The sequence below is a fragment of the Oncorhynchus kisutch genome, linkage group LG14 (genome assembly GCF_002021735.2).
Source record: "Oncorhynchus kisutch isolate 150728-3 linkage group LG14, Okis_V2, whole genome shotgun sequence".
Taxonomy (NCBI): Eukaryota; Metazoa; Chordata; class Actinopteri; order Salmoniformes; family Salmonidae; genus Oncorhynchus; species Oncorhynchus kisutch.
In genome coordinates this window covers 70937146-71081324 of record NC_034187.2, presented here as the reverse complement: position 1 = coordinate 71081324, position 144179 = coordinate 70937146, and the positions used below count along the sequence as shown (strand labels likewise).

Sequence of the window (144179 nt, the reverse complement as noted above, 5' to 3'; positions counted from 1 at the left end):
CCAGTACCAGTCAAAAGTTTGGACACACCTACTCATTCCAGGCTTTTTCTTTATTTTTACAATTTTCTACATTGTAGAATAATAGTGAAGACATCAAAACCATGAAATAACACATGGAATCATACAGTAACCAAAAAAGGTATATTTTATATTCTTCAAAGTAGCCACCAACTCCAAATAGGCCTTGATGACAGCTTTGCACACTCTTGGCATTGTCTCAACCAGCTTCACCTGGAATGCTTTTCCAATGGTCTTGAAGGAGTTCCCACAAATGCTGAGCACTTGGCTGCTTTTCCTTCACTCTGCGGTCCAATTCATCTCAAACCATCTCAGTTGGGTTGGGGTCGGGTGATTGTAAAGACCAGTTCATCTGATGCAGCACTCCATCTCTCTCCTTCTTGATCAAATAGCCCTTACACAGCCTGGAAGTGTGTTGGGTTATTGTCCTGTTGAAAAACAAATGATAGTCCCACTAAGCGTAAACCAGATGGGATGGCGATTGTTGCAGAAATCTGTGGTAGCAATGCTGGTTAAGTGTGCCTTGAATTCTATATAAATCACCAACAGTGTCACCAGCAAAGCACCATCATACCTCCTCCTCCATGCTTCACGGTGGGAACCACACATGCAGAGATCATCCGTTCACCAACTCTGCGTCTCACAAAGATACGGCGGTTGGAACCAAAAATCTCAAATTTGGACTTCCAATGGTCTAATGTCCATTTTTCGTGTTTCCTGGCCCAATCAAGTCTCTTCTTGTTATTGGTGTCCTTTAGTAGTGGTTTCTTTGCAGCAATTCAACCACGAAGGCCTGATTCATGCAGTCTCCTCTGAACAGTTGATGTTGAGATGTGTCTGTACTTGAACTATGTGAAGCATTTATTTGGGCTTCAATTTCTGAGGCGGGTAATTCTAATGAACTTTTCCTCTGCAGCAGAGGTAACTATGGGTCTTCCTTTTCTGTGGCGGTCCTCATGAGAGACAGTTTCATCATAGCGCTTGATTGTTTTTATGACTACACATGAAGAAACTTTTAAAGTTGGTGAAATTTTCCAGATTAACTGACCTTTATGTCTTAAAGTAATGATGTACTGTTGTTTCTCTTTGCTTATTTGAGCTGTTCTTGCCATAATATGGACTTGGTCTTTCTCAAACCAAGCTGCTTACCTATTGCAGATTCAGTCTTCCCAGCCTGGTGCAGGTCTCAAATTTTGTTTCTTGTGTCCTTTGACAGCTCTTTGGTCTTGGCCATAGTGAAGTTTGGAGTGTGACTGTTTGAGGTTGTGGACAGGTGTCTTTTATACTGATAACAAGTTCAAACAGGTGCCATTAATACAGGTAACGAGTGGAGGACAGAGGAGCCTCTTAAAATAAGAAGTTACAGGTCTGTGAGAGCCAGAAATCTTGCTTGTTTGTAGGTGACCAAATACTTATTTTCCACCATAATTTGCAAATAAATTCATAAAAAATCCTACAATGTGATTTTCTGGATTTTTTTTCTTCTCATTTTGTCTGTCATAGTTGAAGTGTACCTATGATGAAAATTACAGGCCTCTCTCATCTTTTTAATTGGGAGAACTTGCACAATTGGTGGCTGACTAAATATTTTTTTGCCCCAATGTGTATGTATATATATATATTTCATTGTTTGCACATGCAGGACTTCAGCTGAGATTGTTCTTTATAGAGTCAAGTATATTTGTCCAGGCCTCAATTGTTCCTTGACTAGCACCATTAATTCTCTCTGTCGATACATCTAATGGTATAACTTCTAATAGTAACTGTATCTACTGGTTAAATGGGAGAGAGTTAATAGCAGTGCTGTCTGCCAGCAGTAATCTTCTCTGATTGATTGAGAGATTCAAGGGGCTGTTATTGTTATGTAACATAATAGATGAAAAGCATTGAATATTTCAATGAATTTTGTAACTTTGCCCCAGAAGCATTTAACTGCAGTGCAGGAATGTGTATGACTGATTTAGGGGACACAGTGAACCGTTTGGAGTTGGGGCCAATTTAATCGTAAAACGTTTCCTTTGTCTTAAATACAATCTGTGAACAAACTTAAAATGTATAAATTGTTGGTTCGGGATGCCAAGGTCATATTTTTCCATATTCTGTTCCAGTTAAAGCAAGGTTCAGATTCAATTATATCTGTGGACCACACTTTTTTAATGGCTAGCTCAAAATATGAGTTTTCCGAAAGAGGTTTGTATATTATAGTGATCAGTCTTTTGGGAGCCCAGATAGTTTATTTATAAATCCCATCAAATCAAATCAAATCAAATCAAATTTATTTATATAGCCCTTCGTACATCAGCTGATATCTCAAAGTGCTGTACAGAAACCCAGCCTAAAACCCCAAACAGCAAGCAATGCAGGTGGAGAAGCATGGTGGCTAGGAAAAACTCCCTAGAAAGGCCAATACCTAGGAAGAAACCTAGAGAGGAACCAGGCTATGTGGGGTGGCCAGTCCTCTTCTGGCTGTGCCGGGTGGAGATTATAACAGAACATGGTCAAGATGTTCAATGTTCATAAATGACCAGCATGGTCGAATAATAATAAGGCAGAACAGTTGAAACTAGAGCAGCAGCACAGTCAGGTGGAAGTTGAAACTGGAGCAGCAGCATGGCCAGGTAGACTGGGGACAGCAAGGAGTCATCATGTCAGGTAGTCCTGGGGCATGGTCCTAGGGCTCAGGTCAGTTGAAACTGGAACAGCAGCATGGCCAGGTGGACTGGGGACAGCAAGGAGTCATCATGTCAGGTAGTCCTGGGGCATGGTCCTAGGGCTCAGGTCCTCCGAGAGAGAGAAAGAAAGAGAGAAGGAGAGAATTAGAGAACGCACACTTAGATTCACACAGGACACCGAATAGGACAGGAGAAGTACTCCAGATATAACAAACTGACCCCAGCCCCCCGACACATAAACTACTGCAGCATAAATACTGGAGGCTGAAACAGGAGGGGTCAGGAGACACTGTGGCCCCATCCGAGGACACCCCCGGACAGGGCCAAACAGGAAGGATATAACCCCACCCACTTTGCCAAAGCACAGCCCCCACACCACTAGAGGGACATCATTGGATGTTTCAGTAATTGGGTGTCCCAGGGGACTCCATAGACCAGCTTAGCTGTTCTAAATTGTAAATATAGAAAAAAGGAGTTGCCTGGTAATGTGTTTGCATCTTTAGATTTTGGAATGTTCTCAAACCATTGCTGTCCATGATATCGGTAAGGGTACGGATTCCACATCTGGAGCATTGGGGTGATGCAAGAGGCCGCCTTCCAGATCGCAAGGCATTATTGTGAAATATTGGAGTATGGGCGTGCCATTTTTATTCCCAGTTACATTGTTTTTCAATTTTGCGGCAAATAGAAATTGTGTGAGCAATAATAGGACCAAAGCATAGTTTACATTGTTTAAGGGACATATCAGTGAAGACCACCTCTTCCAGGGCAGTAGCAGCCACCACCTTTCTGTATATACTCAGCCAGGGTATGTATAAACCAATTTGATGTGCACCCTTCTCATGTGAAAAGGAAAAGTGAAGAAATAGGGCTACGTCCCAAATGGCACCCTATCTTTTAACCGTGGCCCACACATTAGGGCTTCGGTCAAAGTAGTGCATGTAGGGTACAGGGTGCCATTTGGGTCACAGTATAGGACCTGATGTAATTAAGAAAAGAGGAAACACAGCGCCCCTCTTCATGATTGAGGAAAGCAAACATTTATCCGGATTTTGTCAAGGGACGTCAGGGTTGAGCATCCAGAGCCTGATGTTGTCAGACGTTTGGACAGCTGGCTCTGCTCTGGCTCTGCTCTGGCTCTGGCTCTGCTCTGGCTCTGCTCTGGCTCTGCTCTGGCTCTGCTCTAGCTCTGCTCTGGCTCTGCTCTAGCTCTGCTCTGGCTCTGCTCTAGCTCTGCTCTAGCTCTGGCTCTGCTCTGGCTCTGCTCTAGCTCTGCTCTGGCTCTGCTCTAGCTCTGCTCTGTCTCTGCTCTAGCTCTGCTCTGTCTCTGCTCTGGCTCTGCTCTGGCTCTGCTCTGGCTCTGCTCTGGCTCTGCTCTGGCTCTGGGGCTTCTGAGCTGATGATGTGGCTAGTTTAGAAAGGTCTGGTTATATAACGATAACTATTGCTAGCTCAACACAGCTCTCACTGCCTCTGGACACATTAGGGCTTCGGTCAAAGTAGTGCATGTAGGGTACAGGGTGCCATTTGGGTCACAGTATAGGACCTGATGTAATTAAGAAAAGAGGAAACACAGCGCCCCTCTTCATGATTGAGGAAAGCAAACATTTATCCGGATTTTGTCAAGGGACGTCAGGGTTGAGCATCCAGAGCCTGATGTTATCAGACGTTTGGACAGCTGGCTCTGCTCTGGCTCTGCTCTGGCTCTGGCTCTGCTCTGGCTCTGCTCTGGCTCTGCTCTAGCTCTGCTCTGGCTCTGCTCTAGCTCTGCTCTGGCTCTGCTCTAGCTCTGCTCTAGCTCTGGCTCTGCTCTGGCTCTGCTCTAGCTCTGCTCTGGCTCTAGCTCTGCTCTGTCTCTGCTCTGGCTCTGCTCTGGCTCTGCTCTGGCTCTGCTCTGGCTCTGGGGCTTCTGAGCTGATGATGTGGCTAGATTAGAAAGGTCTGGTTATATAACGATAACTGTTGCTAGCTCAACACAGCTCTCACTGCCTCTGGACGAGAGAGGGTCTAAAGAGATGAGAAAGAGGGGGCGGGGGGGGGGGGGGGGGTAAAGATGGAGACTTATGGTGTGACACTGGCTCCATCAGCACTATTTTGTTTTCCTTCTCATTCAGGGAAAATCAGTCATGTATTGTTCCACCATGTTTTCCTTGGTGCCTTAGATCCAGTGTAACATCAAACAGACCTTAAGGATTGGAACGGTGGAATCAGAACTGTAAGACAGGAGAGAGTGTAGTTTGTTATGTCTCCACGGCCTTTCTAGTCACATCTGAAACAGGGTCGACCTTGAGGTTTTTCCGGGATAGAAGAGAACGTGTTCTCTTGTGAGGGTGTCCAGTTCTTCAGTTTGTTAATGTTGAACTGATTCTCTTCCGCTCTCTTCCCCGTTGTGTGCCTTTGTTTTGGTTGACACATTCTCAAGGCCGTGTGATCATTGGCAGAGTAGCGAAGTATTCCTTTACAAATCTGCATTTGTTAAACACTTCAACACTTCCATGATTTCTGGGAAATGCAGTCATTTCTTGTTCGATGTTTGCTTGTGAAAATGTGAAATCCATGGGAAAGGGCTTGGCCTATTTGCACATTACAAGGACATTTGTTTCTAAATAACTCAAAGTATAAATGTAATAAATATAAGTCTATTTACTCTGGGTGCTACCACACCTATAAACTCATATTGGAAGTTTATATGAAATTAAGCCTGTATTTCAAGGTTCAGAGATCAGCTTGAGTCTGCATCACGAGGCAGGCAATGCTTTAGCAATGACTCTAGCTAATGCATTGTGTTTTATGCCCCGCTCATAATGCAAAGTACAGCCGCCGATGGACACACACACACACACACACACACACACACACACACACACACACGCACACAAAAAATACGCTGAATTTGTTTGCATTGCAGATGTTTAATGGGGATATTAAAAGCAGAGAAAACAAATATTTGATCCTGTTATGAATTCAATAATGAAAATGTGCTTAGTTTGTCTCAAGGAGTCAGAGTTCCTACAGGTGACTAAAACATCTCATGAAATGTAATTAATCATATGGGCCATGTTGCTGACTTTGTAACACCAACGTGCTCCAGAAACAACATTTGCAGCCTGCCAAGCTTTTGGTCTTTTCTGGCTTTCACTGGTGAAAGCCAGAAAAGAAAATGGAAAAACAGACAGTCATAAGGTTGCTGGTAAACTTTTTAACAATGTCTAAAATAACTATTTTGGGTTATACTGGAAAAGTTCACTGTACAAACTTTATTGAGTCATTTTTAGCAATCTGATCAGCATGGATAAGGTTCCTCCTTAGAGAATTACATGACTACACAGTTTGCATTGTCAGACATGGTTATCATTGCTGTCTTCTATATGACCAGAGTTACACACAGAGATAGAGCCATACAGGAAGTACTTAAAGGGATATTGCGAGATTTTGAGATGTCGTTTTTTTTCATATACCATTTTGATGTCTCTGCGTGCAGTTTGGAGATGATTGAAGTCAGCATATTGTAAATCTATTGTAATTGCTGGTTGTCTCCCAGTACAATAGCCAGCTCCCCCTTCAAAAGCAGGGAAATAGATCTTCTAACTACTTGAAAGCTGAGTGGATGGTCATTTATAGTTCTATATCTGTGCCACTGACTTAGTCTGGCATTAATTCCAGTTTGTCTACAAATTAAAAATGTGTATGTTGGATTCACGTTTCCATCTCCACCAAAAAGTTAAAGAATTGGGCAAATTCAAGTCAAACTTTGTTTAAAGTGCATCAACGTCTCCAACTCAACCAAAAAATAAAAGTTAAATAATGGGATTAAGCCAGTGGCTCAAATGTAACTAACCAAGCAGTAGATACATCTCCTTTAAATGTTGATGTTTGGTTGAGTAACACATCCATGGCCACATTTGGAGTTTACTATAACTATACATTTCTTCTTACGTAATCATAAAAAGCGTGCATCTTCACCATAGCATGCAGAGGACATCGCAGGTCTGTGGAGATCTTCACAATTGCGGTAAAAATCTGCGCAGAATCTCAAACGTCATTGATCACTTGCAGCATGCACTTTTAATGTAATCTCTACTGCAATCCAGGACATGGTTCTGCTATTACTGTAGATGAAGTACAGTGATATCACAGTAATCTGTTGTATAAATCAACAAAATATCTGACATTGTATTGCCATTTGAATTTTGCTGTGATTTTAAATGGTTGAATGTGCTTTGATAGACATTTGGGTGAAACTAAACCAAAAATCAGATGTTGTTTTTCCATTGGAATTTGGTTGTGCTTTTAGATGGTTGAAATCAGAGTGATAACACATTGGAAATTCAACTAACCTTTGGTTGTCTTTTTAAGTGGGTGAATATAGGTTGTAATCTCATTGATCAACGTCTCTACCAAATTATTATCCAATTATCCACGTTGAAAATATGTCGTGTACCCAGTGGGCAGCTTTCACAGTCCCAATGAACCTATCAGCCTCGCATATGGCCGCCATGAGGCATTGGCGAGACAACAACAGCACATGACACAATACACTGAGACTCATAAGGTAGACCAGAGTATTTTCACTGTGCTGTTTTCCCCAATGTTTGCTAGGATTCAGGAATGCTATGTTGATTCCTATTCAATTTGGTGCATACTTGAAGCCCTGGGATACATTCAAGAGGACAAATTATTCTCAGCAGTCATCTTCTAACGTGATGTTTTATAAACTTATTATGGCTTCTCTGGACATAACTCCCCATATCCCTTCCAGAATGAACCTTATGTTATGTCTCTCGTGACAGACTAGATGGCCCGACCAGCGCACACAATATTTGGTTCTGGGTGCCGAGATTATATGATAGTTAACTTTTATTTATATGAGCAACTTGTACACTCAACTGAAATCAGTTTGCAAGGGTTAGGCTAAAGGTTCTGAAACTGAAACAATTGACATTGACATGCTGACAGACACACACATCCATAAATTACACATTAACACACAGTAAATATCCATAATATAGCCTTCAAGTCTTACATCGATCAACTGTCATGGCGCTAACATGTTTTGTACTCTGGCAGGACACTCGGTCAGGGCTCTGGATTCCAGACGGACTTCAAATTCATTGTTGATTTACCCCACGGGAAATTCCTTCTCAGATCAATCTCAAAGGCTCAGATAAGGACAAATGTGTGCTTTGGAGGAAAAATAGTATCTCGTAACAGATGTTAATATCCTAAATAGAGTAGCTGGTCTCTTAGTCCTTCTTTTAAACATATTTGTTGTGTGCTTTATGTTATTTAGATAGGACAGTGAAGAGGAGACAGGAAAGATAGCAATAGTTCAGAAGGGCAGTGGTTCAGATTCAAACTCATGCCAGCACTTCTCAAATCTCTCCTCTGGGACCCCCAGATGTTTCACAATTTAGTTGTAGCCCTGAACTAACTCACGTGATTCACCTAGTCAAGGGCATGTTGATAAGTTGAAAAGTTTAATCAGGTGTGCTAGCTCTATGTCGATACGTTGTTTTAGTTAATGTGACGACTGTTGCTCATCGAATGATTACAAGTTTCTAATTGCGTGATTAACTGAATCAAGCAATTATTAACTCATTAACCTGGGGTACCATGGGAAAACAAGTTTTTATTGAGTTTCTATTTCCCAAATTAACTCAAAGAATATCAGAATATCGATTTTACAACAGCCACTAATTAACCAGTTACCTCTTACAATCTCGTTCTGAACGTCGTATAGCCCGTGAATCTGCACGGACCCGGGTCTCACCAATGAGTTCGTACCACACCAATCTTAGTTTAATATTTATTTACTAAAAAGCTAAAATTATGATAAAAGATACACATAGACAAAACACATTATAGGCTATTGATTAGAACTTAGTATAACGGGCCAACACACTATGGCGCGTGTTACCCAAAATGGGGATTTCAAAGAGAGAGAAAAAGAGAAAGTACATGAGAGAAATATACATTTGGGTGAATTTGTCAGCTATGCTTATTCTAACCCTAGCCTTGCCCCAAACTGCCGCTCTTATGGGTCAGAATATAATGATGTAATTACGTGGGGTAGACCTCCGAGGATTCTCTGCGTGGACCATTCAGGGGACCGTTCAGCTGCTCGATGACGCACTTCTCCTGCACACCTCTCTGATCGTCCTCCCAATGTCAGTGTCCTTTTGGCTTAGGAGTCTGTTCCCTCACCCTGGAAGGGGTCTTCTGAGGACAGACAGCTCTGCAGCTCAGAGCTCACAGCATAGGAATGAAACCCTTTAGGTACCATGATTAGCTGGGACTGGATGCTAAGGGGGTCCGGCTTGAATTCACCCGCTTAGACACAGCTACACATCCGTAGCTTGGGTAGAAAAGGATTTCTTTGTCTTCAAACTTGTGTTGCATTCTGGGTTTGTTGACGTTTTAGACCTTGGCTGCAGCTTGGGTCACGTAGTCTCCCGTAAATTCTAAACTCACAGGTTTTATACCTCAGAAGTGGGCGTAACAGACTTTAGGGCAGTTCTCTGGGCGTACCAAGTTAATGAGGGCAGGGTCTAGATTTTACTCAAACCCAATTTTAGACAACTAACTTCACATTTCATCTTCCCCAAAACATTCTCTTTGATTTGGATATTTTCCATACAACGTACAATGTATAAACATCAAACATATACTAGGAAAACTCTTCACGTTACAATGTTTTCGTAATAACGTAATCTATTAACCTTTAATAACAAAACAAAAATGACATACATTTTCATATTCCATCTATCGTCATGACCACCATTGTGCCTGACGGAAACCATTGTTCCAAAGTCCCTTTATTTCATGTTTAATGAGGCTGGTTCTCCATAGTAACAGGACAAAGAAATTTGTCTGTGACCTGAGATTTACCAGGGGTGTGAGGGGTCATAAAACCCCCACATCTTCAGACCCCTAGATCTCTCCTCCTCTGTTGGGGTTGAGAGATAATCTGTAGGGTTGTGGTCTCCTGTAACCTGACCTGATCAGGACAGTCATGACATCTAGAAGAGATCAAATACATGGAAAGTCTGGGGGTCCCTGAGGAGAAGTTTGAGAGTGTAACGTTATGACTATAACTACTATTCCCTGAAGGAGGGAAACAAGGTACAACATACAAGGGGGAGTCTCACTCTCTCGACATTTGTTGACGTATAGACAATTGCACCTGACAAAGCCAATGAAATCCGCACCTCGCTGGAAGACCCGCTTAGTGACTTTCCCCTGTCCCAGCTGTAAGCACCCTGTGGGCTACACTGGGAGAAGTGACATCCAAGTGATAAAACCTTACAAAAGTGTGTGGTGATGCCCAACTCGCCGCAGCACAAATATCTCCTATAGTCAACCCTTTACACAATGGCCAAAATGCTGCCAGCCCCCTGGTGGAGTGGGTGCATACTCCACTAGGTAACCCTTGTCCCTTGCTGTTTTATCGCAGGAGATAGCCTCCACAATCCAGTGGGAGAGACACTGCTCAAAGTGCCCTGAAACTGAGCTGGATTAGCAAAACAGACAAAAATCTGGTCACACAACCGGAAAACCCAGGTTGTTCAATGTATGTGCATAGAGCTTGCACCAGACACAGGGCATGTAACCTCTGTTGCTCTTCAGAAGCAAATGGAGGAGGCAAAAAGGGAAACACCTCAAAAGCTAAGGACTTGTAGGGCATGGCCATTACTTTTAGGGCAAAGGCCACATTTGGACACAAGGTCATCTTAGAGTCGCCCGGGGCGAACTGAGTACAGGAAGGGTGTACACATTTCAGTAACTGCAACACCAGTGGGTGAGCCCCTGGTGAGGCTCAGTCAATTCCCACGTGCTGAGATAGCGGCCATATATAATTTTAAAGTGGAGAATGAACCAGCCCTTTATCTTGGCACCAGAGCTCAAACACTTGCCACTTATACTCATACAGCATCTCATGGATGTGATAATATTTCCCCATAGTATGTTGACTGACTGAAGGAAAATGTAACATTATGACCATAACTACTGTTCCCTGAATGAGGGAAATGAGGTACAACACCTGTTTGGCCCAGCACCGCCTGTTCCTGGGCTCGGTGAAGAGTGGTATTAAATTGAAGGAATGAATCTGAGCCTCACGTTTATCACCTGTGGAAGGTGGGACTTCCAGTGAGGTGTGGATTTCATTGGCCTTGTCAGGCGTGATTGTACATCCTTCAGCCGAAGAAGCGAGCGTGCAACTCCCCTGTAATATGTTGTACCGAAGTTGACTGACTGAAAGGGAACCACTAGCCTAGGCTATATATGTGTACTGGGGTTCGCAGAACTAAGTGTTGCACCATCCAGGCCACTACATATCATAGTCCTCATCCAAGTCCATATGGCTGATGCTGTGGTCTGTCACACAGACAGATTTGCTCTTCTTCTTGCGGTTCTTCTTCTGCTGTCCTGGGTCATGATCCCCGACCAGAGAGAGGTAAGAGGCCATGCTGTTTCTGACACCGTAGCTCACCATGGCATTCCTGTTCTCCTGGCCCTGCGCAGCCCCTGCACTGATCAGATCTTTCCTGTTGATTGGTTCATATATAGAGAGAGAGGGGTGATTAGAGCATGTTTGAGCCAATCATGCAGAGTCACATCTTCCCAGTTTTCCCACAAGCCATGTTTTCCATTGGCCAAAAAGCAGGACTACAATTTGATTGCAGAGATATGAGAGCTGCAACGAATGATACTAAACTATGGGTCTGTACCTGTCTATTTTCCTCCAGTCAAAGTTGTTGTGTCGCATCCTTACAAGGGGTGGCTGAGAGGTGATGTCTATGGGGCTGATAGTCCCAGACAGACACGGGCCAGTGAGAACACAACACAGACCATCTGCAGAGTCTTAGAGACCAGAGATGGACTGGGTTAGAAACAAGACACATGCACATACACTGTATGTAATCAAAAACAAACACATACTGTATGCTCACAAGCGCTCATGACATGAATTTGACCTTACAAGCACAAACACACACATACACACAAACCTCTGCCTTCTAAAACATTCATATGGTGTAGTTAGGAGGTGCATGCGCATACCAATAAGAAGCATTGGGTGTGAGTCGCTCCGTTTTGTACTGACAAAACTGTGGTTATAGGTAAAAGCCAGACGATTAAACCTTTAAAATCCATAGATCAATATATCCCAAAGCAACTGGGAGAGAGTGAGCGGTCAGTTATGTACAACAGCAAACCAATCCATTTTTAATTTTCGCCTAATCCTACCACCCCTCCCCTAATTGGAGTAAACTAATGGACAACAACACTTGGGCTTCTACTTCCAGATTATACATACTATATACATTTTACGGACACAGTATATTGTACATTAGTTATCTTTTGTTTGTTTTTAGTCCCATCCTTCAGCTACCCTCAACCCCTTCATCATTTCCTCCCCTTTATATGTCACTGTCTTATGTTCACTCACCAGTTGGTATTTTTCTTGTTTAATGTGGTGTTGCCTCATAGAATTATCTTGTTCCTGTTTTTGTTGTTTTATTCAACTTTTCACCTGCTTCCCGACTCAGCTCTGTTATTACAGAATACCAACTCAAACTATGGAAGCAGCAGGTAAATCGGATATCTTTTAGATGGTCATCGAGCAAGGGTACCTTCTACGTCAACACCATCACCAGCTGGCTCAACTGGGGATGGCCATGGAAGAGGTTCTCCACAGTTTGCAGCGTCTCGAGAGACAGACCAGCAGCAGAGGATACTCTAGAGCCAGTCTACCCAGCGAGCTAATTCAGCAACCCGCTCAGGACAGCGAAGCTCGTCTTTCCCTCCCAGAGAAATACGACGGTACACCATCCAAATGCCGTGGCTTCCTCTTTCAGTGCTCCCTCTATTTTTCACACCAGTTGGGAGCCCCCACTATATCCGTCTGGGAGAGAGGAGAGGAGAGGAGGAGCTAGATTCTTATGATGGTTTCATGGCTCTGTTTAAATGCATTTTTGATCATCCTGCGGAGGTCAGAGAGGAAGTTGAGTGTCTGCTTCAGCTACAGCAGGGGAATCAGACGGCTGCTGAGTATCCGCTCACCTTCCGGACAGTAGCAGCTTCCAGTGGATGGAATGAGCCGGCGCTTCGCACGCTATTTAGGAGAGGTCTGTGCGAGAAGGTCCAGATGGAACTGGCCTGTCGGGATGATAACCTTATCCTGGACGCACTCATTGCGATGGCCATCCGCCTGGATAACCTTCTATAGGAGCGTTTGCATTCTCATCGCTTCTCTCCTTCCTTCTGCAAGTACTCGGGATCAGAGCCTGAACCCATGGAGGTAGGGGTCACACGCCATTTCACGGCAGAACGACACAGATGGATACAGCTGGGGCTATGTCTCTACTGTGGGCAAGGAGGGCACAAGCTCCGCTCCCTTGCTAAAACTCCCAGATCCCATGCTACCTTTTGTGGTTGAGTTAGACGCATCTGAGATGGGCATGGGGACAGTTTTGTCACAAAGACAGGGTAACCCATTGAAACCCAAGAAACTGTCCTCCGCAGAGGAATTACGACATCGGCAATCAAGAGCTCCTGGCAGTGAAGTTAGCATTAGAGGAGTGGAGACATTAGTTGGAGGGCGCAGAGGAACCATTCGTCATCCTCACCGACCATTGGAACCTAGAGTACATACGGACAGTGAGGAGACCAGTGGTTTGGGGAGGGAGCCTGCACCCCAGAATTGTCCTCCCGAGCGCATCTACATTCCCACAGGGATAAGGGATAGGCTGCTGACCTGGGCACGTATGTGCTCAAATCAAGTCCCCCCGGAATGCTCCAGCAGGGAAGCTCCTCCGACCGTGGCCCCCAATTCACATCACGAGTTTGGAGGGCCTTCTTGGAGAAGCTTGGGGTCACGGTCAGCCTCACTTCTGGGTATCGGCCTCAGTCCAACGGGTAGGTGGAGAGGATGAACCAGGAGCTGGGGAGGTTCCTGAGGAGTCACTGTCAGGACCAGTAGGTTGAGTGGGCACAATTCCTTCCCTGGGCAGAGTACGCCCAGAACTCCCTACTTCACTCCTCCACTGAGTTGATCCCCTTCCAGTGTGTTTTAGGTTTCCAGCTGGCCCGGGACCCCGGGCCAGATCGCAGCTCCTGCGGTAGATGAGTGGTTCCGGTGTGCTGAGGAGGTGTGGAGCGACACACATGTGAGACTCCAGGGCGCCGTCCATCGTCAGAAGGAACAGGCAGACCGCCACTGCAGTGAGACCCCTGTGTTCCATCCTGAGGACCGCGTCTGGCTCTCTACCAGGAACCTCCCACTCCACAAGCCCTGCAAGAATCTGAATCCCCTTGTTTGTGGGGCCATTCAAGGTTCTCCGGAGGGTCAACGAGGTGACGTACAGGTTACAACTACCCAGTTACTATCATATCTCACCCTCTTTTCACGTCTCCCTTCTCAGGCCAGTGGTTCCACGTCCCCTAGCTGATACTGTCCCCCATGACACACCTCCACCCCCCTAGGGTGGGATTCATCATTACGCACACCTGTTAATCATTATAATTCACACCTGGGCTTCATTACCTTCATCATTTCCTCCCCTTTATGTCACTCTCTTATCTTCACTCACCAGTTGGTATTGTTCTTTTTTAACTTGTTATGGCTGCAATCCCGATATCGGGATAAGTGTCATCAACAACCGCTGAATAGCATAGTGCTACATACAATAAATATTACTATAAATATTTATATTCATGAAATCACAAGTGCAATGTAGGAAAACACAGTTTAGCCTTTTGTTAATCCACCTGTCATGTCAGATTTTGAAATTATGCTTTACAGCGAAAGCAATCCAAGCGTTTGTGTAAGTTTATCGATCGCACGATAAAACATTAAGTACACTTAGCATCAGGTAGCTCAGTCACGAAAAACAGAAAAGCAATCAAAGTAATCGTTTACCTTTGATGATCTTCAGATGTTTTCACTCACGAGACTCCCAGTTACACGACAAATGTTCCTTTTGTTCCATAAAGATTATTTTTAGATCCAAAATACCTCTGTTTGTTTATCGTGTTAAGTTCAGAAATCCACAGGAAAGAGCGGTCACGACAACGCAGACAAATTCCAAATAGTTTCCATAATGTCCACAGAAACATGTCAAACGTTTTTTATAATCAATCCTCGATAATATATCAACTGCAAATGTCTTTCACAGTAGGAGAGTGAAAAGCAATACCTATCCAAACTCTGCTGCGCAAGCAAAACTCATGTGACCACCTGACGCGATGTTATCGTTCTGACCCATTTTTCAAAATAAAAGCCTGAAACTATGTCTGAAGACTGTTGACACCTTGAGGAAGCGATAGGAAAAGGAATCTGGTTCATATCCCTTTAAATGGAGCAAAGGGAGGCTATGGAACATGGAGTTTTCAAAATAGAAGCCACTTCCTGCTTTGATTTTCCTCAGGGTTTCGCCTGCAATATCAATTATGTTATACTAACAGACAATATTTTGTCCGATTTGGAAACTTTAGAGTGTTTTCTATCCAATACTAATAATAATATGCATATATTAGCAACTGAGATTGAGGAGCTGGCCATTTACAATGGGCACCTTTTCATCCAAGCTACTCAATACTGCCCCTGCAGCCATAAAAAGTTAACAGCGTGTTGCATCATGAAATTATCTTGTTTTTGTTGTTTTATTGAACTTTTCACTTGCACCTGCTTCCTGACTCACAGCTCCATTATTTCAAAAATATATTTGAGATCCTTCACTCTTTGCCTTGATGACAGATTTGCACATTCTTGGCACCGTCTCCAATATTGAAAACTCAAATACATGTAACTGAAAAGTTTGTCTTTTGGACATCCGAGCAATGTTGAGGGAATCCTATTTGAATCAGAAAAGGAAACTTATATGATAGGTAATATATACAAAACCATGTAGAAAGCCTATCTAACTGACAATCTCTTAGAAAAAAATATAAACTATTGCAATCAAGACTTAAAAGTAACTGATAGACACAAGATGGAGGGAGTGTTGGAACATAACTAACGAAATTACAGGTAACAAATGTATGCTTAATCCAGTATAAACTAATGTCTAGAATTTATTATACAAAATAAAAAATATTCTACAGCACAATGGCAGAGTCATGTCTTAAGTGTATAACTAATGACTCAAATCAATGCTTTCTTGGAATGCTATGAAGTCTGGAAGTTGTGGGCGGAGTTGGAAAGTTGGCTGTCAGAAGTATTCCAATGTAAACTTACTTTTAAATAATCTATCTGCATATTTCAAGACATGACATATGGGGGTGTAGTGAGAGAACCAATGGGGTGGACCATACTTTAATCGTCAATTATTTTGAAAGAAATCTCTTCTCAAAAACTGGAAATCAAATGATCCTTCATCACTACGACAGTGGATGACTCCAACGTATTATTATTTATTATTATTATTTATTATTATTTAAATATTGAATATTGAGTGTGGGCTACAGAAAAAAAAAGAACGATGCAATTTGAGGCCATATGGCATAGAGTGCTACAAGCACTGGAAAGTTCCAGGGGATGAAGGATGAGAGGGAGTGGGATTGTGAGAAATGTGTGTGTGTTTGTTTGTCTTTTGTATGGTTATTGTTTGAGAAAATAAACAAAAGTAAAACAGTGTGACAGTCAATATGAAAGTCATAGTCTCAGCACAAATATTTTTACATGGACAACAACAACACCATTACTTCCTGTTTTGTTCTTAGTGTGTGTACTCTCAGAGCTAGGCCAACACACAGTGGAAAGATGGTTAGCATCTGATAAGAACAAAGCTATTTAAAAATGCTTGTGGTTATTTTCAGTGTGTGTCTGTCTTGGACTCACCAGAGTAGTGGTTTACCATCTCTTCCAAGCACTGGAAAGTCAGACGAGGAGAGATATAGTACCAGCTGTTCTCCAGGCGAAAGATTTTATAGTGCTGGATGGATCTGTGCTTTACAGACATGGAGTAGACACCTGCAAATATAATATAACATAAAAGGCATTAGGTATAGGCCTAGATAGATCTTAATAGATACCCATCTCCTATCATCCTACTGACGTCCAGTTTAATAACCCCCTTGAGTTGATGTCTGCACCCAGAAAATCTGATTAGCATAATACATTTAAAAAAACCTGTCTGTTCAATCCTCCACCAATGGCGGGCTTCTACATCTGAGGTGGAATGTGGCTGAGCTACAGTGATGTTTGTCAGAACATGGGACATCCTGAAAATTGGTCTTCTCACTAAAACGTTTGTAGCGTCCGAATGGTTTGCCTACAAACTAATAATAATTGGCACTCTATGATGGGACCAAAGATGAGATGTGTACTCCGTTTTGACCCTCACAAGACTTACGTGTCTGCAGGTAGCTATGTACCAGTTAAAAAATGAATGTAAGAACAGTGCCTTCATAAATTATTCACACCCCTTGACATTTTGTTGTGTTACAGTGTGAATTTAAAATGTATTACATTTATATTAGTGTCACTGGCCTACACACAATACCCCATAATGTCAAAGTGGAATTATGTTTTTATAATTTTAAAAGGCTAATTGATCATTAGAAAACTCTTTTGCAATTATGTTAACACAGCTGAAAACTGTTGTCCTATTTAAAGAAGCAATAAAACTGACCTTCTCTAGACTCGTTGAGTATCTGGAGCATCAGCATTTGGGGGTTCGATTACAGGCTCAAAATGGCCAGAAATAAAGAAATGTCTTCTGAAACTCGTCAGTCTATTCTTGTTCTGAGAAATGAAGGCTATTCCATGCGAGAAATTGCCAAGAAACCGAAGATCTCGCACAACTCTGTGTACTACTCCCTTCACAGAACAGTGCAAACTGGCCCTAACCAGAATAGAAAGAAGAGTGGGAGGCCCCGGTGCACAACTGAGCAAGAGGACAAGTACATTATAGTGTCTAGTTTGAGAAATAGACGCCTCACAAGTCCTCAACTGGCAGCTTCATTAAATAGTACCCGCAAAACACCCGTCTCAACGTCAACAGTGAAGAGGCGACTCAGGGATGTTGGCCTACTAGGCAGAGTTCCTCTGTCCAGTGTCTGTCTTCTTTTGCCCAACTTAATATTTTGTTTTTATTGTTCAGTCTGAGATATGTTTTTTTCTTTGCAACTCTGCCCAGAAGGAGTGATGGTTGCTGATAATGGGCCTTTGTTCGCCTATGTAGATATTCCATTTCCAGCTACAATAGTCATTTACAACATTAACAATATCTACACTGTATTTGATGTTATTTTAATGGACCAAAATATTTGCTTTTCTTTCAAAAACAAGGAAATTCCTAAGTGACCCCATACTTTTGAACGGTAGCGGATATACAGTGCCTTGCGAAAGTATTCGGCCCCCTTGAACTTTGCGACCTTTTGCCACATTTCAGGCTTCAAACATAAAGATATAAAACTGTATTTTTTTGTGAAGAATCAACAACAAGTGGGACACAATCATGAAGTGGAACGACATATATTGGATATTTCTAACTTTTTTAACAAATCAAAAACTGAAAAATTGGGCGTGCAAAATTATTCAGCCCCTTTACTTTCAGTGCAGCAAACTCTCTCCAGAAGTTCAGTGAGGATCTCTGAATGATCCAATGTTGACCTAAATGACTAATGATGATAAATACAATCCACCTGTGTGTAATCAAGTCTCCGTATAAATGCACCTGCACTGTGATAGTCTCCGAGGTCCGTTAAAAGCGCAGAGGATATTTCAAACTTTTTTAACAAATCAAAAACTGAAAAATTGGGCGTGCAAAATTATTCAGCCCCTTTACTTTCAGTGCAGCAAACTCTCTCCAGAAGTTCAGTGAGGATCTCTGAATGATCCAATGTTGACCTAAATGACTAATGATGATAAATACAATCCACCTGTGTGTAATCAAGTCTCCGTATAAATGCACCTGCACTGTGATAGTCTCCGAGGTCCGTTAAAAGCGCAGAGAGCATCATGAAGAACAAGGAACACACCAGGCAGGTCCGAGATACTGTTGTGAAGAAGTTTAAAGCTGGATTTGGATACAAAAAGATTTCCCAAGCTTTAAACATCCCAAGGAGCACTGTGCAAGCGATAATATTGAAATGGAAGGAGTATCAGACCACTGCAAATCTACCAAGACCTGGCCGTCCCTCTAAACTTTCAGCTCATACAAGGAGAAGACTGATCAGAGATGCAGCCAAGAGGCCCATGATCACTCTGGATGAACTGCAGAGATCTACAGCTGAGGTGGGAGACTCTGTCGATAGGACAACAATCAGTCGTATATTGCACAAATCTGGCCTTTATGGAAGAGTGGCAAGAAGAAAGCCATTTCTTAAAGATATCCATAAAAAGTGTCGTTTAAAGTTTGCCACAAGCCACCTGGGAGACACACCAAACATGTGGAAGAAGGTGCTCTGGTCAGATGAAACCAAAATGGAACTTTTTGGCAACAATGCAAAACGTTATGTTTGGCGTAAAAGCAACACAGCTCATCACCCTGAATACACCATCCCCACTGTCAGACATGGTGGTGGCAGCATCATGGTTTGGGCCTGCTTTTCTTCAGCAGGGACAGGGAAGATGGTTAAAATTTATGGGAAGATGGATGCAGCCAAATACAGGACCATTCTGGAAGAAAACCTGATGGCGTCTGCAAAAGACCTGAGACTGGGACGGAGATTTGTCTTCCAACAAGACAATGATCCAAAACATAAAGCAAAATCTACAATGGAATGGTTCAAAAATAAACATATCCAGGTGTTAGAATGGCCAAGTCAAAGTCCAGACCTGAATCCAATCGAGAATCTGTGGAAAGAACTCAAAACTGCTGTTCACAAATGCTCTCCATCCAACCTCACTGAGCTCGAGCTGTTTTGCAAGGAGGAATGGGAAAAAATGTCAGTCTCTCGATGTGCAAAACTGATAGAGACATACCCCAAGCGACTTACAGCTGTAATCGCAGCAAAAGGTGGCGCTACAAAGTATTAACTTAAGGGGGCTGAATAATTTTGCACGCCCAATTTTTCAGTTTTTGATTTGTTAAAAAAGTTTGAAATATCCAATAAATGTCGTTCCACTTCATGATTGTGTCCCACTTGTTGTTGATTCTTCACAAAAAAATACAGTTTTATATCTTTATGTTTGAAGCCTGAAATGTGGCAAAAGGTCGTAAAGTTCAAGGGGGCCGAATACTTTCGCAAGTCACTGTATAGATATATACAGTTGAAAACTGAAGTTTACATACACTTAGATTGGAGTCATTAAAACTCATTTTTCAACGACTCCACAAATTTCTTGTTAAAAAACTATAGTTTTGGCAAGCCGGTTAGGGCATCTACTTTGTGCATGACAATACATTTTTCCAACGATTGTTTACAGACAGATTTCTTCACATATAATTCACTGTAATTCCAGTGTGTCAGAAGTTTACATATACTACGTTGACTGTGCCTTTAACCAGCTTTGAAAATTCCAGAAAATTATGTCATGGCTTTTGAAGCTTCTGATTATCTAATTGATATCATTTGAGTCAATTGGAGGTGTACCTGTGGATGTGTTTCAAGGCCTACCTTCAATCTCAGTGCCTCTTTACTTGACATCATGGGAAAATCAAAAGAAATCAGCCAAGACCTCAGAAAACAATTGTAGACCTTCCCAAGTCTGGTTCATCCTTGGGAGCAATTTCAAAATGCCTGAAGGTGCCATGTTCATCTGTACAAACAATAGTACGCAAGTTTAAACACCATGGGACCATGCAGCCGTCATACCGCTCAGCCGTCATACCGCTCAGCCGTCATACCGCTCAGCCGTCATACCGCTCCGCCGTCATACCGCTCCGCCGTCATACCGCTCCGCCGGCATACCGCTCAGCCGGCATACCGCTCCGCCGTCATACCGCTCCGCCGTCATACAGCTCAGCCGTCATACCGCTCCGCCGTCATACCGCTCCGCCGTCATACCGCTCCGCCGTCATACCGCTCAGCCGGCATACCGCTCAGCCGTCATACCGCTCAGCCGTCATACCGCTAACCGCACTATTGGTTAGAGCCTGTACGTAAGCATTTCACTGTTGTATTCGGCGCATGTGACAAATAAACTTTGATTTGATTTGAAGGAGACGCATTCCCAAGATGTGAACGTACTTTGGTGCGAAAAGTGCAAATCAATCCCAGAACAACATCAAAGGACCATGTGAAGATGCTGGAGGAAAAAGGTACAAAAGTATATACAAAGAAGAAGCCACTGCTCCAAAACCGCCATAAAAAAGCCAGACTATGGTTTGCAACTGCACATGAGGACAAATATCGTACTTTTGGAGAAACATCCTCTGGTCTGATGAAGCAGAAATAGAACTGTTTGGCCATAACGACCATTGTTGTGTTTGGAGGAGAAAGGGGGAGGCTTGCAAGCCGAAGAACACCATCCCAACCGTGAAGCACGGAGGTGGCAGCATCATGTTCTGGGGGTGCTTAGCTGCAGTAGGGACTGGTGCACTTCACAAAATAGATGGCAAAGTTGTGGCAAAATGGCTTAAGGACAACAAAGTCAAGGTATTGGAGTCGCCGTCACAAAGCCCTGACCTCAATCCTATAGAAAATTTGTGGACAGAACTGAAAAAGTGTGAGCGAGCAAGGAGGCCTACAAACCTGACTCAGTAACACCAGCTCTGTCAGGAGGAATGGGCCACAATTCACACAACAATTTAAAGGCAATGCTACCAAATACTAATTGAGTGTATGTAAACTTCTGACCAACTGGGAATGTGATGAAAGAAATAAAATCTGAAATAAATTATTCTCTTTACTATTATTCTGACATTTCACAGTCTTGAAATAAAGTGATGATTCTAACTGACCTAAGACCTAAGAATTTTTACTAGTATTAAATGTCAGCAATTGTGAAAAACTGAGTTTAAACGTATTTGGCTAAGGTGTATGTAAACTTCCGACTTCAACTGTGTATATATATATATATATATATATATATATATATCAGATATAGGACAGAGATTTTAAAACAATCTTCCTTTTGATAAAATATTTTTCTATCTGCTTTTCCGTGTATGAATCTGGTATTTAACACATTTCTATGGGCTAATAGTAGTAAGGCCAAATTCAATGTTTCATCCAATAATTTGTATATATATATTTGTTTTATACTTAAAGAGGCATCAAAAAAATACCCACCTGGCTTACACTCTTATGGAATAACTTGGTAGGGCATGAAATGTTAATGGACTCACCTCTCTGCTGGGTGCTCTCTCTAATCATGAAGGAACCCACTCTGTTTTCAGGGAGACTAAGTAATTCCTCTGCCTTCTGCCTCACTACTCCCTCAAACAGCCATCTTAAAACAACACACACACACAGTATACATTATATCACTGTACAGAATCAAGTCAACACAGCCTTTATTTATGACAATACAGAACACAATTTTAACATTGCTTACCCATGGTAGACTTTGGCAATATAGTTGTTAGGGATGTAGTTTTCACTTCCTGATTGGACAGACCGAACTCTCCACCAGTTGCCTTCCCTGAAGAACACAGATTAAAGGAGAACTTCAATAGGCTACACTGTAACGGAAACTAAATCTCAAATTGTAGTTCTCCCCTATTTGTATAAGTGTTAAGTGTTATACATCAGATTTCCTCCAATGTGTTCATTCTTTGTTGTGTGCAAAATGTTATTGATTGTGTACTGTTGTTTTGTATTATTGCATGCTTAGTAGTTATACTTGTATGCAGAGTGTTCCATTTAGTTTTTCCATTCTTTTGTTGTCTCGGTATCTATATCTGTAAATCTGCATGTATCAATTTCTGCCCTAGGAAGCTTTTAGTACAGAGTAGGGTTGCAAAACTACCGGTAATTTACCAAAGTTACTGTAATCTATGGTCATTTATACTCAAATAACTTTACAAAAAATATATGCATACTGTATTGCTTTTTTATATATGTGTCCATGAGTTTCTAGTGGATAGATAGGCCATATGGTTCAAATATCATAATTAATGATGAAAGCATCTAATCAACAATTGTAACGCGAGGAGTAAGAAATAGGTGTCCATAGGTGTCCATATTGTATTTAATACGAATACTGAACACTTGAACAAAAACAATAAAACAACAAAAACGAACAGTCCTGAACAGTGAAGCAAAACACAGAACAGAAAATAATTACCCACAACTCAAGGGTGAAAACAGGCTACCTAAGTAAAAAAGGACAGACTGCCCACCCCAACTCACGCCCTGACCATACTAAAACAAAGACATAACAAAGGAACTAAGGTCAGAACGTGACAACAATGGCATTTTTTAAATAAACTCTGCAGCTTTTTTCACAATTGCCCTCAGTTTGGTGCCAAAACTTTTACAAGAAAGACATATTGACATCAAAAAAGAAATAAAGGATATTTCATGCTGAAACCTTCATATTAAAACACCAATGGTATTCACTAAGTTGTATGGTTTATGTTTCGGGTAATGTTTTCCAGGTTTGTCATTCTATTTTGTGTTTCAAAATCATCTTATTTGATCATTTTATACATGTTACATGTGATAAGGGCACACAGAGGGCCAGATATAATTACAGACACCTGGGATCATCTGAATTACCCAAAAAGGCTACTAGAGGTCATGTGATAAAATTCTTCAAAGACCTTGAAAGTTTCAGAAATTCTGGTATAACTTTGAAAGTTATAATATATCTATATATACAATAATATAATATATATAGTAGAGTCTGTCAGAACAATTATAAACCCAGTCTCTGCACTAGGATTGCAAAGGGAGGGTATATTAGAGGGAATAATATCAGTCTCTGCACTAGGATTGCAAAGGGAGGGTATATTAGAGGGAATAATATATATTATTCTGTCTCAAATAACTTTACAGTATGCATATATTTATTTTGTAATAATATATATTATTAATATATATTATTCCCTCTAATATACCCTCCCTTTGCAATCCTAGTGCAGAGACTGGGTTTATAATTGTTCTGACAGACAAAGTACTGACTCTACTTACTGAGACAAGACCCTCAGCTTCTCTCCCATCCTAAAGATCGGCTCACTGATGTCTGGAGAAGGATAGTCATGGAGAACGACAAGCGTCTCGTCTTCTCCTGCTGAGGAACCGCCAATGTTACACAATTAGATAGACATTAACACAGAGACACAATTTGCCAGAAATATAGGAAATAATTGTCTCATTGTAACTTCTAATTCCAATGAATTATATGAAACACTTGGACAAATGTGTAAACAGTATGTCATCTAAAAAGTCCTGAGTCATCTTTCAAAGCTGTGTGAACATCATATATTTTGTAAAGCCTAAACACATTACAGTGTCAAAAACTGCAGCATCACAAAGAAACGTCAAATAACTGCTCAATATCTGAAAAAAGATTGAAGTCTTACCCTTTAATGAACTGTCATGGCAGTTTGAATTAGTTTTGTTCCCAGCTCCCTGTCCCCACATCACATTCCCCATAGCTGCACTCTAATGGGTCTGAGGACAGACGAACATATGGTATAGCTGGTCCTCAAACTAGTCATCAACACAAACTTCCGATAGTAGACAGAGAGTAATCTGGCTGGTCAGTGAAGGCCCCATCCAGCACCTGCGTCCCTGTCATGCATGTGCATGTGTGCATGTTGTAACTTCCCTATTGACAGCCAGAGTGCTATCTCGACCAGGACACGCAGTAGACTGCAAAACCTGAGAGGTGGCTCTGTAAATAATGAAAATACTGTATAACTCATGTTGCAAAACGTGTTAACTAATTGGAAGGTCCATTTGTGTGTACAGCAGTTGGCTATATTGTGTAGCCTATATGTTTTTTACTTCAACCATAACACACAGTGAAAACTCCTGGTTTTCCAAATGTTTTGTCGAATCTTGATTAAGTTCAGCATTTCCAGGTTTCTATCTAGTTTTCACTATATTCACATTATAGAGTAGTAAACTGGAGTAGATGCTATATTAAAACTGTAGTGTCCAATTGTCACTCTGCTGAACTAATAAGAGAACACAGGAAACAGTGACACAGTGGAAACAATCAGAAGATAATATCTTGGTTAATTTGCATGATATGTCGGCAAATATTTATCATGCTGTGTGTCAATGCTATTTATAGTCAGAGTAAAAATGTTGATTTGACCAAATGTGACCAGCAAATCAAATCAAACGTTATATGTCACATGCGCTGAATACATGTGTAGACCTTACTGTGAAATGCTTACTTAACCAACAGCACAGTTCAAGAAAATATTTACTAAATAAACTAAAGTAAAAAAAGAATCAAAAGTAACACAATGAAATAACAATAACGAGGATATATACAGGGGATACCTGTACCAAGTCAATGTGCAGGGTTACAGGTTATTCTAAGTCATTTGTGCATGTAGGTCGGGGTGAAGTGACAATGCATAGATAATATACAGCGTAGCAACAGTGTACAAAAACAAATGGAGGGTGGGGTTCAATGTAAATAGTCAGGTGGCCATTTGATGAATTGTTCAGCATTCTTATGGCTTGGGGGTAGAAGCTGTTAAGGAGACTTTTGGTCCTAGACTTGGCACTCCGGTACCACATTCTGTGCGGTCGCAGAGAAAACAGTCTATGACTTAGGTGACTGGGGTCTTTGACTATTTTTTGGGCTTTCCTCTGACACCACCTGTTAAATATGTCCTGGATTGCAGGAAGCTTGGCCCCAGTGATGTACTGGGCCGTACACACTACCCTCTGCAGCACCTTACGGTCAGATGCCGAGTAGTTGCCATACCAGACGGTGATGCAATCGGTCAAGATGCTCTCTATGGTGCAGCTGTAGAACTTTCTGAGGATCTGTGGACCCATGCCAAATCTTTTCAGTCTTCTGAGGCGGAAAAGGTGTTGTTGTGCCCTCTTCACGACTGTCTTGCTGTGTTCGAACCATGATAGTTCGCTGGTGATGTGGACACCAAGGAACTTGAAATTCTCGACTCGCCCAACTACAGCCCAGTTGATGTTAATAGGGGCCTGTTCGGGCCGCCTTTCCCTATAGTCCACGATCAGCTCCTTTGTCTTGTACACATTGAGGAAGAAGTTGTTGTCCTGGCACCACACTGCCAGGTCTCGGACTTCCTCAGGCTGTCTCATCGTGGTCGGTGATCAGGCCTACCACTGTTGTGTCGTCAGCAAACTTAATGATGGTGTTAGAGTCGTGTTTGGCAACGCAGTTGTGGGTGAACAGGGAGTACAGGAGGGGACTGAGCACACACCCCTGAGGGGCACCTGGGTTGAGGATCAGTGTGGCAGACGTGTTATTGCCTACCCGTACCACCTGGGGGCGGCCCATCAGAAACTCTAGGATCAAATTGCAGAGGGAGGTGTTTATTCCCAGGGTCCTTAGCTTAGTGATGAGCTTTGTGGGTACTATGGTGTTGAACACTGAGCTGTAGTCAATGAACAGTATTCTCACATAGGTGTTCCTTTTGTCCAGGTGGGAAAGGGCAATGTGGAGTGTGATTGAGATTGCGTCATCTGTGGATCTGTTGGGGCGGTATGTGAATTGGAGTGAGTCTAGGGTTTCCGGGTGGATGCTGTTAATGTCATGACCAGCCTTTCAAAGCACTTCATGGGTACTGATGTGAGTGCTAGGGGTGGTAGTTGTTTGGGCAGGTTACCTTTGCTTCCTTGGGACTATGGTAGTCGGCTTGAAACATGTAGCTATTACAGACTCGGTCAGGGAGAGGTTGAAAATGTCAGTGAAGACACTTACCAATTGGTCAGCGCATGCTTTGAGTACACGTCCTGGTAGTTCGTCTGGGCCTGTGGCTTTGTGAATGTTGACTTGTTTAAAGGTCTTGCTCACATCGGCTACCGAGAGCGTTATCACACAGTCATCCAGAACAGCTGGTGCTCTCATGCATGCTTCAGTGTTGCTAGCCTCAAATCGAGCATGAAAGGCTTTTAGCTCGTCTGGTAGGCTTGCATCACTGGGCAGCTCACATCTGAGTTTCCCTTTGTTGTCCGTAATAGTTTTCAAGCCCTTCCACATCCGACGAGTGTCAGAATCGGTGTAGTGGGACTCAATCTTAATCCTGTATTGGCACTTTGCTTGTTTGATGGTTTGTCTGATAGCATAGCGGGATTTCTTATAAGCGTCCGGATTAGTGTCCCGCTCCTTGAAAGTGGGTGCTGAGGAGTATTTATGTCTGTAATAAAGCCCTTTTTAAAACTCATTCTGATTGACTGGGCCTATGCCCTCCCAGGCCCACCCATGTCTGCTCTCCTGCCCAGTCGTGAAATCCATAGATTAGGGCCTAATGAATTTATTTCAATTGACTGATTTCATTCTAAGAACTGTAACTGTAAAATCTTTGAAATTGTTGCATTTTGCATTTATATATAGGCTTATTGCACTTTACCAGACACATACTGCAATAAATGTATGACAGCCTCAAAAACTCACCTAGCTGCTGAGTCGTGTGGAGTCGTCAGGCTTGGAGGGCCAGTAGCAGGGGATTCTAGTTGAGTGTGGTGTTTGGCTCTGTGTGTTGAAGATCAGCCAGAGGAAGCATGTCAGCTACACTATTACTAATGACCGTAAGAGTTCCACAGTTCACACCCTCAACTGATGCATGCATAGTGAGGCGAGAGCACTTCCTCTGGCCAAACATTTTGCACACACACACACACACACACACACACACACACACACACACACACACACACACACACACACACACACACACACACACACTTCCTATGAAGAAATGAGGAAGGAGAAGAGAACCAGAACAAGAGACCAATGAGAATGCTAAAAGTACATACTGGTTTTAGCTTTCAGAAATCACACAAAAGAGCAAGGTTATTTCCATGCAAATATGTATGCTGTACGCATCACATACATATATTAAATTTGAACTACATAGATAGTAATTTCCTTACTAAAATGGATCAGTTACAGTTTTTTTATGTGGTGAATGTTCGAAACAATTGTAACACAGCCAGTCATTTTGTTTGTAGTCATTTTTTACCACACAAACATTGTTCCAAAATATATGTTTACTGTACAATACAATGAATACATTGGTTTAATCACCAAAACACATTACAATTATATCTTCTCAATTTAGTTATTTTAACTACCAGTTAATCGAATAGCAGAAAATGTAAGATACAATACATGTTTCAACATTGCCCTTTGAATGTAATATGGTATAGTACTGTAAATACACTGTTTTCACATTAGGCAACACACTTGCACTACCCATAAAAATTTACTTTTGACTGTGTGGCCTCTCACAACTCCAACAGCAACATTAAATTTGCTGACGTCACGTCGGTGGTAGGGCTGATCACCAACCACGATGAGACAGCTTATAGGGAGGAGGTCAGAGATCTGTCAGTGTGGTGCCAAAACAACAACCTCTTCCTCAATGTCAGTAAGTCAATGGAGCTGATCATGGACTACAGGAAACAGAGGGCCGAGCACGGCCCATTCACATTTACGGGGTTGTGGTGGAGTGGGTTAAGATCTTCACATTCCTCGGTGTAGACATCACTAAGGACCTATCATGATCCATTCACACCAACACAGGTGTGAAGAGGGCACGACAACACCTCTTCCCCCTCAGGAGGCTGAAAATATTTGGCATGGGCACTCAGATCCTCTAAAAGTTCTACAGCTGCACCATCAAGAGCATCTTGACTGGCTGCATAACCGATTGGTATGGCAACTGCTTGGCAGCCGACCACAAGGCGCTACAAAGGGTAGTGAGTATGGCCCAGTACATCACTGTGGCCGAGCTCCCTGCCATCCAGGACCTCTATACCAGGCGGTGTCGGTCCTCTCAATTGTAAATGAGAACTTGTTCTCAACTTGCCTACCTGGTTAAATAAATAAATAAAGGTGTCAGAGGAAGGCCCAAAATATTGTCAAAGACTCCGGCCACCCAAGCCACAGACTGTTCTCTCTGTTACCGCACGGCATGCGGTACCAATGCATCAAGTCTGGAACCAACGGGACCATTACCAGCTTCTACCCCCAAGCCAACAGACTCATACAAGATTGATAAATAGTTAATAAAATGGCTACCCGGTCTTCCTGCATCGGTCCTTTTTTGCACTACCTCTCTTGCACTGACTATGCACACACACTGAACTCTACCCACACACCAGTGGTGGTCGGAGACGTTTAAGATGAGGGAGGACAATTATTTTTGAGCGTGGCCTTATTTCTATTACAGCATATTCGATGACAGTCATTCATATTCCATTCACCCAGCTCAATGTAACATCGCCAGGTTTAGGCTACTATATGATACTAGAATTTTCCCTATACCTACAACCTAGCCTATGAAAGAAAGTTTACAATGCAGGTGCACAGGTTGAGAGAAATATTAGACTAATCAAGAGGTGCATTTGTAAATTCACTCCGGCTATCTAATTCGATTTCAGAGCACTCTCGTCTGTGTGCCTTGAGTGCAGAATAACTGATGAATTTATGAATGCGCAACACCCGTTGAATTTAACTGGTGTCAGTAAACGTTGGCAAAAAATATATAATTACATTGTTGCTAGCTGCACAGTTAGAGTCACTAACACTCTAGATAACATGATAACAGCATAACCAGCTCTGTTAGGGCGAGTAAAAAGGTCAGAGTGAGGTTTGTGTCTGGAAGTAGCTAGCCAACTTTAGCCAGTTAGCTTTGGTGCTTGACTGTAGTTTATGAGGTCCAAATGCTCGGATCAACCCTACTGAACGCTCCCGAAAGCGACACGCTCTGAATTTATGAACAGACAATCTGACAACGCTCAGATTTACGAAACCTTCATATCATGACCACTAAGAGCTACACATCATTGTCACATAACAGTCATTCACCATAGCTCTACTATAACTAACGCGTTAGTAAACCCGCTACAATCATGCAGTACAGTGTACAGTCAGCAGCAAGCAGTTTAGCAGATCATTGGCGCGCCCCGGTGGCAGTACGTTTATAAATCCAAAAGCTTACTTTGACTTGGAAGAGTTCCAGTGTTTGATAGCCATAGTCAGCTAGCTTCTTGGAGCACCCATCCCGTTAGCGGAATCCTTTTCGTCAACATCCGCTGAATTGCAGAGCGCCAAATTCAAATTAAATGACAGAAAATATTAAATTTTCATGAAATCACAAGTGCAATATAGCAAAACACAGCTTAGCTTGTTGTTAATCCACCTGGCATGTCAGATTTAAAAAAAGGTTGACAGCAAAAGCTATCCAAGCGTTTATGTTAGGACATCTCTCTCAGCAGACAAAACAGCTAGCAGCAAAGTAGATTGGTCACGAAAGTCAAAAAAGCAATAAAATGAATCGCTTACCTTTGATGATCTTCAGATGTTTGCACTCACGAGACTCCCAGTTACACAATAAATGTTCCTTTTGTTCGATAAAGATTATTTTTATATTCAAAAACCTCCATTTGGTTGGCGCATTTTGTTCAGAAATCCACAGGCTCGTGCAGGTAATGACGGGCAGACCAAAATTCCAAATAGTATCCGTAAAGTTCGTAGAAACATGTCAAAAGTTTTTTTATTACCAATCGTCAGGTTTGTTTCTACAATAAATAATAAATAATATTTCAACCGGACCATAGCTTTTTCAATAGGAGAGAGAGAAAAAATGTCTGCTCCAAGTTGTTGCGCATGCAAAACTCTGCTCTCGCCATCCACTGACACGAATTTTTCAGAATAAAAGCTTGAAACTATGTCTAAAGACTGTTCACACCATGTGGAAGCCATAGAGAAATGAATCTGGTTGATATCCCTTTAAATGAAGGGAAGGCATGCAATGGAGCAGGGCGATTTGTTTCTCTTAGGCACTTCCTTGTTGGATTTTCCTCAGGTTTTCGCCTGCAATATCAGTTCTGTTATACTCACAGACAATATTTGGACAGTTTTGGAAACTTTAGAGTGTTTCCTATCCTAATCTGACAATTATATGCATATTCTAGATTCTGGGCCTGAGAAATAGGCAGTTTCATTTGGGTACGTCCATCATCAAAATACTGCCCCCTACACTCAACAGGCTAGCTAACATAGCATCCCTCTCTGTTTGAGCCTGGTGTTTGAGTATGCTAAACTAGCTAGCTGCATTTGATGCTAGCTAAGTAAGTGAAAGTAAAAGTGAAAAAATATATACTATGAAATAAAGCTAGCTCTCTCTTTTGCTTCTCCTTAATTTTGGAAGAAATATATTTGTTAAAAACTGTTAAACTATTGTCTTTCTCTCTCTTTGAGTCAACTACTCACAACATTTTATGCACTGCTGTGCTAGCTAGGGGTGGAAGGGGGTGAGAACCATGAGCCTCCTAGGTTTTGTATTTAAGTTAATAAAAGCATAGGACAGAAGCTAGCTCCAGCTACACCATGGTGCTACCCTACAGAGTGCTGCTGAGGCTACTGTGTGTTTTAATTAATTATTTGGTGACGTGAATATATTTAGTATAGTTCTATGTAAAAAAGTATGTTTTAATTTTTAAGAAATTCACTGAGGATGGTCCTCTCCTTCCTGCCACACACTCACATATACAGTACTTGCACTGACACCCCAACACACACACACACTCACAAGATGGAGATTTAACCTCTAGTGACACCCCATCCCGGATCCAGGAGCGTAATCATCGACTGACACTAATTAGCATAACGCAACGGACATAAATATTACTTGAAAATATTCCCATTCATGAAAATCACAAGTGAAATATATTGAGACACAGCTTAGCCTTTTGGTAATCACCCTGACATCTCAGATTTTCAAAATATGCTTTACAGCCAAAGCAAGACAAGCATCTGTGTAAGTTTATCGATAGCCTAGCATAGCATTATGTCCAGCTAGCAGCAGGTAACTTGGTAACTTGGTCATGAAAATCAGAAAAGCAATCAAATTAAATAGTTTACCTTTGATGAGCTTCGGATGTTTTCACTCACGAGACTCCCAGTTAGATTGCCAATGTTCCTTTTTCCAAAAATATTGTTTTTGTAAGCGAAATAGCTCCGTTTGTTCTTCACATTTGGCTGAGAAATCGACCGGAAATTTCTGTCACGACAATGGCAAAAAATATTCCAAATTAGCTCCATAATATCGACAGAAACATGGCAAACGTTGTTAATAATCAATCCTCAAGGTGTTTTTCAAATATCTATTCGATAATATATCCACCGGGACAATTGTTTTTTCAGTAGGACCGATTGGAAAAATGGCTACCTCTGTATTTTACGCGAGAATCACTCTGAGAGCCATCAGGTGACCACTTACACAATGTAGCCGCTTACGGGTATTCTTCAACATAAAGGCGTAAAACTACGTCACAATGCTGTAGACACCTTGGGGAATACGTAGAAAAAATAATCTGGTTGATAGCCCATTCACTGCTCAATATGGACGCATTGGAACGCAGAGCTTTCAAAACATGAGGCACTTCCGGATTGGATTTTTCTCAGGCTTTCACCTGCAATATCAGTTCTGTTATACTCACAGACAATATTTTTACAGTTTTGAAAACTTTAGAGTGTTTTCTATCCTAAGCCGTCAATTATATGCATATTCTAGCATCTTGTCCTGACAAAATATCCCGTTTCCTTTGGGAACGTTATAAAAAAAAAAATGAAAATACTGCCCTCTAGTCACAAGAGGTTTTTAAAGAGAGAGAGAGAGAGAGAGAGAAAGAGCAAGAGAGAAAAGCAACACCTGGATCATTTGTAAACTATGGTTAGTTTTAGTACTAACACCTTGCCCTGAACTGCCACTCATATGGGTAAGAATTGTGATGCCTGTATTTACATGTTGAAGGTCTTCGTTGAGTATCGTTTGTGTGCCAAGTTCTGCTTACTGGCATAGGTTAGGCCGACAAACCTTGTTCTTTCGATGGCCGTCTCCTTCGTTATCGGGTGTAAGTCTATGATTGTCCACAAGATGTCACAATGTGCTTTTTCTAAGTTGTATGTTTCCTTGCACTCATTCTGTGAGAGTGGGCTTCTGAGGAGGCTACTCAGCCATGTCGACGCTCCAAGCGTGGGAAGGAGGGCCGTGTAGACAACCGGTGACATGAAAAAAATAACCGGGTGGTCTTGCTTGAATTCACCTTCTTAGACACAGTACTCAACTGTAACATTGATTGTTAAGAGGTTTCCTTTGTCTTCAACAACCTCGTGTTGTGTTCCGGGGTCATGACTAGTCATAGACCTCAGCTGCAGCTCATGGTCAACTTAGTCTAGTATGTAAATTCTAAACTGACATGTTTATACCCTAGGGTAGAAAGGAGCTTTTCTATCTTTATGACACACTCTCTGGGTACACTGGGCGTAGCTAGTTACGAGGCAAGGTATCAGGATTTACTATGAACTCATTTAGACAACTAAAATCACAGTCTTATCGTCAACCTGGTAGGATTTATGCAAGCTGCCAACCACCACCAGAATGGACAGGGGAGGTCCCGGCTGTGGCTCGCAGTTCCAGACCCGTCGTCCGGTTGTCCAGCCTAGTGGATCTAGGCAGTAACTTAGGCAGACGTTAATAAATGAACAACACTCAGGCAAAACATCCTTATATTTCTTTCCCAAATGAGCGGTGTCGTGGCACTAACTGGTAGCTGTATGGGGAACTGGTTTGTGGCTTTATCATTTCCTAATTATCAAAGTGAATTAAATAAAAATGAATAAAGAGACAAACAAAGATGTTCAAAATATAGTTACCACACCTTAATCATCTAATTTTAACTACAGTTGAAGTCGGAAGTTTACATACACCTTAGCCAAATACACTTCAACTCAATTTTTCACAATTCCTGACATTTAATCCTAGTAAAAATTCTCTGTCTTAGGTCAGTTAGGATCACCACTTTATTTTAAGAATGTGAAATGTCAGAATAATAGTAGAGAGAATTATTTATTTCAGATTTTTATTTCTTTCATTACATTCCCAGTGGTCAGAAGTTTACATACACTCAATTATTATTTGGTAGCATTGCCTTTAAATTTACATACAAGAATTTACATACAAAAATTGTCCGTTTTGTAGGCTTCCTTGCTCGCATACGCTTTTTCAGTTCTGCCCACAAATATTCTATAGGATTGAGGTCAGGGCTTTGTGATGGCCACTCTAATACATTGACTTTGTTGTCCTTAAGCCATTTTGCCACAACTTTGGAAGTATGCTTGGGGTCATTGTCCATTTGGAAGACCCATTTGCAACCAAGCTTCAACTTCCTGACTGATGTCTTGAGATGTTGCTTCAATATATCCACATAATTTTCCTTCTCATGGTGCCATCTATTTTGTGAAGTGCACCAGTCCCTCCTGCAGCAAAGCACCCCCACAACATGATGATGCCACCTCCGTGCTTCACGGTTGGGATGGTGTTCTTCAGCTTGCAAGCGTCCTCCTTTTTCCTCCAAACATAACAATGGTCATTATGGCCAAACAGTCCTATTTTTCTATCTTCAGACCAGAGGACATTCCTCCAAAAAGTACAATCTTTGATCCCCATGTGCAGTTTCAAACCGTAGTCTGGCTTTTTTATGGCGGTTTTAGAGCAGTGGCTTCTTCCTTGCTGATTGACCTTTCAGGTTATGTCGATATAGGACTCGTTTTACTGTGGATATAGATACTTTTGTACCGGTTTCCTCCAGCATCTTCACAAGGTCCTTTGCTGTTATTCTGGGATTTACTTGCACTTTTCGCACCAAAGTATGTTGATCTCTAGGAGACAGAACGCGTCTCCTTCCTGAGAGGTATGACGGCTGCCTGGTCCCATGGTGTTTATACTTGCATACTATTGTTTGTACAGATGAACGTGGTACCTTCAGGCATTTGGAAATTGCTCCCAAGGATGAACCAGACTTGTGGAGGTCTACAATTATTTTTCTTTTAGGTCTTGGCTGATTTCTTTGAATTTTCCCATGATGTCAAGCAAAGAGGCACTGAGTTTGAAGGTAGGCCTTGAAATAAATCCACAGGTACACCTCCAATTGACTCAAATGATGTCAATTAGCTTATCAGAAGCTTCTAAAGCCATGACATCATTTTCTGGAATTTTCCAAGCAGTTTGAAGGCACAGTTTTTTTTTTTTTCACCTTTATTTAACCAGGTAGGCTAGTTGAGAACAAGTTCTCATTTGCAAATGCTACCTGGCCAAGATAAAGCATAGCAGTGTGAGCAGACAACAAAGAGTTACACATGGAGTAAACAATTAACAAGTCAATAACACAGTAGAAACCAAAGGGGGAGTCTATATACAATGTGTGCAAAAGGCATGAGGAGGTAGGCAAATAATTACAATTTTGCAGATTAACACTGGAGTGATGAATGATCAGATGGTCATGTACAGGTAGAGATATTGGTGTGCAAAAGAGCAGAAAAGTAAATAAATAAAAACAGTATGGGGATGAGGTAGGTGAAAAAGGGTGGGCTATTTACCAATAGACTATGTACAGCTGCAGCGATCAGTTAGCTGCTCAGATAGCTGATGTTTGAAGTTGGTGAGGGAGATAAAAGTCTCCAACTTCAGCGATTTTTGCAATTCGTTCCAGTCACAGGCAGCAGAGTACTGGAACGAAAGGCGGCCAAATGAGGTGTTGGCTTTAGGGATGATCAGTGAGATACACCTGCTGGAGCGCGTGCTACGGGTGGGTGTTGCCATCGTGACCAGTGAGCTGAGATAAGGCGGAGCTTTACCTAGCATGGACTTGTAGATGACCTGGAGCCAGTGGGTCTGGCGACGAATATGTAGCGAGGGCCAGCCGACTAGAGCATACAAGTCGCAGTGGTGGGTGGTATAAGGTGCTTTAGTGACAAAACGGATGGCACTGTGATAGACTGCATCCAGTTTGCTGAGTAGAGTGTTGGAAGCCATTTTGTAGATGACATCGCCGAAGTCGAGGATCGGTAGGATAGTCAGTTTTACTAGGGTAAGCTTGGCGGCGTGAGTGAAGGAGGCTTTGTTGCGGAATAGAAAGCCGACTCTTGATTTGATTTTCGATTGGAGATGTTTGATATGAGTCTGGAAGGAGAGTTTGCAGTCTAGCCAGACACCTAGGTACTTATAGACGTCCACATATTCTAGGTCGGAACCATCCAGGGTGGTGATGCTAGTCGGGCGTGCGGGTGCAGGCAGCGACCGGTTGAAAAGCATGCATTTGGTTTTACTAGCGTTTAAGAGCAGTTGGAGGCCACGGAAGGAGTGTTGTATGGCATTGAAGCTTGTTTGGAGGTTAGATAGCACAGTGTCCAAAGACGGGCCGAAAGTATATAGAATGGTGTCGTCTGCGTAGAGGTGGATCAGGGAATCGCCCGCAGCAAGAGCAACATCATTGATATACACAGAGAAAAGAGTCGGCCCGAGAATTGAACCCTGTGGCACCCCCATAGAGACTGCCAGAGGACCAGACAGCATGCCCTCCGATTTGACGCACTGAACTCTGTCTGCAAAGTAATTGGTGAACCAGGCAAGGCAGTCATCCGAAAAACCGAGGCTCCTGAGTCTGCCGATAAGAATATGGTGATTGACAGAGTCGAAAGCCTTGGCAAGGTCGATGAAGACGGCTGCACAGTACTGTCTTTTATCGATGGCGGTTATGATATCGTTGAGTACCTTGAGTGTGGCTGAGGTGCACCCATGACCGGCTCGGAAACCAGATTGCACAGCGGAGAAGGTGCGGTGGTATTCGAGATGGTCAGTGACCTGTTTGTTGACTTGGCTTTCGAAGACCTTAGATAGGCAGGGCAGGATGGATATAGGTCTGTAACAGTTTGGGTCCAGGGTGTCTCCCCCTTTGAAGAGGGGGATGACTGCGGCAGCTTTTCAATCCTTGGGGATCTCAGACGATATGAAAGAGAGGTTGAACAGGCTGGTAATAGGGGTTGCGACAATGGTGGCAGATAGTTTCAGAAATAGAGGGTCCAGATTGTCAAGCCCAGCTGATTTGTACGGGTCCAGGTTTTGCAGCTCTTTCAGAACATCTGCTATCTGGATTTGGTTAAAGGAGAACCTGGAGAGGCTTGGGCGAGGAGCTGCGGGGGGGGCGGAGCTGTTGGCCGAGGTTGAAGTAGTCAGGCGGAAGGCATGGCCAGCCGTTGAGAAATTTATCAGTGGTGACCGTGTTACCTAGCCTCAGTGCAGTGGGCAGCTGGGAGGAGGTGCTCTTGTTCTCCATGGACTTCACGGTGTCCCAGAACTTTTTGGAGTTGGAGCTACAGGATGCAAACTTCTGCCTGAAGAAGCTGGCCTTAGCTTTCCTGACTGACTGCGTGTATTTGTTCCGGACTTCCCTGAACAGTTGCATATCACGGGGACTATTCGATGCTATTGCAGTCCGCCACAGGATGTTTTTGTGCTGGTCGAGGGCAGTCAGGTCTGGGGTGAACCAAGGGCTGTATCTGTTCTTAGTTCTGCATTTTTTGAACGGAGCATGCTTATCTAAAATAGTGAGGAAGTTACTTTTAAAGAATGACCAGGCATCCTCAACTGACGGGATGAGGTCAATGTCCTTCCAGGATACCCGGGCCAGGTCGATTAGAAAGGCCTGCTCACATAAGTGTTTTAGGGAGCGTTTGACAGTGATGAGGGGTGGTCGTTTGACTGGAGGGCCAGTTGGTCAGGATGACGTCTATGAGGGTGCCCTTGTTTACAGAGTTAGGGTTGTACCTGGTGGGTTCCTTGATGATTTGTGTGAGATTGAGGGCATCTAGCTTAGATTGTAGGACTGGCGGGGTGTTAAGCATATCCCAGTTTAGGTCACCTAACAGAACAAACTCTGAAGCTAGATGGGGGGCGATCAATTCACAAATGGTGTCCAGGGCACAGCTGGGAGCTGAGGGGGGTCGGTAGCAGGCGGCAACCGTGAGAGACTTATTTCTGGAGAGAGTAATTTTCAAAATTAGTAGTTCGAACTGTTTGGGTATGGACCTGGAAAGTATGACATTACTTTGCAGGCTATCTCTGCAGTAAACTGCAACTCCTCCCCCTTTGGCAGTTCTATCTTGACGGAAGATGTTATAGTTGGGTATGGAAATCTCTGAATTTTTGGTGGCCTTCCTGAGCCAGGATTCAGACACAGCAAGGACATCAGGGTTAGCAGAGTGTGCTAAAGCAGTGAGTAAAACAAACTTAGGGAGGAGGCTTCTGATGTTGACATGCATGAAACCAAGGCTTTTTCGGTCACAGAAGTCAACAAATGAGGGTGCCTGGGGACATGCAGGGCCTGGGTTTACCTCCACATCACCCGCGGAACAGAGAAGGAGTAGTATGAGGGTGCGGCTAAAGGCTATCAAAACTGGTCGCCTAGAGCGTTGGGGACAGAGAATAAGAGGAGCAGGTTTCTGGGCATGGTAGAATATATTCAGGGCATAATGCGCAGACAGGGGTATGGTGGGGTGCGGGTACAGCGGAGGTAAGCCCAGGCACAGTGTATGTAAACGTCTGACCCACTGGAATTGTTATACAGTGAATTATAAGTGAAATAATCTGTTTGTAAACAACTGTTGGAAAGATGGCTTGCGTCATGCAGAAAGTAGGTGTTCTTACCTACACCTGTTGTTTTCACAGCATGTGACAAATAACATTTGATTGGATATATAGATCATTTTAAATATGATGATTACTTTATGGATCAGTTTGTCTTTCTTGGTTTGATGTTGTATTGTATTGTAGCTCAACATCCTCTCAGTAGATTGAGGTGTAATTTCACAGAAACTGAAACTGTCACTGTGTCCACAAAATGACACAGCATGACGCAGTAATAACAGATGCAACACTGCTTGCCTAAAAATGAGTTGAGTCATTATCTTTGAGAAACAAATGGCATAAACAACAGGAACTTTTGGTTTGGAGCGAACCCATAGTCCCTTCCTTTTTACTAGGAATGTGTCTAAATTAAACACACTACAACCATCCTTTCTCCATGATTTCTTTGTGTCAGAAGTTGAAATGATTTGAACTTTTATGAATGTCGGATGATTAATTGATGTAGACAGGAAGACGAGGACCATGCAGTTGTATAGATAAATGTGGGATAATAAATTAAGTCTATAAAAATAACATACACTACATCAGGAGACAAAATAAGGAGATGCTAATTAACTACAGTAAAGTCTTGTAAAGCAGTTGGTCTAGCAGATCTTAAAGTAATAGGAAACCTGACATGTTCATCGTAAATTTCCTTCTGTAAATTAATCAAGGATTCCAGGGTGTATGTCCTACATTGAAATTATTCATTGATGTTACAAAATAGGTGGATAATGTCTGGTGAACTTTAAAGAAGGTAGATGATTTGTAGGAATACAGATGACATCAGCCTTGTGGTCAGTGTTGGCTAGAAAGCTATGTTACCTTTACTGTGTTATTGGACTGTGTGTTAACATACAGATGTCAGTCTTCATAGTCAAACCAACACCAGCACAGGAATAAACACAAACAGGGAACGTGTCGGTTGGAATGCCATTTCAATGTCCCCTTAAACACCTTCAAAAAGTTCCAAGTCCACCACAATTCCATATGATTGTTAACCATAATCTATGTGGTTACTTGTGTTTAGGTCACTCTGCGGCACCAAGGCTATACACCATGATGCCATAACGTCTGCTTTTTACAAACAGGAGCCCTCAAGCATCTCGTCAAATGTCTTATCCACTGCATTCCCATACAATGTTGGCACTCCTGTTGGCAGAGCGCAATCCAAAGACTCCCCAGTACCCTCCCAAATGGCACCCTATCCCCGACGTAGGGCACTACTTTTAATCAGGACCTATAGGGTAGTAGTGCACTATATAGGGAATAGGCTGCCATGAGGGACTCCACCATAGAAGTCATCAAATCATTATCTCTTGCTGATCCTTCCTCACATTCATATTCCTCAACGCTTTTCAAATATGTCAGCTGGATAAACCCTAAATAATGATTTTTGGCACACGCATAATGTCTATTGCTTTCTTAGTGATTTCAACATTCATAATAATAGGAACATTTAGATCCTTGACCAAATTCAATGGCGTAATTGTGGTGAGAGAGTTAAGAGAGCACAGCTATTTACTGTGTAATTAACTTCTGTAACGGGACCATGGGATTCTCATACTACAATAACCTTTAGTCACTGGTCTGGTCTGCCTGGTGTAGGATGAAATACACTGTAGATGCTGTTCTTCGGTCAGTTTAGCATTTACCCCACTAAACGCTTAAGGTTAGTATTTGGGGTGGGGAAGCTGATCCTAGATCTGTACCTAGGGAAAACTTCACCCCAGGGCCCTGGTAGAGCAGGGAGGTGGTGCTGTTCAGGTAATCAAAGACTTTATAACAGTATTATACCTGGCCCAAGATCTATCCTGACTTGGTTGCTTTACTCTCTGATCCAGGAAGTGTACTGTATGTTATATGGTCCTGATCCAGGAATTCTATCTTGCATGGTTCTTATCCAATTCAACATTTTTCGAAATCGACTCAATTATCAAGTTTACATATTCTACTTTGATTTGATCCTTCACAGCTCAAGTCTATATTTTGGGTGGTTCTGATCTTTGCTTTTATACTATCGCACTGATCCTGTCATAGGCCTATGTATATTCTCTAATCTCTATGGCCCCGATCCTTTGTGCTTTATAAATCAAATCTAGTCACACGTTCTCCATGGTTTTGATCTTGTGTTGATGCTCTTCCAGAGTGAAGGGACGCTACAGTGAGTACTGAGTCAAATTAGACCTGAGTGCAAATAGTATTCAAAATATTTTCTGAGGTCTTGGCTGATTTATTTTGATTTTCCCATGATGTCAAGCAAAGAGGCACTGAGTTTGAAGGTAGGCCTTGAAATACATCCACAGGTACACCTCCAATTGACACAAATGATGTCAATTAGCCTATCCGAAGCTTCTAAAGTCATGACATAATTTTCTGGAATTTTCCAAGCTGTTTAAAGGCACAGTCAACTTAGTGTATGTAAACTTCTGACCAGTGGGAATTGTGATACAGTGAATTATAAGTGAAATAATCTGTCTGTAAACAATTGTTGGAAAAATGTATTGTGTCATACACAAAGTAGATGTCCTAACCGACATGCCAAAACTATAGTTTGTTAACAAGACATTTGTGGAGTGGTTGAAAATGAGTTTTAATGACTCCAACCTAAGTGTATGTAAACTTCCGACTTCAACTGTATATTCTAAGGTCAAATGTCGTTCTGTCATGGCCTGGTGTGGTCTAGTGATTAGGGTTTCTGCCTTCAGTGCTCACACATAGGCCTACCATAATGGTGTGGGTTTGATTCTGGCTTGTGCCCTTCTGATAAAATGACTCAATCCCTGATGGACTAGATTTACACGTTTGAAATATGGAAATAATAAATCATGTAATACTTTTTTTCTGCTCTTCAAATAGAGGAAGTTTGCAAGTTCAATAATTGTTGCAATTTAGCACGTATTGATGGTTTAACGAGACATCAGATAATCTAGTGCCATCGATGATTGCAATAGGCCCCTTTTTATTTGATTATATTCCAATAGGCTACATTCTGTCGGCTACACATTAGCCTAAACACATAATGAATTGTGTGAAAAACGATAATAGGCTACTGTTTGTTTCTCTGGCTGAGATGATGAGCTGACTTGGGCCATCAGTTGATTGACAGATGTAGGCCTACTATAGAACAATAAACTTTCCTCCAGTGTGGATGCTCGTACACATTTTAGCCTATATATAATTTGTCGATATAGTCTTTGGTGTGGATTGAAAGCTTGTATTGTGTGGCTTTAATATTTCATTTCGTAAAGCTGACAAGACTTTTATGCAAAACAGCCTATCCAAAGACGATTTCGTTGAGCTGAGACACTTTTCCTTGATGTTTAAATGATCAGACTATTCTTTTTACTACTTGAAAACATGGAAGTAAATTACATTTCCTTGTGGGCCTAATGTAGGCTCAAGTACTACTAGACGCAAACTGATGAGGCTCGGAGACTGAAGTACAATGCTTAGACCACTGCACTACGGCAGTTCACAATGCTTGAGAAAGAACTAAGAATACTATGAATACTGATGATACATAGATACATGTTGTTTTAAATCATTTTATTTGAAGCATTCCCCAAACCATAGTCCTAGTCCTAACCTTAACCATTCAGAATTAATGCCTAAACCGTTAACCTTTGAGTTTGTTTTTTACCTTGTAACCACACAGAACTAACCCTATTACTATACTATTAATGCATCAAAATTAGACGTTCATCCATGAGTCAAATGGCCGGATTCAAACTCGACCCTTGGTTATGTGTGGCTGTAAACGCTGGACCCCACAGGGATTGAGGAAACCTTAACATTTAATAAAACAGTTGATCTAAAACAACAGATTTTCCCTAACGAAAAATGCATCTACCCCCTACAAATTTGTACATTTATTATAATCCACATAACAATTCACAGGAGACTCTCTGTAGCCTACATTAGGTACAATGTAGGTACAGTGAACATTGTATATACAGCTGACCCCTGGCGGCGATTCAAAATATTTCTTCAGATATTCAAATCCTCCTGCTGCAGGATTATTTTCTTCCTGCAACGAAAGGGGTCAAATTAAGATCCGACATATGTATCTATGAGCCTGAGAGGTGCAGCCAGTCAGGCAGTCCAGCTGGTGACAGACACCCATTAAGTGGTCTTAATGGGTGTCTGTCTGTAATTAGAACTAGTGATTACAGCATATGGCAGGACACCTGCGTAAGCGGGCACACACAAACACAAACACACATGCAGCGGCTCCTAATGGCACAGTGGATATAATGCCAGCCTTTATATCCAGGAGAGTACTGTAACTACGGGTTGCCAGTCCCAGACCATTATAAGCAGCGTTGCCAGCCTGAGCCAGCTCATTCTCCTAAATGGCACAGTGGATATAATGCCAACCTTTATATCCAGGAGAGTACTGTAACTACGGGTTGCCAGTCCCAGACCATTATAAGCAGCGTTGCCAGCCTGAGCCAGCTCATTCTCCTAAATGGCACAGATGCGATCTCTTATCGCCACGGCAACACCCATTACCTGGTCATTATAGGGCTGTTTCTACGGTCAATTTTTATGCTGTTTGTTTTTACTGAGCCCCTGTGAAAGTAGATCCGCCTCCCTGGTTTAGTGCATGTAAAAACACAGCCCTCAGGCAGCTGTATCTGATACAGACTCAGTGTAATGGTGTACAGCCCTGTAATCATGATGTTTTTACACCGTAAATTGTGTGTAATAGCACTGTAAATTAGATATCAAGTGGAAAGATTGTAGATTTATATTTTAGTATCCATAAAAAGTACATATTCATTGTGCATACAATATAGACCACATAGTGTCTTTATACAAATGTGATTAGTTATGTACTAACAGATTGGGCAAAACTTTGGGATTTAGCAAAATTGCAAAAGGTTTGAAATGTAATTTGCATTTCTCTAAGAAATGACTAACCACCAGTGTAGCTCTTAAGGCCTACAGAGGACAGGAAAGTGTCTTAGTTTCCACTGGCTACCTTCAAGAATTATTCAACTGCAAACATTCCAGGAAGATCATTGCTTTATTGCTTTTCTGAGAAATGGACCACCGCAGCAATAACTTTTCTTCCCTATTCAACTTTGAATTTAGAATGCATATATTCTGGTAGCCATGGATACATGTCTGTACTCGCCAGGTTCAGAGATAGATGGGTACTTATCTGAACTGCTAAAATGCTACACTCTGGTTCACTGCAAGTGCATTTCAATGCAGACTGTGAACTTGGTCCATACAATTTGTGACATGCCAATGAGTGACACAGAGTTGGCATGATAGCACAAGCAGACTGTCAACTGTATTTCTCATTTTCTCTGAAATGTACTTTCCACCCATGTGTGGACCTAAACCGAGCGTGACCTGACAGCAAAGTGGAGGTGTATCTGAGGATTTAATGCCCCTGTCTGAGAGGGACCAAAGAGGCGAGACCAATCAGTTTTAGGTCAGTGTCATGGCTCCAACAGGCAGGAGAAAGCAGGGCATTGTGGGGGAGATTAATGTAGAGGTTCTCTCCTCCTCTGTGGATTATTCCTTCTTCTGACATTTGACCCTCTGTACTGCCATCATGCATATTAAAACATTAGAGTTTAACATCCAACAGAGACATAGGGGAATGGATGGAAAATATATTTATTAGGCTAAATGTACAGTCAAATACTGGCAAATGGTTGGCAGTCTAAGCTTTTGTGTGGAAAATATTACATCCACATCTCTCTCTACTCCAAGATCAAGAAAAAAATGCTATTCCACTGACGCAATCTACGCGGAGTGATTCTTTCACATTCCTCAAATTCCAGACCGATGTCTTAAACTTTGAATTTCACCCTTTCATCTAGGTCCATTGAGGTCAGAGTCAGTGGCTCACCGGCCTCTTTTCACCTCAGAACTATCAGCCTAGATCCCTGTGTCCCAATTCTCTGTTCTTTCTTCCCAATTAAGTGCACACTTATTCTCTTCATTTCATGATTTAACAGGAACTGACTGGTTTAAGAAATCTCCTGGAAACTCTTTTCCTTTTTCTTCACAAATCCATTGCTTTAAAAAAACAGTTATAAACGGGGCTCCTGTCTCACTCACACTACCGCTCTCCCTCACTCTCCCACTCTGGAGAGACGTGCACCAGCGCACACTCTTCGTATGGGGAAAAGAAAGGCCAGATCATTTGGATGCAGAAGCTTTGGCCGTGACCAGGACAATTTGTATTTGGCACACTAAGCTATAAGTCAGCCTGTCAGCAGCCAGATGTGTTTTGGCGCTGGAATATAAATAGATCTGACCCGAGGTCAGTTGAAGCTCCTTTAGCTCTGACCAAGGGTTGTCATTATCCACAGTCTTGGACCGCTTGCTCATCTCCGCTGACCTCCCCTGTACTTCATAGTCTGTAGTAGTTGATCCCAGATGCAGAGAGAGAGTGGGGGAGAGAGGGAGAGAGGTAGTGTGAGTGAGACAGGAGCCCCGTTTATAACTGGTTCTAACATGAGTCCTTTGTCCTGATCTTGTCCACATTCTGATTGTGCCAAACATTTTAGATGGGTGTAGACGATTAAAAGACGCATTGTGATGTGATTGTGATCAGGTCTTCCTGACCACCTCCTGAGGTAGTCAGGCACGCAATTGTGTCTGTATATCTTACAAGTGTTGATGGATCTAGACTGTGAAAACATTTAAATCATCATTATGTCAGCCACCATTGACTTATGGCATCAAAATGTGTCTTAAATACATATTATTTTGAAAGAATATATCTGTCAAATAATTTGCATACAGGGAGGGATCAGGAAATCTGGTCACAATGAGGACACAGTAGACGGATACGAGACACAGTTAATACCATGTGTACACTTATTTCTGAAAATGTGGACACAACAGAATGTGGACAAGATCTTGACAAAGGATGCATGTTAGCGGCAGGTATAAACGAGGCTAGAAGGGGAAGAGAGAGAGAGAGAGAGAGAGAGAGAGAGAGAGAGAGAGAGAGAGAGAGAGAGAGAGAGAGAGAGAGAGAGAGAGAGAGAGAGAGAGAGAGAGAGAGAGAGATGGTTGGCCATAGTGGACTGCCTGCATGTTATTGCGTCAGACAAACTGTTTTGTTTGAAATGTGGTTTTGGCTCCCACATGTTCACGAGGGAAAGAGCTCAACTCTTAAATTCTGTTTAGGAGCTCACTTTGAGAAAATCCCAGTCAGCCACGATGGCTTAGAGATTCCCTCCTCTGATTTTAGCATTAAAAGACTCCAAAAACCTGCCAATAATTTCAGATCCAGTACCATCGTTGGGCCGCGGGTGTGAAAGATTCAGCAGACTGCTGGCATTACACATCTGGCTAAAAGACTACTGCTGGAGTCACTTTTATTGATAACTTTGACACCTTCTGGAAACAGAAGATACTTTACAGGAATGACAGATGTCCATCCAAATCATCTTGGCTCCTGGACTCTGTCCGCACATTTCAAGGCTGCATTGATACAACGACTGGTAAATGATCCAAGACCAGCTCAGTTAATCCCTACCATTGTGACAATGACTCGTCATAATGCTGCATCAAATGTACATGATCTTAGGGGCATTGGAAAACACAATGGAAGTAATTTAATTTATGTACCCCTAATTGCACCGAATGCATCTGTTTATCCTACAGCTATTGTGAGCAGTATTCATGAGCCTATAAACCAGAGTCACACTGTTAGCACTGAGGCGGTGTGAAAGAGTAAGACCACATTATGCAGCTCACCCTGCACTATCAGCTCCAATGTAAATAACATGAGTAAGTCCACCTCTGACATGCTTCCCAGTAAAGCATTAAAAACAATCAAGCAACCCAGAAAAGTGCTAAAAAAATAGCCCATACTAAAATATGTAGCCTGAGAAACAAGGTCCATGAAGTCAATAACTTGCTTGTAACAGATGACATTCATATTCTGACTATCTCTGAAACTCTTAGATAATACCTTTGATGATACAGTGTTAGCAATACATGGTTATAACATCAGAAATGCCAACGGATGCGGTGTTGCTGTCTATATTCAGAACCACATTCCTGTAAAGCTTAGAGACGATCTAATGTTAAATACTGTTGAAGTAATATGGCTACAGGTTCATCTGCCTCACATAAAGCCCATTCTTGTGGGAAGCAGCTATAGACCACCAAGTGCTAACCTCAAATCAAATCAAATTTTATTGGTCACATACACATGGTTAGCAGATGTTAATGCGAGTGTAGCGAAATGTGCTTGTGCTTCTAGTTCCGACCGTGCAGCAATATTTAACAAGTAATCTAACAATTTCACAACAACTACCTTATACACACTAGTGTAAAGGAATGATTAAGAATATGTACATATAAATAAATGGATGAGCGATGGCCGAACGGCATAGGCAAGAGGCAGTAGAAGGTATAGAGTGCAGTATATACATATGAGATGAGTAATGTAGGGTATGTAAACATTACATAAAGTGGTACTGTTTAAGTGACTAGTGATACATTTATTACATCCAATTATGAATTATTAAAGTGGCTAGAGATTGAGTCTGTATGTTGGCAGCAACCACTCTGTGTTAGTGATGGCTGTTTAACAGTTTGATGGCCTGTAAAAACTGTTAAATCCCCTCGGATTGATGAGGAATTGAAAACTTGTATGGTTGAGAGGGATGAGGCAAAAGGTAATTAAGTCTGGCAGCCCAACTGATTGGCAAACGCACTGCAAATTAAGAAATCATGTGACTAAACTAAATAAAAATAAACTACACTATGAAACAAAGATAAATTATATAAAGAATGATAGTAAAAAGCTTTGGGGCACAAATTCCAGGATGCTTAAAGGGAAGGACACTCAACAAAGCACAGCATTTACACAAATGACTGATTATTGGCTGAGAGAAATTGATGCTAAAATGATTGTGGGGGCTGTCTTGTTAGACTTCAGACATTATCTATCATAATCTGTTGCTGGAAAAACATATGTGTATTGGCTTTACACCCCCTGCTATAATGTGAATAAATAGTTACTTGTCTAACAGAACACAGAGGGTGTTCTTGAATGGAAGCCTCTCAAAGATAATCCAGTTAGAATCAGGAATTCCCCAGGGTAGCTGTTTAGGCCACTTGCTATTTTCAATTTTTACTAACGACATGCCACTGACTTTGAGTAAAACCAAAGTGACTATGTATTGCAGATAACTCAACACTATACACGTCAGCTACTCCAGCGACTGAAATGACTGCAACACTCAACAAAGAGCTGCAGTTAGTTTCAGAGTGGGTGGCAAGGAATAAGTTAGCCCTAAATATTTCTAAAACTAAAAGCATTGTATTTGGAACAAAACACTCACTAAACCCTTAACCTCAACCAAATCTTGTATTAAATAATGTGGAAATTGAGCAAGTTGAGATGACTAAACTGCTTGGAGTAACCCTAAATTGTAAACTATCATGGTCAAAACATATGGATGCAGTAGTAGCTAAGATGGGGAGAAGTCTGTCTATAATAAAGCAATGCTCTGCCTTAACAGCACTATCAACAAGGCAGGTCCTACAGACCCTAGTTTTGTCGCACCTTGACTACTGTTCAGTCGTGTGGTCAAGTGCCACAAAGAGGAGACTTAGGAAAATTGCAATTGACTCAGAACAGGGCAGCACATCTGGCCCTTGGATGTAGAAAGAGAGCTAATATTAATAATATCCATGTCAATCTCTCCTGGCTGAAAGTGGAGGAGAGATTGACTTCATCAGTACTTTTATTTATGAGAGGTATTGACATGTTGAATGCACCGAGCTGTCTGTCTAAGCTACTGGCACACAGCTCGGAAACCCATGCATACCCCACAAGACATGCCACAAGGGGTCTCTTCACAGTCCCCAAGTTCAGACAGACTATGGCAGGCACATAGTACTAAATAGAGCGACGACTACATGGAACTCCATTCCACATCAAGTAACTGACACAAGCAGTAAAATTAGATTTAAAAAACAGATTAAAAAAACACCTTATGGAACAGCGGGGAATGTGAAGCAACACAAACATTGGCACACACACACACACACATGGATTTAGTACTGTAGGTAAGTGGTAGTGGTCGAGTAGGGGCCTGAGGGCACACAGTGTGTTGTGAAATCTGTGAATCTATTGTAATATTTAAAAAATTCTATAAACTGACTTAATTTTGCTGGCTCCCAGGAAGAGTAGCTGCTGCTTTGGCAGCAGCTAATGGGGATCCATAATAAATACAAATACTTCAACTGCTGGCATTTGTTAAAACAGAGCCAGGAGATAGGAAAAGATCTGACCGCGTCACACACACATCTCGATTGAATCTACTCTGCCTTCATCCCATATGGAAGGTATGCATATGGCACAAAAATTCTAAAGAACAACCCAGAAAAAAAACACTGTGGCTGTTACTTAATAGATGCATTGTTAAAATTAAGCACCCAACTTTCCACAGACCATTAATACTCGGAAATGTATAATTTCCTAATTACAACAGTTTTCCAGATAACATCCTCCTTTCACAATGCGGGAAGAAAAGTAGCCAGTGTAAAATAACCATTGTGTTGGTGTAAAAAAGCCAAATCAACACCATAACTTAATCCTCCATGCATCCGAGGAATGAAAGGAAGGCGATTGAATTGAACTGTTGCCTGACAGCCATTTAAATACCTGCAGGCTCTCTGAGTGATTGTGATTAATAGCTGCTGAAAGCGTTGACAATTCCTCAACCTCTGTATAATCAGTCTTATGTGTCCATCAGTTACTGCTGCCAAACATTGACTAATTGGGTTTTTAATGGGAACTCCTTAAACACACGCACACACGCGCACACACACACACACACACACACAGTAAAGAGGCTGCTGTGAATTTGACTAACTTATAGGCCGCTCAGTAGCAAGTACAATTATGTATTTCATATTACAGTACATCTACTGTAATATAAATATGGTATCAAAGCAAGTACTGTGTAATGACACACAGTACAGCACCGTAAAATGTACTGTATTATACTGAACAAAAGTCAACACTACCGTAATCAGAATTAATTCAATTAATTGAGGGGAGCGGATTCTATTTACTGTAATTACAAGTGATTGATGCAAGCAAGTTGGCTGCTGGGTAAAGTGTTTACACGTTACAACATATTAATGAACATTTTGTTTTATATCTTTTGCACATCTAAAGGCCTTAACACAGGCTTTCAAACTGTCAGTGACTACAGGGCAAAACATACCAAAAGCACATGGCCAAATGCTCAACTTGCTGCCACTCTATTCTGTCCCCTACACATGTTAAATTGATGGAGCACTATAACCACATGGGCATTACATTGGCACAGAATTCTTACTCACTGGTGCAATAAATAACGCAGCTCCCCTCAAAATATGTTAATGAGCCAGAAACAACAATGTTATGTACCCACTTGTGGTCAAAAGGTTTTCGGCGCTCTAAAGATACGGTATGGTACTGTATTCTGTAGGGTGGAATTATAATACCATTTGAAATACAGCAATTATTCCCACAAAACTTTCCTGGTTCGATTCCAGGCTGTATCACAACCGGCCGTGATTGGGAGTCCCATAGGGCGGCGCACAATTGGCCCAGCGTCATCCCAGGTTGGGGTTTGGCCGGCGTAGGCCGTCATTGTAAAATAAGAATTTCTTCTTAACTGACTTGCCTTGTTAAATAAAAATACAACTAAAAAATATGTTGAGTTTACAGTATGTTAGGCTATTATACAACCAAGGTAAAGCTGAACCAACTATATCTCACAGGGACGCTTGTGGTTGTTCCCCTCTACACACAGAGTGCCTGAAAGGCTGCTTTTGTTCAGTTGTAGAGACGATGGTGATGAATGTCCTTCGTCGGCCCGTAGAAGGAGAGCTCTGCTTTTTTAGGCCTGGCAGCATCCTAAATCCCTGCCTTTGTGTCGATGTCACCTCTCTCCTGCCAAACACACCCCACTGGGCACAGACGTCAGTTCAACGTCTAGTTTTGATGTACATTTGGTTGAGTTGTCAACTAACGTGAATTCAACATGAAATCAACAAAAATATTTGATTGAGGTTAAAAGTTGGATGAAAATTCCCTTGGCAAGTCCAATAAATTTTCCATGTTGATTCAACATTATTACAGAGCTTTTTTTTATGACGTGGAAACAATGTTGATTCAACCAGTTTTTGCCCAGTGGGACAGAGAGGAACAAATCAAAGTAGGCCTCAAAGACAGTGTGTCAGGTTTGACAGCAGAGTTCATTACTTGTGCCCTTTAAATTCTTAGAAGAATAAAAACCTGTCCAGGCATCAGAGGCTTATGAGCAGGCAAGGCCTCTCTCCCACATGCCAAACACTTTGGCTCAGCGCCAGGCCTATCTCCCACGTGGCAAACACTTTGGCTCAGCGCCAGCATTTGTGATACATGTCTGAGCCTGGCATTCAACCCCACAGGGAAAGGACAAGGCTGGTTTGAGCTCTGCATTCAACCCCACAGAGAAAGGACAAGGCTGGTTTGAGCCTGGCATTCAACCCCACAGAGAAAGGACAAGGCTGGTTTGAGCTTGGCATTCAACCCCACAGAGAAAGGACAAGGCTGGTTTGAGCCTGGCATTCAACCCCACAGAGAAAGGACAAAGCTGGTTTGAGCCTGGCATTCAACCCCACAGAGAAAGGACAAGGCTGGTTTGAGCCTGGCATTCAACCCCACAGAGAAAGGACAGGGCTGGTTTGAGCTTGGCATTCAACCCCACAGAGAAAGGACAAGGCTGGTTTGAGCCTGGCATTCAACCCCACAGAGAAAGGACAGGGCTGGTTTGAGCTTGGCATTCAACTCCATAGAGAAAGGACAAGGCTGGTTTGAGCCTGGCATTCAACCCCACAGAGAAAGGACAAGGCTGGTTTGAGCCTGGCATTCAACCCCACAGAGAAAGGACAGGGCTGGTTTGAGCTTGGCATTCAACTCCATAGAGAAAGGACAAGGCTGGTTTGAGCCTGGCATTCAACCCCACAGAGAAAGGACAAGACTGGTTGTTTATTTTGCAGGGAGGAACTGGACAGGACTCAAACACAAGTTGGTGCCCAGTTTTTGAACCAAAAGGCAGTCAGTCAAATCCCCAAATTAAATTCAAACAAAGTGTTATAAAGACAAGGAGCATTATTTATCCACCTGTCGGTGCCATAATTTGCCATATCTGTCAAAGAGTCTAAATCTGAGCTTTGGCTAAAAAATTATCTCAGTTTTGCAAAGGACATACTTTTTATGTCAACAGTGATGTTTTAAATAACAGCTCGCCTTGCTCCAAATCCAGATCCTCTCAAATCAAGTGTCGAAACACATCAAGCATCCCATGATCCAGCCAGGGACCTTTGGAAGCCTCCCAAATGGCACCCTATTCTCTATGTAGTGCACTACTTTTGACCAGGGCGCATAGAGCGCTGGTCAAAGGTAGTGTACTATATAAGGAATGGGGTGTTTTTTTTTGCCTATTGAGTTTTATATATTTATTGATTTATATCTTCCAACGTGTGTTGTGACAGGAGAGGCTCATAGCACATATCGGGATATAGGCCCTAAGGAGGCAGCTTGGTCTCAGAACAAGAATGTCTCATTAATCATATTGGATTATCTGCTGAGGGAGTGATCTACTGGAAGGAAATAATCTACTGTGGAAAAGTGATATGTTGAATGGAAATGATAAACTACTGTTTTAGAGAGAAGATTATGATAACTCTTCAAAGTGTTTGGAATGAAAAAGTAAGGAATAATTGTCTAGTTTTGAAGCATGACAACTGCTCTTATTATCCTATTATCCTATCAAGTGCTGTAGCTGCTGGATCTTTATGGTGTGTGTGTACTTAGTATTTGTATTTATTGGGGATCTCCATTAGCTGTTGCCAAGGCAGCACCTACTCTTCCTGGGGTCCAAACACATTAAAGCACTTACATTACATATAAAACAAAACAGTGCATCATATAATATTATTACACAACTACATATCTAAAATACAAATTGTATAATACCACCATAAAACAATATTACAATGTACTTGTGTGTGCCTGTACCTGTGTGTGTGTCATTTCACAGTCTCCGCTGTTCCATAAGGTGTAATTGAAATCTGTTTTTTAAATCTGCATTGAAATGGCCTGAAGAGGTATGGTGCCTTTTACTTCAGTGTAAATTAACTGGTAAAGCCCAAGAGGTTTTGTCAGCGCTACCTCTTGAAGACAGTTTGAATTATGATGGGGTCAAAGCTACTGTTCTTCGTGCCTATGAGCTTGTGCCTGAGGCATACCGACAGAGATTTAGGTCTCATAGAAAGTCTTCTAGTAAGACATGCTAGAGACAAGGGGAATCTGTTTGATAAATGGCATGCTGCTAGCAAGGTAACTGATTTCAACTCTCCCCGGGAGTTAATCTTGTTGGAAGAATTAAAATATTGCTTACCCGAACGCATTGTAGTTTACCTAAACGAACAGAAAGTATCCTCCCTGTCAGAAGTTTCTGTGTACAAAAGCGTGTTTTCGTCTCATACTGAGAGTAGAGCCACTGAATTGTCTACTTTTAGCCCTAGTCGGCCAGTAGTATATCAAGCACGCCAGAAAAATGAGCGTCCCTGTTTCTATTGTCATAAGGTGGGACATATGATTAATGATTGCTTCCTGCTAAAACGCAAACAAGGGATTCCTATTCGTGCCAAGCCACCAAAAGGAGTTGGTCTTATATTGTTTATATTGTCTGATGTTTTGCCCTTATCCGACAATACATACTGTGGTTCCAGTGTGTTAGTTCAGGGTATTGAAATGGGTTTTGTCCCAGTGCCATTGCACTTTGTGAAGGTACACACTGAGTTAATCAGTGGAATATTCAAAGTGGGGGTACGTCCTATGTTGCCAGTAAAAGGTGTGACCTTTATAATGGGTAACAATATTGCCGGAGGAAAGGTAGTACCCGTATTGGATAAAAGTGACCACTCTCTCTCCAATGAGCTGGCACAGAGTTATCCACATGTGTTCCCCACTTGTGCTGTCACTCGTACTCAGACACAACAAGTGGGTGACGTGATAGATTTGTCGAACACTGTTCTGTTCAAAGAGTTTGATCAAGAGGATGGGTTGTGTGCTACCTCTGGGAAGCTGAAAGCCTCTGAGAAACAGCCCAGGGAAGAATCGAAGGATATTGAACTTATTTCTGATGCAATACAGTTATCAGTCACTAGTGAGAAGCTGATTGCAAACCAAAAGGTGGAGAACAAGCTTGCTAAATGTTTTTCTAGTGTTGTCTCATTGGAAGAGGTAAAGAAAAAGAACGTGGCTTACTTCATTGATGGTAATCTCATGCGTAAATCAACACCCCATGTTGACGCGGGCGGAGATTGGAATGCTGTTTACCAAATAGTGATTCCTACAGCCTTTCGACAAAATGTGTTATCCCTTGCTCATGATCACCAGCGGTCCGGTCATTTAGGAATCACCAAGACTTATGATCGGATCCTTCGACATTTCTTTTGGCCAGGTTTAAAACAAGATGTGGCTCAGTTCTGTCGGACATGTCACACATGTCAGTTAACAGGAAAACCAAATCAGGTTATTCCTCCCGCTTCTCTTTGTCCAATACCTGTCATAGGTGAACCATTCCAACATGTGGTGGTTGATTGTGTTGGACTGTTACCGAAGACAAAATCGGGGAACCAGTTTCTATTAGCAGTTATGTGTATGGCAACAAGATACCCAGAGGAAATTCCTCTGAGAAGAATTACAGCCCCGGTAGTGAGTAAAGCCTTAAGTAAATTCTTCACGACATTGGTACCTTGATCACCTAAGGTGGTACATAGTGATCAAGGTACCAATTTCCTATCAAAGCTCTTCAAGCAGGTGTTAAAATCCTTGTCAATTACGCACTGTGTGGCAGGCGCATATCACCCAGAGTCTCAGGGTGCGCTTGAATGCTGGCATCAGACACTGAAATCTATGCTACGTAAATATTGTTTGGAATCTGAGAAAGACTGGGATGAGGGAGTTGCTCTAGTTTTGTTTGCTGCTCGTGAAACTGTACAGAAGACCCTAGGGTTCAGCCCGGCTGAACTAGTGTTTGATCACACAGTGAGAGGACCAATGAAAGTCCTTAAAGAACAGTTTTTGTCCCAAGAGTTGTGTACGGGAGATGAGAATGTGTTGGACTACGTCAGTCACTTCCGTGAGCGCCTACACCAAGCCTATGCTCTCGCAAAGGAAGCTCTGTCTTCCTCACAGAGGAGTATGTAAGATTCGTAACTCCTGATGTGGAATAGAGTTACTTGTAGTCATGGCTCTATGTAGTACTGTGTGCCTTCCATAGTCTGTTCTGGACTTGGGGACTGTTCAGAGACCTCTGGTGACATGTCTTGTGGGGTATGCATGGGTGTCTGTACTAGTAGTTTAAACAAACATGTAACGGTTCTCTTTAGTTGAAGGAGAGGCGGACCAAAATGCGGCGTGATGATGATTCATGTTGGTTTAATAAAGGAAAACAATACATCAATAAACTACAAAAACAATGAAATGTGAAAACTCAAAACAGTCCTATCTGGTGCAAAACACAGAGACAGGAACAATCGCCCACAAAACCCAACACCAAACAGGCTACCTAAATATGGTTCCCAATCAGAGACAATGACGAACACCTGCCTCTGATTGAGAACCATATCAGGCCAAACATAGAACTAGACAAACTAGACAATTAACATAGAATGCCCAACCAGATCACACCCTGACCAACCAAAACATAGAAACATACAAAGCAAACTATGGTCAGGGTGTGACAAAACAGCTCGGTGCATTCAGCTTGTCAACACTTCTTACAAAAACAAGTAGTGATGAAGTCAATCTCTCCTCCACTGTGAGCCATGAGAGATTTACATGCATATGATTAAAGTTAGCTCTCCGTGCACATTTAAGGGCCAGCCGTACTGCCCTGTTCTGAGCCAATTGTAATTTTCCTAAGGCTCCTCTTTGTGGCACCTGACCACACGACTGAACAGTAGCCCAAATGTGACAAAACTAGGGCCTGCGTGTATGTGCGTGTGCCTGTTTTTCTCTTTGTGTGTCTGTCTATCCACATATTCAGATAGAGGTTATGAGTTAGTTGCTTTGGTCCCAGTCCCAGGGCACAGAGCCAATATTCTGAGAGTTTTAATAAAATAACTGTTGTTTTTGGCAAAGCTGTGGCTCGCAAATGTCTGTGTAACATGTCATGACTTTCCATTCAACAACAAATGAAGGCATTAAAAGAAAAATGTACATGTTTTTTATGTAAATGGACATTAACAGGATTTTGCAATCTATAAATACCAAATACTAATGGCCAATGATTAACACAGTGTTAATGTTCCCATTACTTAGTACTGTAGCAACACATCCCTCAAACAAATCCTCATAATTCACATGTATTACAATAAAAACACAGATTTTCCCTATACCCATCATGAGATTGCTACAGCCTAGCCTATGAATTACAGTTTACAAGTCGAGAGAAAATGGTGACACAGTGACACATTCAATACCGTCTTGCACACTCTTCTATTTTTATATACATACACATATTTTTTTAACCTTTATTTAACTAGGCAAGTCAGTTAAGAACAAAATCTTATTTTCAATGATGGTTCTGCCCCAAATGTTCAGGGGCAGAACCACAGATTTGTACCTTGTCAACTCGGGGATTTGAACTTGCAACCTTCCGGTTACTAGTCCAACGCTCTAACCACTAGGCTACCCTGCGCCCCATATATTCATATACATACCACATACCTATATAGACATACCTACTTTTTTAGATTTTTTATATACCTTTATTATTCCCCGAAAGCCCTACCACCCTTCCCCAATTGGAGTAAACTAATAAACAACACTTAGGCTTCTACCTTCAGTTTATACATCTTATACACATTTTACAGACAATCTATTTTACAATAGTAATATTTAGTTTGTTTTTAGTCCTTCCTCTATTTCTGATGTCCATCCAGGTTGATTTCTATTTGTAACTGTGCTATTTCACAACATTTCTGAACCTATATACATTTTACAGACCCCGTATGTTTTACAAGTGTTATCTTGTTGTTATTAGTCCCACCCTTCAGCTCCATTCAATCCCTTCCATCTATATCTTAACACCATCCATTTTGGATTTCTATTTGCCATATATCTTTCAACTCTGCTGTGATGCTTCACAAAGGTACTGAACCTTTCTATTCTCATATCTTCTACGGATTGTAAATTAAAAATAAACATTTTTGCTAAAATAATTATTATATTATTGATTGACTATGACATTTCAAATCACCCAGTATTGCTGTCTGCAGCGTTAGTTCTAGGCAAATGTTGCAATTCTTCAGCCATTCCTGGACCTGTGACCAAAAACAAGCTACATATGGACAATACCAAAATGAATGAGCTAATGACTCTGCCTCCTCACAGCAAAATCTGCAGAGCTGGGAAGATTGTATCGCCCATATATATATAACATCCCAGTGTTTTGCGTATCAATTCATAAACCATGTGCCATGGAATCTCTTCCCAACTATTTAGCAATTTACATGGCACAGCTGTCAGTTTTTTGGTCCTTAAATGAAATCGGTATATTTTTTTATTTATCACACTTTTTTAGCCATTTATGTTCTTTAATACAGGGCTGACATACAAGTTCCTTTTTTCCCCTTCTACTTGCCCCCATTTTTGTGGTAATGCTGCAATTCGTTGGTTGTAATTTTGGGTAGAGCAGACATTTCCATATGTCTGTGTTAGCTACTTCTGTGACATAACTCCACCAGTACTATTTATGATATCATTCACAAAAATTATACCTTTTTTAAACTTTTTTTTTTAATCAAATAATATATTTGAGTTTAACCACAATATTTGTTGTATTATTTCTTCTGTCTTTTCGGGTGGATTAAACTGAAATTGCAACCAACTTTCTAAGGCTTGTTAAAAGAAAAATTATATTTTGGAGATTATTTCCTTTTCAAACAACCAAAAGTGATTTTTCACACTCTTGCTTACATCTAGCTGATCTAGGGTGTGAATCAGAATCATAAACCACGGGACGAGATGTTAAAAACTGTCCATTGTGCCAATAGATGGTATATACTCACATGAGATTTGTCGTGATGTTGACAGAGTGGCATTGAAGGTTTATTTCTTAGACTGGGTTAAGATGACAATTTTGGGACACATCCTCAGTAGTGTGCCTTCGAATCAGTGGGTGTTTTGGCCTTTAATCACTAAACACCCTCACCAAAGGTGGCCAGGTAAAGGGTGATCAAGCCTTAGCTTGTGTCCCATGCCCAATTAAGATTTCCCATGGGACTATGCAAAGCAGGGGCGTCCTCTTCCTTGAGCCAGCCCTACAGCTGACCGCATACCTCATATGCCCTCCTCAAATTGGAGGGATCTGAATTGGGTTCTCAGGTGGGGGTGGGGGATCATGAAGTTATAGCACAGCAAGGGTCCTTCCGTTTGATCCAGATCCACTGGCTGCCTATTTCAGCTGCTTGAGAAACTGCTCTGACGGTCTGCCGCAGAGCCTGTCCATGGATTCCAAGTTCTTTCAGCAACCGGATGGTGGAAGAAGCCACGAATCCTCTGCATCCCACTTCAACTGGCCAGAATTTTGCATTCCAGCCACGCTGAGTTGCGTCTGCTGCCAACTCTGTGCAACGCAGTTTCTTACGCTCGTAGGCTTCTTCAACAGAGTTTTCCCGACGGGACTGTGAGCTCTATGATGTACACAGCCTTTCGTGAAGGGGACCAGAGTACAATGTCTGGCCTAAGGTTGGTAGAAGCAATCTCAGGTGGAAAAATTAGTTGCTGGCCAATATCGACAAGCATCTTCCAGCCCCGGGCCATGGCTAGGTGTCCAGTTTCTGGCTTTGTAGGAGGATGCTTGGGCCTTTTCTGTCCCTCCCAGATGAATGTTGAGGTTTTGATGGGATTGCTTGTTTTTGGAGGTAATGAATTGGTTGCACTCCTCTTGGTCTCAAGTGCTGCAGCCAGGCTCTTGAGGACCTGATGTAGTGGCCTTGGAGCCTGGTCTTGCAACCTGTCATTATATGCCTGAGAGTTGCTGGAGCTGGGAAGAGGGGGCAGGTCGGGTCCTTGCCATACCATTGATGTAGGTTTTTTGGTGATGGAAGCACATCATAAACAACTCTTATGATGAAGCTGATGATGCTTGCCTCCATTTGCCAAAGCTCATTCCAGTTGATCTTTCTCCTCTCCAGGACTTCCCACCGCATCCATTGCCCTTCAGATGTTGTTGCCTTATGGAACGTTGGTTTGCTTGCTGCCAGGCCAAAGCCTCCTCTTCCAGGCTGGAAATTCCCCATAATGTCTTGGTGTCTCAGGGCTGATGTTGCTTGCTGCACAGCCTTGGATGATGTCCATTTCCATCCAGTTTGTAAGGGAGGTGCAGCCTTGCTAATGATCTGGTCTTTGAAGTCCTTCAATGTCATCTGAAGTCTTACTTTAGAGCACTTGTACTCCTCCGTTAGACTTGTAAGAGGTAGTTCAAGGACCCCTTTGCCATAGAGGCCGATGTTACTCAGGCATCGTAGGACACCCAGCCATTTCTTCACGTATGAGGTAATGGTTCGCTCCATCTTCTCCACAGTTTTTTTTTACCCCTTTTTCTCCCCAATTTCGTGGTGTCCAATTGTTTAAGTAGCTACTATTTTGTCTCATCGCTACAACTCCCGTACGGGCTCAGGAGAGACGAAGGTTGAAAGTCATGCGTCCTCCGATACACAACCCAACCAAGCCGCACTGCTTCTTAACACAACGCCATCCAACCCGGAAGCCAGCCGCACCAATGTGTCGGAGGAAACACCGTGCTAGGCCAATTGTGCGTCGCCCCACGGACCTCCCGGTCGCCCCACGGACCTCCCGGTCGCGGCCGCACAATTGGCCTAGCGTCGCCCGGGTTAGGGAGGGTTTGGCCGGTAGGGAAATCCTTGTCTCATCGCGCACCAGCGACTCCTGTGGCGGGCTGGGCGCAGTTTTGCACGTTGTATAATTCCTTCTCGTTAATGTCAAAGTCAACATAGCTACTAGAACTAACACGTTAGTAAACCCGCTACAATCATGCAGTCTAGTGTAGTCATCAAGCAGTTTAGCAGGTACCCGGTGGCAATAAATTAATAAAACCAAAAGCTTACCTTAACTTGGAAAAGCTCCAGGTTTGGATAACCATAGCCAGCTAGTTAACATGACATCCCTCTCTGTTTGAGTCGGGTGTTTCAGTAGGCTAAACTAGCTAGCTGCTTACACTAGCTAAGTAATTGAAAAAAAAAAGAATCCCTCTTTTGCTTCTCCTTCATTTTTGAAGATATGTATTTTAAAACTGTTCAACTATTGTCTCTTTGAGTCAACTACTCACCAAATTGGGGGGACAACATGTCAGTTCATGATGCAAGGGCTCTGATAGGAAGGAGGACGTCCTCTGGAAGTTGAACTTTCAAAATACAGAAATCATCATTGTATGATGCTTTTTGCATCATATGATGCAAAACACAGCATCATACAGGGATTATTTCTGTCACATTCTGTCACATTTCTGTCACATCTGTTACACCTGTCTTTGTGCTTGTCTCCACCCCCTCTAGGTGTCGCCCACCTTCCCCATTTTCCCCAGTGTATTTATACCTGTGTTCTCTGTTTGTCTGTTGCAAGTGTGTTTTCCCCTTGCTCCTGTCTTTTTCTAATTCCTGTTTTCTAGTTTTCCCGATTTTGACCACTCTGCCTGCCCTGAGCCTGCCTGCTGTTCTGTATCTTGTCACTCCACCCTAGATTATTGACCTTTGCCTGCGCTGACCCCGAGACTGCCTGCCGTTCTGCACCTTATGAACTCTGATCTGGATTACTGACCTCTGCCTACCCTTGCTTGACCTGTCGTTTGCCTGCCCCCTGTTCTTGTAATAAACTTTTGTTACTTTGACACTGTCTGCATCTGGGTCTTCTCCTGAAACGTTATCATTTCTTTATTTTGAAAGTTATATATCTTAAACTTGATTGCTGAGAAGCAAAACGTTTTGGTACTGTCAACAATGGATTAATGAAACAAATTCAAAAATAAAGTTTTTGGGTGGGATTTTCCTTTAACATATTTGTTCTATAGCAATCTTTCATGTCATAATGGTTGTTAAGGAACATGTATAACCTGACTTCAATCAACTTTCACTTTGCCTAATTTGCTCAATTATAATCATTGACATGTATATTTATTAAAATGGCTGATACTAGATATGGATGCTTTTGATAGATGACATTTGGATATCTGATATGATACTGATACTGATACTGTTATGAGAGGAGAAGGTAATGAATGCCAATTGGAGAGTCTAACATCTGGAGTCATTTCAATTCCTCCACTTCTAGGCCTGTATATGCTAAATGCATGTTGTCGTGGATCCAACTGTACAGTATGATTTGATGTTTTATTCAAACTGATTTAAGGAAACTTTCCCAGGCGGAAGTACTGTATTACCGATGAACAATTTTCATGTGACCTTTCTTCCTTTCTTTTGAGGTTTCTATTGCTGCTACAAACTCACTGGATTAAGAATCCTGCTTAACTTTGAGGCTAAAGGATTTCCAAAACAGGGTTTCACTTCAAGGCGTTCTCAGCTCAGGACCATAGAGCTCTGAGCCTTTTTAGGAGGGATTTTCATTTCGCAAATGCTTCATGCCAAATGGCACCCTATTCCCTTTATAGTGCACCACTTTTGACAAGGGCCTTGGTCAGAAGGAGTGCATTATATAGGGTGCCATTTGGGATGCACACTAAAAGTACAGGAGACTTTCAGACATGGACAGCCAGGCTGATTTTCCAGTCAGGCAATTTATGAAATTGGTTTCTGCATCACTCAACCCATCAGATCAAACCCTTCTTTAATGGTCAATGGGAGAGATAGTCCCTTAGAACAGTCCCTTGTGTATCAAATGTCTCAGAGTTGGAGTGCTGATTTAGGGTCAGTTCAGCCTTTTATATCACATTTAATAAGAATACATGGACAGGAAGGACTGATCCTAGATCAGCACTCCATGGGCCTCTTTGTGAATAAGGGCCCAGATCTTAAACCAGTTAAAACCTACCCCAATCCTAACTTTAACAATTACTGTATTTGACAAAAATAATAGCTTAGGTCAGCCAACTCTCATTGGGATGAAGCATAGCAGACTCATTCATCATCCTAGACTGTCATACTAGGGCTCTGTGTTTTGCACAAATATGTGACATGCCTGGAATGGAACCTTTATTGGAAGCTTTTTCATGAAACTGTCCCCTTTTTATGCCAGATGGTCCAGCACCATCCTCAGACAATTGCTTACATAGTCATCCGAATCTCTTCAAGCAGTTTGACAACGCAGCTACAAACACATGGAAAACGCAAATGCTGTTTTTGATGGACATGTTTATGATGCACAGCTTCACACTGGCTCCCACTATTGTGTTAAATCTCAAATTAGTAGCAGATGCATGATGAATGGTTTATGATCAGTACACCAGGTGCCTGAAATGTGTTTAGTCCTAATGTTGTCCTCTGGAAGTGGATAATTATGTTTTTTACTGGGCCAGAGAAGATGACAACGTTGGTGCGTGTGTGTGTACGATTACTACAAAAAATGTGCACCGGATTTATTCATGTAGTAAGGAACTGACCAAATTGAGGGGTCGGTGTGGTAAGTGTAGAAAGAGCACCTCACAGATCACCTCAGAGCGTGACAAACCTGTTCTGGGGATTAGGATGCCCAGGGTAAATAATTGGGGTTCAGGCATGGGGCGCGTTGCTCAATTACATTGTGGTCATATTCTCTCTCTGCTCTCTCCCTCTCCATCAGTTTACCTAGCTTTACACATGTCCATAATACACCAATCAAACCATTGACTGGGTTCAGTTCTAAGAGGCTTTTCCATAGTGCTTTTATATATGGCGAGTACTCCCTTTGTTGGAGAGTGTGACTGTGAGCTGTCCTTAAGTCACTCATGGATCTCAGAATTAACCACCTTTCACAGTCTCACATTATTATCAATTTCCCTGCCTAGGGCACTGTAGGACTATTTTCCAGCATGTGGGGTGTTTGTTTGTCGGGCTGGCTAGGAATGCCTAGCTCTCAGTGTTTACATCAACACTGCTCCTTATTATTGCTAGCAATGAATGCATTAATGCATTACTATGCAATACCTGGTTATCATATACAGTCCTTACTAATTGTGCTATTGTAGTTCTATGCTATTACACGGTTTTAGCTCATCATATCCATCCACTACTGCTCTATTTACAGTATATTTATTGTTCCTTTCATTTCTGAATTACAGATTTATCCCCATGTACATCTCCAGCAGTGTGTGTGTGTGTGTGTGTGTGTGTGAATAAAGTTCCTGCGTGTGTCATCTCTTGGACTGCCTTATTCAACTTTAACTGGGGGCGCTACCAGCAAACACGAAGAGCTGGGTCGCTCTCTTTCACACACAAATTACATTTCCTTAACACATTTTCCACAGCAGATAATCTTGGTTAACCCAGAAGTAAAATCTTCCATAATTTGGTCAGCTACGTGATTAACTTCTGGGTCTATACGTGTTAGAAATTGAGAGTTCTGGTGGTTTGCGAAGTCTCGATTCTCACAAAAGGAAACTCTCAACCAAAGCCCCCCACCCCGATCCACTAGAAGCTAAGCACTGTAAGCACCGCCTTCGCCCAATCCTGATATGTCCATTTAACCAGTGACGAAAAAAACTAAGATTGGCCCAAAGACTGCAGCACATTATCTCACACATCCAATTCAGTCCCGGCAGATTCTTTGGTCTACACGCAGAATCTGCCCACGGGAGATGACAAAGGCAATGTGGAAAATATTTGTCTCTTTAACAGCAAAACCCGTTCATTCCAGACATTTAAAAATAGGAGTTTTAAAGGACATGATGAACATGGAGGATGACATCATTGTGATTTGAACTGAACATCTGTGAACCAGACAGTTAATTAACCAGACAGTTTCATTTAATTAATATGTAGGCTAGATGAGGGGAAATTCAACTTACCATAGTCATATAAAAACATAATAAATTGCATCTGCCTTCTAAAGAGAACATATCCCTCAGTCATTACAGCTACACAGAAGAATTCCTGTTTGTTAGTGTGGCTTGCGACAGCACCCACATTTTAGATATTGTACAATTGATTTTGGACACATAGTTATTATTATTCTTTTCAACGCTACTCCTCTTACCCTGTTTAAGCTAGAAATACCGTTCAAACTTTAAAACGTGTAGACTAGTCTGGAATAGTGTGTTTGCATACAATTTGGGATATATCTTTAATACTTTTTAAATTATTTAACTTTTTGTCCTTTTTTTGTCCACTTTCATGGGATTTCCTTTGCATTCTAAATGTCACATTGTGACATCATCACTCCCAACATTCTATTTTATTCACTGTAAACAATTTAACTTTTGACTCATCAGCTACTTTGACCACTTTCCCAACAGATTAAATAAAAAGTTAGAATGAAATCTTCCAGTACTTCTCTGCTATTGAAATCATAACTAATTATCTGGAACCGATTAAACATTACAGCTGTTTAAATAACCGTATCAACAACATTTTCTCTAACTTTTTATAAACAACTGACATTTTTACCACTTTCCCAACAAGTTAGACAAAAAGCTAGCCAGTATGACATCTTTTTCTGCTTCGCTGCTATTCCAATCTGAAGTCAGAAAAAAAATATCTCCTACCGATATAAACGATACAGCTGTATTAGTAACCACATTAACACTTTTTCCCCAACTTTTTCCAAACAACAGAATTTTTACCACTTACGCAGGACTTTAGACAAAAACGTATACAGTCTGACATCTTGGTCTACTTCTCTGCTATTCAAATCAGGAATCAGAACATAATTATCTTCTACCAATCCAAAGTTACAGCTTTTTGTCTGAGTTTAGAGTGATGAAAAGTAGCTAGCTAACGTCAGCTAACAGCTCTCATGTCTCATCATTGAGCAGCCCAAATGGATATGTTGCTATGTATACACATGCATTTCAATGGCTAAAATGGGCCATCGGCTAGAATGGTAAAAATATCTTCCATCTCCTCTTTCTCCGTTTAAGCTTATCAACTCCAACCAACGTTGAGATATTCAGACTGCTTGTTAAAAGATTTGTTATACTATAAAGACTTTTTGAAATATGACCATTTAGAATTTGCATAAATTAACATGAGTTTGAATGCGAACCACAGGAATACAGAGGTAGTTAGTCAAAATGGTCCTGCTCCTTGGCCAAATAAGCTACAATACCTTTAAAACATTCAGGCTATCCTAACTTCAGATTATTTAAAACTTGTATCAACTATAACTATATAAAGTTTTCAGAGACTACGGTGAACGTTTCATAGGAGCTGCACCTATTTTGTACAGTTCTGGGATAATACTGACTTTCCAAATTTCCAATGTGGAAACTGTCAACTTATTGAGAAATACATGTCTGGGCTGAACATCCAGAGTAAGCAAATTGAGACATTACAGCGTATCCAGACATTCTGGTATTGACTGGAACTTGGATCTCTGGGAACATTCTGAACTCTGATATTAATGTTGAGGGTTATAATGTGTTCAGAGCTGACAGACAGGGTAGAGGTGGCCATTTTTATAAAATAAAATAAAGTATTTGTTTCTTTATTGAAATCCATTTCCCTTGCCAAAAAAATGTTGAGCCACTATCTTTAAGCCTTTGTCTTGGGAAAAATGTATCCATAACTGTTATACGGATCTACCGTCCTCCCCCAGCTAACCTTTGTGCACTCGAGGAGTTAACTAGTTTGTTGTCTTCTTTTACTAAATCAGAAGTTATTATCCTGGTTGACCTACATTGTGATTGGGAAACGCAGGCTTCAGACAATCTAAAACATGTGTAATGATCTAAACCTAGCATAGCTGGTGACTAAGCCTACACGGCCCAACCCTAAATATCCTTCAAAGTTAACTCTGATTGATCTTATTTTAACAAATACACAAGAGAAGTATGTTTCTACTGGTGTCTTCGCCCAAGACATTAGTGACAATTGCCCAGTTGTGTGTTAGAGATGTGAGAATACAAAAATCTGAGCCTCATGTCATCACAGAGAGGAGCTTTAAAAACTTCTTCAGTAAACAGGCTTTTTTACATTATCTTTATTTTAGTGACCTTCATTGTATTTCAGCTATTTTTTATATTTTTTATTTTTACCTTTATTTAACTAGGCAAGTCAGTTAATAACAAATTCTTATTTTCAATGACAGCCTAGGAACAGTGGGTTATGTAACGGCGTTCTTCGTTTGTAGAAAGGCGGACTCCCGGACGCACCTCAAAACCATAGGGAGGGTCCGGGTGGGCGTCTGTCCATGGTGGCGGCTCCGGCTCGGGACGTGGACCCCACTCCATAAATGTCATAGTTCCTCCCCTTCGCGTCCTGGGATAATCCACCCTCGCCGCCGACCATGGCCTAATAGCCCTCACCCAGAACCCCACAGAACTGAGGAGCAGCTCGTGACTGAGGGGCAGCTCGGGACTGAGGGGCAGCTCGGGACTGAGGGGCAGCTCGGGACTGAGGGGCAGCTCGGGACTGAGGCAGCTCGGGACTGAGGGGCAGCCCGGAACTGAGGGGCAGCCCGGAACTGAGGGGAAGCCCAGTACTGAGAGGAAGCCCAGTACTGAGAGGAAGCCCAGTACTGAGAGGAAGCCCAGTACTGAGAGGAAGCCCAGTACTGAGAGGAAGCCCAGTACTGAGATGAAGCTCAGGTAGGTAGTAGGCTCCGGTAGATCCTGGCTGGCTGGCGGACCTGGAAGATTTCAGGTTGACTAGCAGATCTGGAAGATTCTGGTTGACTAGCAGATCTGGAAGATTCTGGTTGACAGGCTGATCTGGAAGAATCTGGTTGACTGGCAGATCTAGAAGATCATGGCGGACTGGCGTATCTAGCTGCTCTATGCAGACTGACAGCTCTGACTGCTCCATGCAGGCTGACAGCTCCTTGCAGACTGGCAGCTCTGGCTGCTTCATGCAGACTGACAGCTCTGACTGCTCCATGCAGGCTGACAGCACCCTGCAGACTGGCAGCTCCTTGCAGACTGACAGCTCTGACTGCTCCATGCAGGCTGACAGCTCCTTGCAGACTGGCAGCTCCTTGCAGACTGACAGCTCCTTGCAGACTGACAGCTCCTTGCAGACTGACAGCTCCCTGCAGCCTGGCAGCTCCTTGCAGACTGACAGCTCTGGCTGCTTCATGCAGACTGACAGCTCTGACTGCTCCATGCAGGCTGACAGCTCCTTGCAGACTGGCAGCTCTGGCTGCTTCATGCAGACTGACAGCTCTGACTGCTCCATGCAGGCTGACAGCTCCTTGCAGACTGGCAGCTCCTTGCAGACTGGCAGCTCCCTGCAGACTGGCAGCTCCTTGCAGACTGGCAGCTCCTTGCAGACTGGCGGCTCCTTGCAGACTGACAGCTCTGGCTGCTTCATGCAGATTGACAGCTCTGACTGCTCCATGCAGGCTGACAGCTCCTTGCAGACTGGCAGCTCCTTGCAGCCTGGCAGCTCCCTGCAGCCTGGCAGCTCCTTGCAGACTGGCAGCTCCTTGCAGACTGGCAGCTCCTTGCAGACTGACAGCTCCTTGCAGACTGACAGCTCCTTGCAGACTGACAGCTCCCTGCAGCCTGGCAGCTCCTTGCAGAGTGACAGCTCTGGCTGCTTCATGCAGACTGACAGCTCTGACTGCTCCATGCAGGCTGACAGCTCCTTGCAGACTGGCAGCTCTGGCTGCTTCATGCAGACTGACAGCTCTGACTGCTCCATGCAGGCTGACAGCACCCTGCAGACTGGCAGCTCCTTGCAGACTGACAGCTCCCTGCAGCCTGGCAGCTCCTTGCAGACTGGCAGCTCCTTGCAGACTGGCAGCTCCTTGCAGACTGGCAGCTCCTTGCAGACTGGCAGCTCCTTGCAGACTGACAGCTCTGGCTGCTTCATGCAGACTGACAGCTCTGACTGCTCCATGCAGGCTGACAGCTCCTTGCAGACTGGCAGCTCCTTGCAGACTGACAGCTCCCTGCAGCCTGGCAGCTCCTTGCAGACTGGCAGCTCCTTGCAGACTGACAGCTCCTTGCAGACTGACAGCTCCCTGCAGCCTGGCAGCTCCTTGCAGAGTGACAGCTCTGGCTGCTTCATGCAGACTGACAGCTCTGACTGCTCCATGCAGGCTGACAGCTCCTTGCAGACTGGCAGCTCTGGCTGCTTCATGCAGACTGACAGCTCTGACTGCTCCATGCAGGCTGACAGCACCCTGCAGACTGGCACCTCCTTGCAGACTGACAGCTCTGACTGCTCCATGCAGGCTGACAGCTCCTTGCAGACTGGCAGCTCCTTGCAGACTGGCAGCTCCTTGCAGACTGGCAGCTCCTTGCAGACTGACAGCTCCCTGCAGACTGGCTGCTTCATGCAGACTGACAGCTCTGACTGCTCCATGCAGGCTGACAGCTCCTTGCAGACTGGCAGCTCCTTGCAGACTGGCAGCTCCTTGCAGACTGACAGCTCCCTGCAGCCTGGCAGCTCCTTGCAGACTGGCAGCTCCTTGCAGACTGGCAGCTCCTTGCAGACTGACAGCTCCTTGCAGACTGACAGCTCCTTGCAGACTGACAGCTCCCTGCAGACTGACAGCTCCCTGCAGAGTGACAGCTCTGACTGCTCCATGCAGGCTGACAGCACCCTGCAGACTGGCAGCTCTTTGCAGACTGGCAGCTCCCTGCAGACTGGCTGCTCCTTGCAGACTGACAGGACCCTGCAGACTGGCAGCTCAGGCTGCTTCAAACAGGCAGGAGGCTCCGGCAGCGCAGGAGAGGAGGAAAACGCTGGCTGCGCTGAACAGGCGGGAGACTCCGACAGCGCAGGAGAGGCGAGGCGCACTGTAGGCCTGATGCGTGGTGCGGGCACTGGTGATACTGGAGCGAGGACACGCACAGGAAGCCTGGTGCGGGGAGCTGCTATCGGAGGACTGGTGTGTGGAGGTGGCACAGGATGTGCAAGGCTAGGGATGTGCACAGGAGGCCTGGTGCGTGAGGCTGGCACCAACTTCACCAGCCGACTAACACGCACCTCAGGACGAGTATGGAGCGCTAACTCAGGTGCCATCAAATCCCCGACACGATCTGTCGGACGAATATGATATCTATAGCACCAAGCTAGCAACTCCCTCATTACTCTCCACTCCACTTTCCCCATTAACTCCTTCACAGTCTCTGCTTCGCTCACCTCTAACACCGGCTCTGGTTCTGGTCTCCTCCTTGGCTCCTCACGATAAACAAGGAGAGTTGGCTCAGGTCCATCTCCTGACTCAGCCACTCTCCCTCTGAGCCCCCCCCCCCCCAATAAATTTTTTGGGGTGACTCTCGGGTTTCGCTCTGCGCCGCCGTGTCTGTTTCTCCAACTCCATTCGCCTATAGCCTTCTTCGCACTGCTCCAGCGAATCCCATGCGGGCTCCTGCACTCTCTCTGGGTCGGCCGCCCACCTGTCGATTTCTTCCCACGTCGTATACTCCATGCCATTGCTGTCCATAACGTCCTCCTTTCGCTTTTCCTGCGGTCGCTGCCTGTAACCACGCCGCTCGGTCCGTGTGTGGTGGGTGATTCTGTAACGGCGTTCTTCGTTTGTAGAAAGAGAGTCGGACCGAAAGGCAGCGTGGTGGTTACTCATGTCTTTAATGAAAAAAGTGACGGTACATGAAATAACTATAAATACAAAAAAACAACAAACGGAACGTGAAACCTAATACAGCCTATCTGGTGAACACTACACAGAGACAGGAACAATCACCCACCAACCTAATACAGCCTATCTGGTGAACACTACACAGAGACAGGAACAATCACCCACCAACCTAATACAGCCTATCTGGTGAACACTACACAGAGACAGGAACAATCACCCACCAACCTAATACAGCCTATCTGGTGAACACTACACAGAGACAGGAACAATCACCCACCAACCTAATACAGCCTATCTGGTGAACACTACACAGAGACAGGAACAATCACCCACCAACCTAATACAGCCTATCTGGTGAACACTACACAGAGACAGGAACAATCACCCACCAACCTAATACAGCCTATCTGGTGAACACTACACAGAGACAGGAACAATCACCCACCAACCTAATACAGCCTATCTGGTGAACACTACACAGAGACAGGAACAATCACCCACCAAATACAAAGCGAACTCAGGCTACCTAAACACGGTTCCCAATCAGAGGCAACGAGAAGCACCTGACCCTGATCGAGAACCGCCTCAGGCAGCCAAGCCTACACTCGACACACCCCTAATCAACCACAATCCCAATGCCTACAAAAAAAAACAATAAGACAATACAATAACCCCATGTCACACCCTGGCCTGAACAAATAATTAAAGAAAACACAAAATACTAAGACCAAGGCGTGACAGGTTAACTGCCTGTTCAGGGGAAGAACGACAGATTTGTACCTTGTCAGCTCGGGGGTTTGAACTTGCAACCTTCCGGTTACTAGTCCAACGCTCTAACCTTTAGGGATAATCATGCTCCCTTCAAAAAAACAAGGGTTAAAGGTAGATTGAATGCCTGGTACACTCCGGAATTATCAGAAGTCAATCTCTAAAAGAGATGATGCTTGGGTCAAGGCCAGGAACACAGGCTTAGGCCTGGACTGGCAAGCTTTTAAGCAACTGAGGAATCATTGTGTAAGACAAATCAGAAAGGCAAAATCTTATTATTATGTAACCGCTCATTCAGATTGTAATGGGAACCCGGCTAAATTCTGGAAAACTGTCAAATCCTTTTCTTTGAAGGCTTTTAACAAATATGTCAAATCAAATCAAACTTTATTAGTCACATGCGCCAAGTGTAGACCTTACCGTGAAAGGCTTACTTACAAGCCCTTAACCATCACTGCAGTTCAAGAATAGGAAAGAAAATATTTACCAAATAAACTAAAGTAAAAAATAATAAAAGGTAACACAATAAAAATAACGAGGCTATATACAGTCCTGGATGCTTTGCTAGCAATAGACAACAAGAAATCCACAGGGGCCGACCAATTGGATCCTGGTCTGTTTAAGTGTGCAGCACCCATCACTGTTGGCTCAATAACCCACATGTATTATTTTACATTGTTTTCAGGAAATACTCCAAAAGTATGGAAATCAGCTCTTGTGCTGCCACGCCATAAGGACGGAGATAGTAGTGATTTTTATCATCATCGCCCCATTTCAAAGATTCCTTGTCTAGCTTAGATTCTTGATCATTGGTAAATGTACAACTTTGCTCTTTTTTATCTGAGAAATGCATTTTGAATGTAAACCAATCAGGGTTTAGACCTGGGTATAGCACAATGACAGCAACCACATTACTTGGTAATGATCTCCTCAATCCTTTAGACACTAAAATTAAATGTGCTGCTTTGTTTGTGGACTTGTCAAAAGCTTTTGATACTGTTGATCATGCTATTTTATTAAATAAGTTGTCCTTGATAGGCCTGAGCTCAGACACCTGTTCATGGGTTCATGATTATCTGACAGAACTCAGGCTGTTGTGATTGATGGGGTTAAATCTGAATTTCTTGAAGTACATAAAGGTGTACCACAGGGGTCGATTTTGGGACCTGTTCTCTTCACTATTTATATAAACACCATTGGTCAATCTGTTAAAAATGGTACATTTCATCTGTATTTGGATGATACTATTATGTATGATATTACCCTGACTGTTGATCTGGCTGTGTCAAAACTACAGTCAGATTGTATAGCTATGCAGGAATCTCTTGTGCTTAATACGGGAAAAATAAAATACCTGTTGTTTTTAAACTCTCATAAGAGTGTTTCAGAGTAACTACATGTTCATCATTAGATGGTTCTTCAGTCGAATGTGTTCCCGCATATAAATACTTAGGCATTTGGATTGATATGGATTTGATGTTTAAAAAACATATAGATGAGATGGTTAAGAAGCTAAGATTTAAAGTTGGCTTTTTCTACAGAAACAGATGATGCATTTTTCTAAGCAGTAAAAATCTGATTATTCAGTCTGTAAGGACAGACGCTGGGAGACGAGAAGCAAGTACAGGGAGTGAATATTTCATAAAAAACAGACAGGAAACAAAACATGAACAGCGTCTGGACAAGGGACACATAACGTCATTAATGCTGACATGGGGATCAAACTGAAGAATAGACCAATAAAGAGGAGACAATCCATAAAGTGATGGAGCCCAGGTGAGTCCAATGAAGCGTTGATGCACGTAACGATGGTGACAGTTGTGCGTAATGATGGGCAGGCTGGCACCCTCGAGCACCAGAGAGGGCGAGCGGGAGCAGGCGTGATAGTACCCCCCTTCTAGGGGAGCCACCTGGCATCCTACCTAGGCGAGCCTGACGGAGGCGTGAGAGCTGGACGAGCCGGCTGAGGCGTGGGAGCCCGACAAGCCAGCTGTGGCATCCCCGGTTCCATCGACAGCGGCACCCGGACCTGACGTCACCAACCAAAACAAAAAACTATTAAAAACTCCCTGATGCTTCCAATATTGGTGTCAGCATTCTGTAAAAACAGACGCTGGGAGACGAGAAGCAAGTACAGGGAGTGAATATTGAATGAATAAACAGACAGGAAACAAAACACGAACAACGTCTGGACAAGGGACACATGACAACATTAATGCTGACATGGGGATCAAACTCAGGATTGGACAGATAAAGTGATGGAGTCCAGTGGAGTCCAAAGAAGCGGCTGATGCGCGTAACAATGGTGACAGGTGTGCATAATGATGGGCAGCCTGGCTCCCTTGAGCGCCAGAGAACACAGTCTACCTTTCTATCTGTTCTTGATTATGGTAATATTATTTATCAAAGTGCAGCTCCTAAATTGGAATGGAACTGGTGCTCCACCAATCTGGAAGTCTTCAGACTAGCTTGGAAAGACAGTACTGTACAATATCGAAGAGCAGTCACTGCTGCTCGATCCTCCTATTTTACTAACCTAATTGAGGAGAATAAGAACAATCCAAAATGTATTTTTGATAATGTTGCAAAGCTAACTAAAAAGCAGCGTTCGAAAAGAGAGGATAGGTTTCACTTGTTCAATGAAAAGATCATGATCATTAGAAAGCAAATGATGGACTCCTCTTTGAGGAGGTCAGAGACCTGGCCATGTGGTGCCAGGATAACAACCTCTTCCTCAATGTGATCAAGACAAAGGAGATGATTGTGGACTACAGGAAAAGGAGGACGAGCACGCCCCCATTCTTATCAACGGGGCTGTAGTGGAGGAAGTTGAGAGCTTCAAGTTCCTCGGTGTCCACATCACCAACAAACTATCATGTTCCAAACACACCAAGGCAGTCGTGAAGAGGGCACAACAAAGCCTATTCCCCTCAGGAGACTGAAAAGATTTGGCATGAGTCCTTAGATCCTCGATTTTTTTTACAGCTGCACCATCGAGAGCACTGGTTGCATCCCCGGCAACTGCTTGGCCTCCGACTGCAAGGCACTACAGAGGGCAGAGCTTACGGCCCAAGCTTCCTGCCATCCAGGACCTCTATACCAGGCGATGTCAGAGGAAGGTCTGAGAGTTTGTCAAAGACTCCAGCCACCCTAGTCATAGACTGTTCTCTCTGCTACCGCACAGCAAGCTGTACCGCAACGCCAAGTCTGGGTCCAAAAGTCTTCTTAAAAGCTTCTATCCCCAAGCCATAAGACTCCTGAACAGCTAATAAAATGGCTACCCAGACTATTTGCATTGCCCCCCCTCTTTTACGCTGCTGCTACTCTCTGTTTATTATCTATGCATAGTCACTTTAACTCTACCTACGTGTACATATTACCTCGACTAACCGGTGCCCACGCACATCGACTCTGTACCGGTACCCCTCTGTATATAGCCTCACTACTGTTATTTTACTGCTGCTATTTAATTATTTGTTACTTTTATTTTTTACTTATCTATTTTTTACTTAACACTTATTTTTCTTACAACTGCAGGGTTGTTTAAGGGTTTGTGTGTAAGCATTTCACTCATGTGACGAATACAATTTTATTTGATCTGCATATTTCTCCAAAGCTCAGTTGTCCTGAGTCTGCACAGAATTACCAGGACCTAGGATCAATGGAGACACTCAAGTTTTTTAATCGTGTATCTCTTGACACATTCATGAAAATAGTCATTGCCTCTAATCCGTCAAGCTGCATACTGGATCCTATTCCAACTAAACAACTGAAAGAGCTACTTCCTGTGCTTGGCCCTCCTATGTTGAACATAATGTATGGCTCCCTACCCACCGGATGTGTACCAAATTCACTAAAAGTGGAAGTAATAAAGCCTCTTGAAAAAGCCAAACCTTGACCTGGGAAATGTAAAAAACTATTGTCCTATATCGATTCTGCCCTTCCTCTCAAAAATTGTAGAAAAAAGCTGTTGTGCTGTAACTCACTGCCTTCCTGAAGACAAATAATGTATATGAAACAATTTGGTCTGATGTTAGACTGAGATTGCACTCATGAAGGTGATAAATTACCTTTTAATGGCGCCAGACCAAGACTCTGCATTTGTCCTCGTGCTCCTAGACCTTAGTGCTGCTTTTCACACCATCGATCACCACATTCTTTTGGAGAGATTTGGTCTACGTGGACAAGTCCTGTCCTGGTTTAGATCTTATCTGTTGGAAAGATATCAGTTTGTCTCTGTGGATGGTTTGTCCTCTGACAAATCAATTGTACGTTTCGGCATTCCTCAAGGTTCCGTTTTGGGACCTCTATTGTTTTCACTATATATTCTACCTCTGTTGATGTCATTGGGAAATACAATGTCAACTTTCACTGCTATGCGGCTGACACACGTTTCAATGAAACATAGTGAAGCCCAAAATTGCCTACCCTGGAAGCCTGTGTTTCAGACATAAGGAAGTGGATGGCAGGAAATGTTTTACTTTTGAACTCAGACAAAACAGAGATGCTAGTTCTATGGCCCAAGAAACAAAGAGATCTGCTGTCGGATCTAACAATTCATCTTGATGGTTGTAATGTCGTTTTGAAATAAAACTGTCAAGGACCTCTGTGTTACTTTGGACCCTGATCTGTCTTTTGACAAACATATCAAGAATATTTCAAGGACAGCATTTTTCCATCTTTGTAACATTGCAAAAATCAGAAACTTTCTGTCCAAAAATTATGCAAAAAAGCTAATCCATGCATTTGTCACCTCTAGATTAGACTACTGAAATGCTATACTCTCCGGCTACTAACTACTACTTGCTCCTACCTATCTCTCCGATATGGTCCTGCCGTACATGCCTACAAGTGCGCTACGGTCACAATGCCTCCTTATTGTCCTTAGAATTTCTAAGCAAACAGCTGGAGGGAGGGCTTTCTCCTATAGAGCAACATTTTTATGGAATGGTCTGCCTATCCGTATGAGAGACGCACACTCGGTCTCGATCTTTAAGTCATTACTAAAGACTAATCTCTTCAGTAGGTACTATGATTGAGTGTAGTCTGGCCCAGGTGTGCGAAGGTGAACAGAAAGGCACTGGAGCGACGAACCGCCATTGCTGTCTCTGCCTGGCCTGCTCCCCTCTCTCCACTGGGATTCTCTGCCTCTGATACTATTACGTGGGCTGAGTCACTGGCTTACTAGTGCTCTTCCATGCCGTTCTTAGGAGGGGTGCGTCACAGACGTGATCTTCCTGTCTGGGTTTGCGCCCCTCGGGCTCGTGCAGTGGAGGAGATCTTCGTGGGCCTTGTGTCATCGTAGTAAGTTGGTCTGTTGATATCCCTTTAGTGGTATGGGGGCTGTGCTTTGTCAAAGTGGGTGGGGTGATATCCTGCCTGGTTGGCCGTGTGCGGGGGTATCGTCGGACAGAGCCACAGTGTCCCCCGAAACACCCCTGTCTCGGTCTCCGTTATCTATGCTGCAATTGTCGATGTGCCGGGGGGCTAGGGTCAGTCTATTATACACAGTGTAATTCTCCCATCTTATCTGGTGTCCTGTGTGAATTTAAGTATGATCCCTCTAATTCTCTTTCTCTCCCTCTCTCCCTCTCCTCCCGGAGGACCTGAGCCCTAGGATCATGCCTCAGGACTACCTGGCCTGATGCCTCCTGGCTGCCCCCAGTCCTCCTGGTCGTGTTGTTGCTCCCGTTCAAGTGTTCTGCCTGCGGCTAGGGAACCCTGACCTGTTCACCGGACGTACTACCTTGTCCCAGACCTGCGGTTTTCAACTCTCTTTCACTACCGCACCTGTTGTCTCAACCTCTGAAAGCTCAGCTATGAAAAGCCAAATGACATTTACTCCCGAGGTACTGACCTGTTGCACCCTCTACAACCACTGCTTATTATTTGACCCTACTGGTCATCTATGAACGTTTAAACATCTTGAATAACAATCTGGCCTTAAATGGCCATATATTCTTGTAATCTCCACCTGGCACAGCCAGAAGAGGACTGGCCCCATATCAGAGCCTGGTTCCTCTCTAGGATTCTTCCTAGATTCTGGCCTTTCTCTGGAGTTTTTCCTAGCCACCTTGCTTCTACATCTGCTTTGCTTGCCATTTGGGGTTTTAGTCTGGGTTTCTGTATAGCACTTTGTGACATCTGCTGATGTAAAAAGGGATTTATAAATACATTTCATTGCTGCTACTCTTAAACCTTTGGATGCCATCTACCATAATGCTCTTTGTTTTGATACAGGCTACAGTTTTGATACTCATCACTGCATCCTATATCAAAAGGTTGGCTGGACTTCGCTAAAGACCTGTCGATCTCTACATTACTCCCTTTTTGTTTACAAGACCCTACTTCACAAACCTCAGCCTTATTTAACTTTGATGTTGAAGTATACACATCTGAGTTGCCTAACCCATTCACAGGATTGGTTATCTCTTGAGGTTCATAGGGTCTCCACCGAGCTAGGTTAATCTGATTTTATTTTTAGCGCACCATATTTCTGGAACTGTCACGCCCTGATCTGTTTCACCTGTCCTTGTGCTCGTCTCCACCCCCCTCCAGGTGTCGCCCATCTTCCCCATTATCCCCGGGGTATTTATACTTGTGTTTTCTGTCTGTCTGTGCCAGTTTGTCTTGTTTGTTCAATCCTACCAGCGTTTTCTCAGCTCGTGTTTGTTCCTAGTCTCTCTTTTTCTCATCCTCCTGGTTTTTGACCTTTGCCTGACCTGACCCTGAGCCTGCCTGCCGTCCTGTAACTTGGACTCTGTTCTGGATTATCGATCCCTACCTGCCTTGACCTGTCATTTGCCTGCCCCTGTGGTTCCAATAAACATTGTTACACAGTCTGCACTTGGGTCTTACCTTGATTCCTGATAGGAACAAAATTCAAAACACAGTATATTCATCTTGATGTTCTGATGCAGTTCGGGCAATTTAAAGTATTGATTGATTGACTTATTTACAGAAGATGGCATAATCTAACTCACCAACAGTAACTCTTAATCTGTTCAAGCTAGATACACCAAAACAACTTTCACATGTTAAGGTTATCCTAACTTCAAATTCTTTAAAACTTTTATCAACTTAAACTATATTAATTAGCATAAAATAACCCACCAACAGCACCTCTTGAACCGTTGAAGCTAGAGAAGACCCATTTGCGACCAAGCTTTAACTTCCTGACTGATGTCTTGAGATGTTGCTTCAATATATCCACATCATTTTCCTACCTCATGATTCCATCTATTTTGTGAAGTGCACCAGTTCCTCCTGCAGCAAAGGACCCCCACAACATGATGCTGCCACCCCCGTGCTTCACGGTTGGGGTGGTGTTCTTCGGCTTGCAAGCATCCCCCTTTTTCCTCCAAACATAACGATGGTCATTATGGCCAAACAGTTCTATTTTTGTTGCATCAGACCAGATGACATTTCTCCAAAAAGTACAATCTTTGTCCCCATGCGCAGTTGTAAACCGTAGTCTGGCTTTTTTATTGCAGTTTTGTAGCAGTGGCTTCTTCCTTGCTGAGCGGCCTTTCAGGTTATGTCGACATAGGACTCATTTTACTGTGGATATAGATACTTTTGTACCCGTTTCCTCCAGCATCTTCACAGGGTCCTTTGCTGTTGTTCTGGGATTGATTTGCACTTTTTGCTCCAAAGTACGTTCATCTCTAGGAGACAGAACACGTCTCCTTCCTGAGTGGTATGACGGCTGCGTGGTCCCATGGTGTTTATACTTGTGTACTATTGTTTATACAGATGAACGTGGTACCTTCAGGCGTTTGGAAATTGCTTCCAAGGATGAACCAGACATGTGGAGGTCTACAATTTATTTTCGGAGGTCTTGGCTGATTTCTTTTGATTTTCCCATGATGTCAAGCAAAGAGGCTCTGAGTTTGAAGGTATACCTTGAAATGCATCAACAGGTTCACCTCCAATTGACTCAAATGATGTCAATTAGCCCAACAGAAGCTTCTAAAGCCATGACATAATTTTATGGAATTTTCCAAGCTGTTTAAAGGCAGTCAATTTAGTGTATGTAAACTTCTGACCCACTGGAATTGTGATTATGTGAATTATAAGTGAAATAATCTGTCTGTAAACAATCGTTGGAAAAATGTATTGTGTCATGCACAAAGTAGATGTCCTAACCGACTTGCCAGAACTAGTTTGTTAAAAATACATTTGTTGAGTGGTTGAAAAACGAGTTCTAATGACTCCAAAGTCGACTGGCTAACTGTTCAATTGCATAGCTGGGATACACATTGCTCAGTTTATAGACAAGCCAGCTCAACTTCAGGGCGGGCTTTCGCGCGTGAGGAGCAGCGGGTGAGAGTGGAGGAGAGGGAAAAAGCAGAGCGCGCTGCCAGAAAAGTGACGTCGGCAGGCACGAGCTTTAATAACATCACCAGTCCCAGTCCCAGACAGTGGTCCTCGCGGAGGAGATGACAACTAGAAGAAGATTGCCTGGGACTTGTGGAGTGCGAAATATTTTGTTTTTAGTAAAGGAATAATTCTGGGTTCAATGAATTTACAATTCCTAACCAGTGATGAGCTGGCTGCTAAAGTGGATTCTTATAGCAGCAGGGATTCAACAGGTGAGAAAGTGCCATTATAATAATTTTTTATCAACACTTGGTTTAAGCGATATTTACCAAATCTATTTATTTCTGATGTGCCAGATCTGATTCATGATTTCTTTAGAATAGAACATTATTATTGATGCTTCCGATAAATTCACCGTGTATTCACAAGTTATCCCTCCATTTGTTAGTTGTACTTTACTGCCACCATGTGGTTATGTGGAGTCATGTTTTGCATTTTACTCCAGATTCAAGGACTTCTTGGACAGTACTGTAATAGCATGGCATCAACAAATACTATGTTTCTAGTTTAATGTGGCCCTATCTGCCAAGTTAGGAAAGGTTTTTCATTAATTCAATACTTCACACGTTAAAACTGCTCAAACAGTCTCAAAATGTCTGGCCTCAAACTGAAGTTTTTTCACTCACACTGCATCAAATTGGGAGAGAAAATACAACTGCTTACACAAAGAGATGAAGGTGAGAGTCTATGATGCTCTATGTTGATTTGACCAGAGTTGTGCTCATGGTCTACCCTCAACATTCAGCTTGCACTTTCTCAACCTGACAACAGACTGCATGTGTGACACAACATTGGTCATTTCACCCAGGTTTGGCAGGGGTTAGAAGTCAAATCAGTTGAACAGTCCACATCTGAGGAAAGAAAGTTCCAAGTTTCTTATCTGACCTATATGGCAGTATTGTCAAGGTCACATTAGAAGTCAATCAAGATATTTGATAAACCATTTATCACTTTTTTCATTCCCAGATGCCCAAACAGCGTTTGATGTTGATTTTATATGTCTGCTTGAGGTCACATGGTCACACAAAGGTCACACAAAAGGTCAAGGGGTTATAAGTCTGAACAGGTGATGGTATTGACATTAATCTCAATACCAATTTTGGCTGTCTAGATATGATGGGGGTAAGGAACAATAAAGCTTTGTCTACACGTACATAAACCGCCAAGCACAAAGCTTCTCATCTCAACAGAAAACCCAGTCCAAATTCATATTATGCAATATGTATATATATGGATTTTAAGAACATTTTTTGTACTCTCTTCATCCAATTTCCCTTCATTTTTAGATTAAAAAGCTACATGGAGACGATAAACTGTTATTGTCATGATCAGTTGTTATCTGTGTCTTTTTCATTACCTTGTGAAACACCCCCAGAAAGCCCTTTAATGCTGAAAGTGACACGTTGGCTGAATCCCAAATGACACCCTATTCCGAAAGAGTGTACTATATAGGGAAAAGGGTGCAATCTGGGATGTAACCGTGTTCTCTGATGTTGTTGTGTAATGACTGAGCCTGATGACTGCTGACTATGCTTCAGCGGCAGATCCCCTGGGTACTGGCTCTGTGGTACACCCATGATTAAATCTCATTTATCTGCATTAAACATCCTATGCGCTCAATGGATTAACTATTTATTGCTATAATTATATTAGAAAAATGTGAAGGCAACTGATGGGCTGCCAAGAACAAGCTTAGGAAAACAAAAATAACATGATTAAGGCGTCTTTTTCACATTTAATTAATTGCAGATTAATTGTGTCTGTATAACCTACCTGGATCAGAAGCTCTTTGGCTTTTATGATATTAATATAAACATGTTGAGGCTGAAATGTAATTAGAGAGGTTTAATACAGAATAAGACCCTGCAGTAATATAGGAATCTCCAAGAAAATTTCATTTAGCACTGTTGGTCGGCCCATACTGGAGGCAGCGCTTGCTGTTATGACAGCATCAACATTATTTACAATTGTTTTCATTAAGAAGGTTTCCTGGACACAGATTAAACCTAGTCCTGGACTAAAAAGGCCTAATCTGTGTCTGGGAAACCAGCCCCAAAAAGTTCCCTACAAAAAATCTGTTTGTTGAATGTTCAGACATCAGAAATTAAAGTTTGGCCCTCAGACGTTAGGCATAAAAAGTAGAGTGTCTCGTTCACAAAATATGACATTTTAAAGTAGCCCATTAGGCGATCTGGCTACTCCATGTGTAATAATGGGTTATGGAACACTCTGTGTCCTGACTCATACGAGGAAGTCCTGCTCTTATAATGTGAGGCCAAGACTGAGAATCATTTTTGGAGTTATAAATACTGATCCAGTCTGAGCCAGCGGACGAGCCAGTTTCCTCTGTAGGGACTTAAACAGTCTGGATCCAAGACCAACCACCATTTGTTTGGTTGTAAAACTCTTCCTAGTGGCTTGTTCAGACAGCACATCTGTTTTGAGTGCTTTAAAAAAAGGAGTGCTTTTCATTTGATCACACACACAAAAATTGGGTTTCTGATCTTGGCATAAATATATACAGTTTGTACAGGCAATATTCATGGGGTGAAATGTTGGACACGTTTTATTGTATTGTCACGTCAGCTGTGAAAATACTTTTATATTTTCAAAGAAACTATGAAAAATGGCCTACAGGCAGAATATTGTGTAGACAGGGGAACAAAAAGTACTTTGACTGATCAGCGTCAGATTGATGAAATCATTTTGATTTCATATTCTTTCTTTTACCTCCCTTACCCTGTTAATCATCCTTGTTGTTGTTGTTGTACAATCCGAAACAAGAAAGCCGGCCAGACCTTTAGGCACATTCAAGACTTGCAACACTTATCTAGCCAAATAGGGGATTTGGGTCTATTAGTTCTTAGGCCGATATAGGACATGTTGGAAATAAAAAAAGATTAAGGACATGAAGCTAATTACGACTTTGATCCTTGGGGCAACAGCCTATTATTCCCCTGTAACTGATGTGATACAGGTGATCCACGTGCTAACAAGTACATGTGCTTCACAGGAGGTTGGTGCCACCTTAATTGGGGAGGACGGGCTTGTGGTAATGGCTGGAGTGGAATGGGAGGAATGGTATCAAATACATGGTTTCCATGTGTTTGATGCCATTCCATCTACTCCGTTCCAGACATTATTATGAGCCATCATCCCCTCAGCAGCCTCCACTGATTGCGCTTTTAAATTGTCCTAGACATGGAAACCTACACAGATAACATACTGTACATCTTTGATGCTTTAGGAATGTCTGTTCTCTACTTACATGGTTTATTGTGTTATCAAAAGTCATAGCGTTTGACCATAGAAAACTAAAATATGTATATCGAAGTGCATAACACTAACTCCTCCCTGTCCCTCTCATCTAGGCCTACTCCCAGACCCAGAATTCCACTGCCATGCTGCCCCTAGCAGAATCCACAGACCTAGAGCCATACAACCGGACCCAGTACTGCCACTGGCCCTGTGAGTGCCCCCTGGTCCCCCATTCCTGCCCTTCAGGGGTGAGCTTGCTCATGGATGGCTGTGACTGCTGCAAGGCCTGCGCCAGGCAGGTGGGGGAGGAGTGCAACGAGGCAGACACTTGCGACTACCATAAGGGATTGTACTGCGATTACAGCTCAGACAAGCCTAGGTACGAAAAAGGAGTGTGTGCATGTAAGTGTCATTTACCACACATACTCTAACCTACTAAAGACACGTCATGATTAAAGGAATAATCCACTCAAACTATATTTTGGTATTTGTTTCATTAGTTCAGTGCTGATACAGTCCCAAAATATTTTGCATGTCAGCAATCTGGTTACAATTTGCTTCTTGCAAGTCCTATATCTTGAAAACCTGATTGCTGATAGACAAAACATTTTGGGACTGTATCAGCAGTGGACTATGAAAAAAAATACCAAAAGAAATGATTGTGAAACCTATTACCCAATGTCATGACATGTTTGTTTTTGTTCAGATAACACTAAAAACATTGTCTGCTACATTACATTGTTATCATTACCTTATTCACTGTGTATCTCTCTGTGATGTAAGACTGCTGTCCTGACCTTCTTTGCCAGATATGGTTGGCGTGGGCTGCGAGCATGACGGTGTGATCTACCGGAATGGGCAGAGCTTCAAACCCAGCTGTAAATACCAGTGTCTGTGTGTGAACGGGGCCATCGGGTGCGTGTCCCTGTGTACGGACTCCCAGCCCCCCCGGGTGTGGTGCCAGAACTCAAGGAGGGTCAAGATCCCAGGACGCTGCTGTGAACAGTGGATCTGTGATGAGCCCAAGAAGGGGAGGAAGACTGCTCCAAGACATGCAGTGGAAGGTAGGACACAGATCCATCAATCAATCAAACCATTGATCAAGCAATCAATCAATCAGTCAGTCAGTCAGTCAATCAATTAATCAGTGGTGGCTGGTGTCACTTCAAATAGGAGTACAGGCTCATTGTAATGGCTGGAATGGAATAAATGGAACCGTTTCAAACACATTGCTACCATTAGTGATGGAGAAATAGTCCATGTGTTCAATACCATTCCAGTCATTACATGGATAGAGTCTCGTGTATTGAGAATCTTGTAACACTAATAACCATGGTAATATTGAGCAATTCTTTGAGAACTGTGAAGCGAAATTGTTTGAGGACATTGCTTCATAGTACCTTCCTATAGGTTAACTCCAACCCTGTTCCCAGAGAGCTACCGTCCTATAGGTTAACTCCAACCCTGTTCCCAGAGAGCTACCATCCTGTAGGTTAACTCCAACCCTGTTCCCAGAGAGCTACCGTCCTATAGGTTAACTCCAACCCTGTTCCCAGAGAGCTACCGTCCTATAGGTTAACTCCAACCCTGTTCCCAGAGAGCTACCGTCCTATAGGTTAACTCCAACCCTGTTCCCAGAGAGCTACCGTCCTATAGGTTAACTCCAACCCTGTTCCCAGAGAGCTACCGTCCTATAGGTTAACTCCAACCCTGTTCCCAGAGAGCTACCGTCCTATAGGTTAACTCCAACCCTGTTCCCAGAGAGCTACCGTCCTATAGGTTAACTCCAACCCTGTTCCCAGAGAGCTACCATCCTGTAGGTTAACTTCACCTCTGTTCCCAGAGAGCTACCGTCCTATAGGTTAACTCCAACCCTGTCCCAGAGAGCTACCGTCCTATAGGTTAACTTCACCTCTATTCCCAGAGAGCTACCGTCCGGTAGGTTAACTCCAACCCTGTTCCCAGAGAGCTACCGTCCTATAGGTTAACTCCAACCCTGTTCCCAGAGAGCTACCGTCCTATAGGTTAACTCCAACCCTGTTCCCAGAGAGCTACCGTCCTATAGGTTAACTCCAACCCTGTTCCCAGAGAGCTACCGTCCTATAGGTTAACTCCAACCCTGTTCCCAGAGAGCTACCGTCCTATAGGTTAACTCCAACCCTGTTCCCAGAGAGCTACCGTCCTATAGGTTAACTCCAACCCTGTTCCCAGAGAGCTACCGTCCTATAGGTTAACTCCAACCCTGTTCCCAGAGAGCTACCGTCCTATAGGTTAACTCCAACCCTGTTCCCAGAGAGCTACCGTCCTATAGGTTAACTCCAACCCTGTTCCCAGAGAGCTACCATCCTGTAGGTTAACTTCACCTCTGTTCCCAGAGAGCTACCGTCCTATAGGTTAACTCCAACCCTGTCCCAGAGAGCTACCGTCCTATAGGTTAACTTCACCTCTATTCCCAGAGAGCTACCGTCCGGTAGGTTAACTCCAACCCTGTTCCTGAAGAGCTGCCAGGTGTATAAAGTCGCACACAGCCATGCAATTTCCATAAACAAACATTGACAGTAGAATAGCCTTACTGAAGAGCTCAGTGACCTTTCCAACAAGTCAATTCATCAAATTTCTGACCTCAACCTCATCGAACACCTTTGGGATGAATTGGAGCGCCAACTGCGAGCCAGGCCGAATTGCCCAACATCAGTGCCAGACATCACTAATGCTCTTGTGGCTGAATGGAATCAAGTCTCCGCAGCAATGTTCCAACATCTAGTGGAATGCCTTCCCAGAAGAGTAGGGGCTGTTATAGCAGCAAAGGGAGGACCAACTCCGTATTAACACCCATGATTTTGGAATGAGAGGTTCGACGAGCCGGTATCCACATACTTTTGGTCATGTAATGTATTCGGTCCAGTTTTGATGAATAATGTCTAAAAAGCACTTCTGTCACTGCCCATATTAAATTGTAGTCTCTCTCTCACTCGCTCGCTCACTCACTCACACTCTCTCTCTCTCTCTCTCTCTCTCACTCACACACTTCCTCTCTGCCTGTCTCTGTTGACATAGCTCTTCCTGTTGAGGCGAAGGGCCAGAGCAGGAACTGTGTGATCCAGACAACCTCCTGGAGTATCTGCTCTAAGACTTGTGGTCGAGGTCTGTCCCTGCGTGTCTCTAATGCTAACAACAGGTGTGAGATGGTAAAAGAGTCCCGCCTCTGCAACATACGGCCCTGTGAGGTGGACATCACCAAGCACATCAAGGTACATGTACAGAGTATGTGTATGCATACACACGTTTACCCACATATATGGGCACGGACACATATCCATGCATACATGTACGCATTGCAAAGAGGTCATATGTTTGTTTGTTATATCTATATTGAAGAGTTCACATTGCAAAAAAAGACCTCTCTTATCTCTCAGCCAGGGAAGAATTGTATAAACATCTACAGAGAAGAGCAGCCAAAAAACTTTACCATCTCAGGCTGTGTCAGTAAGAAGTCTTACAGGCCTAAATACTGTGGGGTCTGCGTGGCCACGGACCATCGCTGCTGCATTCCCTACAAGTCCAAGACCATCGATGTGGAGTTTATGTGTCCCAACGGTGCCGTGTTCATCTGGCAAGTCATGTGGATCAACGCCTGCTTCTGTAACCTCAGCTGCAAGAACCCCAATGACATCTTCGCCGAGCTGGAGAATTACTATGGCTACCCTGAGATCGTGAACTGAGACATTTCAATAATAAGCCATGCTCTTATTATGGGCTCTATTCAATCAGATCTGCTTAGCCAACATCCGCATAGCAGTTGTTTTGATGGTGTTAGAGGTGGAACTGCTTTAGAGCTGTCAATCCACAAGTGGCTCCCGGTATTATACCTAAAGCGGACATTGCCATCGGCTGCACGGAGGCACATGAACAGCCACAGGAATGTACACCTCCATTATGATGATAGAAATGCATATGATTTAGTTTAATGATTTTAAATTTGAGCGTCATTATTTCTATATAGCCTACACTTTCTCCTTCCGAACTTCTAACAGGAGTGTGGCGGGTGTGGATTTGTGACAATGGTCGCATGTGTAGCTGCTCACCGATTTGCATTCTGACCTCTGAAACATCCACTATGCAGGTGTCTGCTATCGCTGGTTAATGTCTGATCTAATTGAACCTAGGCCTAAGCCTCCATCTACCCCTATTTTCACCTACTTTTCCTTTTCTCAATGTTTTTTGGTTTGTCAGACTTTCAGAAACTGTTTTATATGCGAATTTATTTTATACATAGAGGTCGGTATTCAATCTAAGGCATGTTTTAGAACAACGCTCCATACAGCAGACAGTCCGCCTTTTAAAGGCAATTTCCCCAGCATTCACAGAGATGGCATTCAGTCTCTAGATCATCCATTGGATTGAATTCCAGACAAAGCATTTTTTCTTACAAGGGGATCTTTCTTTTGCTTTTTTTCCTATTGGAAAAATGTGTAAATCAATGTTTTTTGTTTGTTTTAAGCTCGTCTTTATATGGTTGCTTTCGGAAATAGTTTATTGACTTACAAGTAAACCAAGTGTGAAATATTTTAGTTATAATTTATTGAAGTACATTTTGAATACTAAATGATTGAACAAATTGTTTGTCATACAGGTATTTTTATATTCACAGTAACAAGTTTCATTAAATCTCGTTCATACTCATGTAAAGATTGTTCAATTCAATGAGTAAGAGATGACGTGAGATGCTACTATAGAATGCATGTGCTATATATATGGTTAAAGATCCTGTGGAACTGTGGTATCATTTGATCTTACAATCATTCAAAATGACGACAACACCAGGAAAAAAAGTTATAGGTTTTTAATAAATACAAATTGTTATGCTATATCTGATGCTTCTCATCTACAGCATTAGGCAGTTATGCATCTTCATAAAGCGATGTCGGCCGGTGTTCTACATAGCCGGCAAGTGTTGCTGTAGCGCACGTAAGAGTGGGAGAGGGTTTTTGAGAAGCTCTATGGCTAACTCGGATCTTTATATCACATCATGTGGATCGGCTTGACTTTCTCAAATCCATCACAACAAAGGGGCCTTAATAAGTCAGAGGGTTTCCATGGCACATTATCTCTGTTTGCCGGGATTGCATAGAAATAACCATTTACACAAGAAGAAATATCCAAAAGAACAATTGTGCCTGAAGCCATGATCTGTTAATAAAGCAACAGTATGTGATTGTTTGATCAATGAAAGGATAACCTCATGAAATGCTTTACAATAGATCCAGAAGAATGTTAACTCCAGACGAAACAGACGTCCTAAAAGAGAGGAATCATTACAGGAATGTGTTGTGTGTACATGATACTTTTCAATTCCCTCCTTTCCAAAGTTTCAAAGATTAATAGCAATTTGAGAAGATAAAAAAGACTGCATATATATTTATTTTTGATCCACTTGCCTACCTATTCTTACGCCACTTCTCTCCTGTATCCCACAGTACATTAATCATAACATTGAAAAGTTAACGATGAACAATTAGAAAGTCATTTATAGTCAGGTACACATTTGAGAAAGCTGTGTCATATGTAATAAAGAACTATAGACAAAAAAACAAAAAACTGTCTTGATGACAAACTGCTGTACTAAGTACTGGTTCTGCAGCCACAGCTTTCTCCCACATTCTCCGTTGTGCTGTGTCACTCTGCTGCGTTGCCACTAACAACTAGATATTCCACCTGACGCGGCAGATGGGAAGTGATCTGTTTATTTCAGAATAGGTTTTTCCCTCTAAGGAATTTCCTTCATAATGCAGTAGTATATGCTTGCATAGCCTTACACACACAACCTCTTCGCATAACTCTTTGGCATAGAGACATTCTCTAGTTGTGTATGTGTGTTTGTAGGTGTGGTTAGTGGCAGCGCAGCAGGAACCAGGGTGCAGAGGTTAAAGGTTGAGTGTCATGTAAGGGTCATCTAGCAGGACACTTCGGTGGACTTGAGCGCAGTGCTGCTGTTTGCTGTGCCTTCCATACTGTCCGTGTGGGAGCGGCCACGCTTCTCGTTGGTGTGTGACCGACTCCTGTTTCCCTCGTTAGTGTGAGACCGGCTCCTGTTGCCATCCATGGAGTGGATGCTGGAGCCTGATGCAGTGCGAGAGCGGACCAGTCTGGTCATGCTGGCGGAGGGCACTGAGGAAAGACGAGACAAGGTTAAATATCCATTCACACTGTGTTCATGGTCAACTGAATTCTGAATGTGGGCACTATATTTCATATTTATATTTCATAATAATTATAGAACAGGTTAACTGGCATCCCCATTATTTTTATTTCTACTTTGCACATTCTTCCACTGCAAATCTACCATTCCAGTGTTTTACTTGCTATATTGTATTTACTTTGCCACCATGGCCTTTTTTTTTTGCCTTTACCTCCCTTATCTCACCTCATTTGCTCACATCGTATATGGACTTGTTTCTACTGTATTATTGACTGTATGTTTGTTTTACTCCATGTGTAACTCTGTGTCGTTGTATGTGTCGAACTGCTTTGCTTTATCTTGGCCAGGTCGCAATTGTAAATGAGAACTTGTTCTCAACTTGCTTACCTGGTTAAATAAAGGTGAAATATTAAAAATATATATTTTTTAAATCCTGTTGTTATCTGAAGGTGTAGTTACTAATCTCACCCACCAGGTGGAAGGCAAACTCCGTACAGGTTGACGTGAACACCCACATTTCTTTTGCAAACAGTAATAGGGTAACCAGACTTTTATGTTTCTACATAGTTAATTAAAAACTTGTGTTAATATAATTACTGGTCAGCGTTGGTTACACAGAGAGCGTGTGTTGGAGTGTGTACTTACTGTAGCCCATTCCCTGAATGAAGTACTTGAAGGCCTCTGTCAGCTTTGCAGGCTGTTGGGTGAGCAAAGGAGAAAGTTAGCAACTTGTTTCCCTGGTATTATCCACATAATGACATAACAGGCAGATTCATGTCCTATCCTACAAACTGTGATAATGAGAGGCATATGTATGACAGCTGTTGTAGCAGCAGGTGCTGAGCTGGGTATTAGCTCTCCAGACCTGACGTATGTGCCTCATTGCTACTGTCACTAATGCTCTTAAGTCAAGCTGCCGTTGTATTACCCCCTAATGATTATCCCTTTGCCACCCCACCTCACCTGCGTGAACATGTTAACAAATTAGAAACGCACCTGGTCAACCATGGGCAGGCCTCCGCAATCCGCCATCTGGAAAAAATAAACACGTCATTCAAGAGGGCAGAGTTAAGGTATCAGGTCAGCAGCGGTACGACATTAGTCACCCCCCATTACACAAAACAACCTCCCATCTAACACTTCCTCAATGTGAAACAAGTGTTTTCCATCAGCCTCTGGACAGTTAAAAGTTTAGCGTCTGTAAAACGTGCCCATTTCAGAGCTTTACAGAACGCATTAGGTCACAGCCAGGGGCGTGCACATCATAGGTAGGCCAGACAGGAAGGATTGTGACCTGGGTCATGTTTATCAGGAACCAAACAGAGGTAAACAAACTCAAACAAGGAGGGCACAATCTGGACTTGGTCCAATAAGAAACTAAAATTTTCCATTGTAAAACGTTTTCCATTACGTGCCTAATGAACAGACCCTGGAGGCTGGGTACAGCAGCATAGCCTCAACCTGCGGTCTCAGGGGTTCAAGGCAGCGCTAGTAAATCAGTCACCAGGTAGTTGCTGAGCTCCTGGAAGCTCATCAGACTGCCTAGCCAATATTATGACCTATTATTAGCAGGAGGTAGATTGTAGGGGGCCACTCACCTTGAGCAGTGTGGTCTTTGTCGGGTCCAGCTTAGTATTGCACTCTACCTGTAGATGCACAGTACAGAGTCTAATTGAGGGACTAAATATTTACCCTAGTAGAGAAATAAATAGGTAACTGGGGGAGTAATATTTTATTGCTAGAATAGCTTTTGTGGTGTATGATTTCTTTCCCTTTTTTGTCCCATGTTTAAATCCTAAAAGTTTTAACCTTTGATAATATCTTGTTGGGTAGGTCAGGGCTCTCCAACCCTGTTATAGGAGGGCTACCCTCCAGTAGGTTTTCACTCCAATCCCAGTTTTAACTAACCTGATTCAGGCTAGGTACGCTTGATTAGGGTTGGAGCGAAAACCTACAGGGCGGTAGCCCTCCTGGAACAGGGATGGAGAGCCCTGACTTAGATGAAAGGACAACACATGTTCTGATGAACCTAGGGACTAAAGACCAGAGGTATTAATGTTAATGATTTGTTTATGGCCGTTAGGATTACAGTGTGTATTTGGACTTACCACAGCGTCAACAGCCGGAGAGCTGTCTCCTACCACCAACAGAGAAGGACACCTGAGAGCAAAACATTTTTTATTGCTATTTTAATATGCGAGCCTTATTTGATTTAATAGAAGTTTGGTAATGCTTAGGTTGTGACGACTGTACTGATATAAGTGTGATGCATGTGACATCCCGGCAACTTTGAGAAAAAACACTTCATATCGGAGTTGTCCCTGTTGACGGTCTATGCATATTCATGAGGCTAGCATAGCATCTCACTCTCCATTGAATACAGGCTATTGACGTCAACACCCATCATCGAATATTCAAGAAAGTATTCAAATAACGAGATGTATCCACCAATCCAAAGAGAGGAACAGGAAGGAGCTTGACAGCCCGCCGTTCCGCTCTTTGGTCAACGAATCCCATTGTTAGGGCGGAGACTAGCATCTTTTCATTATATCCATCTGTGGTTATAGTACTACAGAGCCAGGAGTTTTTCCCGGACCGAGTAACCACCAGATCAGGCTATAACTAGGGCCCAGAGTTTCTAGGTCAGGGAAAACTCATGGCTCTAGCAATAAACCATGTGGGATGATTGAGGTATGCCAAAAAGTCTGAAGGTTTGGAACTCACTTCAGGGTTCTGACGGAGACTTTCCCACCAGGAATGGGCCTCTCAATCTCCAGATCCCGCCGGCTGAAAGGGAAAAGGGTGGGATATCAGTGAGGCCCAAACTGAACATACTGACATTTTACAAATATAATATTACATATATATGTTTATCTATTATAGATATGTAATTACATATTGAAATATTAGAAATACATAGATAAGATACAGTATATTTCTACAATGAATATACAGGCGTCCTCTGTAAGATGTGATTATGTATATTAAATATATACATATTTATGTGGGGTCAAAGGATGTTCATGGTAATCTGTGTTATTCTCCGCAGTGAGGAGTCTAGTGTATTTACATGTTGTAAGACTTGATTAAAAGGGATACTTTGGGATTTTGGCAATGAAGCCCTTTATCTACTTCCCCATAGTCGGATGAACTCATGGATAGCATTTGTATGATTATTCTCTGCAGGAGCCCAGTGTATTTACCTGTTGTACGCTTTGACAAAGTGGTGCAGGTTGTACTGGTTCATGTCGTTCATGATGTGATGGCGGTAGGTGGCAATAAGGTCATGGTTGTTGGATATTTCCTCCTACGGAGACAGAAATAAACACCTACTCAGACTCTGTGACCTAGTGACAGTACTGCAACATGTAAGCCTGCCACGAACTGTCCCATATCCATGTAGCCCATAATTGGAATAGATTCAATGGGATTATGCTGACGTGATTTGCAGTTTCAATCACTGTCTATTTTGGTGCCCACTGCTCACCTTTCCGAAGAGATGGCCGATGAGCATTTCGGGCAAAGCAGTGACCTGAAAAGAGATTGAAAAGATGATTTGTATATTTTTTTCCATGGGTCAAATAGCAATCATATACATAGCTACGTTAATACTGTATAAACAAGCTACGTGACAATGTTGACAATCTAAAAAGGGCTTTATAAATCATTAAAGTTGATGGATTGTTGTGGATCTGTGGTTGTGTGGAGATGGTCCTGTATAGTACCTTGTTTGCAGCCCAGTCCATCCACCCCTCAGCACAATGGTTGATGTTAACCAGAACCAGGCCTTCCACCAATGCTGGGTAGTCCAGCTAAAAACAGAAACAAACATTTGGTCAATGACTTCATAATGGTGAAACTATACAAACAGTGCTCATTGAAACCTCATAGGGGTCCATTTCATTCACTATACTCATTGAAACATCAACGTTTCATCAGTTAGGAGTTAAAACATTCGTATCCCTCCATCATCTGAGTTTCAGCATATTGAGACGGAGTCCCTACAGGGCTGGGTGTTTTGGTTCGGAGCCAGTCTACAACATTTCCAGACTCAGCAGCAGGCTAAAGCAATAAACAGGACTGTACACCCAAAATCAGCACAGCATCACTGGGAACATTAATCTACTATAATTTCTAATCCCAGTTTGATTAAAACTCTTCATAATGAACCAAATTGAAGCGTAATTGAAAGAGGAAGGGAGGAGGGAGGATGGCGTCAAACTCACAGCGAATCTCGCCAGGATGTAGGCTCCAGCTCCGACGGCTATTCCAATGATGCTTTTCAGGCTGTGGTTAACAAACAAACAGAATATCATCAGAATATTTTGAGCCAATGGATGAGGGTCTAAGGCATCATAGTCTTTATTCATAAAGCATCTCAAAATAGGAGTTCTCTTCATTATGATCTAGAAGGCAAAACAGCACTTCTAATCTGAGACACTATGAAAATAGATCCTGAACGGTAAGTAGCATGACATGCTGACCACACCTCTTGCGTCGCGTGTGCAAGCGTTGCAAAATAAATTGACACATACATGTTATTCAATCATTGCACCCACACTGCTCACGCGCGTCAGCGAGCGTCTGTGTAGCCAAGCACTAAAATAGAACTTGGTTCTACTTGTGAACCTTGACGCACTGCAAGTCCTGCCTATCCCATCTCCTCATTGGTTTTAGGAGCATATACCCACGTGGGTGAATGAAAGATGAACTGAGGTCCACACCCCAGTTGGTGGTGGTAATGCACCTTAAAGTTGGTTGCAAACCACCATATAAAGTCCGAAGAAGAAGCCTGAAGGAGGGGAGATTACTAGAAACGAACTCGGTTTACCCTTTTATGTGTGGATTAATTGTCGGATTAGAGGACCTTGTGCATTTCAGGTCAAATAACAACCCAATGATTATATCCCAGGACAAATGAGCTAGTAACAGCAAGCTAGCTAGCTAAATTGCCATAAATGTTTAATGCTTTTCAACCTGTCCCCAAACTAATATAGTTGGTTCAGAGTTCATTTTGATATTTCAAGCTATGTGTCCTGATCGCATCTGGTGTGGGTGGACAAAAGCAACATGCGCATGAGCGGTCTGGTCAGCATTTGAGCCCTATGGACTGGGGTTCAAATGTATGAGGAGAAATATATTTCATAATGAAAATATTGGATCAATTTCTAAATCTTATAAAGTCCTTGTTTGGACTTACCCAAAATGCTTGAGGACCAGGGGGAGGGACTCAGACAGCTGATCCATGGAGGGGTACTCGTACCTGGAGACAAAACAACAACCGTCAGGGTTAAAGTACTTCCATTATCAACACTTTACAATGCTTTTTATCACTGCCCTCCATATCTCTATTCCATCAACAGCCTCATATTGCTTTCTCATATCCTTTCTTTACTTTGATCATCTCTCCTATTCAGATCAATGGGGATCTGGACTCAAGATGCAGACGATCATAAAAACGAAGCACCAGAGCAATCAGGTAAAAAACTATATTCACCTAACATGCAAATTATTTATCAAGAGAGCTGTGTAAATGGGCCACAACAGATCTAGATGCTACAGTACAGAGGTCAAAGGGTGACAGACGAACAAGCTGGCCTACATTTGGTGCAAAGGCGGCGAGGTCTAGGGTGGTCAAGTGGTCTAAGTCACTGCCTCCAGAACTCATACCGCTGCAGCATGGGTTTGAATACGGCCCAGTGCCATTTCAACCCACTCTCCTCCTCCTATCCTCTTTATATCTGTCCTATCCAATCAACAACAAATAAGATAAGGCTAGGTGACTGGGCTCACCCAGTAGAGAAAGTGTTGGCCCCCTCGTGCTGCCCAGGGGCATCGACGTGGCACACAGCAAAGTGCTGCATGATCTCCTGCATGTCCTCATGCTGGAACATGGAGTCAAAGCACGTCTTGTCTGAAACATGGAGATCCGGTACAGGATGTTAGTGATGAGGCTGGATCTCACATCATTTGTGGATGTCAAATGTCTATCATGGTGGCCATGGTGTGCTTCTTCTCAACTTTCAAATGTATCTATTTATTTAAATGTTCATCTTTATTCAGACAGGTAAGTCATTGAGAATCAATTATCTTTTACAAATGAAGTAAATTCACTTTTCATGATGTTGACTAGCCGTTATAGTCAACGAATAGACGTTCTCATTCTTAAACGTAATAATACCAAAGTGCATGGGGACATTAGTCTTACATTGAGGGGTGACATCAAATCCATTAACTAGGATGGGATGAATGAAGCAAATGGGGCTTACGGTTCAGTCCAATGTCATGGAAGGTGAGGATGACGGGCCGGTCTCCTTTGGGTATCCCCTTCATGGTGCAGTGGATCCTTCCATGGGGAGTCTCTACATCGTGCTCCTAAAGATGGAATAAACCACGGTTAGTAAATAGGGGTACCACAGCACTATATTAAATATTCAAACATAACAACAACAACAAAAAATTGCCCTTCAGAATCACTTGTTTTTAACTTGGTCTGCATGTATTTTCTCCAACACAACACACTGCAATCAGAATACATCCAAACAGACTTAAAGTTCGCTCTGAATAAGGGGCAGCGGGTAGCCTAGTGGGGCAGCAAGTAGCCTAGTGGTTAGAGAGTTGGGCCAGTAACCGAAAGGTTTCTGGATCAAATCCCTGAGCTGACAAGGTAAAAATCTGTTAGTCTTGCCCCTGAACAAGGCAGTTAACCCACTGTTCTCCGTTAGGCCGTCATTGTAAATAAGAATTTGTTCTCAACTGACTTGCCTAGTTAAATAATAAAAACATGATCAATTACCAAAATGTGAAGGCTTCATCAGAAAGTTCCATTGAAAACAAATGTATCCAACTTTCAGTGAAACAAAATGTAAAGGCTCATGCAAAAGCAGTTAGCCTTTCTGCATTCAGTATCTTCAGTACGTTCATCAACCAGAGCATCTGGCAATAATGTTTTAACAATGACCAACAATAGGATTCAATTCCACATGATTTCTGACTGATGCGTATTAATTCCAAAGAACTTTCAGTCCACCATGTTTTTCACAATCAGATTGTTTATTTCAATCCCACAATAGTACAGAAGAAAAGATAAAAGGTAAACAAGCCCAAGACGGCCTATCAAAGCACACCATCAACTACTCCATAACAGACAGAGATCCATCAGTACTTACAGAGGTTTCAATCTCAGCAACAACACTCTCCATGTCCGAATCCCCCTCAAGAACCATGTTTCCTAGTGGCTTTTGGTCACCTGTACTGAGTAGTAAACGGAGGTAGTGCTCTGAGCTATAGATCCAATTGAAGGTAAGCTTCGTTAAAGGTCTTTATGAGGGGACTTGTCTGAGGGTTGTGTTTTATACCCCTGGTACTTACTACTCTGCATAAGCCCTGGCCTCCCATGGTGCTTTGCAAGGTGGTCAAAACAAGATAATTCTAGCTGAAGAGATCCCTAAATTGGATCAGCACAATGTCCGAAAGTGGGACAGCATGGGATATTTAATGAGGACTAGTGCAAAGTGAAGAGTAAGCAAGCCATCAGATCAGAGGGAATACAGTATAAAAGAGCAATGAATAACTTAACCCAGTTGCCAAAATATCCTCATTTGATGACATATCAGGCAGTCAAGAAAGAGAAAAATGAAGACATTTTTTGTAATAGCACTGGCATAATCACATCTGAAGCCTTTATGGTGTTTTAAGTCATTCTGTTAGGTATGTCTGTGTGGCAATGTTTCAATAGATTGAAAACTAACTCAGTATCGTTATGAGATACCGTACAAATACATTGTTTCATATCTCAATGTTATCAGTGTGGGGAAATTATCTTTAGTCTACTATTCCAAAGATAAGATAGACTATTGGCTCCTAGGTGCAATTTTGTTTGCGGCACGTTCAATTTCATAGGCCTAGCCTACTGATACTGCAAGTAAGGGTGGTTACCAATAAAATAATATTGCCACTGGAGTAGGGGAGGAATCCTGACATCATAAACCCCATACACTGACCAAAACAACTCTTACAAGGAAGGTAGTTAGGTCCAGGTTAAGACCCTGAGGAGTTCTGTCCCAAATGGCAACCTATCCCCTACATAGTGCACACATTTTTACCAAATGAATTTGGGCTCTGGTCAAAAGTAGTACACTGCGTAGGGAATATGTTGCCATTTGGGACGCAATAAGAGTCAACGATGTAGTCAAATCCAGTTCAACCAAGGCTTCCCTCCAGGTTCACATAACCTATGTACATGACCTGAGGTAAACATCTGACGGCAGTGTCGTCTAGGTAACCACGGCTTATTTGGTGGCAGTTTGATATAGACACATGCTGAGCTAATCTCATTGAGCTAGCTAGAGGAGGGGGGAGAGGAGAAAGGAGGAGGAGGGATACATGTGTAACTTGTGTGCTTGAGCTTAAGGGGGAGGGGAGGCAGCCTGGGAACGGGACAGGTGGCTGAGGTGTCCCTCCTCTACCTACGTCAGTAGGGCTCTAAGACACAAAGCGATATTAAACGCTTGCCCTGGAAACCTGAGTTGACTAATCCCAGCAGGCGTGAGGGTCGGTTTGCACAAGATGGTTAGCTGCAGGCAAAATCCCTCTGCCACCTCTGAAACTTCTCAGGTCGACGTGCAGTATAATCAGTTTCGGGATATTGGCATGTGATAGGATGTTTATAAGGTACTTTGACAAGTTAAGAATGAAAGCATTGATTGTTAGGTAGTTGGTTCCCAGTGGTGCAGTCCACGGTCCTGGATGTATGTCGTTGGTATGCAGTAGGTATGCTGCTGGCTGTATGTCAAGTCAACATACACATTCATACTACAGTGTGCTCAAAATTAAAATATACTTTTCCCTCTTTAGATTACACAAAGGGCTACAGATAAAACATTAGTGCAGTAGTCATCTAACGTAATCTGTCAGTATCAAAGAGACCTAAATGTATGCAAAATTTCCACCAGAAACACCTAAGTACTGCAAGATGATTCATCAATCATTTTCCTTTCACATCACTGAAATATCCCAACCTAATCCACGTGGACATTAATCTGACTACTCTACACTGAAACCTGTGGATTATGTCAACATTTGTAGATTTGGATGGATATCTACATGTGCACCATAGGGACATACCTTTATCACAAGTTGCGCAACAGCTGCTCTCAACCCCTAGAAATGACAGAGACAATGGTTATAGAGAGTGAAGTTTTGCCAATAAGATATGATGAAATAGAGAATATAAGTAATTGTCCTATGGGCTGCATTGTGTTTTAAATATGAAGAAAGGTATCACGACCAGTATCACGATATAGTAGAAACATTTCAGACTGTTCCTGACAGCTAAACAGTCATCATTTATCTATGGAGTTCAGTTGTCATATAACGAAGTTTAAACAACATTTTGCTCACACAAATAAACCATTGTCTATAGTACATGCAAATCAAATGTATGATCACACAAATGATCATGAGTTTACTTACTGGCAATTCCCTGTCAACAAGCAGGGGTGCTTTTGGTAAAACTTGGATGTCATCCATGTCTTTCAGTTGAAGAAGCTGAGAGAGTCAGAGACAGAGAGAGAGAGAGAGAGGACTGTTAATTTAGATATACGCCGACTGCTTCAACCAGTGGTGGAGCGTTCCTCCGTGTTTGAGAGGAAGTTTCATATAACAAAACACACATACCTTCCTGATCCCTGTACATTTTGTTTTGATATCATGTTATTACGTTAATTTTTTATTTAACCTTTATTTAACCAGGTAGGCAAGTTGAGAACAAGTTCTCATTTACAATTGCGACCTGGCCAAGATAAAGCAAAGCAGTTCGACACATACAACAACACAGAGTTACACATGGAATAAACAAACATACAGTCAATAATACAATAGAAAAATAAGTCTACATACAATGTGAGCAAATGAGGTGAGATAAGGAAGGTAAAGGCAAAAAAAAGGCCATGGTGGCGAAGTAAATACAATATAGCAAGTAAAACACTGGAATGGTAGATTTGTAGTGGAAGAATGTTCAAAGTAGAGGGAGAAATAATGGGGTGCAAAGGAGCAAAATAAATAAATACAGTAGGGGGAGAGGTAGTTGTTTGGGCTAAATTATAGATGGGCTATGTACAGGTGCAGTAATCTGTGAGCTGCTCTGACAGCTGGTGCTTAAAGCTAGTGAGGGAGATAAGTGTTTCCAGTTTCAGAGATTTCTGTAGTTCGTTCCAGTCATTGGCAGCAGAGAACTGGAAGGAGAGGCAGCCAAAGTAGGAATTGGTTTTGGGGGTGACCAGAGATACATACCTGCTGGAGCGCGTGCTACATGTGGGTGCTGCTATCATGACCAGCGAGCTGAGATAAGGGGGGACTTTACCTAGCAGGGTCTTGTAGATGACCTGGAGCCAGTGGGTTTGGCGACGAGTATGAAGCGAGGGCCAGCCAACAAGAGCGTACAGGTCGCAGTGGTGGATAGTATATGGGGCTTTGGTGTCAAAACGGATGGCACTGTGATAGACTGCATCCAATTTATTGAGTAGGGTATTGGAGGCTATTTTGTAAATGACATCGCCGAACTTAACTTACACTGAGAAAACAAGACTCTCGTTCAACAGTGCATTTGAGTATTTTCTGATATATTCAATATTCAACTACTTGTCTTTTCAAATAAATATCTAAAAACTTACTTTGAAATAATTGAAAAGTTATAAAAACATTTTTTAAATGGATAGTATTTGAACCCAGGTCTGGATCGTATAGGTACCATGCTTTCCTTCCCAACCTTTGTATGATACTTCTACGGATCTAAACATCTCCAAAACAACTTGAAGAAGGGAACTCCTCAAGTGTTTGACGGGTGGTTTCCAGGAGTTGTTTACCAGGAGTTGTTTACCAACCTTCCACTGCACATAGTTAGCCATGACCACCTGATTTTTACACAAAGGAATGACAGATGACTAAAACACAACATCCATGTTACCCTCTTGTAGGGATTGATGTATGACACTGTTTTAAGACGAGAACACAGCAGTAGACCAGGCCCTACCTACAGCTACAGTTTTCAAAGCATTTTAAACCAGAATGAACTCAAATGAGAGTCGCCGGCTATTTTTTTATTTTACCTTTATTTTACCAGGCAAGTCAGTTAAGAACAAATTCTTATTTTCAATGACGGCCTAGGAACAGTGGGTTAACTGCCTGTTCAGAGGTAGGGAGTGGGCGAAAAATTAAATCAAGCTGCTGTCTAGAGATCATGCTGCTGTGAACCATGATGCTAATTTGGTGGGATTGTGTGGGCTCTGCTGTGCATGCAAATCAAATCAGATGGTAAACAGACAGGGCCTTTGTGTCCAGCAATGCCAAGGCAGGACAAGCAGTCGAGGCAGGGCGGGCAGGCAGGCGAGGCTGGTAAAGGAGTCAGGCTCTTCCTCCGTGGTGGGCTTACTGGGCTGGGCCAACACACAAGAAGCTACTGACACTGCACAGCTTCCATAGCTCCCTTCACACACAAACACAGTACTCTCTCTCTTGCTTCCTGCCTCACACCATATTCCTGTGTCTCATTCTCTCCGCTGTACAGCCATAACAATATCCTTTGGATTTGATCTATGTACAGGTTTGAGATGTGCCTCACCAGGGTAATTTTTAAAGGAAACGATTAATTTAACACAGAGTTTTGGGTGTCTGGGCAGGCTTCCATCAGAACAGCATCCGGACTCTACGGCTACATCACAAATGGCACGCTATTCGGCCTAGAGCACTACATAGGGAACAGAGTGCAATGTGGGAGGCAGACCATAACAGAAGCCTCTGCCAAGCCTCACACTAGTGCAGAGAGGAAGAGGCGTATCAATCAAAACATTTTTCAGATGTGTTTTTTTAAAGACATGATGCCTTCCAAACCCTTCGTTGGAGAAACTGTTCGCCGTTTCCCACTGAAATTCCAACATTCTATTCAATCCAACCATGTGAGAGAAGGTACACAAGCCAACATAATCTGTAAATGTTGATAAAAACTGTTTTGTATTTATAGCAGCGCAGTTAATCCTACTGGTGTTAAAGAGGCTAGTCGTGATCTTGAAACCCATGTCTGTATTTTCAAACCTTCTGTTTTGGTTTCAAACTATGGCCAAGTAAACCAAACACCATTAAACCCAAACCAGTTTCCAGACCTGTAGATAGTCTTGGTGCTGAATAGGCAGTTTGAGACAACTAGGCCAAATGTTGTTTACAAGCTAGGATGCCCTTTTGACTCTCCTAAGCTAATCTTTTACCTGGCGGTATAAAAAAAAATCCTCTCAGGACATCAGTAATACCTCACGAGTACAGAACATGTTCACTCTTGCTCTCCTTCTCAGCCCCCTCCCTCTCGGTGTCTAAGGAAATTATCACTCTCTTCCTTGCTATATACAGTGGCTTGCAAAAGTATTCACCCCCTTGGCATTTTTATTATGTTGCCTTACAACCTGGAATGAAAATTTGGGGGTGTTTGTATCATTTGACTTACACAACATGCCTACCACATTGAAGATGCAAAATATTTTCTCTTGTGAAACGAGACCAAAAAAAGCCAACTTGAACATGCATAACTATTCACCCCCCCCCCCCCCCCCCCAAAGTCAATACTTGGTAGAGCCGCCTTTTGCAGCAATTAAAAGCTGCAAGTCTCTTGGGATATATCTCTATAAGCTTGCCACTGGGATTTTTGCCCATTCTTCAAGGCAAAACTGTTCCAACTCCTTCAAGTTGGATGGGTTCCGCTGGTGTACCACAATCTGCAAGTCATACCACAGATTCTCAATTGGATTGAGGTCTGGGCTTTGACTAGGCCATTCCAAGACATTTAAATGTTTCCCCTTAAACCACTCAAGTGTTGCTTTAGCAGTATGCTTAGGGTCATTGTCCTGCTGGAAGGTGAACCCCCATCCCCAACCCCGTCTCAAATCTCTGGAAGACTGAAACAGGATTCCTCAAGAATTTACCTGTATTTAGCGCCATCCATCATTTCTTCAATTCTGACCAGTTTCTCAGTCCCTGCCGATGAAAAACATCCCCACAGCATGGTGCCACCACCATGCTTCACTGTGGGGATGGTGTTCTTGAGGTGATGCAAGGTGTTGGGTTTGCACCAGAGATGGTGTTTTCCTTGATCCTTGATCCTTCTTCCATATGTTTGGGGAGTCTCACAAATGCCTTTTGGTGAACACCAAACATGTTTGCTTATTTTTTATTTAAGCAATGGCTTTTTTTCTGGCCACTCTTCTGTAAAGTCCAGCTCTGTGGAGTGTACGGCTTAAAGTGGTCCTATGGACAGATACTCCAATCTCCGATGTGGAGCTTTGTAGCTCTTTCAGGGTTATCTTTGTTGCCTTTCTGACTAATGCCTTCCTTGCATGGTCCGTAAGTTTTTTTTTTTCATTTCACTTCACCAATTTGGACTATTTTGTGTACGTCCATTACATGAAATCCAACTAAAAATCCATTTAAATTTCAGGTTTAATGCAACAAAATAGGAAAAACGTCAATGGGGGTGAATACTTTTGCAAGGCACTGTATCTACAGTACCAGTCAGACGTTGTTTTTTTTCTACATTGTAGAATAAAATAGTGAAGATATCAAAACCAGGAAATAACACATGTTGACTCATGTAGTAAGAAAAAGAGTTAAACAAATCAAAATATATTTTATATTTGAGATTCTTCAAAGCAGCCACCCTATGCCTTGATGACTGCTTTGCACTCTCTTGGCATTCTCTCAACCAGATTCATAAGGTAGTCACCTGGAATGCATTTCAATTAACAGATGTGCCTTGTTAAAAGTTAATTTGTAGAATTTCTTTCCTTCTTAATGTGTTTCAGCCAATCAGTTGTGTTGTGACAATGTAGAGGGGTATACAGAAGATAGCCCTATTTGGTAAAAGACCAAGTCCATATTATGGCAAGAACAGCTTAAATAAGCAAAGGGTGCAGTCGCAAAAACCCTGAAGCGCTATGATGAAACTGTCTCTCATTAGGAGCGCCATAGGGAAGTAAGTTACCTTTGCTGCAGAGGATGTTCATTAGAGTTACCAGCCTCAGAAATTGCAGCCCTAATAAATGCTTCAGAGTTCAAGTAACAGACACATCTCAACATCAATTGTCCAGAGGAGACTGCTTGACAGCAATGCTTCTACACCTGCATTGCTTGCTGTTTGGGGTTTTAGGCTGGGTTTCTGTACAGCACTTTGAGATATCAGCTGATGTACGAAGGGCTATATAAATCAATTTGATTTGATTTGATTTGATTTGAAAATCAGGCCTCCATGGTCGATTTGCTGCAAAGAAACCACTACTAAAGGACACCAATAAGAAGAAGAAACTTGCAAAGGGTCAAGAAACACGAGCAATGGACATTAGACCTGTGGAAATCTGTCCTTTGGTCTGATGAGTTCAAATTTGAGATTTTTGGTTCCATCCACAGTGTCTTTGTGAGACACAGAGTAGGTGAACGGATTATCTCCGCGGTGTGATAGTTTGGGGGTGCTTTGCTGGTGACACTGTCAGTGATTTATTTAGGATTCAAGGGACACTTAACCAGTATGGCTACCACAGCATTCTGCAGTGTTACGCCATCCCATCTGGTTTGTGTTTAGTGGGACTATCATTTGTTTTTCAACAGGACAATGACCCAACACACCTCTAGGCTTTGTAAGGGCTGTTTGACGAAGAAGGAGAGTGATGGAATGCCGCGTCAGATGACCTAGCCTCCACAATCACCCGACCTGAGATGGTTTGGGATGAGTTGTACCGCAGAGTGAAGGAAAAGCAACCAACAAGTGCTCAGCATATTTGGGAACTCCTTCAAGACGGTTGGAAAAGCATTCCAGGTGAAGCTGGTTGAGAGAATGCCAAGACTGTGCAAAGCTGTCATCAAGGCAAAGGGTGGCTACTTTGAAGAATAAAAAATATATTTTGATTTGTTTAACACTATTGCTTAATTCATGATTCCATATGTGTTATTTCATAGTTTTGATGTCTTCACTATTATTCTGCAATGTAGAAAAATAGTAAAAATAAAGAAAAACCCTTGAATGAGTAGGTGTCTCCAAACCTTTGACTGGTACTGTACATACTGTTGTTCTCTCTTCCTTCAGTGCTCTCACTCTGTCCGTCTCCCCCTCCCTCTATCCCTCTGTTCCTCCCTCTCTCTGAGGAGATTAAAATCTTACTACCTCCTAAGCACATCCACAACATCTATTTATTTTACAGTGTGGTGCTCTACCACGTCTCAGATCCTGATCTCTCCTTCCACACTTCTGTTTTTCAAGAACTTGTGCGTAGATGAGGACAACAGACAATTCCCAAAAATAATCCTTGCCTTATGGATTCATCCAACACAGGAAATATTGGAACCATAAAGAGTCTGCGTGACAAATATTGGCACCATACTCTAACACTTTCTGAATGAGTAGGCCTAAATGTTGAGGAGAGAGAGAGAGAGACACACACATCGAGAGAGAGAGAGATACAGCGAGAGAGAGAGACACAGCGAGAGCGAGAGGACACACACACACATCAAGAGAGAGAGAGAGACACATCGAGAGAGAGAGAGATACAGCGAGAGAGAGAGAGAGAGCGAGAGAGAGCGAGAGACACACATCGAGAGAGAGAGCGAGAGAGAGAGATACACGAGAGAGAGAGAGCGAGAGAGAGAGAGAAGAGACAGCGAGAGAGAGAGTTGTAGTACTGAATATAAAGAAGAAGATGACCGTTATTTAGTTATAAAGTTATTATAGTTTCATTTCCATAATTTGATTTTATATTATTGCATTTCTACTAATTGGATTGTTACCATTTTGCTATCATTTATAATTTGTTACAATGTATATTGTAGACATTGTTGCTTTGGCAATATTGACACAATGTTTTTTCATGCCAATAAAGCAGCTTGAATTTGAATTTGAATTTGAGAGACACAGCGAGAGAGAGACACAGCGAGAGAGAGAGAGAAGAGAAGAGGTACAGCGGAGAGAGAGAGAGAGAGACACAGCGAGAGAGAGACACAGCGAGAGAGAGAGAGAGAGAGAGAAGAGAGAAGAGAGGAGAGAGGAGAGAGAGAGAGAGAGAAGGAGAGAGGAGAGAGAGACAGCGAGAGAGAGAGAGAGAGAGACACAGCGAGAGAGAGAGAGAGAGAGAGAGAGAGAGAGAGAGAACGACACAGGCGAGAGAGAGAGAAGACAGCGAGAGAGAGAGACACGCGAGAGAGAGAGAACACAGCGAAGAGAGAGACACAGCGAGAAGAGGAGAGAGAGAGAGGAGAGAGGAGAGAGAGAGAGACACAGCGGAGAGAGGACAGGAGAGAGAGAGAGAGACACAGCGAGAGAGAGAGAGAGAGAGAGAGACAGCGAGAGAGAGAGAGAGAGAGGCAGCGAGAGAGAGAGAGACAGCGAGAGAGAGAGAGACACAGCGAGAGAGAGACACAGCGAGAGAGAGAGACAGAGAGAGAGAGAGAGAGAGAGAGAGAGAGAGAGAGAGAGAGAGAGAGAGAGAGAGAAAGAAAGAAAGAGAAGGAGAAAGAGAGAGAGAGTTTAAATCCAGATTATTTAAATCATGTTACAAAACACCTACTCTCCACTACTTGGTTATCAAAACACTACTGATTGGAATTGGGAAGCAAAGTCTCCCTTTTAGGTAGCTAGAATTAAGGCCACTGCCTCCTTCCTTTTTTCTTCAATACAAAAACCAAACCAGCTGCATCTGTAGAAACAATGATTGCTTCACTAAATTTTCATTACTCATTTAATCTGTCAAATCCCTCGCCCCATTCTGAAATATTAGGAGCAGGGCAGACTCCTACTAGCTAAACTAGGCTCCTACAGACTTACACATGTAAACATAGCAGAATGCCGGGGCACACTACCAGATAGGGCTCATAGTAGGGGGATCATTAGGGTGATCCGAGAGTACCACGAAAAAATATACTACTAAAGGCAACTGGTTGAACCAATTGAAATTAGAGAGGATAACTTATGTAGTAAGCCTAATGCTACAGCAACCAGAGAATGGGCATGTCACTGCTAGACCAAATATCACATGAACACACATAAGACTTGGCAAAAGGTGTATAATAACAGGAAATTACCTTAAAAATGGGCAAAAAAAAGTGTCCATCCCATGGCAAAATGTTTAGAATAGCAGGAAATAACCTTTAGACCTGCAAAGTTATCTCCACCAACAAGAGGTGTGTGAATCGTCATCAACAGTGCTTTTGCCCATAGAAATAGACAGAATGTTCTCCAATGCTGGAAAAGGGGGCCTGGGTGAAAAAGTTTGGGAACCCCTGTGCTAGATGGTCAGAGGGTCACTTAGCCCAAAGTCCAGCAGATGGCAATATTGATATGGTATTGATGGTTTAATCTTACCATCTACACGCATTGTGTACAGCTGGCAATACACTCGTATCCCCCGTGGACCTGTCTGTCCCTAAAACATTCTCCATTCAGGCTGCAAGGGCGTCAATTTCCACCTTAACTAGATTTAACGGTAAGAAGGCGGAAAACTGGGAAAATGCGTACTTTCTTTATGAAAAATAATTTCCCACCACCATTCTAGTGGCTAATGCTACTTCCTGAAGTTGTGCCCTGCGTTCAGACAGAGATATTAGAGAAAGGAGGAGATAGAAAATTGATTTGTTAATGAATGGAGAAATGTAAGATCCCCCACCCAGCAGACTATCGACCCAGAATCTCTGAGCCACCAGAGATTCTGGGTTCGAGCCCAGGCTCTGTCGCAGCCGGCCGCGACTGGGAGGCCCATGGAGCAGTGCACAATCATCCCAGCATCGTCTGGGTTTTGCCGGCAGGGATATCCTTGTCTAATCATGTACGAGCGGCTCCTGTGGCGGGCCGGTGTACACTGACCAGGTCGCCAGGTGTACAGTGTTTCCTCTGACACATTGGTGCGGCTGACTTCCGGGTTGGATGGGCATTGTGTTTCGGAGGATGCATGGCTCTCGACCTTCGCCTCTCCCGAGTCTGTACGGGAGTTGCAGCGATGAGACAAGACTGCAACTACTACCAATTGGGGAGAATAAAGGGGTAAAAAAAAGGAGCCCTGGTTTAGCCAGACTGTAACGCTCGTCGAAATGGGTAGACCAAGGCGCAGCGTGATTTGGGTTCATCATAATTTATTTAAATGTGAACCAGCAACAAAACAATAAAGAGAAACAAACAAACAAACTTACAGCCTTGTAGGGCTCAAAAGCAACAATACAAAAACAACATCCCACAATCAACAGGTGGGAAAAGGCTGCCGAAATATGATCTCCAATCAGAGACAACGATAGCCTCTGATTGGGAACCATACCAAGCCAACATAGAAATACAAAAACTAGACTACACATAGAAATAATAAACTAGAACACCCCCAGTCATGCCTTGACCTACTCCACCATAGAAAATAAAGGCTTTCTATGGTCAGGACGTGACACAGACTGGCTGAACACGATACACAACATCCGGGACTAGCATTCCTAGATATTAGCCACTTTAGCATGGTGGAACACAGTGTTTCATAAAGAAAGTAGGCATATTTTCCCAACTTCTCGCCGTTGACCGTTTGCAGCCTGAATGGATAACGTTTTCGGTACGAACCGGTCCACACAGGAGGATACCAGTATGTAGGCTGCATATAGGAAGTACTCATGCTACGGTCTATTCAGCGCTCGTCTGACCAATCGGAATCCGTGTTTCAAGATAGTTTGATCACCGAACTGGGATATGTTCTGGGTTGCCTCTGAGATTAACATTGGGAACCATACACGGACAAAGTGACTGAGCTCATCAGGAAGTGTTTAGGCAATGTTGTTCCCACTGTGGCTATTAAAACCTACCCAGAAACCGTGGATAGACGGCAGCATTTGCGCAAAACTGAAAGCGCAAACAACCGCATTTAACCATGGCAAGGTGACTAGGAATGTGGTTGAATACAAACAGTGTAGTTATTCTCTCCGTAAGGCAATCAAAAAGGCAGTATAGAGACAAAGTGGAGTCGCAATTCAACAGTTCAGACACGAAAAGTATGTGGCAGGGTCTACTGCCAATCACGGATTACAAAGGGAATACCAGTCAGATCGCAGACACCGACACACTTGCTCCCGGACAAGCTAAACACCTTCTGTGCCCGCTTTGAGGATAACACAGTGCCATCGACGTTGCCCGCTCCCAAGGACTGTGGGCTCACGTTCTCCGTGGCTGACGTGAAAAAGACATTTAAGAGTGTTAACCCTCACAAGGCTGCCGGCCCAGACCGCATCCCTAGCCGTGTCCTCAGAGCATGTGCAGACCAGCTGGCTGGAGTGTTTACGGACATATAAAATCTTTCCCTATCCCAGTCTGCTGTCCACTTACTTTAAGATGTCCACCATTGTCCGTGTACACAAGACAGCTAAGGTAACTGAACTCAAAACTATCGCCCTGTAGCACTCACTTGTCATTATGAAGTACTTTGACGCTAGTTAAGGATCATATCACCTCTACCTTACCTGATTCCCTAGACCCACTTCAATTTGCTTACCGCCCCAATAGATCCACAGACAATTTTTATTTATTTATTTATTTCACTTTTATTTAACCAGGTAGGCAAGTTGAGAACAAGTTCTCATTTACAATTGCGACCTGGCCAAGATAAAGCAAAGCAGTTCGACACATACAACAACACAGAGTTACACATGGAATAAACAAACATACAGTCAATAATACAATAGAAAAATAAGTCTACATACAATGTGAGCAAATGAGGTGAGATAAGGGAGGTAAAGGCAAAAAAAGGTAACGGTGGCGAAGTAAATACAATATAGCAAGTAAAACACTGGAATGGTTGATTTGCAGTGGAAGAATGTGCAAAGTAGAGAGAGAAATAATGGGGTGCAAAGGAGCAAAATAAATATATACAGTAGGGGAAGAGGTAGTTGTTAGCGCTAAATTATAGATGGGCTATGTACAGGTGCAGTAATCTGTGAGCTGCTCTGACAGCTGGTGCCTAAAGCTAGTGAGGGAGATAAGTGTTTCCAGTTTCAGAGATTTTTGTAGTTCGTTCCAGTCATTGGCAGCAGAGGAAAGAGAGTCGAACAAAGGAAGAATTGGTTTTGGGGGTGACCAGAGAGATATACCTGCTAGCGCACGTGCTACAGGTGGGTACTGCTATGGTGACCAGCGAGCTGAGATAAGGGGGGACTTTACCTAGCAGGGTCTTGTAGATGACCTGGAGCCAGTGGGTTTGGCGACGAGTATGAAGCGAGGGCCAGCCAACGAGAGCGTACAGGTCGCAGTGGTTGGTAGTATATGGGGCTTTGGTGACAAAACGGATGGCACTGTGATAGACTGCATCCAATTTATTGAGTAGGGTATTGGAGGCTATGTTGTAAATTACATCGTCGAGCATTGGAAGGATGGTCAGTTTTACAAGGGTATGTTTGGCAGCATGAGTGAAGGATGCTTTGTTGCGAAACAGGAAGCCAATTCTAGATTTAACTTTAGATTGGCTATGTTTGATGTGAGTCTGGAAGGTGAGTTTACAGTCTAACCAGATACCTAGATATTTGTAGTTGTCCACGTATTCTAAGTCAAAGCCGTCCAGAGTAGTGATGTTGGACAGGCGGGCAGGTGCAGGCAGCGATCGGTTGAAGAGCATGAATTTAGTTTTACTTGTGTTTAAGAGCAATTGGAGGCCACAGAAGGAGAGTTGTATGGTATTGAAGCTCGCCTGCGGGGTTGTTAACACAGTGTCCAAAGAAGGGCCAGAAGTATACAGAATGTTGTCCTCTACGTAGAGGTGGATCAGAGACTCACGATGCAATTGCCATTGCACTGCACACTGCCCTATACAATCTGGACAAGTGGAATACCTATGTTAGAATGCTGTTCATTGACTATAGCTCAGCCTTCAACACTATAGTACCCTCCAAGTTCAAATCGAATCAAATGTTTTATTGGTCACAACTGGGTCCTGGACTTCCTGACGGGCCGCCCTCAGGTGGTAAAGGTGGGCAACAAAACATCCACTTCGCTGATCCTCAACATAGGGGCCCCACAAGGGTGCGTTCTCAGCCCCCTCCTGTACTCCCTGTTCACCCACGACTGCGTGACCACGCACGCCTCCAACTCAATCATCAAGTTTGCAGATGACACAAAAGTAGTAGGTCTGATTACCAACAATGATGAGACAGCATACAGGGAGTAGGTGAGGGCCCTCAGAGTGTGGTGTCATGAAAACAACCTCTCAATCAACGTCAACAAAACAAAGGAGCTGATCATGGGCTTCAGGAAACAGCAGAGGGAGCATGCCCCTATCCACATCGACGGGACCACAGTGGAGAAGTTGGAAAGATTTCAAGTACCTCGGCATACACATCACTGACAATCTGAAATGGTCCACCCACACAGACAGTGTGGTGAAGGTGTGACAGGTTAAAGGAAATAGTCATAGCCTGTTATACATTAAAAAGTATTAGTAAGTTCATAGTATGTGAGGATCTTAAAACATCTAAGGTTAAAAAGATGCATTCAGTATCAGTTGATAAAGATTGATAACATTCATATAATTGTGTTAAAGTTCAAATCTGTCAAAGGGTACGAATTGTGAGAGTAATGTGTAAATGTTATATTGATTACTTGATTTTGTAGTGCCTAAAAGTGTTAATCTGTGATCTACGAAATGCTCTTAATCTATGAGCCGGAGATCGATTGCTCTGGTCTCCACCCATATTCCTGGGGAAAATCGCGGTCTTTTTCTCATTGAACTAAACGTTAAATTGAGAATAAAACACCCGTATCACTCTCGTGATTATTTCTCCCCTGTTTTCAGATACTTTATTGATGATAAAAATAGTAATTTAAATGTTATAACTCACTAACATGTCAAGAGTGTTTAAGGTGTGTCTTAGTAACGTTTTGAGGAAGTTAGAGTTAAGTTTGAAGAGAGTAATATTAGCCCTGCTCGGTTAAAGTGAAGAATAGCATCGTACTGAGAGTAGCTGCCATTTTATGTCGATTGTGAATGAACATGTACGTTGTTAATAAGATATTTTGCTGTGTTATTTGTATAATGGTTTTTCTGTTGTTTTGTAATGTGTTACTTTTGTGAAATTCATTGAACTAAACGTTAAATTGAGAATACAACACCGTATCACTCTCGTGATTATTTCTCCCCTGTTTTCAGGGGCGTAACATTTTTGGAGGCTCCGCTGAGATTGCTGCTCAGATGTCCAGTTTCCACACCCTGGTCGCTGAATTCCGAGCCAGCTAAATCTCCACATAACAACTCAGGCAGGCTGCAGTGAGGAAAGTGTTGCTGTTCGAGGGAAGTTGGAAGTTAGTGGTTAAGTACGTGTCAACTGAGGCCATTGATCGACCATCAGAGACAGTAAGGACCATCTAATTCAGAGCCAATTCCTGCACAGTAAAAGTTCCTCCTGTTCTGTCAACATGACAAGCGCCTTGGAAGAACTACAGGAAGAGGTAGTAGGAGAATTGCACACCCTGACTAAAGACAAATTACTAGAGATATGTGATTTCCTTGAAATATCAGGCGAACAGAGAAGAGATGTTAAAGACAAATCCCGCATATCATTAATGACTCGCATTATGATGTTCCTTGGAAGAGAGGAAGTCGCAGAGTTAGAAGATGGCGGCATGTCGGAATTGTTGCTACTTAAAGACGAAATGACAGAGATGATCAGTGGCAGAGATAACAAAACAGGGCAAATTGACCATGATATTGAACCAGCCGGAACACATCACAGAATAGAGGAATTGAGAACTGTAACTCCACAACAAGGGGTGGGAACTGAGCAGATTATTGCAGCCAAAGCCAGTGATTCTCTGCGTCAGCCCCAACACCATGCCAATCTTCAGGGGAGCGTGCCGCTCTCACCCAATGCACAGCCCAGCTCATACTGGCGCAAAGAGTTTAACATTTCTGGTCAGATAGGTGAACCGGGCCAGAAAGAAAAACAGATTTTTTCCAGCCTTGTCCATCAGATTGAAAATGGACTTAACAGAGGATATCCTGAGGTAGAAATAGTAGACGCAGTAGTCAGGGCTATTTCTCCAGGCTCACAGCTACGCAGCTACTTGGAAGGTAAACCCCAGCTAACTCTTCCCACACTTAGATGTATCCTGCGTTCCCACTTCCAAGAGAAGAGTGCAACAGAGCTTTACAAACAGCTAGCTTCAGAAGCACAGCATAGCAAGGAGACCCCTCAAAGCTTCCTGATGCGCGTTTTAGATTTGAGGCAAAAAGTACTGTTTGCATCCCAGGAGTCAGAATCAGGGCTTAAGTATGACCCTGCTCTAGTCCAGAGCATGTGTTTTCACACAGTCCTTACGGGTCTCCAGAGTGACAGTATCAGGATTGACATGCAGCCTCTCCTGCTAGAGAGCAAAACATCAGATGAGGTTTTGCTAGAGAAGCTTAACATTGCTTGTGCTAATGAGATAGAAAGACGAAACAAAAAGCGGTTTAATGCCCCACAGCCTGCTACAACTGTAAGTGTAGTCCAGTTAGAAGATACGCCATCTGCAAAGTGTCCTGTGAAGGAAGCCAAAACTACGATACCCGCAGGACTGTTAACAGAGTTAGCTGAACTTAAGACAGGTGTAGCTTCTCTAAAAGGTCTCAGTGCAGAGATTGCTCAGATTAAAGAGACATTACAGCAGCCTATGTTTCAGTCACCGCCTTGTGCCTATGCCCCACCCCCAGTTAGGAGGCCAAATAGGGACCCCCAGCCACCTGTTTCCCAGCAGCAGTATTACAGCAACTACAGTCGGTCCCAAGCACCTGACCCTGCGCAGCATCAATATGCACCTAACCGGTATACCAACCACTCTGCTCAAGCTCCAAGGAGGTGTTTTGTCTGCCAGCAGGCCAGAACAGATGCACGCTGCACACACTGCTTCCGATGTGGGAGTGGAGAACATTTTCAAGCTGGATGTAAAATCCGGGGAGCCAGACCATCAAGGGAGGCCCCTTTAAACGGAAACGGGTTACCGCTGAGGGACGAGTGTTAACCGTAGCTACCAAAAAGTCCCAGAAATGTGCAAATTGTGCCAGAGAAGATTCATTTGAGAACCTGAAACAATGTTCATCATGTAAAGAGACACTGTACTGTTCCAAAGTATGTCAAAACCAACATTGGACTAAACATAAGGAAAAATGCACTCACCTGAAAATTTACTCTAATAGTGAAAGGTTTTCCCGCACAGAGGAAAATGCCCACTCCTTACCATCCGTAGCTCAAGGTTGCCACCCCTGTAAGGTCACCTCGCTAGTAGGCAGACAGTGCCTTATTGAGTGTCACCTGAATCGCCACCACCTCCAAGCTCTATGGGACACAGGCTCTCAGGTATCGGTCATTGATGAACGATGGAAAGAGGAATCTCTCCCAAACGCAAGGCTGAGAGATGTTTCAGAAATCCTGGACTCACCTGATGATCTAAAGTTGACTGCAGCAAATGGGACTGAAATGCCGTACCTGGGATGGATTGAAACAACTTTTCGGCTAGCCTCTGAAACTGACCAAACAAAGGAACTGATCATCCCGGTGCTGGTAATGAAAGGCTGTCACCTATCACATCCCATCATAGGTTTCAATGTTATCGAGCACATCCTGACAATGACCGAAAAGACTAAACGATACAGTACAGTAAAAACAGCTTTCCCAAGCCTCAATAGAAACAAGGTGAGAGCTTTTATACAGGCTGTTAGCGCAGAACAGACAGATGAATACACAGTGAAAACCAAGAAAGAGAAGGTTGCTGTACCAAAACACAGTAGCATTCAGATTGAGTGCCGTGTAGCTTCCCAACCTTTCAAAGATGACATGACAATGCTTTTCCAGCCAGACCTGAACCCGCAGTGGCCAGATGACCTTGAGTTCTTTGACACACTAGTCAGAGTCAGGAAAGTTGTTTTTCCAGTTATCCTGCTTGATGTCTCTAACCCCACTGACCATGACATTGCCCTGCTAGGACGCACAATAATCGGTACAGTACAAACCATTATGACTGTGTTACCTGCCCAAGTCTTTGAAAAAACTGTCACCTCAGCCACAGTGAATCACACCAGCGTTCGAACCCCATGTACTGCTACTGAACAGTGGGATCCACCAGTAGATTTAACTCACCTAACCGAAGAACAGAGAGAGGTTGTTAGGCAAATGCTTAGAGAAGAGTGTCACTCCTTCTCCAGATCAGACAATGACATTGGCTGCATTGAACGATTGAAAATGACTATTTCTCTAAAGGACTCTGAACCAGTAAAGCGCACATACATGTCAGTGCCCAGGCCACTGTATCAGGAGATGAAGGGTTACATTTATGACCTCATAGTCCAGGGCTGGGTTAGGAAGTCAAACTCTTCATATTCTTCACCTGTCGTGTGCGTTCGTAAGAAGGACGGGACCCTCCGGTTGTGTATAGATTACAGAGACCTGAACAGAAAGACACATCCCGACCGCCAGCCCATCCCTCGGGTCCAAGATATCATGGACAGTTTAGGTGGTAATTCCTGGTTCTCCCTCTTAGATCAGGGAAAAGCGTATCACCAGGGGTTCATCTCTGAAGAAAGCAGACCACTGACAGCATTTGTGACACCGTGGGGACTCTATGAGTGGATACGTATGCCATTCGGCCTCATGAACGCTCCTGCAGCTTTTCAGCGGTGTATGGAGGAGTGTTTGGAAGGGCTCCGGGATAACATCTGCATTCCTTATCTGGACGACACGCTAGTTTTCAGTAAAACATTCGACAGCCATGTGAATGATGTGCGAAAAGTGTTGCAGCGTCTCAGAGAGTATGGCATTAAACTCAAACCAACTAAGTGTGATCTCTTTAAACCCCAGGTCCGTTATTTGGGCAGAATAGTGTCTGCAGAGGGCAGCCAAGTTGACCCAGCCGATTTTGAAGCAGTAAGAGCATTGAAAGAAATCAGACCAGAGACTGTGGGCCAGCTCAGAAAAATGCTTGGTTTACTCACTTACTACAGACAGTACATCAAAGACTTTTCTAGGAGTGCCAGCTGCCTGTATGACCTCCTGAAAGCAGATTCAGAGAAATTACCTGACCACCCACGGAAAACAAAAACAGAAAGTAAGTCATGTGGTGCCCTCAAACAAGCCAATCCTGTGGACTGACCAGCATCAACAGGCACTTGAACAGCTGATTGAGTGTTTGCTTCACCCACCAGTTTTAGGTTTCCCTGATTTCACTCAGCCATTTGTTGTACACACTGATGCGTCACACCAAGGCTTGGGAGCAGTTCTTTATCAAAAGCAAGAGGGGAAGCTTAGGGTCATTGCTTATGGCTCTCGAACCTTAACAGCAGCTGAGAAGAACTATCACTACCACTCGAGCAAGCTGGAATTTCTAGCTCTAAAATGGGCAATCACTGATAAGTTCCATGACTATTTATACTATGCTCCGACCTTCACTGTATACAGCGATAACAACCCGCTCTGCTACATTCTGTCTACTGCAAAACTGAACGCAACCACTTCCAGGTGGGTTGCAGACTTGGCTGATTTCCACTTTACAATAAAGTACAGGCCAGGCAGAGAGAACGGTGATGCAGATGCTTTGTCAAGGATGCCACTGGATGTAGAGTCACTGATGAGAGAATGTTCTGAGGAGCTTCCACCAGACACCATCGCCGCCACGATACAAGCAGTTGAGGTACAGAAAGAGGCTGTTGTACCTTGGTCATTTTCAGCTGCATCTATGTCAGTATCAGCTGAAGGTGAGACAACCACTGCAACAACCAGCTCGATCCCAAAAGATGGGATAAGAGAAGCACAAGAATCTGATCCGGTCATCCGTCCTGTGCTCAAATTTAAACTGTCTGGTTCCAAACCACCAGTTAAAGAGCAAAAGAAATTCAGTCCAAAGACAAAATGCCTATTCAGAGAATGGGACAAATTGACAATAGACAGTGATGGCATTCTGTACAGAATCACTACAGCCCGCAAGCAGTTAGTTCTACCAGAGCAGTACAAAGGTAAAGTGATGGAAGAGTTGCACAATAACATGGGACACCAAGGTAGTGACCGCACTGTATCACTAGTACGTGACCGCTTCTTCTGGCCATATATGCAATCTGACATCGAGCACTATGTGACTAAAACTTGTAGCTGTGTCAAGCAGAAAAAGCCAGCCCATGCAACAAGAGCTCCTCTGACAAACATTGTGACAACACAGCCATTTGAACTGGTATGTATTGACTTCCTTCATCTCGACAGATGCAAAGGGGGATATGAATACATCCTCGTGATTGTTGATCATTTTACACGTTTCACTCAAGCCTACGCCACCACATCAAAGTCAGGTAAAACTGCTGCAAATCTCATCTTCAATGACTTTGCCCTGAAGTTTGGGTTCCCGTCCCGCATCCACCATGACCAAGGGGGAGAATTTGAAAATCAGTTGTTCCATCAGTTAAAGAAACTCAGTGGCATGGCGGGGTCCAGGACAACACCCTATCACCCGATTGGAAACGGTCAAGCGGAACGCATGAACAGAACATTGTTGCAAATGTTAAAGACACTAACTGAGACACAAAAGTCAAATTGGAAGGAGTCTCTGAACAAACTGGTTTATGCCTATAACTGCACCCGTTGCGAAGTGACTGGCTATTCACCATTTTATCTTCTGTTTGGGAGATCACCCAGGCTTCCAGTTGATATGCTCTTTGGATTGTGCACAGAGGCAGGTTCCAGTAACCAGCGAGAATACGTGGAGAACTGGAAACGAGGGATGGAAGAAGCATACGCCATTGCAAATGAAAATGCTCAGAAAGCCGCTGAAAGAAGTAAGAAGTACTATGACACTAAAGTTAGGAGTTCAGTGCTACAGCCTGGCGAGCGAGTTCTGATTAAAAACCTGACACCAAGAGGAGGACCAGGAAAACTCCGTAACTATTGGGAAGATACAATTCACACAGTGGTGAGAAAAATGGGTTCAGACCTGCCGATTTATGAATTGAGACCAGAAAAGGGTAGGGGACGCTCCAGGGTCCTGCACAGAAATCTGCTCATGTCCTGTGACCACTTACCTTTTGAGACACAACCAGAAATGACCAAAGTGGACAAAAGTCAGAAAACGAGGAGACACCAGCCTGCATCACAGACTCTAGATTCTGATGAAGACAGTGGGGATGAATATGACCTTCATCATGAGCCGCTACAGGTTCCCACATCTCCTACAGTACCTGAGGAGAGGAATGCTGAACCAGCGAGAGAGTGGGAACACAGGCCCCCAACAGTGAAACAGACAGTTGCAGTGCCAGTCCCTGATACGCTACCAGCACAGCTTCTTGTTGAAAAGCTGCTGGAGGAGACAACAACAGTTAAAGACCTGCCTGCTGAGGAGAGTAACTTGCCTGCTGAAAATTTGCCTGATGATCGTCCACCAAGTGCCTTTCCTTCATATACTGATGCTGCTGAACCTGAGGAACCAGCCTACCCACTGCCACAAAGAGAGAGACACCCTCCAAGACATATCACCTATGATCAGCTTGGTATCCCTTCCTGCTACAGTATACAGCCACAGCCACAGTTGTTCCCTGTCTACTCTGCACCAGGACTGGTTCCATGGCTGCCATCACTACAGCAATGTTACTTTCAGCCACCTTACATGTATGGGCTTCAGCAAACATGAGACTACAGAGTTGACATGTTTGACCATGGACTACTGTCTGATTTCACAGACTGTCAAAAGAGACAATTTGCAGACTATGCATATAGATCATTAAAATTGATGGACTGTTGATCAATAGTATGAGAAAATACTGCTTATGTTATATAGCTGGTCAACAGATATGGACTGTGAATATAACTTGTTAGTTATATTTGAACTGTGACCCTTGACCTCTGCTCAAGTACTACCTTACAGAACAGGATTTTCTAGGTCCAGTGCATACGGACTGTTGAAGAAGACAATGTTGGTAATGTTGGGACAACATTTATTTTGTCGGGGAGAGTGTGACAGGTTAAAGGAAATAGTCATAGCCTGTTATACATTAAAAAGTATTAGTAAGTTCATAGTATGTGAGGATCTTAAAACATCTAAGGTTAAAAAGATGCATTCAGTATCAGTTGATAAAGATTGATAACATTAATATAATTGTGTTAAAGTTCAAATCTGTCAAAGGGTACGAATTGTGAGAGTAATGTGTAAATGTTATATTGATTACTTGATTTTGTAGTGCCTAAAAGTGTTAATCTGTGATCTACGAAATGCTCTTAATCTATGAGCCGGAGATCGATTGCTCTGGTCTCCACCCATATTCCTGGGGAAAATCGCGTCTTTTTCTCATTGAACTAAATGTTAAATTGAGAATACAACACCGTATCACTCTCGTGATTATTTCTCCCCTGTTTTCAGGTACTTTATTGATGATAAAAATAGTAATTTAAATGTTATAACTCACTAACATGTCAAGAGTGTTTAAGGTGTGTCTTAGTAACGTTTTGAGGAAGTTAGAGTTAAGTTTGAAGAGAGTAATATTAGCCCTGCTCGGTTAAAGTGAAGAATAGCATCGTACTGAGAGTAGCTGCCATTTTATGTCGATTGTGAATGAACATGTACGTTGTCAATAAGATATTTTGCTGTGTTATTTGTATAGTGGTTTTTCTGTTGTTTTGTAATGTGTTACTTTTGTGAAATTGATTGAACTAAACGTTAAATTGAGAATACAACACCTTATCACTCTCGTGATTATTTCACTCTCTCGCTGGTAACAAAGGTGCAACAGCCCCTTTTCAACCTCAGGTGGCTGAAGAAATTTGGCTTGGCCCCTAAAACCCTAAAACTTTTACAGTTGCACAATTGAGAGCATCCTGTCAGGCTGTATCGTCGTCCTGGTACGGCAACTGCACCACCCGCAACCACAGGGCTCTCCAGAGGGTGGTACGGTCAGTCCAATACCACACCGGGGGCAAACTACCTGCCCTCCAGGACACCTACAGCACCCGATGTCACAGGAAGGCCAGAACGATCATTAAGGACATCAGCCACCCAAGCCACGGCCTGTTCACCCCGCTATCATCCAGAAGGCAAGGTCAGTACAGGTGCATCAAAGCTGGGACCGAGAGACTGAAAAACAGCTCAAGGCCTTCAGACTGTTACATAGCCATCACTAGCCGGCTTCCACCTGGTTACGCAACCCTGCACCTTAGAGGCTGCTGCCCTACATACATAGACTTGGAATCACTGGCCACTTTAATTATGGAACACTAGTCACTTTAATAATGTTTACATACTGCTTTACTCATCTCACATGTACATACTATATTCTATTTTACTATATTTTAGTCAATGCCACTCCGACATTGCTCAATCTAAAACTATCCATTTCTTAATTCAATTCTTTTACTTTTAGATTTGTGTATATTGTTGTAAATTGTTAGATACTAATGCACTGTTGGAGCCAGGAACATAAGCATTTCGCTACACCCGTAATAACATCTGCTAAATATGTGTTTGTGACCAATAAAATTGCATTTGATTTGCTATGCGTTTGGACGGTAAGATGGAAAAGACTCAATATCGCCACCTGCCGGCCTTTGGCCTAGATAGTTACTGTGTATGTACCGATGCTCGTTTCAAAGTAACATCACATGATCAATGACATCAGAAGCAAGATCCTACGGATTACGTTGTGGTTCTGGTGCTTTCTTTGATTCCAAGTTGCTGTCAAACAACGAGTACTTACAATGTACACTAAACAAAAATAAACAAAACATGCAACAATTTCAAATATTTTCCAAAGTTACAGTTCATTTAAGGAAATCAGTAAATTGAAATAAATTCATTCGGCTCTAATCTATGGATTTCACATGACTGGGAATACAGATATGCATCTGGTGGCCACAGATTCCTTTAAAAAAAGTACTGGTGTGGATCACAAACCAGTCAGTATTTGGTTAGACAACCATTTGCCTCGGGCAGCAGGACACATCTCCTTCGCATAGAGTGGATCAGGCTGTTGATTGTCGCCTGTGTAATGTTGTCCCACTCCTCTTCAACGGCTGTGTGAAGTGGCTGGATATCGTCTGGAACTGGAACACCCTGCCATACACCTAGATCCAGAGCATCCCAAACATGCTCAATGGGTACCATGTCTGGTGAGTATGCAGGCCATGGAAGAACTGGGACATTTTCAGCTTCCACGAATTGTGTACAGATCCTTGTGACATGGGGCCGTGCATTATTTTATTTGCAAAAATGTTTAGTAATTTAGGAGATGCTCTTATCCAGAGCGACTTACAGTAGCGAGTGCCAACATTTTTATTGGTACTGGTCCCCTGCGGGAATCACACCCACAACCCGGGCATTGAAAGTGCCATGCTCTACCAACTGAGCCACACGGTACCACACTGAAACATGAGGTGGTGGCAGCAGATGACACGATAATGGTCCTCAGGATCTCCTCACGGTATCCATGTGCTTTCAAATTGCCATTGATAAAGTGTATGGCGTTGTGTGGGTGAGCGGTTTGCTGATGTCAACGTTGTGAACAGAGGGGTTATGGTGGGGTTATGGTATAGGCAGGCATAAGCTAAAGACAATGAACACAATTGTATTTGTCTGCAATCTGGCAGTTACAGTTGAAACAACTATTCAGATGCAAAGAGCATATTCTCCAGGATGCCAGTGGCCATCAAAGGTCAGCATTTGCCCACTGAAGCCAAACTGTTGTCAGGTCAAGATCCTGGTGAGGTGGACGAGCACACAGATGAGTTTCTCCATAATGGTTTCTGAAATTTGTGCAGAAAACTTCAGTTGTGCAAACCCACAGTTTCATCAGCTGTCTGGGTGGCTGATCTCAGATGATCCTGCAGGTGAAGTAGCCAGAAATGGAGATCCTGGGCTGGAGTGGTTACACGTGGTCTGCAGTTGTGAGGCAAGTTTGACGCACTGTCAAATTCTCTAACAAGGCGTTGGAGAGGGGTTTGGTAGATAAATTAACATTACATTATCTGTCAACAATTCTGGTGGACATTCCTGCAGTCAGCATGCCAATTGCACTTCCCTCAAAGCTTGATACATTTGTGGCATTGTTGTGTGACAAAACTGCACATTTTAGAATGGCCTTTTAATGTCCCCAGCACAATGTGCACCTGTGTAATGATCATGCAGGTGTGGCATATCAGCTTCTTGATATGCCACACCTGTCAGGTGGATGGATTATTTTGGCAAAGGAGAAATGCTCACTAACAGGGGTGTAAACAAATTTGGGCACAACATTTGAGTAGAATAAGCTTGTTGTGCATTTGGAACATTCCTGGGATGGATCTTTTATTTCAGTTCATGTAAAATGACACCAACACTTTCCATGTTGTGTTCATATTTTTGTTCAGATTTGATTTTTTCAAAGAGCTTCTCCTGCATGGTAGCTCAGCAGGTAGGGTCGGGTTTCAAAGATCATAACGCTGGCGAATGCAAATAAATATGACATTTGTTTTGACATCACACTTTCTGCACATGTTTTATTTAGAATAAGCTTCTAGACTGAATAATGCAATAGATTCACAGTGACAGCAAAAAAGAAGCACGATAGAAGGCGCGAACCTGTAACAGTAACTGACAATAGGCTACTAAAACACGAGACTAACCACTGCGCCACGGAGAATTGATCAAATTTAAGGAAAATACTTTTATATGAACAAACGCTGCTTTTCATTGCTGGCCAGCATATATCACTACTCTGTATTGTATTAAAAAAAAAAGCTCTATGTAGCCTAATGAATAGCTTTATCGGCTAAATTTGGTGAAAATCCCAAACGCTTCTGAAACCTCGGTTCCCATCACTACCCACTAACACACGAACGCATGGGTTGCAGCGATGAGTGAGGCACGATCGCAATTGGATATCGTGTATAATTGGGGAGAAAAAAAGAGGGTAAAATGATCAAATACCAAACTGATTTGTTCAAAAAATGTAAACAAAACAAAAAACTTCCTGTTTGGCATAATGGCGCTAGTGGTGCGTGAATATGCTGGTTTGACGCAATAGCTACACTGTGCTGGTACTAACATCTGGAGAGTTTAAAGGACCTGTATTTAGGTCAATTGAATTGCGCTGTAATATCCAGAGATCGATTCAAAAACACTCACCTGTTAAGTTTGATTGTCCACTGTTGATCACCCACACAAAGTAGTTAAACACGTTAAATGGTTTGCAAATCAGTAATATTTATTCACTAAGGTTTGGTTATATTTACTAGTTACTTGCATCTGAGGGAAGGTGTATCAGGGCGTTTATAAAGCATTAGGAGACAGCCCAGCCCCCTTCCCCTTCTCCACTTGCTATTGGGCAATATCACTGCATTTGGTAATACTGCTATACTGTTAGCGGTTGAATGAGAAAAGGGATGACACTGAGGCTGCTGATTGAAGTGTGTCAGTAGTACAGTTGAAGTGAAGCAGCCTACATCCATTGATGCCCACTTCTCACCTCTAACTACATGTATTTATCCGGACATTTTTGCATTTTTAGTGCAATTATTACATTTACTGTGTTTGGCATCCAAGAGGGTAACTTTTGATGTGGATTTATTTCAGCAACGCTTGTTAGTTAGTCAACAGTCCATGCTTCATGGTTAGGTGGTCATTACTGGGATATTAGTAGGTTACGCTTTCACTAGACAGTGGCTGGGTATGTACTGGAATCTTGGCAACCCTGTCTATTTATACAAAGCCGTGCCAAAACTAAGTCATCTATGTTGTATCTTAAAGAGAAAGGGAGTCAGGGAGGTATTCTTCACTCCCTCTGACTGCCTGACAACCTGCCAAGGGCCATTTTTAAGCACACACTTTAAGCAACAGTTAACATCAGGCATGAGAAGAGGAGGAGGAGGAGGAGGAGGAGGAAGAGAAGGAATGCAGGCAAGCAACATTGCGTTTTAATTTTCCAGAGTAGCTCTGGTCCAGGTTTTTTAGTGCATGTTCCTTCACTAAGGATCACACACTTACGCCCTTGACCAGAGCTACCCAGAGAGAAGTCTGTATAAAGGGAAGCCGTTCCCCTTCCTTCAGTATTTCTGGTATTAGGGATCCTCTACAAATAGTGTTTTTCTGTCTCTGTGTTGCTCAGTCAATACCAACCTATGTCATTGACTTCAGTTTTCTTGTGATCTATTGAATGGCACCCTATTTCCTACATACTGCATTACTTTCAGTGTTGAGGAACCTACTCTGAAACGAGAGGTCACCAAGCTACCAATTATTTCCCACTGCAAGAAGTTAAGCTACACTAAAACTACACTTAAGAAAATTGTAGTTTACTTAATTAAAGTTACTTTGAAAAAGTCGTTCACTTCATCCAAACTACTTCATGAAAAAGTATCCTATCTAAATCTGAAATGTCATAGAATATAAAAGTGCAAGAACAGATCATTCTTGTTAACAGAATTTTGTCATTTATATGTTTTAAACACAAAAACAATGTTAAGTGAGAATTAGGCAGGTCTGATGCCAAAAAAATGGATATTTTTGCCTACTTCACCCATATATTATTTTAGTTTTAAAAAAAGCAGTGTGCAGTTCCAGTAGTTATCTACACCGCTACATGGCAAAGTAATTTACTACTGAAAACAATACCAAGATTGTAATTTATTTTTAACTACCACCAAGCTACTGCAAAATGTAGTTTATTTTATTAATTGAACAACATGTAGTTCACTTTTCCCCAACACTGATTACTTTGGACACATGGTACCCTATTCCCTACATGGTGCACAACATTTGACCAGGGCCACATGGTACCCTATTCCCTATGTGGTGCACTACTTTTAACCAGAGCCCTATGAGCTCTCTGCACTACTTTTGACCAGGGCCACATGGTACCCTATTCCCTATGTGGTGCACTACTTTTGACCAGGGCCAAAAGGCATCCTATTCCCTACATGGTGCACAACATTTGACCAGGGCCACATGGTACCCCATTCGGTGCACTACTTTTAACCAGAGCCCTATGAGCTCTCGTCTCGAAAACCCAACCCTAGGGTCAGGTTTTCTAGACTATATGAACTCTGCTCAAAAATAGTTCACTACGTAGGGAATAGGGTGCTGTTTGGGACGCATACATGATCTAGGGAGAGGTACGCTTCTACAGTTGTACTGTATATCCTTCCTGTTTGGCCCTGTCCAGGGGTGTCCTCGGATGGGTCCACAGTGTCTCAGTGACCCCTCCTGTCTCAGCCTCCAGTATTTATGCTGCAGTAGTTTGTGTGTCGGGGGGCTGGGGTCAGTTTGTTATATCTGGAGTACTTCTCCTGTCCTATTCGGTGTCCTGTGTGAATTTAAGTGTGCTCTCTAATTCTCTCTTTCTCTCTTTCGTTCTCTCTCTCGGAGGACCTGAGCCCTAGGACCATGCCTCAGGACTACCTGACATGATGACTCCTTGCTGTCCCCAGTCCACCTGGCCGTGCTGCTGCTCCAGTTTAAACTGTTCTGCCTTATTATTATTGGACCATGCTGGTCATTTATGAACATTTGAACATCTTGGCCATATTCTGTTATAATATTCAGAAGAGGACTGGTCACCCCACATAGCCTGGTTCCTCTCTAGGTTTCTTCCTAGGTTTTGGCCTTTCTAGGGAGTTTTTCCTAGCCACCGTGCTTCTACACCTGCATTGCTTGCTGTTTGGGGTTTTAGGCTGGGTTTCTGTACAGCACTTTGAGATATCAGCTGATGTACGAAGGGCCATATAAATAAATTTGATTTGATATTGGTTCATAATTGATGTGTCTTCTTTGTTCTGAGAGATACTGTGTAAACGATCATTCACACTTATTAGTACCAATGGTAACACTTTGAAAGATAACAGCAATGTTGTGGTTCGTCAATAAACTGTTGGATTGCATGACTGTGTGTCTGTGGGGCAATATAATGCCTTCACTGTGGGTATGTAATGTGAGGCCCTCAATAGGAACACATGGAATACAATGGAAGCATTAGATAGAAAATATAACCATTGTGCTAATCACTAAGTAACTAAGTACTAGACCAACAAACTGAATAAGAGCAAATAACAATAGATCCATTACACAACTGTAGTTTCCCATTCAGGAACATTACATTTATACTACACAGAAAACATTCTTGCAATCTAGCAAATCATGTTTCACAACATTAAAGAAAAGGTTCCACCATATTGAATGTTATATTGCTTTTGTGCATCTCTGAGTGATATTCTATCGATTCCCTGGGTCATTTCATGTGATCATGTGTAACTGAGGTATTGGCGTTCAGGCAGGTAGAAATATGACGTAGAACCGTGATAAAGTCGCTCTCACTACACTGGGAGTTATTAGGAATACAACTTTCAGATCACGGAAATCTCTATCATACATGTCAGATTTCAAGAATGGTCGATGTCATAACTCTGGGGGGGGATGTCTTCTCTCGAATGAGCCATTGATCATATTTTAGCGATATTCCTACCTCGAAATTTGTAATTTAACTGAGTGTCTAGCACATTTTTCCTATTTGTCTGCCTCTTTAGTCCAGAGACATTATAGAAAGGTGATAGGAATCCAATGAATGAAGGAACTTATAACGCCCCACACAGCAGACTGTTGACCAATCACATATACGTTGTCATGCTACGTCATGCAGTGGCTAAGCTAATCGTCATGCAATCCTTTCTCAAAGTCAGTGTATATGTCGAGAAACGTGCCTATTTTCCTCGAAAGTTTGTAATGTCACGATTCCACAGCTATACTGTACTACAGATAGCAAGTTATTTATCTCACATCTCTGAAAAGATTTGTAACGTTGTAATTCTTGTTGACAAAAATAGTGCTAGTGTTTGGTTTTTGAACTAGTGCCCAATAGACTCCCATTCACTCCTTGAAAGAGAGCGCTCCTTGTCCCAAAATCGCCCAGAATGCACCGCAAGACATAGCATGGGCAAAGTTTCCCATCTCCTCAAAAGTATATCTGCTGTTGCGAATGTTAGACTCTACTCTGTGAGGCACATCGATCTGCAGGTTGAACATGGTGAAATTGTAGACTCCTAAATTGATACTGCAGTTGACTCCAAACTTTTGAACGGTAGTGTACATATGAGATACAGTTGAGGTCGGAAGTTTACATACACTTAGGTTGGAGTCATTAAAACTCATTTTTCAACCACTCCACAAATTTCTTGTTAACAAACTATAGTTTTGGCAAGTCGGTTAGGACATCTACTTTGTGTATGACACAAGTCCTTTTTCCAACAATTGTTTACAGACAAATCATTTCACTCATAATTCACTGTATCACAATTCCAGTGGGTCAGAAGTTTACATACACTAAGTTGACTGTGCCTTTAAACAACCTGGAAAATTCCAGAATATTATGTCATGGCTTAATGATGCTTCTGTTACGCTAATTGACATCATTTTAGTCAATTGGAGGTGTACCTGTGGATGTATTTCAAGGCCTAACTTCAAATTCAGCACCTCTTTGCTTGACATCATGGGAAAATCAAAAGAAATCAGCCAAGACCCCAGAAAAAAAATGTTGACCTCCACAAGTCTGGTTCATCCTTGGGAGCAATTTCCAAACACCTGCAGGTACCACATTCATCTGTACAAACAATAGTACGCAAGTATAAACACCATGGGACCAGGCAGCCGTCATACCGCTCAGGAAGGAGACGCATTCTGTCTCCTAGAGATTAACTTACATTGGTGCAAAAATTGCAAATCAAACCCAGAACAACACCAAAGGACTTTGTGAAGATGCTGGAGGAAACAGGTACAAAAGTATCTATATCCACAATAAAACAAGTCCTATATCGACATAACCTGAAAGGCCACTCAGCAAGGAAGAAGCCACTGCTCAAAAACCGGCATAAAAAAGCCAGACTACGGTTTGTAACTGCACATGGGGACAAAGATCGTACTTTTTGGAGAAATATCCTCTGTTCTGATGAAACAAAAATTGAATTGTTTGGCCATAATGAACATTGTTAAGTTTGGAGGAAAAAGGGGGAGGCTTGCAAGCCGTAGCACACCATCCCAACTGTGATGCACGGGGGTGGCAGCATCATGTTGTGGGAGTGCTTTGCTGCAGGAGGGACTGGTGCACTTCACAAAATAGTTGGCATCATGAGGCAGGAAAATTATGTGGATATATTGAAGCAACATCTCAAGACATCAGTCAGGAAGTTAAAGCTTGGTCGCAAATGGGTCTTCCAAATGGACAATGACCCCAAGCATATTTCCAAAGTTGTGGCAAAATGGCTTAAGGACAACAAAGTCAAGGTATTGGAGTGAGTGAGTGTATGTAAACTTCTGACCCACTGGGAATGTGATGATATAAATAAAAGCTGAAATAAATCATTCTCTATACTATTACTCTGATATTTCACATTCTTAAAATAAAGTGGTGATCCTAACTGACATAAGACAGGGACTTTTTACTAGGATTAAATCTCAGGAATTGTAAAAAACTGAGTTTAAATAAATTTGGCTAAGGTGTATGTAAACTTCCGACTTCAACTGTAAGTAAAGCAAGATATGTAAACATTATTATAGTGGCATTACTGAAGTGACTAGTGTTCCATTTATTGAAGTGGCCAATGATTTCAAGTCTGTATGTAGGCAGCAGCCTCTCTGTGCTAGTGGTGGCTGTATAACAGTCTGACGGCCTTGAGATAAAAGCTGTTTTTCAGTCTCTCTGTCCCCGCTTTGATCCACCTGTACTGACCTTGTTACTTGTAACTTCAGTCTTGAATGATGATAATTCTCAGTAGATTTGATGTTTGATATCGTGCAGGACGTGAGTAGTTAATAGGAGTTTTAGGACAGTGTATTTGGGTCAAAGAGTGTCTCAACACTTGATAAGAATAGTGGACTTCTACCTGGCTGATTATGGTGTTTGTGAGAGAAGTCAGAAAGTTCTCTTCCAGCAACCATGTGTGTGTGTTCATGCATATGCAGATGAAAGAAGACCAGGGTTCCTCACACACTATCTGGTGTCTGACATGTAAGTGTGCTATGTATGTGAGCAAGAGTCTGGGGCATTGGGACTCAGTTTATGAGGGGTGTAGGACGTGCTGATTGGAAATGTATTTGTTTCATTATCATCATCAATATTTTTCCACCTTACACACATTTGTCAAGCGTGACTTACAGGAGCAATTAGTACCTTGCTCAAGGTCACATCAGATTTTTCACATAGTCAGCTTTGGGATTCGAATCAGCGGCCTTTCAGTTACTAGTCCAATGCTCTTAACCGCTAGGCTACCTGCCGCCCTACCATTTGAGGGTCATAGAGTTTAGGGTCCTGTTTGATTTGTGAGCACGCTGGGTTCATGCATTGCTCTACTGCCCTGATCTTCACTATAAATACAATTCAAGTCCTGTTTGTCCCACCTCACCTGACCTCTCTTTGTGGTGTGATCAAATCTATTGGATATGTAAGAGTGAACCTTTCTCCCCTCACCCCAAGCTCCTGGAAGATAGGGAAACAAGTTAGAGTAGAGAGAACATGGGAAATTAAGCTAGCCCACTAGCTCATGGCTAGTACCTTTCAGACCGGCTAGTAGAAAACATGTCCAACTAGCTACCCGGTTAGTAAAATGTTGTCTTTTCATATATCGACTGGCACAGATTTTGGACACGGGCTAGTAAAAATTGCAGTCTACTAGCCAGTGGCCAAAATCCTTACCTCCCTGCATGTAAGTCTTTAGTCTGTAGCACTGTTCAGAGGAAGGATGGATATTCAGTAATAATATGCCATTTAGCAGATACTTTTTTACAATGCCACTTACAGTATAGTGTATGCATCAGTCTGTGGCGTTGTCATCACGATATCCATTTTGACTGGATCGAATCAGCATTCAGAGATAGAATGATGCAGCTGGTGTGTAACAACCAGCTGCATCGGCTTGTGACTCAGATACTTGTCACATGACAGTTAGGCAAGTATGGATTGCATCGTAATTGCTGGCCAGGCCAATGATCTAGTGAGGCTCTTTCCATTGATGTTACTTAGCATTCCCAGATTTAAAAATACTCTAGTGTACGACAATAGTATAAATACAGTAGTAAAAAGAGTAGTATATACTATATTTATTACTGTAGGGTTTTGCAGACACTACAGTAATTGCAGTTGAGATTCAAAATTAGATCAAGTATGTTCAGTATGTCCTACTTGGTACCCTATTTAAATCGAATCAAATCGAAACAAATTGTATTGGTGACTATTTAACCGTCTGATGTCCTGGAGCTAAAAGCTGTTTTTCAGTCTCTCGGTCCCAGCTATGATGCATCTGTACTGTCTCCGCCTTCTAGATGGTAGCGGAGTGAACAGGCCGTGGCTTGGGTGGCCAAGCCAAATTTCTTCAGCCTCCTGAGGTTGACTAGGCACTGTTGCACCATCTTCAACACCGCGTCTGTGTGGATGTACCATTTCAGGTTGTCAGTGATTTGCACGCCAAGGAACTTTAATATTTTCACCCTCTCCACTGCGGCCCTTTTGATGTGGCTGAGGGCATGCTCACTCTGCTGTCTCCTGAAATCCATGATCAGCTCCTTCGTTTTGTAGTGCACTACTTTTTAGGGTACAGATCAAATCAAATGTATTTATATAGCCCTTCGTACATAAGCTGATATCTCGAAGTGCTGTACAGAAACCCGGCCTAAAACCCCAAAAGCAAGCAATGCAGGTGGCTAGGAAAAAAACCTAGGAAGAAACCTAGAGAGGAACCAGGCTATGTGGGGTGGCCAGTCCTCTTCTGGCTGTGCATGGTGCCAGTGGTGCACTATGTAGAGGATAGGGTGCCATTTGGGATGCATACAGATGTAGGCCACATCTAACTAGTGTTGTAAATGTTGTACCAGGCAAACCATTTCTGTATGGACCTGGCTTTGTTCACGGGGGAATTGTCATGCTGAAACAGGAAAGGGCCTTTCCCAAACTGTTGCCCCAAAGTTGGAAGCACAGAATCATCTAAAATGTAATTGTATGCTGTAGCATTAAGATTCTCCTTCACTGGAACAAAGGGGCCTAGCCCAAACCATGAAAAACAGACCATTATTTCTCCTCCACCAAACTGTACAGATGGCACTATGCATTTGGACTGGTAGCGTTCTCCTGGCATGCCGCCAAACCCATATTTAACCGTTGGACTGTTCCAATGGTAGCGAGCTTTACACCACTCCATCTGATGCTTGGCATTGCGCATGGTGTGGCTGCTCGGCCATGGAAACCCATTTCATGAAGCTCCCGACGAACAGTTCGAAGTTGCTTCCAGAGGCAGATTGGAACTGCGTGTAGTAAGTGTTGCAACTGAGGACAGATGATTTTTACTTGCTATGTGCTTCAGAACTCGGCGGTCACGCTCTGAGATTCTGTAGCCTACCACTTCGCGGCTGAGCCATTCGCGGCTGAGCCATGTTCCTAGACTTTTCCACTTCACAATAACAATACTTACAGTTGACCAGGGCAGCTCTAGCAGGGCAGAAATTTGATGAACTGACTTGTTGGAAAGGTGGCATCCTATACCAGTGCCATGTTGAAAGTCACTGAGCTCTTCAGTAAGGCCATTCTACTGCCAATGCTTGTCTATGGAGATTGCATGGCTGTGTGCTGTTTTATACCCCTGTCATCAACAGGTGTGGCTGAAATAGCCAAATCCACTAATTTGAAGGGGTGTCCACATATTTTTTGTATATATAGTGTACTTCTGCCAGGTTAACCTACTTTGCAGTTAACATTTAATTGAGAAGGTTTTGACGAAAGTATTTCTGTCAACCCACAAGATGATTATGACATCAACTGGCTACAGATGTATTAGACAAACGCAAGCACCACACAGACAGACAGGGGCAATATTGCTGGAAATTAATTGGCAGATATTGTGTTAGGTTTGGTTTTTTAAGCCAATAGTGGCTAACCAGGGGTGGGATCATGTAAAAGTTGCGTTAATTAGATAGTAGCTGTGAGTTTGAGGTGTCTGATGCTACTCATAGGTGGGTTACTGGTAGCTCGCCATAGCTCGAGATCAACCTGTTGGAGACCCCTGATCTATTGGTTCTCACTACAGCCCTTAAATCATTGAAAATAACTTCCCCCTCAAAATAGGTAAACAATTAAGTTTTAGTTATCTTTTATACGCTCCATGTTATTCAGTAAATACGCATACGAACAGCCCTAACTTGCTTGTGACCGAGGATAATGATTATAGTTTGAGGTAGAGTCGGTGGACACTTGAGTATTTGGCCTGGATATCAGAAGAGACCTGTTAATGATTTCATTAACCTAATCTATCCTAACCTTACAGTCATGAGATGCTTTGAAGTGTTTTTCCACTCCCCTTCGTGTGCAGGTGCGCGCATACATACATACATACATACATACATACACACACGGGTACATTTATCGTTGTGTTATAAACTAAAGGTTGTATTTTCTATCGTCATTCATTAAGCATTATAAGTAGGGTTATTAAAAGTCATGAATGAAGCAGTAAATGTGGTTAATATTGATAGAAGCCATTTAGCAATGGCTTTTTATAGACGTACAGACACATGTTATCTAGTTAATGTTGTTGAAAGCAATTTGTGTCAAAGCCTAAACAAAACGACAATTCAAATGAGCAGAATTGCAATTCTGCTCTCTTCATCTTTCAGCACTGGATATACTATGCAGTATTGGGTACTGACAAGTGTGAGCAACACATACGCCTACATTTGCTTCATTAAAACCAAATGTAGGCCTTTTATAAGTTTCCTTTTTTGGGGCGAGTGCAAATGGCAGTGGGATAAGCTAGAATGTAACTGAACAGTGACGGGACATCCGTTTCTCTCTGAACGGCAGCTGGGTCGTCTTATCTAAGTGGTGTGAATCACAAGACGTCCTGACATGAAAGATGTGCGCAGTGTGACTGCCGCGTATTTACTGTAGTACTATTATTGGGTGGGGAGCAAAGTGTGTGTTGTGTTTATTATCCTCCTGCGAGCATGTGAAACCACTCGAGGCAATCGGAATAGTACTTGCACTAAGGGGTTGTTACCATGTGTTGAAGCTCATTTCTAAATTCATAACAAGTGTATGTAATGCAACCATTCAGAACATGCCTTTACCAGCTAATGTATCAATGTATCATACTCTGCAGACATCTTTCATAGGAACAGAAAGTTGAGAACTATCACTGCTATAGTGCAATTGATGTATTGTTTAGTGTTGTGTAGTGGCTTTGCTGGCATGCATCCCACTTCGATGCGGTAGACTAGACACGGTAGACTGGTTTGCTAACTACCCCTCTCAAAGAGTGCAGTGTATAAAGTCAGAACATCTCAGCCACTGCCTGTCACCAAGGAACTACCCCTCTTCTCAATTTACATCAACAAAGCTCAGGCAGTAAAAAGCATTCTCATCCATTTATATGCAGATTATACAGTCTTATACTCAGCTGGCCCCTCCCCGGATTTTGTGTTAAACGCTGTAGAACAAAGCTTTCTTGGTGTCCCACAAGCTTTCGCTGCCCTAAACCTTGTTCTGAACACCTCAAAAACAAAGGTAATGTGAATTGTTAAGAAAAATGTCCCTGTCCCCACTGGTGTGATTACTAACTCTGAGGGTTTAGAGCTTGAGGTAGTCACCTCATACAAGTACTTGGGAGTAAGGCTGGACGGTACACTGTCCTTCTCTCAGCACATATCAAAGCTGCAGGTTAAGATTAAGTCTAGACTTGGTTTGCTCTATCGTAAATCGCTCCTCTTTCAGCCCAGCAGCCAAACTAACCCTGATTCAGAAGACCATCCTACCCATGTTAGATTACAGAGACGGAATTTGTAGATTGGCAGGTAAGGGTGCTCTCGAGCAGCTAGATGTTCTTATACCATTCTGCCATCAGATTTTCCACCAATGCTCCTTACAGTACACACCACTGCACTCACTACTACTCTGTAAACTGCTCATCTGTCACAGGCCAGCTCATAGCCTGTGGCAAAAATGAGGGGACACGAACAGGTATAGGCCAATCAAAAAGGTTCTTTATTATAAACCAGAACTATTAACTTTAAACAAAGAAAAATTAATGAGGTGTGAAAGTATCATAATGTAAGGTGTATGTAAAGTGCAGGGATGCATGAATCTGTGTGTGTGAATGACAGTGAAAACTATGCAAAATTACGAAGGAACAAACAGGGTCCTACCTGGAGGAGCAGAGAGAGAGACAAGAGTGATTAGTCAAGCAGTTTAAATACTTTGAGCCCAGGTGGCTCCAATCACAAACGACCCTCCTCTGCCTGCAATGCAGAGGGTCCGTGACCCCCCCCCCCCCCCCCCCCTTCTTAAAATGAGGATCCCACCCTAAACCCACATTTCGGCCCAACATATTCAAAACAATAAAATTCCCCAACAAGAAAAAGGATACCAGTCTCGGCTCCAAGTAGTAGCCCCGTGTCCCCCAACTGACTGTCCACCCCTCAAAACTCAGCAGCCCTGGTACCTGGGGAGCAATTTAAGAGAAAAGAGGTGCAGACAGCCCGTAGGGGTCAGCAGAGACAGAGCATCAGCAATGATATTATCCTTACCACTAATGTGTCTAATATCAGGGTTGAATGGTTGCAAGAACAAAGCCCAACCCATCAGGCGCTGGTTTGGATTTTGCAGGGACCTCAGAAAAATAAGTGGGTTGTGGTCAGTGAACACAGTTAAAGGGGTCAAACCAGAACCAACATAGCCCTCGAAGTGCTGTGAAGCCCAAATGAGACCTAAAGCCTCCTTTTCAATTACAGAATAGTTTTGCTGATACTTATTACATTTCCTGGGAGAAGAAACTGACTGGACACTCAACATTGTTATCATTCTCCTGGAGAAGCACAGCCCCAGCGCCGATTTGACTGGCGTCTCCCAAAATGTGGTGCTGCCAACACAGATGCCAAACACAAAATAGCCTTATGTTTTATTTTTAATCCCAGCCCACATCCCTGCAGGAGGCCTTTTGCCTTTTGGTAGGCCGTCATTGTAAATAAGAATTTGTTCTTAACTGACTTGCCTAGTTAAATAAAAGTTAAATAAATGAAATTAAATCAACTGCACAGAATATATTGCAGGGAAACAGATTAATGGCTGAGCCAGTTTACATATCCAATCATCATAGCTTCCATTTACTGTGATTGTTCAATTCCAGGGAATCTGTTGGAATAACCATGGCTATTTTCTAATCCAATTCATCTGGAATGGATGTTTGTTTTGCTAAAATGCACTTTTGATACGACATGTCATCATATTTACCTTATAAACATCCTATTGGTATGATCATCCTGTTTGCATGGGAAGTAAATATTTGGAACAAAAAGCTGAGAGAGAGAGAGAGAGACCATCTGGCAGGAAACACTTAAACAAATCTCATGAATACGCTACAATGTCCAGTATCACATTAGCAAGACCACATAGTGCAAGATACAGGAAATAGGGTGCCGTTTGGGACGCAGACCACAACAAGGTTGTCTCTGTTGTGTGTCATCTCTGTTGATCACTCAGAGGGAGGGAGGGAGGGAGGGAGGGAGGGAGGGAGGGAGGGAGGGAGGTCACAATCTAGGTCAGCCATCAGTAATCCATAGAATAGAAGTATGCTGTGAACACAGAGTGCTGACTGACAGCACCATCATCCTCTCTTTCTTCCTCTCCAGACTGCAGACCCGTGACTAGCTCCCTCCACAGTCACACATTCACTCGAGGCAGCTAAGACTATCAATAGTCTAATGTCATACCTACAGATCTCTGTTCATAATACTGATATGTAGGTAGTCTCTTATACCAGGCTGGAATGCAACGCTAATATGTGATGTAACAATATAAACTTCAACAAAGATGGTGATAGGTGTCATAACATCTCATTCAGTGTTCCACCATTTGTGTTAGTGGGTTCAATTCCCCCCCAAATGTACACACGCATGACTAAATCGCTTTAGATTAAAGCATCTGTTAAATGGCATCTATAGTTTGAAAGTCATTGGCTGCCTTTTGTTCTGATTCTGAAATTAAAAACAGATGACATTCTTATAGAACAAGATATCCTACATGTAGTGCAAGACAGGATCACCTTGTGCTGCTCTTTCATGAGATGTATCAATCAACCAATCAAACTTTATTTATACAGCACATTTCTTACAGAAAATGCAATTCAAAGTGCTGAACAAATATTAAAAGGTAAGACAGTCAAGACAGACAAAAACACCATAGGTGTATTAAAGGCTTTATGGATATAAAACCAACTGAGGCCCTCCTGTGGACTATGAGGTGAACAGCCAATGTGCCAGTTAGCGCAGATGCTGTTGTACTATACACATCTGACTCTGATAGAGGCTTTGTCCCAAATGGCACCCTATTCCCTATATAGTGCACTACTTTTGATCATGGCCCATAGGGGTGGTAGCGTAGCCTAATGGTTAGAGCGTTGGACTAGGACCCAGAAGGTTGTGAGTTCAAACCCCCGAGCTGACAAGGTAAAAATCTGTCGTTCTGCCCCTGAACAGGCAGTTAACCCACTGTTCCCGTCATTGAAAATAAGAATGTGTTCTTAACTGACTTGCCTGGTTAAATAAAGGTAAAAAAAATACAATTTAAAAAAATGTAGGGAATATGGTGCCATTTGGCATGCTGCCAAAGTCTCAGATAAAGTTATTAAGATCCACAACATCCTGGATGATGACTTTACAGCAGGATGTAGACTTTATGATACATGTCACCTGTGGCATGTGGGTTTGTGGGTGAGTACTGACCACATAGCACATAGCATACACCCTGCACAGACAACTCTAGATAGAATCGCAAACACGGATTTCACTCACTCCATATTTGCTAACCTTGATGGTGGTCAGGTGCTCAGTCAACTTTGAATGACATAATCCTTCAACAGTGTTGATAACTGGAGCCAACAGAGAACACTGATAAAGTAGAATGGTCAGAATTGAGGTTGCCCAAATATTCCAGCAAGTTGCTGTCTATGGTTCCAAATTCATACAGTGTATACCTACATTGTTTATTGAAAAGAATGCAATTCATATTATTCACTGCAGCATAGCTAGTAGTGCTCATTTACAATGTGTTATTTAATGGTATATTTACCAAAGGAGTTGCTTTGTGACTGAACTAACTTTTGAAATATATAGCCTTCTCTGCCAGGGCTTTGCTAAAGGTTGTGAAGTGTTCAAGTATGTGTACTACTGTCATCTAGTGGTTAATCATATTACATGCAGTTACAGTGTAGGCCATAAACCAGGCGAATTGCACATGTCAAGATCGAATATGCCTACTGAAATAGTATTATAAACTATTTTTAAAAATGGGGAATTGATTTTGTCAAACTAGAACTATTACAACTACATTGTATTAGGCCTTCGATTGAATCAAGCTTTAAAGCCGTAATCCTTGATGGTAAAACTTTCAGGTACATTTGCGGTATTACAACAACAAAGAAGTTACTGTAAAACAACAAACACTTGTCTTTTTCCATCGGGCATCATTGCACACGCCATAAAACAGCAGAACTATACTCCAATTGTTTTTTTTACCAATCTGGGTTACACTCCTCACTGCTTCATCAACAAAACAACAAACACGCTTGAGGGGCAGAAAGTGTGGCAGTTTCTCCTATAGCAGATTCCATCGATGGGTTGATAGAATTGTTTAAGTATTTATTAAAAAACTAAGATTTGTAGTTTGTAACGTAACGGTTATACCCACATTCAATTACTTTCTAAATGTGATCCGTTACAGTTACCTGCAAAACATTTTAAATCAGCAACATAACTTTTGGATGACCCAAACTCAGTAACGTAATCTGATTGATTACCTTCAGTTACTTTTGGATTACTTTCCCTTGAAGAGGCATTAGAAGAAGACAAAAAGAATCCATCAAATGCATTCGGTGTGTCATAGTGGTCTCACTTATGATTGGGCTCACTCAGGTGGAACAAACTTGTGACTTTTTCCGATGCTGAATTGAATGTCATTGAGAAAACAGAAAGATGTCGATTTTTTTTCTTCTCACAAACATTCATCTAGTTTTTCACAAGTAATGGAGGGGGATCCCTAATAATTACAAATAATACATTTGAGTTAAATTAGACAACCGCATGCGTCATGGCGCATCGATATGTCTATTGCTACTGTTGAAAATGGACGAGGAAACCAGGTTCTTTACTTTTGTGTGTGTGTAATATTTGCAACATTTTAATTGAATATCACTTTCTCACTATCCACGTTATGGCGACACATATGCCAGGGGCTTTATGAGTAAAAGTGCATCATTTGCATAGCACACTCTAAAACTTAGAGGTTCAGCAAGGGTTCTTCTAAGATCCTCAAAGTTCTTCGAAGAACCTTAGTGTTTTCGGCAAGAACCCCATAGCAGGTGGGGTTCATCGAGGAACCTCCTTAGTTGGTGGGGGTTATTGCAGGAGCTGCCCAACTGAAACATTTGGATTTGAAAGGACAGCAGGTGCAGGTGTGACAGGTTAAAGGAAAGATTCATAGCCTGTTATACATTAAAAAGTATTAGTAAGTTCATAGTATGTGAGGATCTTAAAACATCTAAGGTTAAAAAGATGCATTCAGTATCAGTTGATAAAGATTGATAACATTCATATAATTGTGTTAAAGTTCAAATCTGTCAAAGGGTACGAATTGTGAGAGTAATGTGTAAACGTTATATTGATTACTTTATTTTGTAGTGCCTAAAAGTGTTAATCTGTGATCTACGAAATGCTCTTAATCTATGAGCCGGAGATCGATTGCTCTGGTCTCCACCCATATTCCTGGGGAAAATAGCGGTCTTTTTCTTGTTGAACTAAACGTTGAATTGAGAATACAACACCGTATCACTGTCGTGATTATTTCTCCCCTGTTTTCAGGGGCGTAACACAGGCACTTAAATGAAACATGTAAATTCATATTGTTTTATGATGATACCATCTATCTTTTAATATTTGTGAAAATCTTTCTCAAACAGGAAATGTACACAATTCATTGGATATCAATCAACAAAGAGGTAAGAATATGTATGCTATCAGAATATGTTGAAGGCTAGCTGTATTGGGTGCAGATACAGACGGAGGTAAGGTATACAAAGGTATGTCAATTGGTATTGGTGTGTTATGCAGACCACTTGTATTATCCTCCTCCCTCACCTCTTCAATGAAAATCCCATAGACCTCTACATTATGGACAAGGCATGTGTATGAAAACCATTATCAACTGGTTTTTCATTCACATTTACCACAAGAACCAGGGTATAAATACTCTGGTACCTGTTCGATCACCATGCACTGAAAAATCATTCTGGCTATGGATACGGAGAACATCAACACATTAACATCAACATGCCAGAGGATATACCCATTGGACTTGGGGCTCTGCTGGGAGTTTACCTCCTATTTAGATTTTTGTATTCTGCTTTGCCACAATAAATCATAATAAACACTAACAACTAAAATATTGTGTTATTGTTGTTTTGTTATGTGTGTTATTGATAATATTAATAATAGGGGAGGGAGGGGGGGTAGTTTTAAAATGAACCCCGAACGGATATTGAAAAGGTTCTCCGATGGATCCATTAAAATGGTTATTTTAAGAACTTGTAAGGGTTCCCCAACAGTTTCCATTTGATGAACCGCTAATGGTTACTCTTCGTGGTGGTTTAGCTTCCTGTGTTATTTAATAGGATATAGGCCTATTCGAATACAGGTTCAAACTGTGCAACAACATACATTCAAAAACATAGGCCATTATATTTTCTATAGAAAAAAAAGTGTATAGACCTAAATATTGTCTATTTAGCCATGGATATTTCTTGATCGGTGCCTGGAAAAACCACGAGAATATACAGTACTGGGCAAAAGGGAATTGAATCAACGTTGTTTCCGCATCATTTCAGCCCCAAAAATATATTTACTGGCGTTGAATTAACGTGGAAAACCAAATGGATTTTAGTAATCACCCTAGGACATTTTTTATTTGTTTTACCCAAATTCAATCTAAATCCAACGATATTGTGAAATGTTTTCTTGATTTCACGTTGAATTCATGTTAGTTGACAACTCAACCAAATAGAGGTCGACGTATGTGCCCAGTGGGGCGCAGTTATAGTATAAATGTAAATAATTCGATGATATCATTTTATTTTACAAGTAGACTTTATTGAAAACATATATACAAGTTAAAAATGCACAATGAAAATAGTTGGGAAAAAGTTAGTTACAATCCAAAATGGTGAGCAGCACAAGCGTACCTGGGCACAGGGTACTTCAAATAACAGTTAGGCGGTGGGTCGGCAAAACGAGGAGCAGCGTTGGGTCTGGAGTATTTCAGGTAGGAGGGCTCAGCACACATACGCACGTTCTTGATACGCCTTCCATCATCATCACCAATGATTCCGTGGACTGTGGTTGCCACTGTCGTGTAGCTGGGATAACCGTCACCTGCGCGGGGAACAAGGTTCATCTCCACAAGTGGAGAGGCCCAGCTCATCCTCGTGGTTCCAACTCCTCTCTCCGCGCGCAATGGCGGTTGATCCGTTGGCGCACTGTACACAACCGACAATGGAGCGGGTCTTGGACTCAGATGGAGAAAGGACTGCTAAAGTTCACCTCATTATTATTCTGCATTTGAGGGCTGGCGAGGGTTAGTTTTGGTGAGAAGACCGCGGCAGAGCGCTCTGATATCAGTTCTGCCTCCATTCGCACTGGTGGACAACTCGGGGAACAAGTCCAGTATGCCCTTGACGTGGCGTCTTGCCATCTTCGCTGTTATTTGACTCTCGTCGAATTTCCAGAAGTTCTTTTTTGAGTATGGCATATATGGACTGACTGGAACCTGAAATAGATAAACTCGATCAACAAATAAATGTCTGTTGATCTCAGGGTGGTTGAATGAAAGATACAATAAGTACGGTCTGATACAGTTTATATAATTATTGTGGACATACCTTGACAAAACAATCGTTGGATGATAAGCAGACCCTGATGTTGTTCTCGATGCCTTTTCTGTCTCCTGAGAGGAAAGCTCCCAACTTGTCCATCAACTACAAATGATAACACTCCATATTAGCACTCGTCATTAATTAAGGACCAGTAATTCCTTTTCAGAACACAATTGAAATTAGACCCTGGGTGATCAAATATATTGGTTTTACCTGAGTAAATGTGAGCATCTTGTCTGGAGAGTCCTGAATGACATAAGCAATCAGTCCCAGATAGGTTGTGCTCTTCTTCTTGCCATAACGTTGGTTCTTACTTCGCTGAACAACGTTGGACGGAGCCTGTGGAGGTAGGAGAGTTCCCATGATGTTCTCTGTTACGTTCTGCATCTTTTTCGTTGTAGAGTTCTTCTCATACCAAGTGTCACACAGAGCACTAATATCAGGACCTTGCTCAGTGGAACTGTTAACCTGGGCTGACCTCTGGATATATGTCCTGCTAGAACAATAGGACAAAAAAATCTACATTAACTAGGCCTATAGGACCTTTTCATACTGAGAGAAGGTGTTAAACGGCGGGGCGGGGCGCTGAGGGGGGACATGTACAGTTTGTCCTTCTCTTTAGGATTTTCTTATTTTTATTTTACCAGGGTTCGACTATAATTTTCGTTATTATTAAGTAATCAGTTATATGACAAACGTGCAGCCTGTTTACTCAAAATGTTGATATTGTCCAGTACTAGTTCATGCGTTTTGTATCCTTTATTGTTCCCCATTATACGTCGGTAGAGTCCCACTGTTGCCCTGGCATGATTTAAGACTTTTAACCCCTTGTAAACATTGTGTGGTTGAGCTACAGACTTCTGGGTTGTACCATTGGATTCGTCTAGTGTGTCTGGGTCAACCATGTGATTAACTGAGCTAGGGCGGTGATGGTGAGACAAGGGGTCTGGGTCTTTTTTGTTGTTGACAAAAACGTATGTAGAGTCAGAATTAAAAGCTATTAAAAGTTATCTATGTAAAGCTGACACTCTCACGAACATGCATGCAGCATGCTTTGATCAATTAGGCTCACAAGCTACAGAAGAGTAATTAGTAGATAAGGGGTTCTTCATAGAAGATCCTAGGAAATCCTAGAACATAGTGTCGATAATATTGTAATATTATAAATAGTTGCTATCACAAACCCTTAACTCCCAACAACAAAACTCCACACAGTTGTCACTGACTATATTCATCTCTGTCTGAGCAAACCATTTCTGTACTTACAGCATTCGGGAAAAAAAATCATTTGAATCAGATTTTTACTTTGGCTGACCTTTTTTAAACGTATTGACATTTGTCAATGAAACTCATGAATGCAATTATTTTGTCTGTGTAGTTGTAGCTAACTGGTGGTGAAGGCATATGACTATTTCCTTTGATAACAGATTCTTTGAAAGTGGCCCATGTAGCAGTACCTTAATACATCTTCCACTAAGACTTTAACCTTCTTTGACATATAACTATACTCTACCAGCCCTGGCTATGTGTCTATTGTGTATTGATTCTGTAACATTCCTGTGTGATTTTATTGGGCTTTTAACATACATAACCAAGCAAATTATTGGTCAGTCACACTCAGAAAACTATCTAAATAAATCAAATCTATAAAATCCATTCTTCTTAGAGTAATATGTACACTCCAACATCCACAGTCACAGCACTCACCACCATGTCCCCCTTCTAACCTTGAAGACAATGTGATGGGGAAAGAGAAAGACTACTATTAGCCAGACATTGAACACTGAGGCCTTTAATCATAGGACATATTAAATATATGCATGGGTGTTTAATATATATTTGACATAAACAATAGTAGTAGGCCTAAGTAATGATATTATGTTTAAATATACAGTATATTTAGCTACATATGTTTAGTAACATGATGTAAATGTAAACCCAGGATAGCCCTCTCCTTTGCTGAACAGCTCTGATTCACAAACTGTCTCACTATATAGACTCCACTGTCCTGTAGTTCTCAGTGTTAAGTGATTCTGAGTGTTAACATTGGGAGAGGAATGTACGACCACATTGCCAAGTTGGGCTCCATAAATCACCCTGTTTTATAAATCCAACTGAGATGCCGGGGAGTAGGTGTGTCCAAACGTTTGACTGGTAATGTACCAGTCAAAAGATTGGACACACCTACTCATTTTTACATTGTAGAATAATAGTGAATATATCAAACTATGAAATAACACATGGAATCATGTAGTAACCAAAAAGTGTTCAACAAATCAAATCGATTTTATATTTGAGATTCTCAACCAGCTTCATGAGGTAGTCACCTGGAATGGGTTCCAACAGGTGTTTTTTGTTAAAAGTTCATTTGTGGAATTAATTTATTTCCTTATTAATGCGTTTGAGCCAATCATTTGTGTTGTGACAAGATAGGGGTAGTATACAGAAGATAGACATATTTGGTGAAAGACCAAGTCCATATTATTGCAAGAACAGTTCAAATAAGTAAAGAGAAACGACAGTCACTACTTTAAGACATGAAGTTCAGTCAATGAGGAAAATGTCAAGAACCTTGAACGTTTCTTCAAGTGCAGTCGCAAAAACTATCAAGCTCTATGATGAAACTGGCTCTCATGAGGACCACCACAGGAAAGGAAGACCCAGAGTTACCTCTGCTGCAGAGGACAAGTTCATTAGTCACCAGCCTCAGAAATTGCAGGCCAAATAAATGCGGAAATCTGTCCTTTGGTCTGATGAGTCCAAATTCACAATTTTTGGTTCCAAGTGCCGTGTCTTTGTGAGACGCAGAGTAGGAGAACAGATGACCTCTGCGTGTATGGTTCCCACCATGAAGCATGGAGGAGGATGTGTGATGGTGTGGGGGTGCTTTGCTTGTGACACTATCAATGATATATTCAGAATTCAAGGCACACTTAACCAGCACGACTACCACAGCATTCTGCAGTGATACGCCATCCCATCTGGTTTGCGCTTAGTGGGACTATGCATTCCAGGTGACTACCTCATGAAGCTGGTTGAGAGAACACTTATTTGGTTACTGCATGATTCCATATGTGTTATTTCATAGTTTTGATGTCTTCACTATTCTACAATGTAGAAAATAGTAAAAACAAAGAAAACCTTGAATGAGTAGGTGTGTCCAAACCTTTGACTGGTACTGTATGTTGATGTTAGGAAAGGTAGGACACTGTAGGACAGGTAGGACACTGTCATTGTAAATAGGAATTTGTTCTTAACTGACTTGCCTAGATGAAATAAAGGTTACATTTAAGAAAAATAAATCAATATTATCAGGTAGAACAGAAAACCAGCAGGCTCCTGACCTCGTGGGAGAAGAGTTAAGTAGCCCTGGTTTAGACCCCTGTCCCTAAAGACAAACAAACTGTGAACAAAATTTTAAATAATCTGTGGATGGGTCAGGGCTAGGTCAAAACTGTGATTTGCAAACGTTCCAATGTTATGGCCCTGTGATAAACGATTTGCTGCATGTGAATGGTAAAGGTAGCCTCATCAGTAAGCCTTTTGCCCCTGGACAATGGAACTGCTAGACCTAAATGGGGGAGACTATTTGGACTATAGATAGGGCCTTCAGGCTCCAGTTTTGTAGAAAGTAGTAGTCTAGCCACATTAGATAATCCCTTCGATAAATATTTAGTAGACTGGATATGTAAGTACGTTTACAATTTATTCCGTATAGGATTACAAAACATAAATTACATATTAAATTAACTTCAAATGTATATTATTTTCAAACGATTTAGACTACTGGCTATATGTAGAAGGAAGGTTTTAAAAAACAGCGTCGTTTATCTCATGTAAGGCTTATCTATTACAGTCTTATACAGTTATTTGAGTACAATGAAAGAAAATAAATAGTCTATTTGAGCCAACAATATTGAAAGCCTACTCGATGATTACAAAACAACGTGGACTGCACTGACTGTTTTATCAAATGACATGTGAATTATAAGACGTGCTTACGAAGATGTCCTGAACTTCAGGGATAGATCTTGCATTGATCATTTCGACCATTATTGTTTTAAAATAACCATATAATGAATCAATGAAACACAAATAGCATTGTTTTCATTAAAAACCAAGTTAAGTCTGAGGGACATTTCCTCAGGGCCCCGCCCCGCTGTTTACCACCTTATCCTGGTATGAAAAGGTCCTATAAGCCTGGTTAACCTAGAATGCACACCTGTACGTGTAGTAGTAACCTGTGCCTACATATGCTTATGATGATCACCATTTTACATGGAGAAAAAAACGTTTTTCACTTCACATTGTGCACTTTTAAGTCGTTTTTGCCTCATTAAAGTTTATAACAACTTTTTATAGCTACTTTTACGCATTCATATGCTCCCATCCCTGATTAAATTGGTAACATTTTTGTATACATTGTTAATCTATAACCTAGACAATGTCAATGTATGCGTTTATAAATGTCTGTTGATACAGTTGGAACCTCTCATTTAAAGAAAACATCTAAGAATAACTTGGACATTTGTAGCCAGCTGGTGTTTTTTATACAGGTTGATGCTATATTTCGTAGACATAGAAATCAGATTCGTTCTTTGTTCAAATCTAATTCGCAATAAAAGTAGGATGGTCCTAATCTAACTGCCAATGCAGTTTCAATACAGCGTGCTACTTTAGGTTAACCCTGCAGTGATGTCCAGTCTGTAAATAATTTACATTGTTTTTTTATTCATTTTTTCACGACTATGAAGATTGTGTTTTTGGAAAGCTCTAGGTAATATTAAATGGGCTAGGCCTACATGGGCTTGGACCGTCTTGAACTCATCACATTAGTAGGCTATAATAGGGCTTCAGAGAAATATCCATTGTCATCTCCAAGTCCTGTGCATTTTACATTTTTTAAATATTTATTTAACTAAGCAAGTATATATATTTTTTTAACTAAGCAAGTCAGTTAAGAACTAATTATTATTTACAATGAAGGCCTACCCCAGCCAAACCCTAGCTATGCTGGGCCAATTGTGCGCCACCCTATGGGACTCCTAATCACGCCGGTTGTGATACAGCCTGGAATCTAACCAGGGTCTGTAGTGACGCCTCTAGCACTGAGATGCAGTGCCTTAGACCGATGCGCCACTCGGGAGCCCATCTGGTGGCCCACAGCATAGAGTTTGTGTAGCCCAGTCCAGCCGGCGATTCGAATTCCCGCTATAACGACTTCATGCTTTTCCCATTTGTCCCGAAATCATGTACAAGGGTGAAGCGAAACTCCCAGGGTCTCTGTGGAATGAGTTTGAAACCTTTGCAGTATATGTTCCAAATAAATGTCCCTTGGAAACAGCTGAAGCAAATGCGGCTACTTTGTTTTTGACTGTAAATTAGCCGTAGTTGGTTAGCTAGCAAGTAAGGCATAAGAACGTTGCCAGCAAGTATGGCAATGGTACATTTAGAACAAACGACTGGGTCGCATCCATAGATACAGAAACTGAACGACTGCGTCACGTCTCTAGCAACCGAACCTATAGAATGAACAACCAGCCGGCTTGGTTAGCAACCCTAGATTTGTGTCGGGACTATACATTGTGGAAGGATGAAATAGTATGAATAAATTCGTAAAAATAAAGTTT

The 144179-nt window shown here is 42.4% G+C and overlaps 3 protein-coding genes across 9 annotated transcripts; 1 reads left to right on the top strand and 2 right to left on the bottom strand.

Annotated features, from left to right (window-relative positions):
• Nucleotides 1-5846: 5846 nt before the first annotated feature.
• Nucleotides 5847-27311, bottom strand: LOC109903402 (src-like-adapter). Of its 5 annotated transcripts, none has more exons than XM_031788882.1 (8): nt 27148-27311; nt 24110-24423; nt 23718-23817; nt 22138-22224; nt 21929-22032; nt 16531-16662; nt 11420-11552; nt 5847-11236 (listed from the first exon to the last, which is right to left on the bottom strand). In XM_031788882.1, exons 2-8 carry the CDS (start codon nt 24180-24182, stop codon nt 11020-11022), a joined length of 846 nt encoding a protein of 281 aa, XP_031644742.1. In that variant the 5' UTR covers nt 24183-24423; nt 27148-27311; the 3' UTR covers nt 5847-11019. The 5 variants fall into 5 exon arrangements, with proteins under 5 accessions (XP_031644742.1, XP_031644743.1, XP_020355665.1 ...); XM_031788883.1 differs by having other exon boundaries at nt 23718-23814; XM_020500076.2 differs by having other exon boundaries at nt 24110-24200; nt 27148-27310.
• A 50870-nt stretch (nt 27312-78181) lies between these two features.
• On the top strand, nt 78182-88031 carry LOC109903405 (WNT1-inducible-signaling pathway protein 1-like). Of its 2 annotated transcripts, none has more exons than XM_020500080.2 (5): nt 78182-78355; nt 81515-81803; nt 82211-82465; nt 84459-84652; nt 84818-88031. In XM_020500080.2, the coding sequence occupies exons 1-5, from the start codon at nt 78308-78310 to the stop codon at nt 85121-85123; spliced, it is 1092 nt and encodes a 363-aa protein (XP_020355669.1). In that variant the 5' UTR covers nt 78182-78307; the 3' UTR covers nt 85124-88031. The 2 variants fall into 2 exon arrangements, with proteins under 2 accessions (XP_020355669.1, XP_031644737.1); XM_031788877.1 differs by lacking the exon at nt 78182-78355 and adding an exon at nt 81346-81394 and having other exon boundaries at nt 84818-86633.
• LOC109903403 (protein NDRG1) lies at nt 86230-120862 on the bottom strand. 2 transcript variants are annotated; one of them, XM_020500079.2, is made up of 16 exons: nt 120734-120862; nt 97075-97149; nt 96727-96762; nt 93870-93975; nt 93394-93514; nt 92801-92863; nt 91827-91887; nt 91326-91412; nt 91088-91132; nt 90804-90907; nt 90325-90387; nt 89709-89760; nt 89199-89246; nt 88597-88632; nt 88246-88297; nt 86230-87569 (listed from the first exon to the last, which is right to left on the bottom strand). In XM_020500079.2, exons 2-16 carry the CDS (start codon nt 97129-97131, stop codon nt 87355-87357), a joined length of 1146 nt encoding a protein of 381 aa, XP_020355668.1. In that variant the 5' UTR covers nt 97132-97149; nt 120734-120862; the 3' UTR covers nt 86230-87354. The 2 variants fall into 2 exon arrangements, with proteins under 2 accessions (XP_020355668.1, XP_031644736.1); XM_031788876.1 differs by lacking the exons at nt 96727-96762; nt 97075-97149; nt 120734-120862 and adding an exon at nt 94770-94937.
• Nucleotides 120863-144179: the final 23317 nt, after the last annotated feature.

Excerpts from the sequence above, each read along its gene's own strand:
- LOC109903402 (XM_031788882.1), bottom strand. The coding sequence starts at position 24,182 with ATGGGGAATGTGATGTGGGGACAGGGAGCTGGGAACAAAACTAATTCA. Across the intron at positions 23,818-24,109 it reads CCATGACAGTTCATTAAAGG|CAGGAGAAGACGAGACGCTT; the intron begins GTAAGACTTCAA and ends GCGGTTCCTCAG. Across the intron at positions 11,237-11,419 it reads GACTGGAGGAAAATAGACAG|GAAAGATCTGATCAGTGCAG; the intron begins GTACAGACCCAT and ends ACCAATCAACAG.
- LOC109903405 (XM_020500080.2), top strand. The coding sequence starts at position 78,308 with ATGAGCTGGCTGCTAAAGTGGATTCTTATAGCAGCAGGGATTCAACAG. Across the intron at positions 78,356-81,514 it reads TAGCAGCAGGGATTCAACAG|GCCTACTCCCAGACCCAGAA; the intron begins GTGAGAAAGTGC and ends CCTCTCATCTAG. Across the intron at positions 81,804-82,210 it reads CGAAAAAGGAGTGTGTGCAT|ATATGGTTGGCGTGGGCTGC; the intron begins GTAAGTGTCATT and ends CTTCTTTGCCAG.
- LOC109903403 (XM_020500079.2), bottom strand. The coding sequence starts at position 97,131 with ATGGATGACATCCAAGTTTTACCAAAAGCACCCCTGCTTGTTGACAGG. Across the intron at positions 91,888-92,800 it reads CTGGTCCTCAAGCATTTTGG|CCTGAAAAGCATCATTGGAA; the intron begins GTAAGTCCAAAC and ends TGTTAACCACAG. Across the intron at positions 87,570-88,245 it reads CATTCAGGGAATGGGCTACA|TGCCCTCCGCCAGCATGACC; the intron begins GTAAGTACACAC and ends GTCTTTCCTCAG.